Source organism: Lepus europaeus, chromosome 7 (assembly GCF_033115175.1).
Source record: "Lepus europaeus isolate LE1 chromosome 7, mLepTim1.pri, whole genome shotgun sequence".
Classification (NCBI taxonomy): domain Eukaryota; kingdom Metazoa; phylum Chordata; class Mammalia; order Lagomorpha; family Leporidae; genus Lepus; species Lepus europaeus.
The window spans coordinates 38,362,136-38,506,314 of record NC_084833.1 but is presented as its reverse complement, the minus strand read 5'-3'; the positions used below and the strand labels follow the sequence as shown (position 1 = coordinate 38,506,314).

General features: G+C 38.0%; 1 protein-coding gene across 1 annotated transcript; it reads left to right on the top strand.

Annotated features, from left to right (window-relative positions):
* The first annotated feature begins 51,020 nt into the window (after nt 1-51,020).
* On the top strand, nt 51,021-108,324 carry BBOX1 (gamma-butyrobetaine hydroxylase 1). Its single transcript, XM_062198058.1, has 7 exons — nt 51,021-51,384; nt 51,785-51,899; nt 69,043-69,241; nt 93,661-93,766; nt 100,494-100,690; nt 105,651-105,817; nt 107,796-108,324. The coding sequence occupies exons 1-7, from the start codon at nt 51,166-51,168 to the stop codon at nt 107,954-107,956; spliced, it is 1,164 nt and encodes a 387-aa protein (XP_062054042.1). The 5' UTR covers nt 51,021-51,165; the 3' UTR covers nt 107,957-108,324.
* The last annotated feature ends 35,855 nt before the right edge of the window (nt 108,325-144,179 follow it).

The following is a 144,179-nucleotide window of genomic DNA, read 5'->3' as shown; positions in this document are numbered from 1 at the left end:
TGTTGTGCATGGCAGAACTGAGGGGATGTCCAATACTTCACAAGCTACACATTGCCTTTTAAACTGTCATTTACATAGGGAAATGGGCTCAAACCTTTGTGATAGAGGCCTTGAAACTTAGATTATAAACTATTTTAATAAGTAATGAAAATATCTATGAGAAACATTAACAACATAAAATTGCCCTAAGGATAGTGTGGTCCAATTTCCTTGGGATGTTTTTCAGAGGATGATTATTAAAATCTTGAAATAGAATATTACCTTGGTAGGAGATAGTAGTGCCAAATGCAGTTTTTAAAATTATTTATTGTAACATGGAAAACAATTAGAAATATAGGAAGTATTGGTTATAAACTGAATACAAAAAGGTGTAAATCATCTTACTAATTATGAAATTGGGGTGGTACTTTGGAATACCATTTTTTAAGTCAGCATAGTGATGGGTAAATTACTCACCAAATAGTTTTGATGTGTCACCATATAAGATACCCAGGTTAGAAATCGCATATAAATATGTGAGGAAAATGACACCTAAATAAAGAATTAGTGTGTACTAATGTAGGGGACTAGAGATTTATAGTGTTCTATAGGGGCTCAGCAAGAGTCTAAATTGGAAGTGCCTGGAAGATGCAAACCAGTGTACAAAAGATAAGAATTTTACATAACCACATATTCAGAAGCTATAGAGCATTGATTCCTGTTATTAATGTCATTATTTTGTCTTTTTAATAACATTTTCTAATTATAAACATCATACTTTAAATGCTAAAGGAAAATACAGTAAGCACAAGGAAACCAAACTCATTCATATTCTGGAACTTGCTCTATCATACACACCCTGCTTGCACTTTGGCATGTGTTCTTTCAGTATTTTTATGTGTGTCTGTAATACATTCCTATGTAGTCTATGTCTATTTTAGATATTTAATATGTTTAGCAGCATGTTTTTAAAGATTTATTTATTTGAGAGGCAGAGTTACAGACAGAGAAAGGGAGAGACACAGAGAGAGAGATCTTTCAATACACTGGTTTACTCCCCAAATGGCTGCAATGGCCAGAGCTGGGCCAACCTGAAGCCAAGAGCTGCAAGCTTTTTCCAGGTCTCCCACATGGGTGCAAGGTCCCAATCACTTGGGCCATCTTCCACTGCCTTCCCAGGCCATTAGCACAAAGCTGAATCAGAAGAGGAGCAGCTGGGAATTGAACTGTCATCCATATTGGATATCACAGGTGGAGGCTTAACCTACTACACTACAGTTCTGGCCCCTAGTAACATAATTTTTTTTAAATATGTATTTATTTATTTATTTGAAAGGCAGAGAGACTCACAGAGAAAGATACAGAGAGAGGTAACTCCCACCTGCTGTTTCATTCCCCCAGATAGTTGCAACCACCAGGACTGGGTAGGGATAAAGCTGGGAGCCAAGAACTAAATCCAAATCTCCCATGTAGGTGGCAGGAACCCAACATCTGAACCATAAATACTGACTCTCAGGGTTCACATTTGCTGGAAGCTAGAGTCAGGAGTCAGAACTAGGAGTTGAACACAGGCACTTTGATATAACATGCAGACATCTTTACTGCTAGGTCAAATGCTCTCCCTTAACTGCACTGATCTTTTTTAAATGCTTAGAGCTATCCATAATGATTCAGAAGCCAGAAGTTTCAGATTCTAGATCTTGGTTCACAATATATTAACTATGCTACTTTGAATGAATCCCTTAAATGGTATGCAATTCAGTCACTTTGTTTGCAACATGAAGGTAAGAATAGCTAGTGTTAATTGACTAGGAATTTTTCAAAGTGTTTTCCATATATTATCCTATGTAATCCTCCCAGAATTATATATAAGAGCAATATACATTTTTAAATGTTTTAGATTTTCCTTCTTTAATACATAAATGGGATAAATGATTTGCCACCAGGTTTCATAGCTAGACAAGAATGGAATCAAGACTCAAACCCACAGGACCGGTGCTGTGGTGTAGCAGGTAAAGCCAACATCTGCAGTGCCAGCATCCCATATGGGCACAAGTTCAAGTCCTGGCTGCTCCACTTCCCATGTTGCTCTCTACTATGGCCTGGGAAAGCAGTACAAAATGGCCCAAGTCCTTGGGCCCTTGCACCCGCATGGGAGACCTGGAAGAAGATCCTGGCTCCTGGCTTTAGATCAGCGCAGCTCTGGCTGTTGCAGCCATATGGGACATGACCCAATGGATGGAAGACCTCTCTCTCTCTCTGCCTCTCTTTCTGTGTAACTCTGACTTTCAAATAAATAAATAAATCTTCAAAAAAAAAAAAAAGACTCAAACCCAGGGCATCTGATTCCTATACCTCCCTGAATGCTTCCCATTTCTGAAGACAGGAGACTGGACACACTGTTTTTAACTCTCTATTGTAGGATCTATAAACAGCTGCCTATGAAATAAGCACTTCTGTTTTATAGTTTCCTTAATTGAAAAAATTCAACCCAATTCCCCTCAAATAAGCCTTTTCTTTTTCTGCTTGATTTTTTTGTTAGGCAGATTATAAATTCCTTAAGCCTGCTGTGTCACTCTGATTCTTCATCCAAGAACAACTGCTTCTTGCTAAATCTACCATTCTCTGAGCACTTTCCCGTGTATTATCACATTTGACTGTAACAAATTTTTGTAGATCCTGAACTGGCAAATTCAGTTCATGGCATTCAATATTTGGTAAGTGGTAGCCCCATGTTCACAAGTAGCAAGTAATTCTGTCAGTGCTTATGGAGTCCAGATATAAAGACCTCTCATTTATGCAGGTCTGTCAAACTAAAAAATATATCATGTTAGACAGTGTTCTGTCTTATTTTAGATAAGATGGCTTTAAAAGCCTTGCCTGAATAAGTAGAAGATATTTAAACTGAGGCTTAAATCTTGAGTAGGAGCCAAGAATGTAAATGTCCGAGGAATGTTCCTGGTAAAAGAACAGCAAGTACAAAGTCCTCTGAGCAGAGAAAACACTGCATGTTTCAGAGATGAAAAGAAAAGGAAAAAGAAGCAGAGTTTATCAAATAAAAGAGAGTGAAAAACTGAACTGAGAGAAGAGGAGCTAGATAATTTCAGAAATGGATGGCCATCAAAAGAAATTTGGGTACTATTCTAATTTTATCAGGAAGCCAGTTGGGGTTTAAAAGAGGACTAGTATGATCCAACTTAGCAAAAAAAAAAAAAAATCATAATAGAAGATGAGTCTGCCTAGTGTCTGCTAATACTAACTGATAGAATTAAAAAGGAGAGAACAATCCAACATGGGAAGTGGGATACACGGCAGACTCATATATTGGCAGATGTCCTAAACAGCACCCTGACCTCAGAATCAGCCCTTAAGGCATTCGGATCTGGCTGAAGAGCCCATGAGAGTATTTCAGGCATGGAAAGCCAAGACACTGTGGCAAAAAAAAAAAAAAAGACAAACCTAAATGAAAGATCTCTGCGAGTGAGATCCCAGTGGAAATAACGGGCCATCAAAGAAGGAGGTACCTTTCTCTGAAGGGAGGAGAGAACTTCTACTTTGACTATGGCCTTGTCTAAATAGGATCGGAGTTGGCGAACTCAAGAGGTTTCCATACCCTTGGTAGCTCATGACAAGAGCCTCAGATGATTACTGACGCCATAAATCAGAGTGTCAATTGTTAAATCAACAACAGGAGTCACTGTGCACTTACTCCCCATGTAGGATCTCTGTCCTTAATGTGTTGTACTATGTGAATTAACTGCATAACTAGTACTCAAATAGTACTTTATACTTTATGTTTCTGTGTGGGTGCAAACTGTTGAAATCTTTACTTAATATATACTAAGTTGATCTTCTGTATACAAAGATAATTGAAAATAAATCTTGATGTGAATGGGATAGGAGAGAGAGTGGGAAATGGGATGGTTGTGGGTGGGAGGGAGGTTATGGGGGAAAAAGCCACTATAATCCAAAAGTTGTACTTTGGAAATTTATATTTATTAAATAAAAGTTAAAAAAATAAAAATGCTTGGGCCCTGCACCCGCATGGGAGACTGGGAGGAAGCATCTGGCTCCTGGCTTCAGATAAGCGCAGTGCGCTGGCCGTAGCAGCCATTTGGGGGGGTGAACCAACGGAAAAGGAGGATCTTTCTCTCTGTCTATCTCTCTCTCACTGTCTGACTCTGCCTGTCAAAAAAATATAGAATAACAACAAAAAAGAAGATGAGTCTGCAAAGGTCACCTGGCTGGATGGCCACTAGGTCATATTGATCATAGGTGATCATTGCTTATACTAAGAACGTAGTGGTGAAAAAGTCAGCAAATGGTCTGTACCCTGTGCATATATGTGCTGTTACTGCTTTTGTCCCCTGAAAAAATGTGTCATTCTTCTCAGTCTACTCCTTCAATGATCCAATTCCCCAATTCTCATTTCTATTTCATTCCCCCACCCCACCCCTTTGGATTTGATGCTAGCATTATCTCCATTTGATTATTTTTAAGTTTATTTTTATTTATTTGAAATGCAGAGTTAAATAAAGATAGAATGACTGACAGGCATAAATTTCCTATTCACTTAAATATTTACAATGGTTGAGGCTGGGCCAGCCCAAAGTCAGGAGCTGAAAACTCAGTATCGTTCCCCCATGTAGGTGAACTAGGCACCCAACCACTATAGCCAACACCTGCTAAATGATAGGGTGTGCAATAGCAGGAAGCTGGACCACTTTCTCCTCCCTACTCTCAAGAGATCACAATATATATGAATAAAATATATCCAAACATGTTAGGATATCTATAGACACTAGATGATCTCTCTGACCTTAAACCCCAACTCTGACCCACAAGCTCTAGCTCTATCTACCCTATTTGATGAACTAGAATAGATATACCTGTGAAGTTGGGCCTTTTACTCAAACACAGGCATTCCTGATATATTTCATTATTACACAGAACAACTGCAATTGCACAAAAGTTTTTACATTTTCCCTTTATCAATGATCTCAAGTGTCATCACATGTCTTTATTTATTCTACAGTTTTCTTTAAAATAGTTAAGATATATCTATCTACATAAGCTATATTAAGGATAAAATGCTGTCTTGAGGAATTCTAATGACTTCAAAATTTTGCATTTCCCTCTATTCAGTAAGACAAAGAACATCGTATTTTGATCTAGCAAACATGTTCTTTGATGGCTTGTATTTTACCATTTTCCTCTTTTGCTTTTCCATGAAATACAGAAGATATTTTGTATGTCAACAGCTTGCTGTTTACGGAAAGAAACCTGACAGCTATGATTAATGAGGTAAAATCTCCATGCTCTGGGGTTGGCAGTAATGGCTTGCATTTTCCAGTTGTGAAAAGTTTCTTCCTTCAGGCAGTTAGAGAAATGTGTTTCCTAAATGTCTTCTCTTGCTTTGATCTTTGCACAACTCTAATTACAAGACCAAGCAAACATGGGTGCTCCCTCAACTTTCAAAGTGTGTGCTATGTTGGCAATACTGTTGCCACTAACATTTTCCACAAGTCTCTACTACAGATTAAATTATGAAGACAAGAAAATCTCATGGACTTGCTTTGCTCTGAACTATATTTTTGCCAACACTTCAAGGGTCAGTTTTCTCCTAGCCTGGTTCCTCTGTCCCCTTGCCTCAGCCAACCTCTTTGTTTTCTGTTCTCTCCTGTCTGCCTCAAGACAGAAAAATTTGCTGCTATGGGAACGGGTAGTAGAGACAGAACCATTTTCACATTGTGCCTCGCTGTTTATTAGCAGAGGAATCCAAGCAAATACTAATTTCTGAGAGCCTCAGTTTCCTCTTCCATTTACCAGGGACCTTGATATATACCTACCAGGGTTTTTGGGAAGAAATAGAAGGAATTTACTGTAAGACTTCTTACAAAATCTGGCAATGTACAGTTCATCAAGAGGGCCCTCTTTTTAATGTTTACTTATTCATTTTTAATTTATTTGAAAGGCAAAATTGCAATCAGAGACTGACACGGAGAGGTCTTCCATTCTCTGGCTCACAACCAAACGCCTGCAGCAATTGGGGCTGTGCCAGACAAAAGTCGCAAGCCAGTAACTCCATCCTGGTCTCCCATGTGGGTGTCCTGGACTCAAGTTCTTGAACTATCACATGCTGCCTCCCAGGAACATTATCAGAAAGCTGGATTGAATGGGAAGGTAGAACTCAACCCTAGGCATTCGTGGAAGGGATATGGGCATCCCAAGCACTGTTTTAACCCACTGTGCTGCAATGCCCACCCCAAGAGAGCCTTCTTTTAAGAAGGGATATCTCGTGGCCTTATGTGTTCTTCAGTTGAAATGAAAAGGATTGTGTTCCAAATAAGCCGTAGACATTCTATGCATTTCCTATTAACTAGTCTTGACCTCCCCATTCTAGGCAGGCTCCACAGAAGCCAAAGAAGCATTTGTTCTTGCTTATATCAAACAAGCTCCTATACAACATAGGATCCCTATTTGGGCTAAGTGAATGAATGTGCCACAAGAAATAACAGAAAAATGTTTATCCTTAGTTTCCAAATGTTAATAGTGCCTTTGCTTTATGCTGTGAGCATGAGAGTGATGCGTATGGAAGAAATTCGGGTATTTTGAAATACAGAGAGCTACAGTGCAAGAACTCTCAAAACTTCTCAATAAAGCAACCATGAGAGAGAAATTAAGAATATTAACTCCTGATCTTTACTGAGCATTAACCGCATAGTGGGTTTTCTCCTTGCAATGTCCAGTTTTTAGGCCTATAATCCTGAAAGCCACAGCCCAGTTCTGGTGACAGTCTGTAAGTTATCTCAATGTGGAAAATATTAGGGTGACAGCCTGAACCTCTGCATGTAACCCCATACTCTCAGTGTACGATTGCTATGCCTAAATTCCTGACCAGACTTTGTAGTCTCTGGACATGAGCTTTCCAGAGCATTTCCTTGGCATTCCAGCTCCTATGTAAGTAGGCTTTAATGAGTACCTGGAGACATGTATTTGCATGTAGCTTTGCAGGCTTCCTGAAGTAAGAATGTAGCCTGGTTACACTCAGTTGAATAAGAACTCAGAAAAGGACCCAGGGACGCTCCAACCCATGCCCAGAAAAGACTTGAAACTGTACCCTTTTTATTGCAAAAGCAGACAATCTGACCCAGCGAATACGGATATGTGCATATATTTAGTTATAAGTATAAAGAATGAATAATCTATTTCTTTTCTGATTTAAATGCATTTGTTCACCTGAAAATTCAGAAATAGAACAATTTTTAAATGCCTGACTCAAAAATTCATTTAGGCTTAGAAATTGGCAAAAGTCTCACTAGTATTAAATACTTATCCCATAGTCATATTTTCCATAGACCTTCTAATTTCCAAGAGTTTCACATTAAAAAAAAAAAGTCACAGTGAAAATGTGGGCAGACAGCTCCCAATAATGGCTTTATATTAGGAGGATGTCAGGGTTTACAGGGCTTTCCCATTTCCTCTGTAAAACTCTAACCATTCCCAAAGCATGCAGCCACCACCTCTGCCTTTAAATCATTGGTTCATTAGGCTCTTAAAACTGTATGCATGAAATACATAAAATGTGTTCCCCTTTTATAAATAAAAAGATTTTTTAAAAAATTTTCACCAAACATATTGTTTCAAAACCATTATTCACTGAATAATTGTTTAAAGCCCTATTTTTCAAAGAGGCCATTGATTCATTTCTTCACTGTTTCAACAAATATTTTTTGAGCATTCACTATATGCAGTGGCTGTAACAAACTCAGAGATGATATTAGTAATGGCAAAATAAACCACATTTTTTATACTATTTGTTATGTGGCAGGAACACCATCCTAAGGAAATCATACATGTTTGACACAAAGCAATCACCATGACAACCTTTCACAAAAGTTGATTATAAACTGCTCAACTACCTATCTAGAATGTCTTCTGATGCCTATGACAACCCTCCCCTGTTGCTCTCCTTGGCCACTGTCCTATTTCAGAACTGACCTATTCTGACCTGGCCCATCTTGCCTTCTCATAGAACAGTAATTCTGGGAAATCAGGACATCTTCAGATCAGGAGTTCAGGAGTATGTGGAGAAAGTGGCCTCAGGAACTGAATAAAACAAACATTAAACTAAGGAAGAAATAAGAGCAAATTAGCAAGAGAAGACCTTGACCCCAAGCTCAAGTTTCTAGTTTTGAGCCAGCCAACAAAAAGATTAAACTTAAGATCTCAGTATTGTGCTAACCTATTAGACTAATAAAACCATACTTATAATTAAACCCCCAGCTATGATTTTACCCTAAGAAATACATAGTCAAATAACATCAGAGATAGAAATAACCTTAACAGAGAATCAATATGAGACCTAAACAGGTGAAGATAATTGTCCAAAGTCAAGTAAACTCCTAGTATTGCAATAGGAAGCCACAGAATCACAAATCCAGAAGGCCAACCTCATCCAGTTCATCCTCAGGAGAAGACTCAATCCTCCCTATAAAATAACAGCCCAACCAACTGATTCTCACAGCCCATGTTTGAATTCTTTAATTTACAGGGCAATCTCTTCCCTCTACAGGAGAGGAGTTCCCAATCATAAGACCTTCTTCAATATTTGATCTGCAATCACTTTCCATGTATTTTCCACCATTCATGGATAAATAGGCCTGATTTATTCCTTTTCCACACCAAGTAAATAGAATATTCTGGCATGAAAACCCCAGCTCCTTCATCCCTTCCTCACATAATAGAAATAACTCACACTTCACCACTCTGGTTTGTTACTAAGAGAGGATTTTAGTGCTTAAAGCATAAAATTCACCCACTGGGTTGAATATAATTATTTTACACTCATATTAATGACCAAGGGCAGTTTACATAACCAAACCACACCTTGAGCTAATTTTACATAAATGAATAATAATAAAACCTATTTGTAGAGTTCTTGGGGGTGAAAAACTGAAATTTTATATATATATATATATATATAAAATGCATGGATGAAAAAATGAAATTATATTTAATGCCTACCACCATATTCTATCACCTCGTATGAATGGATGACTAAAAGAATCCCTCATTGGGTGCTTACTCTAAATTTGACACAAATAGTGAGTTTTATGGATGAACAGTAAACCTGGAGAAGATATTGTGTGAGAGAAGGCAAAGGAAGAATAAAGATGAAAGACCCCAAGGAGAGCCCAAATTACTATGTCTAGAAACTTTCTCCATTGGGCACTCACAGTCCTTTCTGTCCCGAAGTTCACCAACTGCTAACAAGCAACATGCTTCACACTCACCACTCTGCTCAATAAGGGGAGAGGGAGAATGACTTTAAGTTCAAGTCCTTTTCAATTAACTTTGGACTTTCTCATAAGGGTCTGGTCACATATGAGTTTGAAAGTCCAAATATTATGTTATTTTGGGATTGGGAGGAAAGGTACTTTATATCTTTTTTTTTCCCCTCTACAAAAACAGCTGAACAGAATTTCCTAACTCTCTCCCAAAAGCTTCATGTTTGGGCTGAGCTCAGCCCTGGAAGGTCTCATTCGAGAGGAAGGCCTGAGAAAGTCATTACAGACAAGTGAAAGCCCTGGAATGGAAATACAGGGAGATGGAAATTCAATTGGCTTTTTCTCCCAGGTGATCCATCTTCAATGCCAGGAAGATGAAACCCTGTCACAAGGATCACATCTCGTAAATCATTATAAACTTAAACATAATCTAAAGCAGAGACTTTGCACACAGTCTGCATTGCCTTATATCATGATTCCTTTCTTTGTTATCTGGGCTGAGTGTTGAGTGAAAGTCCCTGGGCCTCAGTTTTCTCCTCTGTAAAATGGAAATTATGGTGCACATGAGACTTTGAGGAAGATCAAATGAGAGAATCCATTGTTGATATGTACGTATGTAATGTACGTATGTAATGTACGTATGTAATATACTTAAAGCAACATATGGCAATGCAGTCTTTTTTCTTATTAACACAAAGAGATCAAATTATTAATACCAGAAGTCTACCCTCTTCTCCCTTACCAATTTAGCCTCTCTTCTTCATCCTTTGTCTCTCCTAGCTCTCCATAGAAGCAGAAAAGAAAAAAAACCGCAGTAGCACATTATCCACCTTACTTCCCAACAAAACATTTATCCAAGAGAAGAATGTAGACTATAGGCATAGAGCATGACATGAAAGAAAAGAAAGGCCCAAGATGAGGCTAGGAACCCTGCAGTGTACAGGGCAACCCCCTCAGCAAGGAATTATCTGACACAAAATGTCACTAGTGCAAGGGATAAGAAACCCTAATCCGGAACACAGAAAACACAGGGATTAATGCGACAAGAGGAAGGTTGTAGAAAGATTGAGGATCTTGAATATCAGTCTAAGGTTTCTCCCAGTAGTATGTTTTATAGGATTTGAGGCATGTGGACAAACTAATATTAGGAAGATTTGTGTTACAAAAGTGTGATAAATATATCAGAACATAGATACACTAGAAAGTTCCAGGAATCCTAACATGCATTCATATATAGCATTATGTATATAGCACATATATATGCATTCATTATATAGCATTATGGTTACAATGCAACAATCTCTATTTTAAAAATAAAAGAATATATCAATACATTAATTTTATTACCTTGACTTCAATGAACAAAAAGGCTAGATTTTTGGTCTTCATATTGATTAGGCCTTCCTCTTCCTACATTCTAACAAGATAATTAAAGGTGAGCCATGTTGGTCTAGTAAAACTGTTTGACATTATGTAGACAAAACATCTGATTGGTGCTTTCATTTTACAGTTGATGGTTTTGATGTGCAGAAAAGATAATAATCATTGGATGTTTACCAGTCATAATTGTAAACACAGCTGATTGCAAGTTAAAATCAACTGGTTCTAAAGTAAAGACTTGCAGGCATAAATCTTCAAACTGTAACACCATTACTTGTAGGAAAATGAGTCCTCAGTTTTTTTCTAGAGTTGAAAATGAAGAACCTAGACATAGCCTCCATTTAAGTCTCCTGGTTATATTTTATGTTCCGTTGCTCTCTTAAAGTTGCCTTATACATCTTGGAGTTAGTACCATCCATCAGAGCTTTGGGTCAAGCTATATTCCCTAGACCAGGGCTCTGTGAGAAAGGGTCTACTTTTTTTTTTTTTCCAAACATTTTGCCTTCTCACAAAACCATTCATCCCAAGATGTTGCATCCACCAAAAAGGGGAACATTATGTTTGGTGGTTTCTTCACTCCTCTCTAAAGGGCTACACCCTTACTTTATATTTTATTTCATGTAATAGAACAATATAAAGCCAATTCAGACCATGATCCTTTATTTCTGCCTTCCAAAACACCTCTTTCCAAGCCTAGCTCATCCCACCACCTTAAGGACTTTCCTGGGGCTACAGGCCAAGATGATATAATATGTACATGATAATTTTGACTAGTAATGATTAGATAATTACAACATGAAGATGTTGAGGTCTTATCATGGTTCATTGACAAAAAGTTCTACAGTCCATTATCCGTGCCTTTCATGATTACAGCATATAGAAATGGTAAAATGTGAACCAAACATTTGCTTCCCGCATCAATTGCTTACATTTCATGGCATTTATTGACATTGCTTTTCTTTTTTAGCAGTAGTCTAAAGAGTGCTATAACAATAGTTAACAATGATATAAATTACCCTTGCTTTTTTTAAGATCTTTAAATCTAGTAAAAAGAGTCATTAAACAAATAATCACCTATCTTTTGATGAATTAAAGATAGAGCAAATTGTTTGCTGCTTCCTCCATGAGTGAATGCCATCTACTTCCCTCTCCTGGAATCCGGATAGCCTCTAACTGTCTTTGACCAATAGAATGTGCTGGAAGTGCCAATGTATCAGTTCTAAGCTCAAACTAGCAGTTTCTGCCTTTTCCCCTCAGGTGCTAGCCAAGGAGTAAAAAATGTTGAGCTAGACTCCCAAATGAAAGAGCACATGGATAAAGATCCTGAAAAGGAAGAGCCCATGTTGAACATGCCAGAGCCAACTAATCTCCCAAAAGGCAGCCATGCAAGTGACCTCAGCCTGCAGAATGTGGAGAAGGAAAACCATCCAGCTGAACTAATTCAACCCAGAGCCTGTGGGGAGTTTAAACTGTCATTGTATTAAGCCACAGAATACGAAGTTCATTTGTATGCAGCATATCTTCACCACACTCCCCTTTCTATCATATCACCATGTTTGATTTTCTCTAGGGCTCCCATCACTGCCTAAAATTAGTTTATTTACTTATCTGGTGTCTTTCCTCCTCAACAAAAGAAAAACTTTTTGAGAACAGCCACCTTATTTATATATACTGTTTTCTGCTGTGACCCCTATGACTAGAACAATGCCTCAGATACAGCAGATGCTCAATAAATATTTGTAAGGTAAATAAATGGATGGATAGTTGCAACTATGACAGATGAGGTAAGTGAGAAATAGATCTTGCTATGACCATTTATAATAGTAGGATTAGACCTGGTGAGGGAGTTTTGGGGAATAGAAGACTTGCTTTGATAAAAAAAAAAAAAAAAAAAAAAAAAACCTCCACATGATGTCCAGAATAAAAATGAAGAAGCCATTTCTTCCAAGTTACTATTCAAATGACAGTTCTAAGTTACATTTGCATTTTAAACTTTCTGAGGTGACAGAGCACAGAATTTTTTCAAAGAGCTTTTAGAGCACAATAGTTATTGTTGCAGATCTAGCCACTAATTAGCAACTTACTCATGTACTAGGGAATCCCATAAATCATAAAAATGTTAATTAAAAATCTAAACTGCTCAAGAAAAGATGATGTGGAGTCCACTCTATTCCCTTTGTTATAAATCTAAATTGAAGGGAAAAGTCCTCTTTCTTGATCTCAAAAATACATCTTTCTAAGTGTAAGGAAAAGGGTAGCACAGACACCACTGGCAGTTTCCTGCAGAGAGAGAAAGAGTAGGATTCTTGAAGAAGGTAGTCTGGGAGAGGAGTAGGGAAAGATATTTTTCACCTTCTTCCAGGCAAGTGTTTCCAGCTGGAAAAGAAGGGAGAAGATATCCACAACTCAGTGAACCAAAGGACATACACATTGTTCAGACCTGTGAGACACTGAGCAAGCAGCCAAGACCCTTCCTTAGAGGCCAAAAGAAATTAATAAATAAACAAGACAGGAAAATGAAGATCAGAAAGAGAAAAGAATAAAAATGAAAACAGGAGATGATGGAGCTATTAATTTTGAAATGTGTGTGTATGTGTTAGTGTGTATGTTTTAGTATGCATGTGTAATATATATGTTCATGAGACTGGTCCAATTAAATAATTTTTGTCTTCCTTAGACTTTTATGTATTCCATGTATTACTTCATAGACAACCATGACTAGTTTTATCCTAACACATAACTTACATGGACACTTTGAACCCTTTGTACAGGAATTTCAAAACTTTTCTCACCAAAATAAACTAATTTTTAATCCCATTTTTCACAGTCTCTTTGAAGTACCCTCACATGGTGGTGTGTTTAATATTTATGTAAATATACACATACAATATTTATGTAGTATGAAAGGGTCTTCTTTGAAAAGTTCATGAAAATGTGTATTATTGAAAGAATACGCATGAATATCAATGGTTTTCTTCTAAGTATACTTATTTTAATTTAATTTTCCATGAACTTTTTGAAGTACCTTTATATATACATATGTATGTTTGCATTTTAGGTTTCTATTTTTTAATTTTGTCTAAATTATTGTTTTGATTTTATTTAAACCTTAACCTGGGCTGTTTTCTGGAAAGGTGGATAAATTGTTGATAGGAAAATAAGGGATTTATAGTACACAACTCTGAGATAAATTCAAATAGAAAAATACTAACACTCAGTGTTCAGATTCAGATCATCAAGTAAGCACAGACTCTAGATTAATTGGGACCATTGTTTGAATCTTGAATCCAACACTCCAGATATTAGGAGCATTGTATAATAATGTATCTTTAATGGATAGATTCTTTGTATTTAACAAGTATTTGTGGAGCACATGCTATGCTAGATTTTGAGAATATAACATGCCAGCGCCGCGGCTCAATAGGCTAATCCTCCACCTTGCGGCGCCGGCACACCGGGTTCTAGTCCTGGTCGGGGCACCGATCCTGTCCCGGTTGCCCCTCTTCCAGGCCAGCTCTCTGCTGTGGCCAGGGAGTGCAGTGGAGGATGGCCCAAGAGCTTGGGCCCTGCACCCCATGGGAGACCAGGAGAAGCACCTGGCTCCTGCCTTCGGATCAGCGCGGTGCACCGGCAGCAGCGCGCCTACTGTGGCGGCCATTGGAGGGTGAACCAACGGCAAAAAGGAAGACCTTTCTCTCTATCTCTATCTCTCACTGTCCACTCTGCCTGTCAAAAAATAAAAAAAAAAAAAAGAGAGAGAGAATATAACAGAACACAAGGTAGACAGCCTTTTCTTTCATGAGGGTCATAGGTAATCTATGGAAAAAGGTATCTGAAATGTAAATTATAAGTAACCTAAGCATTTCCTCAAAAAACTCTGATTTAGCAATGATCCCCTATAAAGTGGTTGAGATGGGTGGATATTGTGATGCAATGGGATAAACCACAAATTGGGATGCCTGCATCCCATGTCGGTGTGCCAGTTTGAGTACCAACTACTCTGTTTCTGGTCCAGATCCCTGCAAGTGAGTGTGAAAAGCAGCAGATGATAGCTCAAGTACTGTGTTCCTGCCACCCATGTGAGAGACCCAGAAGGAGTTCCTTACTCCTACTTTGCTTGCCCCAGCCATAGCTGTTCCAGTCATTTGGGCAGTAAAATTGCAGATGAATGAACTCTCCCCCATCTCTCTTTCTGTCTATCTCTGCCTTTCAAATAAATAATAAATCTTTTAAATTGTTGACATGATTTTGTAAAATAATTCACATGAAGTCTTTTTTACTGTGTAGTACATCCTACATTCAATAATTTGGGGTTCTCCAGTCCCTGGACATCGAAGAACACAGAAAATTAACTCTCAATATGTCCTGGATTTGAAATATGTATAACAAAGACCGTATCTGTCCATTCTCCGTTATAGTTCTAATGCTTGATTTGGGTTAGTAAATAACTGAACTGGTCTCTCTTAAAGCTCAATTCTAATTGAATTGTGCAAGTATGTAGCTTTTAGGAACTTCCTTCTCTTCAAGAGCCAAAATATGCCTCAATCACCTTTTGCAAACCCCTAGTGATCAGCACAATGTGAAAAATACGGAAAATCGGACCAATGGGAAAACACTGCACTGGTAGAATAAACAGTTCCATCTCTGCCACTTCTCACCTGTAAATCACATAATCTCTAAATGCCAATGCCCTACTTGTCAAGTGGGTTCTATAACCCTTGCCTCCCTCACAAAGTAGTCAATTGAGGTAATGTAAATAGAAATGCTTTGAAAATTCTCAAGATATAACAGATTTAAAGGAGTATTAATGTTAAGACATTTTCATACTTTAACCCTCTGCAGTATGGTTTTATCCAACCATCTCTTCACTGAGACTCTTTTCTCCAAAGTTAACTATTTAAGATAATTGAGACATAGTAGGCAATTAAGTGTTTTTTTTGTTTTGTTTTGTTTTGTTTTTGGTCAGAGAAAAGTAGCCAAGATACCTCTCACTATGCCACTTACTTTGAAGAGCTCAATAAAATGCAGACTCTGACCCTTAAATTATCAGTTCCAGAAACAACCTTGGCAGTTTTGCAGAACTTATCAAATCATGACTCATGCTGATTTCCATATGTGAACCAGGATATATATTACCAAAAAAAAAAAAAAAAACCTGCAAACCATCTCTTTCTATTGCATATTTTCTCTCACTATAGAGATACATTATATATATTATATATTATATGCATTATACATATTATATATTATATATCTATATTATATATAGATATATTTCCTGTAGAGAGAAAGTTGTGTGAAAGCCAATTTATCAAAAGTGATCTTGGTGGGCAAAGAATGAAATGTGTTGTCATTCATTCTGGTTATTGGAATGCTTAACCAATGAGTCTGTTTCCTTGATAAGGATCCATCTGCCTGAGAAAAATGGGTGTTTATAACATCTAATCAGGGCACTGTTTTCTGGCTGTGTCTCTCTACTTCTCCCTTGCTGTCTAACATTTCTTCTGAATCACATCTTATTGGATAAGGGAACACCTCCAATCAGATTTCAGTTCCACCTTACTGGTATGGACAACATTCTGTCTTTTATGTAACTTTCCCTATTTTAAACTTATCAAATCTAAAATATCCACTTTAAATATGAACTCTGATGTGTTCATCTTACTTCATTTTCTCTGGTCCATTTGGGGGCACTTCTTTGTTGCTCCACCTATCAATAGCAAGAATTATCACCCTCATACTCAACGATCCATTCTTGGTCCTCTTGCTCCTTCATTTCAGTGTAGCATGACAATGTTTATGCTGTCTACAGTATGCAGTACTTAGCATCATCTCTTTTCCAAATACTACCCAATTTTTTTTTTAGGAAATGAATACTTTCTCCCATTGTGTTTGACTTTTGTGGAACTCTTGCAAATGTCCACCTCCAACCATGGAATCCGAGGAGACCAGAATTTGGTTCCACCAGGACAGGTTTGTGACTGGACCTCAGACTCTTCTGGAGCTTTAAGTGGAAGTCATCTTCACTATGGAAAAGATTGTGTAGCAATAGTGGTGATTTCACCAGTGTATAGTTATGTGTATTCCTGCTAGAGATATTTGTTGAATTCCTGCATTTCAAACCTCTGGATTGACATGTGTATATGTGTGTATGTGCATGCACACAACATAGATAGATGGTAGATGATGTAGATAGATAGAGGAATAGGCAAGCAGACATATAAACAGATTTGTCCTTGGTTCTCCACATTCATAAACCTGGTCTCTTGATTCTGTAAGTCCCTAACATCCTGTCATTAAATCTTTGCTTAAAGTACTCCAGCTGTTTGTATTGCTTACTATCAAGATTTTTGTCTCCCAAAGTAAATTAAAAACAGCAAAAACTTTTTCATTATCTCCCCCAGCAAGTACATTGCACATAGTAAGTTTGCATAACTGAACTATTGTGTCTTAAATGTTTAGCAACTATAACTCAGTTGAATTTAATTCAAATAAATTGAAATGATCTCTTTCAAACACGTAACAATATACGATCCAGAAAACTAGTTCAAGATTAGATTCTGGATTCTTGACAGATAGGATTACAGCAACTCCTTTTTAAACACCTTTTAGACAAATTATGTGTCTCACTATGTTTCTGAGAGTTCTGGTGGGTATCTATTTGGGTATCTATAAGTGAAATGTTCAAAATCAACTGTGTTTGTAGGTGGTATGTCATCAAGAAGTTGCTGTAATGGGTTTCAGTGTTAGTTTAGGCTTATGACTTAACCACAGACTGAATCAACAGCAACACTGGTTTTCAGAATCAGAAGAAGGAATGCATGCTGAATAGTAATTATTGATAATAGTGTGGATTGAATTTTTTTTCCTTCTGAAAGGGGAAAAATCTGTTCAGGATAAAAAAAATTGTTTTCCCTTCACATCACTGGGTTTCTACAGTATCTCCTTATCCAGCGTTAGATCAATTCTTATATGTAGTGTGCAAAGATCTTATAAATGAAGTGAGACAGAAATTTTGTTTCAGGAAAACTCTTTCCCTTAAGCAACCAATTAATAAAATGCAGTTTAAAAATAAGTAACAATAGATCTTGATGTTTTTCAAAAATGGCTCATATATGTGTGGCTGAAAAGTTTCTTGAAACAAAACTATATACTAACTTCATCAAGTAACTATTTCTACTTCTTCCTAGTAATGAACCTATCCCTGGGGAGAAATGTCATTGAAAGCAATTTACAATTTACTGCTAGCCACAGCAGATCTGGATTTCATCAAGCAGAACGTGTTGAACACTGCCCCATACTTCTACCGGGGAGGTACACAATGCAGAGAACACTATTTCAGCAACTCTCCAACTCTTGACCAAGGGTGTCCCTTCCCAGCTATGCAGAGGACTCAAACTTACACTTTCTTTGAAGTACCCTTGAATGTGCATGATTCACCCTTCACTCAGGTAGACAAGGCACATAAGGTACGCAAGTTTCATCTTCACTGATTGTAAACTTGGAGGAAGGTTCTATGGGCTACCATATGGGGACTCCCCAGGACAATCACTCTGAGGTCAATTCGTTAAGAGACATGACTTAAAGCAAATAGTTTTGACATAAAGAAGAATATAAGAAATAGAATATAATATGCAGTTCAGAGGCATCCATGAATAATTAAACAAGTAAATAGCACGGAGAGGGAAATTCTTTCCTCACCCCATTTAAATTATCGTAGTCTGTTAAAATTGGTGTAACAGAAAATCACAGACTGATGGCTTATACATAAACAAAATTTATTTCTCAGAGTTCTAGAGTCTGTGAAATCCAAGACGAAGGCACTGGCAGTTTCGGTGTCAGGTAGGGGCCTCTTTTCTTGTTCTTAGGGGAAACTTTCTCACCTTTTCGTATAGTGGAAGCCTCTTTTGTAAGGGTACTAGTCCCATTTGTAAGGGCTCTGCCCTCATGACCCAGTTGCCTCTGAAAGACCTGACTTCCTAACACTGTCATGTTGGTGATTCAGTTTCAACATTTGAATTTAGGCAAGACACAAATATTCAGACCAAAGCAGTAATGAAGGGGGAGTTGACCTACTGGATGTGATGTGGTTGATGATGTGAAAAGAATGATTTTAATCTGGGTGGGATACCATATTCACTTCCCAGAAATTATGGATAATGAAAAAAGGCCACTACAAATTACTGATCTGTACCAGAAAAAATAAAATTGTATTTCCACCTGCCCTACAGAAATCAGTTCCAGAAAGATTAAACATCTAAATGCCAAAATAGAGATTTTTTTGGAAAATATGTGACTTTGTTTCTGACTCTAAAGATTTCTTTTTTTAATTTACTTATTTGAAAGTCAGAGTTTCAGAGAGAGAGGGAGAGTCAGGAAGAGAGATCTTCTATCTGCTGGTTCACTCCCAAATAGCAGCAACAACTAGGGCTGGGAAGATCAGAAGCTAGGAGCCAGGAGCTTCTTCCAGGTCTCCCAAGTGGGTACAGGGGCCCAAGCATTTGGACCATCTTCCACTGCTTTCTCACACATTAGCAAAGAGCTGGATCAGAAGTGGAGCAGCTGGGACTTGAACTGAAACCCTTATTGGATACTGATGCTGCAAATGGAGGCTTAACTTGCTGCACCAAGCTCCAGCCCTGAGAAGAATTTCTTAAAACATAAAATGTGTCAATGTGCTGTACACTCTTATTTAATGCTATAACTAGTACTCCAACAGTATTTTTTTTTCACTTTGTGTTGCTATATGGGGGCAAACTGTTGAAATCGTTACCTAATATATACTAAACTGATCTTCTGTATATAAAGAGAATAGAAAATGAATCATGATGTGATTGGAAGGGGAGAGGGAGCGGGAAAGGGGAGGGTTGTGGGTGGGAGGGAAGTTTTGGGAGGGGGGAAGCCATTGTAACCCATAAGCTGTACTTTGAAAATTTATATTCATTAAATAAAAGTTTAATAAAAAAAAGAATAAAAAAATGTGTCAATATAAGTGGGAAAAAATAATGGATTTAGCTATATTAAAGTTAGCATCAGTTGCTAATCAAAAGATACATTAAAGGAAGTGAAAACACACATTACGAACTGGAAGAAGCTATTTCCTACATGTACAACTAATAAAATGTTAACAAGAACATATATAGAACATTTGGAAATCATAATGAAAGGACAACATCAACAATAAAAATGGTTAAAAGGAATGAGCAAACACTCCAAGAAAATAGAAACACATATATTCAATACATATACAAATAAATATTCAGTGTAAATAAATATCTGGAAAATACAAAGTACAACAAAAGATACCATTTCAGACTCATTATTTGGCAAATGTAGTCAAAATTACAATAATGTTTGATAATATCAAGTATGAGAAAGAATGTTGATGAACAGGTTTGGGAGGTAAAAGATAAAATTTCCAAGACCAATACACTGCAAGTTGATTTCTTGGAAAAGAATCTGACCTTTCTTTCTACAAAGCTCCATGGAAACTAGCTTTGTTCAATTGCTTAAGACAGTCAATACTAGTCAACCACAAGGTTTAAACCACAACTCCCAGATTATACCACAGGATGGGATGGGCTTGTGCTTCTTGAAACATAGGCTTTCATGACATGTGGAAAATCCTACCACTCACTTACATCATTCTACAGCTGCAGTTACTAGATTTGGAAACTGACCTCCTGATTCTTATAAGGAAGGGGTTGGTACTACCCCCTATTAAGAAGAATCAATTAGCAGGCTAGAACAGTACCTAACAATTCTACTAGGTTACATTGCTGTGTTCATCTGGACTTCAGCACATAACAAGAGGAGCTGGAGAAACCTAAATCATACAGATTAAAAGCCCTACAAGGGCCAGGTGCCTAGCTCAAAGAATAAGATGCCTGTGTCCCACATTAGAGGGCCTGGGCTCTACTTCCTGGCTCCAGTTCCAGATAGGCAGCGGTGATGGCTTAAGCAATTAGGTCCCTGCTACCCTTTGAGATACCTACGCTGAGTTTCTGGCTCTTGACTCCAGCTTAACCTAGTTTCAGCCATTGTAGGCATTTACAGAGTGAATCAGCAGGTGAGAGCTCTCTCTCTGTTTCTCTCAAATAAATAAATAAATACTTTAAAAGCTCCTCAACCCAAGTGTTGTAATCTCACCCCATAATTAGAAATCTGGCTAGCCTAAGTGTCTGTGACCTACCATACATGGGTAGCCAACATATTTTTTTCAAGCATTATTCTTATTCTTATATTGATTAGTACAGACTCAAGTATGGGCTGTGATGTTGAAAATAAATAAATAATTGTAAACTGATAGACAAAGCCACAAGGCAAGCATGACCATTCATGAGCAACAACTCTGATTAATCCAATCCTGTATGTTGAACCCCAAACAAAAGGAAAAATGATTGTATATATTTTATGTAAGATTTTATATATTTTGCTGTTTTGACATCTTAAAAGCCTTTCTGGCTGGAGAGAGACTGACCCTCCTGGGACTAACCAATTCTGAAAGATAGCAAAGAATTCGGCAGGGAGTATGCATTTGATATGCAAACTGTTCCAGAGCCAGATGGCCTACATCCGGCCTGGTTAGCCTGGAGGCCATATCCCATGCCTTCATCATCCCAGAGCAAGGTGCCAGGCAACCCTACACAGAATCCACTAAAATCATTCAAACTAGTCAATCCTAAACTGTATACTCTGCCCTGCCTTGTCTTCACCACAGAAAAGGCTCTCCCCTCACTTCTGCTCTTTCTGCCTAACTGACCCTGGCACTTTCCAACGTGTCCCGTGTGAAGTGCCATGCCTCCTGCTTCTGGGCCTTAAGAATGTAACAAACTTTGCTTCTCTGAGTCTCTCCTATGTCTCCTGCATTTCCAGACACACCCAACTGAGCATCACATGAAAGAACACAAAACCTGCTGCTATTACCATATCCTTATTTCACACAAAACAACAAGCTCAGACAGGCTAAGTGAATAAGCTCAACTCCAAGTACATAACAAGAATTAAACATCAGTCTGTATCTAAATTCGTCTGATTATGTAATTTGACTAAGTTGGGCTATAGTAAGATTGAGTACTTGGTGACTTAACAGATCTAAAGGCCAAAAGAGCATTATTTGAGTCAGCAGGGTGATTGTCCTCTTTGTAGTCAAACAAAGATCAAACCCTTTACCTTGTGGCTCCACAATCCTTGGGGGTCTCATCACTGTACGTGGAAAACAGCATAGAAGAGAACACTGGGGAGAGTTGTGTAGGTCGAATATAGAACTATATTCATCATTCCTACTCATTTCATTGGAAAGAATTCACACACATGTACACAGTTAACTGGAGGAATGTTTGAAGAAGTGTGGGAAGGGTGAATTTGGGTGGACAACTGACGACTGCCCTTGAAGATTCCAAATATCATGCTTTTCCCAATGTAACAGGATGCTTCCTATGAAGACAGATGCCAAAGGTCAGACAACTTCAGAATAACACATGGTAATAGCGGGTGATGAGCAATAAGTTGTGTGTGATTCTAAAGCACATAAGCTGCACTGACTAATGTACCAATTCTCCTAGAGTATTAAAAAAAATCCCAGAGCTAATGGCTAAGATGCCCATATCCCACATTGAAATGTCTGTGTTCTGGGCCAGAGCTCTGACGCAGCAGGTTAAGCCATCTGCAGCACTGGCATCTCATATGGGCACCAGTTCCAGTTTGCATTCAATTTCCAACTCCAACTCCTGAGTCAAGGTGCTGGCAATAACCAGGTGATGGCTTAAAAAACTGTGTTCCTGCCTCCTACATGGAAAACTCGGATTGTGTTTTCAGTTGCTGGCTCTGGAACCAGCCCAGCTTATTCTTGGCTTGGCTGTGGTAGGCATTTGGAGAGTAAACCACCAGATGGGAGACAGGAAGATATTTCTCTCTCTCTCTCTCTCCCCCCCCCCCCCTCTCTCTCACACACACACACACACACACCTCTCCCAAATAAAAAATAAAATGTTTAAAAATCCCAAGCAAACCTGGTGAGTTGCTTTCTTATGCTGGAATCTGTGGATGCCCACTGAATAACTGTACTGTACTGTACTGTACAAGCAGCAGACCATCATTCAACTGGTAACCATGGAGGGGAGAGAGGGATGTATTAATATAGTGTATGGTTAATTTCCTGGGCTTTGCTTTGCAAGCATAGAATTTTCCTTTTGTTTTGATTTTGGTCAGACAGCCATTTCAGCATAATATATTCAATAATAATCAATGTCTTTACTAGGTTCTTGAAAATTAGAACTCAAAAGAGGGAAGGTTACTCAAACAAAACTAAAATCATAAGTATGTCTAAGTTATTAAAGGATGTGGAAAATATTTCCTAGCAAAGTATGCATGAGTATATGTCATTATGATTCAGTTATCTTTCAAAATTTCCTAAATATCAAGTGTCTACTGTGTGCCAAGAGCTTTGTGTATGGTATATCATTTCACTGCAATTCTCATGTATCACTCAGATGAAGATACTGAATTTAAATCATTTAAACTAGGGCAGGCATTGTGGTTTAACAGGTAAGGCTGCCACTGGGAAAGCCCACATCCCTTATCAAAGCTTGTTTGAGTCCCAGGTATTCCACTTCTCACCAGCTTTTGGCAAATGCACCTGGGAAGGCAGTGTAAAATGGCCCAAGTACTTGGGCCCCTACACCCACATGAGAAGTCTGGATAGAGTTCCAGTCTCCTGGGTCTGACCCAGCTTAACCCGGACTGTTACAGGCATTTCTCAAGGGAAATATTTTGGTTTGAGCATTTCTAAGAGGAATGTATAGCTGCTCTAAATAGGATGAGTACAAATTATACCTTTAACAGGTTGACTCCAATTAACCATCAATTTTGGCCTACCAGGGAATAGGGTGCCAGACAGTTACACTGAAAATAAAAGATTTAAATTTTCTCTTAGATTAGTCCCTGTAGATTAATGCTTTCCCTACAGATTACAACCTGTTTTGGAACTCAGGAGTATGTATTTTTAGCCAGGACAAGATCTTTCCAGGGCATTTAAATTACATCCTGTAGGCATAACAATTTCCCTAGTAGCATGCCTGATTTTAACTGGAAACTCCAGATTTCTATATGCTAAGTAAAATGAGACTGAACATTTTCATTTCCTTAGAATTGACTCTTGTAATCCAGTACTAAAGATAAAGGAGTGTTAAATATTTTACATTTCAAAAACAGCAGAAATAAAGGTGGACCAGAGTCTCTCCAAGGCTTATTTAGAAGAGATGGAACTAGTTCTTCTCCTTCCAACTGCATCTCAGCTACATGAATCATCTTCCTCTCTCTTCCTCCACAACCTCAAGTCAGGATAAAGAGAGCGGCAAAAGTGTGTAGATGGCCAAGTGGAGAGTACTGTGTGTCCTCTCTAACACCTTCTTCCTATGGATTGGGGAATAATGCCCCCAACTCCATTCCAAACCAATTGAGGATGACACATAGAGAATCACTTGAGATCCAGAAGGTGCCTGCACTAGCATGGAATAGGCACTTAATTCCCTAGTTGAACCTGTACAAAGGTAGCACCCATGTTAATCTTCCTTCTGTGCCTATGTAAGCAAAGGAAAAATGATTTGGGATGAGGTGGCAACATGCAGGAAGCAGGCAAGGGTGATGCTTGACAAAGGTATATGAACATTTCAAGGTTAAGCAGACATTGAAAATGGTAATTAAGGTCCAGTGCTGTGGCATAGTGGGTAAAGCAACCACCTGCAGTGCTGACATCCCATATGGGCACTAGTCTGAGACCTGGCTGCTACACTTCCAATTCAGGTCCCTGCTGGGAAAGCAGCAGAAGGTGGTCCAAGTGTTTGGGCCCTTGCACCCCTGGGGAAGACCTGGATGAAGCTCCTGGTTCCTGGCATTGGCCTGGCCCTGCCCTAGTCATTACAGCCATTTGGAGGGTGAACCAGTGGATGCAGGATATTTCTCTCTCTCTCTCTCTCTCTCTCACTCACTTGCTCGCTCTCACGCTGCTTCTGCCTCTTCCTCTCTATAACTCTGCCTTTCAAATAATTAAATAAACCTTTAAAAGAAGAAAAAAGAAAATGGTGGTTAAACAGAAAATATATTACTGATACACACCCAAGAGGACTAGGCATCTAGTGAGGTATCAAATCATTGAGAGAAGCTGAGATAGATTGCCAGGAGCACAGGCTGAAAGGATTAAAGAAAATCAATCTAAAACAAATCTCAAATTGGAAAAACTCCATAGTAGGAAAATCTCAAAGATCCCTCTTTCATCCCACAATACATACAGAATGTGCATGTTTGTCATACAGGGGCATCAGCAGACAGGTTTTGCCATAGATTCAAAGACAGTTAAGAAACATAGAAAGTTGTTGTGACCTAACTTAACAATATATGTTCTATTTCATCTTCTTCCATATTGGAAAGAACAAGAAAAGGAGGAGAAAAAACACATCTTTACAAGTATCTTTGCCCTATGTCAATTGAAGTTGGATGCAGATGAATAGGACATGAACATTAAATTGAATCTATGACAATGAAGCTTGATTGAGTTTCTGCCACTTATGTGGGACCTAGTTTGCATTTCACTCCTGACTTTGGCCCTTTATAGGGCCCTTATTTGGCATCTGGGGAGTGACCCAGCAGATAGAAGAATTTTCTCTCTCTCTCTCTCTCTCTCTCTCTCTCTCTCTCTATTTCTCTCTCCTGTCCATTAATTAATTAATTATTTTTAAACAGTGGAAAAAATTAAAAGATAAACTTATTTCTGTGCAAAAAGTTTTGAAATCTGTTCATATGATGGTTTTTCAAAATATTCTTAGAAAAGGTATATTATGAAAAAGTATGTATGGATTTCAAAAATGTTTTGCACCAAAATAACCATCTTTTAATTCTATTTTCCATAATCTTTTTGAATTATATTTGTAAAGTATCACAAACTTTTGGGCCTAAATTTCCCTGAATAGGTTTTAAGACTGTTTATATCTCTACCTACTGGACATAAGGACACCTGTTTCTCCAAGCCTTCCTACATATAGGCCTTAACATTTTTTAACATTTTGCAAAACTGTTGAAAAACAGAATCTCCTTGTTTTGATATTATTGGTTAAGGTATAAAATAGAATCTTACAGTTTTAATATCAGAGGTTACAAATAGTAAGGTATCACTGTGTGTGTACACATGGGAAAGTTTCCCCTACATAAGTGAAATTGCAAGTGTAGAACTTTGTGTGATAGGATATGATTTCTGTGTGCACATACAACCTTATACATGCCTCACATATTAATATGTATTTATGTGTATATGTGTGTAGCTATTCCCTTATGTAAACATTAAAAATATGGATGATATTCCTTGAACTACTACCATGGTTCTTCCTAAAAAATTAGTTGGGAGATATATAATTTTTTTACAATTTATTTATTTTATTTGAAAGGCAGAGTTACAGAGAGAGAGAAGAGAGAGGGAGACAGTGAGAGAAAGATCTTCCATCCATTGTTTCACTCCCCAAATGGCCAAAATGGCTGGAGCTGGGCTGGACCAAATCTAAGATCCAGTAGTTTCTTCTAGGTCTCCCACGTGGGCACAGGGGCCCAAGCACTTGGGCCATTTTCCATTGCTTTCCCACACACATTACCAGGGACCTGAATTGGAAGTGGAGAAGCTGGAAATTAAACTGGCACCCACATGGGATGCCAGCATTGCAGGGCATAGTGCAGGCCCCCCTAAGGGTGAATTTTAGTTGTTCTCTTCAAATACCCTCATATTATTTAAAATTTTATCTTCATATAATATTTTCTAATAAAATTATAGGGAATAAAATGCTTCTTTCAGTGTAAAACAAAGATCTTTGTTAGATGACAGTATGCAGCCATAGTCTTCATTTAATGATCTATTTCCAACCTCACTGTGAAAAACAAATAAATTACTATATTTATACAATAGGCCACCATTCTTCAGTGTCTAGCTTTTATCAGTAATGATTTAGTAATATCAAAGATGGTAAGCTATAAACGAAAAAGTTCTCAACATCATTTATTGGTAAGATGTCAATAGTTACAATCCTCTGACTAATTAAAGAAAGATGAAGTAAAAGAAAACCACATGCCACTTATATCTAGGACTGAGTTCATGAAACTAACCAAGCAATGTCAGTGTACTATAAAACAAATGAGTTCCAGATTTCCATTTGAACTGCAAGAGGTTTTCAGCCTCAGAGCTCTCTGTTTATCAATTTCTAAAGCCATTAATGGGCCAGCCTCACTCTTTTAAGTAATTTATTAGAAGAACAAAATAACTTCTTCATTGAGATGTTTTGATGTTTCCAGCTTATCTGTCTAAGAGGATCACAGAATTAAAACTCACTCCTGCATTTCCAAAAAAGTACACATGTCTGGATAAAGCATTTTTTCAGTTACTTTTGAAACTCAAATACGACATAATTTTCTGAACTACAAAAAAATAGTATTTTGAGGAATTGAGATTTGGCTGGACATATAACAAACCACAAATCATCCTATATTTTGGTGTAGTATATGTATTAACTGTCTTCTTTCACTGTTCAAATCATGTAGTAATTAAGGAGTTACCTTCATTTACGCCACCAATGCAATCAGAGTCCTGGGAGCTAATTGAGAAAATGATCACGAAAAAAAAAAAAAAAAACAATGTTATAGAATCTTTTAAAACTAAGGACAAGTAAAAAATATTATAAATATAGCTGCATAGGGATGGAATGTGAGACTTAGTTTCAAGTGAGCAAAAGATATTAAGATAATTTGCCAAATACAAGTTTGGCCTCAGAATTGCCGGCCCTGGGTCATGTTCTTGGAGAGGTTTCGTTGCAGCCTATCTTTTCTTCATTTCCTAGTCACACTCTAAGTTCATCTTCCACGCCATATTATCAAATCCTAAATCCTTTTGCCCAGGCATATGTTTAAGTCTTCTGTTGTGTCATTCAACAAATGCCTCACAAGTCCAAATACCCTGGAGAGCACTTCCTCTGTTAAACAGCAAATTAGCAAATAGAATTGTCCACTACTCTATTGAAGTAACTTGCGTTGCTTGCTTGTAGAAAAGGTGTGCAAAACACATAAATACACACACACACACACACACCAGCAAGAAAAGTAACCTTGGGTCCTACTTGGTTTCCTAGAATTTTGCCAAAGAATAAGACACATTCCATCTTCCTATTACTTAACCAATCCATTTCAAGGTGGACCTGCAGGGTTCAAACCAATGTTAGGGTGTTGATATGGCATCATTTGTGAGTCATACAAAGGAACTAGTTTATGTCCTCAGATTCACAGAAAGCATTTGTTTTGCACCATGTACCACATTTTGAGTTACCTCAGGCAGTTAGTGTGTTACACATCTTTCTGAGTGTTCAGATTCTGACACTAACTTCTGAAAATGGAAGAGGTGGCAAAGGACCAACTCTTTGATTTCTTTTTTCTTAAAGATTTATTTATTTGGGCCGGCGCCATGGCTCAATAGGCTAATCCACCGCCTAGTGGTGCGGCACACCGAGTTCTAGTCCCGGTTGGGGCACCGGATTCTGTCCCAGTTGCCCCTCTTCCAGGCCAGCTCTCTGCTATGGCCCGGGAGTGCAGTGGAAGATGGCCCAAGTCCTTGGGCCCTGCACCCCATGGGAGACCAGGAGAAGCACCTGGCTCCTGCCTTCAGATCAGTGCGGTGCGCCGGCCACAGCATGCTGGCCATGGCGGCCATTGGAGGGTGAACCAACGGCAAAGGAAGACCTTTCTCTCTCTCCCTCTCTCTCACTGTCCACTCTGCCTGTCAAAAATAAAAAAAAAAAGATCTATTTATTTTTTTGAAACTTTGCATTACACAGAGAGAGAAGGAAAGGCAGAGAGAGAGAGAGAGAGAGAGGTCTTCCATCCACTGGTTCACTCTCCAGGTGGCCGCAATGGCCAGAGCTCTGCCGATCCAAAGCCATGAGCCAGGAGCTTCTTCCAGGTTTCCTATGTGGTTTCAGGGGCCCAAGGACTTGGGCCATCTTCTACTGCTTTCCCAGGCCACAACAGAGAGCTGAATTGGAAGTGGAGCAGCCGGGACTCGAACTGGCACACATATGGGATGACAGCACTGCAGGCAGTGGCTTTACCTGCTACATCACAGCGCGGGCCACAAGGACAACTCTTTGTAACTAGTAACACTATAGAAAATCATGTGTTTTGTGTTCAAGAGATGCTCAAATGAATGTAATGTGAAACCTAACCACTTCACCAGATCTGAGGGGAAGGGTAGAGTGAAAATTAAGAGTAACTGTGGGCAGTCCTTTGTTCTGGCAGTTAAGATGTCGCTTGGGACAACTGTATCATGTATCAGAGTGCCTGTTTCTAGTCCTGTTTACACTGCTTCTGACCCACCTTCCTATATTGTGTACCCTGGTACACAGCAATCTTAATGGAGCCCTTTCTAGCTTGTTTTTATTGAAACCTAGATCCTGTCATTGAAACCTAGATCTTGTGATGGTTAATAAGTATGTGTTCCAAGGGGCTTCCATTCTGTTCTCTTTGGTGTGTTCATGCTGGGAAGGAGCTGGAGGATGGCATGGGTGTGGCCTGCTCCCAGCCCTCGGCTCCCTCAGTATCTTAGAAGAAATTGAAGAGTAGGTTCTGCTTCCCACTTTTCATTGGGGCTCTCTTGAGCCCTGCCATTCTAACTTCAGCTTCTCCCAATCGCCCCTTTACGATCACGTGCATTCGCAGTAGCCTCTCTCACCATGGAATACACCAAGTGAACCCCTGTCTCCAACACTTTTGCTTTGCTTTTCTCCCTTGTCTTCTCTCTACCCTGCTATTCTCTCTGCCTGAATGTTTCTCACTCCCAAAGGAGTAGGTCTCATTTAGATCTCAGCTTAGGCATTTTATCCTTAAAATATACCAAAAAAAAAGCTTTCTTTGATCCACAAAACTAATGTCACTTCATTACATTTCTGTCCATTTTATCATCCTGTTGAATATTTTTTAAAACACTCAACACTATTTCAGCTTATTATTATTGCCTGTGTTCCTCAATAGAATAAAATAAAAGCTCCTGGGGCATCTTGAGAAGTTGTAGTGGACTCTTAAACATGCTCACTGAATAAATCAGTAGAGGAATACTGTGTCCACTTTCAGTCTCTTCATTAACACATAATGGTGATGAGCTCAGGTTTTGAAGTCAGAACTGCATTTATACATCAGTCTTGTTCATTACTAGTTTAGTAAACTTGGCAAAGTTATTTAACTTCAAACTTCCATTTCCTCATCTATTATCCTTGAAGTAGGATTAAGATTATCTACCCCATTGGGTTGTATGAAGATTAAGCAAAACAAAGCACGAGACACTAAAATATCTGTCCTATGGTAAGTGTTCAATCAACATTGGAAACAAAGTAGTGCTTCTCTCAGAGGGCATTCATGTGTGAAAAGATCTCAGCAAGAGATGCTGTGGGGTCTGTGCTGTGGTGTAGCAGGTAAAGCTACCACCTGCAGTGCCAGCATCCCATATGGATGCCGGTTCAAGTCCCAGCTGCTCCACTTCTGATCCAGATCTCAGCTATGGCCTGGGAAAGCAGTAGACGATGACCCAAATCCTTGGGTGCCTGCACCAGTGTGGGAGAAGGGGAAGAAACTGCTGGCTCCTGGCTTTGGATCGGCCCAGCTCAAGCTGTTGTGGCCATTTGGGGAGTGAAACAGCAGATGGAAGACCTCTCTGCCTCTGCCTCTGCTTCTGCCTCTATGTAACTCTGCCTTTCAAATAAATAAATAAATCTTTAAAAAGAGAGAGAGAGAGAGAGATGCTGTCCCTTCTGTGGATAGGGCATCTCCCACTGGTGTGGTTTCTTTGGACAGAGAAGAGATCTAACTAAGAAGAAAAATAAACTAGTACTCTACACATCACATTCTGATATCAATGGGGAAGACCAGAACTGTCTTTTGGGTGATGAGAGATTGTAAGAGCAGAAGCCAGATTTTGCCAGGATGTTATCTGGATGATTAGTAGAAGACCTTACTGGTATTTCCTGGGTGAATTTAACACAATCAATTATTGGCCATGCACACTTTGAAAATGTCAGCTTTCCAGAGTTGATGAAGCTTACTGAGATTGCCCTGAATGCTCCAACCTGAAGACTATAAACCAGAGTCCAGTTAGTTGACATAGGACATGCACTCTAATTTTCAAATGTCAAGCCTAAATGGCCCATTCATTCCCTCTAAGACAATAATTCCTAGAAGCCAATTTTTGATATGAAAACAGTTTGAGTTAGGAAAATTATTTGTAGGTCTCAAGCATTATTGTATATGTGTTATAAAAAATAATGCTTCCAACTGTACTGTCAAATACCTGGGCGCAGAAGGATAAATGCTATCAGCTTTTCTCCTCTAGCTCCAGTTTGTCAATGCTTCCTCACATTCTTGCCAGTCCTGTTCTTATCCTACAACTTCTTAGTCTTAATTGACCCAGACGACAGCTTGATCGCTAGGACGGGACAGACTTTTCAGATACTCAGTTACATGATAATCTCCTAGAATACATTTGTATAGTTACATTCTCAAAGAAGTTATTGTTTTTAAAGTCTTAATATGCTTTTCTATTCAACATTTTTTTTAATCCACATCATTGAGAATACATTTGAAAATTGTCAATAATTCTAGGAATAATAAGGATTTGCAGATGTTGGGATTGTCCAAAAATATCCATTTTCCTCCTTCCAAGAACAAAGTAAGTTTGCCACCCATACTCCTTGAAGGAATGCATGACTATTGACTTATTTGATTAATGAAAACAGTGAAGTGATATGGGACACTTTCAGTGGGGAGTCTTTAAATTTCAGGCATGATTAGCTACTATTTTTTTTTCTCTCTGCCACAGGATGTTAGAATTAGTGAGGTCCTCATCAATTTTGCCAAGCTCATGGATCAGATCCCCCTGCTCACAACAATGGGTATGTCATATATATATATAATAATGATCCCTCTATGGTCTGAAGCCACTGAGTTTTGCAATGATTTAAGTGTGCACCATATGCTAATTAGTTTCAACCAGTAGAAATATGAAAATGTCTAGAATATAACCTGGATAATATCTGGCATTACTTTAGCTTCAACATATCTCATGTTCATCATCTTCAAAAATCAGACTGTTAGATCAGAAAATGTCTAACAGTCTTCTAACTTCATACTTCTAAATTCACAGTTGATTGTTTTGTGCTGTGTTTCTAAGTTAATGTCCCTACCTGTTTTTATTCCATAGCCTATTCAGATGAGTTTCCAAAGCCATTTGAGAGAGAGAGAGAGAGAGAGAGAGAGAGATAAAACCATTATATATATTATATTATGTATTATGTATTATTTATACACAGATCATGAGACTCTTTTTGGAAAGGATTGCTTTTTGATGGTATAAAAGAAGACTCCCAGACAAGATCTTTGCTATGTTTAGAAGAAATTCTTTTCCTATGGATTTGAAGCAGGGCTCAGCCAAAGCAAGTTTCTCTTAGTAATTGGTAGGCTAAACATAAAGGTATTTGTGGCAATGAGATTGAGAGAGAGGGAGGGAGGGAGAAAGAGAGAAGAGAATATTGAGGAGGAGACAACTCATTCAGATCCTGGTGCAATATTGAAATACTTTGGAGGGAAGAAAAATTCATCATGAGAGGTAAACATCTGCCATTAGAAATTACTGAGAAAAAAATGTTATACTAAGTATATAAACTAGAGAGCCTTGGAACATATGCATGAATTACAACTGCTTCAAGTAGAAATTATCATTCATCATTAAGTTTTATTCCATTAGCCAAGCAAATAAGAGAAATAGAGAGTGCCACTGCTGAATCTTTTATACTTCCTATTTCTTGGTGTTCATATTAAAAACTCAGCATATTCCCCTGTAAAGACAATATATGGATGGCTAAATCTCAAGCATTAATTCAAAGCCATTTTTCTGTCCACTGTCCCAGAATATAAATAGAGCTGAGAACAAAGTAAATAAAACACAAACTTTCCTCCCATAGGTTCAGATAACAGATGTGCAGCCAAATGGAATTTTACCAAACTTTCTAAAATGAGTAACATTGTATGAGCAGTGTTCCCTTGGGAACTTTATGAAAATGAGTTATCTATCACAAAGGGTTCCCCCAGAAAAAAAACTGGAAGAAATGGGTATTTGTCTTGACCTAGAGACAACTGCAGAAAATTGTAAATACCTAACAATAGCTTAAAGTACTTGAATTATCCCCAAATATGATAATAAAAAATATATTAGAATTTATTGAATGTCTACTATTCATTCTTTCAGCAACATTTATTGGTTGTATTTAAATGCCAAAAACTGTGTTAAATGCTTTCACATGAACTGTCTCATTTAGTCAACATATTTAGTATAGATTAGTTTATAGATGAATGACTTGCCTAAAGTCACACAACTAATAGGACCTATTATGCAAGGGGTATTTATTAAGAGTCTACTACTACATGTTAGCACTTATCTATGTACTACGGCCCATCATTAACATTGCAGGGAGGTAGGCAGAATAATAATATAAGTTGAAGTTCCTATGCCACATATCTAAATGTTTGAAAGTACACAATAGTGGGAGGCAGCCAGCTCTTAAAGGCTTGGGAAAGCAGATTGTATACATCTCTTCCCAAATGTACATTCAGCAATGTTGTATTGGAAGCTTACAGTAAGCCATGGTGAAGCATTTAAATGTAAATGATGAATAACATGATTGAGTGCTAGTTAAATATTTACCAAATCAGTACAGCTTATAAAGCATAACTGTTGAATAAGAAAGTCCTAGTCTAAGACTTGAAAATAGAGGCTGCATCATAATAACATACAGACTTTCACATTAGTTCCAGGTTCCCTAGACCCTCGCTGTCAGCTGGCAGCTGCCTAATGCCCTGGCTCTCTTTACTTCTCATATGATCCCTATTTTCATTGTGCACTAGGAGGAAGCTCATGTGAATATATGTGAACAGGCCAGCATGATCTCAGTTTCTTCTGTGTGTACAGCATGCACTCATATGGAGTTGCTTCTAACTCACCTCCTAGCTTAGGGACATATTTGCCAAGGATTCAGTACAACCTCGGTGGTATGAACAAAGAAAGAGATCACTCATAATAATCCCTGGAAGTTGGTCCAAGCCTTGAAGGATCTGAAATTGTAAGGCCTATGTTCTCCGAGTATCATGAAGCTTTTGAGGGATCCATTGGTCCCAGAGACAAATTACTCTATGAGAAGTGGTACAGATAGAAAGGGACCAGAAGAGAGTCCTCTAAAACAGAATGTCTAGGGTAGATACCCTACTGCCTGATCTAACAATGGTACCAACTACAGATATCCCAAAGCCCTCACAGAGCTCCTGTTCCATTGAGAGGAGACATAAACAAATTATTTGGAAGGTCAAAAAGTCTTTTCAGTCTAAGTAAAATATTCTTATAATTATCATATATTGGCAACTTATTAATTCAGAGCTTACTAAGTCCTTGTAGACTGAATGACTAAAAATTCAAAACTTAAGTCAGCAAAAGGATTACTATTACTTATTTATCAGAAAATATTTGTCTCTAGAAAGACTCAGGGCAGCTTCCCACTCAATGACAGTGCTTCCTGTATTTTCCCAGCTGAATCATCTTGCCAGTTCCCAATTGGCCTTGCTCCTTGTTTGTGGGTTCAGTCACCATCAGTAATAAGAGTACTTTCGTTATTCAGCTGAGACTCAGGAACATACAGACAAATATGAGCAACATTGCTATCAATGCCAGTGGTGCCACTTATATTTCTTGGGTAGTTCCTGGATCATGGTGGTCTCATTTCCTCCATCTTAAATCCATATTAATATTGTTTCCTACTTCCAGGCTAATACTCTGAGAGACCATATATGAAAGTGAGTTGAAGACTGTAAATGGCTAATACAGATAAGGGAGCACACTAAGTGAAATGCTTTTTATTAATCTTAAGGAGGCATTTTTAAGGTATATTTGAAAAACAAAAATTATAGGCCGGCGCCGTGGCTTAACAGGCTAATCCTCCGCCTTGCGGCGCCGGCACACCAGGTTCTAGTCCCAGTTGGGGCGCCGGACTCTATCCCGGTTGCCCCTCTTCCAGGCCAGCTCTCTGCTATGGCCCGGGAAGGCAGTGGAGGATGGCCCAAGTCCTTGGGCCCTGTAGCCCATGGGAGACCAGGAGAAGCACCTGGCTCCTGCCTTCAGATCAACGAGATGCGTCGGCCGTAGCAGCCTTTGGGGGGTGAACCAACGGCAAAAAGGAAGACCTTTCTCTCTGTCTCTCTCTCTCACTATCCACTCTGCCTGTCAAAAAAAATTATATATATATTTGTACTGTATGATATGATGTTTTGATATATGTGAACATTGTGAAGTGGTGGTTAAATAAAGCTAATTAACATATTCTTCACCTCACACACTTATTTTTTGTTGTGAAGACATTTAAGATCTACTCTTGGGGCCTGCACTATGGTGCAGCAGGTTAAAGCCCCAGCCTGCAGCATCAGCATCCCATATGGGTGCAGGTTCAAGTCCTGGCTGCTCCTCTTCCCATCCAGCTCCCTGCTGATAGCCTGGGAAAGCAGCAAAGGATGGCCCAAGTCCTTGGGCCCCTGAACCCATGGGGAAGACCCGGAAGAAGCTCCTGGCTCCTGGCTTCGGATCAGCTCAGCTCTGGCCATTGCAGCCATTTGGAGAGTGACCCAGCTGATGGAAGACCACCCTCTCTCTCTCTCTCTCTCTCTCTCTGTCTCTCTCAGTCTGTAACTCTCAAATAAATAAATTTTAAAAATAAATCTTTAAAAAGGATTTACTCTCTTAGCAATTTTCATTTATACAGTGTGCTAGTATTATCTATAGTCACTATGGTGTACAATAGATCACTAGAACTCATCCATTCTAAGTGAAATTTTATACCCTTTGAACACATCTCCCTTACCCCAGTGCCTGACAATCACCATCCTACTCTTTGCTTCTACAAGTCTGACTGTTTTGGATCCCATATGTAAGTGAAATAATTCATTACTTGATTTTCTATGCCTGGCTTGTTTCACTTAGCACAATGTCTTTTTTTACTTATCTGTGTTGTTGAAAATGATTAGAACTCCTTTTTTAAGGACAAATAATACACACACACACACACACATCACATTTTTTAATCGACCCATCCACTGATAGACACTTAGGTTGATTCCCTTTGCCACTATGAATAATGTCACAAGGGAATTGATCTGAGCCATAATTTTTTTGGATATGTTCCCAAAACACAGACAACAAAGGAAAGAATAGACAAGTGGGATTGCATCAAGCTAAAAAGCTTCTGCACCGCAAAGAAAGTAGTCAACATAGTGGAAAGACAACCTTTTCCTACAGAGAAAATATTTGCAAATATGGAGTGTAAGGAGCTCATATCTAATTTGTACAAAAAAGTCAAACAACTCAATAGCAAGATGATAACCTGATTTTAAAAAGGGCAAAGAACCTGAATAGACTTTTCTCAAAGGAAGACATGCAAATGCCTAACAGGTATGTGAAACAACGCTCAACATCACTAACCATGAGAGAAATGGCAAACTAAGCCACAATGAAATCTCACCTTACACAGAACAGCTATTATCAAAAAGATGAAAGATACATTTGATGGAATGTGAAGAAAATAGAACCATTACACACTTTTGGTGGGAATGTAAATTAGTAAAGACATTATGGGAAACAGTACAGAACTTTCTCAAAACATTGATAATTGAGCCATAATATGACTCAGCAATCCCGCTCACAGATATATATCCAAGGAATATGAAATCAATATGTCAAAGTTATACCTGCACTCTCATGTTCATTGAAGAGGCTTCTTATAGTAAAGAGCAAACTCTAGGTTTATGTGCCTATTTGTTTCATTTTTGCTTGCTTGCAGGTATTAATGATTTATGTAGAGGTGTTTAATTTAATTATATCAGAATATAATTAACTGATTCCTTCTAGCATGTCTATACCTCAGTTACTGGGGGTTTATTTTTTCAGCTTTATTTTATTAAAGAGTGAAGATTTATTTATTTGAAAAGCAGAGTGACAGAGAGTGAGGAACAGAGAGAGTAAGGAATTTTCAATCTGCTGTTTCTCTCCTCAAATGGCCCCAACAGCTGGGGTTGGGCCAAACTGAATCCAGGAGCCCAGAACTACATAGGGATCTACTATGTGGGTATCAGGGAACTAAGTGCCTGAGCCATCTTTCACAGCTTTCTCAGTCATATTTGCAGGGGGTTGTATTGGAAGTGTAGCAGCCAGGCTTCTGCTATGGATGCCAGCATCACAGGCAGTGGATTAATCTGTTGTGCCAGAATGCTTTCTCTTATTGTGAGTTTAAAATGCTGGCAACATTTACCACAGCACCCTACATACACATACCTAACTTCCACACATGGGAAATGAAACCTGCTGTCATTTTTATTGGACACTGGATGTCAGAAATTTGACCTTGAGACTTGGGAAAGGGAAGAGAGAGGTGGACAAGGGGACCTAAATACAGGACACAAGTTAAATTTTAATGTGGAACAAGCTGACAGAGCACTATTGAGGGAGGGGGCAGGGGCATTGCAATTCTGGGAGCAGCAGTTGCCTGGCCAAGAAGACATGGAGGTTACAGGAGAACAGGGTTACATTCTCTCTCTCTCTCTCCCTCCCTTTCTCTCTCTATCTCTCCCTCTCTCTCTCTCTCTCTCTCTCTCTCTCTCTCTCTCTCTCATTAGCTCTTCTGTTCCTTTTTGTCTGAGTCTCACAGCCATGTGAGTCCTGTGGGCAAGAAGCAACAAGTTGCTGACTGAAGCTGGTTTTGTGTCTTCCTGGGAGGGTTGGTGGTGGTGGGAATAAGGCTAAGGGCTCTTGCTTTTCTTTCTTGGACTTTAGTTGACACCTGAAGACTTTCTTTATAGTGTATTCTGGACCCTGTTAGAACTAGGATTTGGGACCTGTCCAATGAGCCCTCCCCCTGGCACTGGACACTCCCCAGTGAATGCCTGGCAGCCAGGCTCTGGGTCCCTGGAATGCTGCCCATCCTGGCAGTCCCCTTTTGTTGCCCTAAAGGCTGTGTGTTGTGAGTCAAGTCACTGAGCAACCAAGCGCCTTCAGAAGAGACCCACTCTGGCAATTGCTGTTCATTTCAGCCAAAACTACAAAGAGACAAGGGCACTGGAGTCAGGGAGACCAATATACCAGTCTTTCTACAACTAAACGAATCCCCTCCAAAGAGGCTGATATTGGAAAATCCTATGGTCAGGTAGATTCCACCCACCTCTGCTCAAGTGAAAGCTGAAACTCCTGCCTGAAAACATACATCTCAATTCCTCTTCTAGTAAGTTTTGCAATAAAATTGTGATCAGGTGGGAAAGAAGCAGAACTGCTTATTCTCTTATTCCTGTGACTGCCATTGGGTCAGGGACAGGAGACAAAACAGGTGAGAACTGTAAGGAAAAATTCTAAACTGAGAAAATGTTTTGCATTGAATCCTAGGGGATTGTGGTTTTGGGAACTGATGATATTTAAAATATTTTCTCTCCTAGCTGCCTCTCTTTGGGGTCATAAAAGCTCTTTACTTTTCATTTTGTTCAAACCTCCAAGCTCCCTCCAGGAGTTGCTACATGTTCAGATTGAGACATCCTTCCTCATTTGCAAACCTCAGCTGTGGGGGCAGGGCCACAGAAGAGCTGCCAAAGCATAAAGGCGTCCAAGGAAAAGCATCACAACAGACTTGAAAGCGGGGGCAGATGAACCCTTGTATGTGACAGGCACAGAAGGCTCCCTCCCCAAAGGACATCTGGGACCTGCACTGACCTTTTCTTGGTAAGTTTTGTGTGCTTCCGTATCTAAAGCATATCTGAGAACAGGTATGATTGAGCCTGGCTTGCCCTTATTCGAAGAGCTTGTGGATTCAGGTGTGTGGATTGGGGGCTGGGGAGAGCCTCCAGTTGGAACTCCAGTCACACATAGCTTGCAGACATGTGGGCTGCTCTGGGAATGATGCATCAGGCATTTGGAATAGGCTTGATTTTGGAATGCAGTGGATCTGATTGCTTCTTGGCAGCTTCCCTTTCCCTATTATATTTGGCTTAGTCTGGTAGTCAAGTTACTTTGCAATCCCTGAGCTGATGCAGAACATATACAGAGGGGACAGCAGACTGGGAATGAGAGAAGGAGGGTTTTGACTGGATTTTTGAAATGTTCCCTGAATAATTCTCTACCCAAACCAGGGCAAGCTGATTTCCTATTATACCTTGGCCTTTTGCTAAGCTCCTAAAGCTGAATGTAATGAGGTTTTCTAAAATGCTGGTCAGCCTAGTATATGTATACACCTTCAATCATTTTGTTCTCTTGGTAAAGCTCAAGAGGAGATATTATAGATATTTTAAATTGATTTGATTAGGGATATAAGATTTCTTATTGTAAATGTGTGTTCTCGTTCAAAGAATTAAGAAATCTTTCTAATTTCCAGATCCTGTTCTTTGTCTTATATCATTAAACAAACACATTGATAATTGGTATTCTAATATAAATGTCAGAATTCCACTGGAGTGAAACTAAAGTTTTCTTTTATATAATTTACAAAGGAAGTTTGAGACTTTGAATAAGATGGGCAGAATGGTCAACCTATGTAAGAGAATGGACTGGTTTTCCTCATGCTTTAAAGAACTGATCATTCACATGAGAATATATTTACAAAACATTAAGTATTTCAGCCACTTAAAATCAAGTTAATAATATCATTTAAGTAAAAATATCTACAAACTGAAGGGTCTTAGTATCAAGTGTCATGAGTAGGCTATGTATATATTTACAAGATGTTAAAGTTCAAGCAGCACAATGTGGTCTACAAAACTTCTACCATACCAAGTGGAAATTAATTGAGTTTTAAAACTTAAAGGTTGAAATATAAATGAATAGTAATATTTTTGAGCCTCTATGGTGTAATGTCTGGAAAACTTCTTCCTGCCCTCTTACTCCAAAGCCGAAATGTCAGATGGTGAGGTTAACTAATTACCAACAATGTTGACATTTACCTCCTATTTTAATGAAATATTTTTGGTAAATTGAAGTTATTGCCTGGAAAATTATTCAGCCATAAATTTTCCATGATGTAGTCATATGTTAAAATTCCCATTTCCTTTACTTTCAAGTTAGTTGCTTCCCCTCTCCAAGCTTAAGATCATCTGTGAAATGAAGGTGATAATAATGATCTCATAGAGTTTTCTGGGGGATTAAGTGAGGCAAGGCATTGAAAGAATCATCTGAGTGGCTAGAACTGAATAAATGATGTAAGACATATATCTCACACACATACACCCATGTGTAATTTGCTTATTCATTTGGATCATTTTCTGATCCTCTCACACAGTGGTGGATCCTGCAGTATGACCACAGGTTTGAAAACTTACTCTAAGGAAAAGAAATGGAAATGTGTACATTTCATTTGATAACATGGATTCATGCTATTCTTATCTTCTATAATTAAAAACACTCATGAAATGACACTCTTTTATCCTTGGGGGTTAGCAATATAGTAGATGAATTAGCTGTCTTGGGTACATGTAAACTATGAAGTTTCTGCAATAACTTCCTGTGAATCTCCTCCAAAATCTATGATTTAAATTTGTTATATTAGCATTTGAAGAAATGTTCTACTCCATTGCTAGGGCTCCCTCATTAAAACTAAAAATATTTCACTTTATTTGTGTACACTGGGCTTTCAAACCTAGACTAACCAGCATTGTGCACTTGGACAACCACAGCCAACACCTCTGAGCTTACATTTTCAGACACGTCTGATGAGGGGACTGAACCCCATAATTTCACAGCTTGTTTTGTTCTGACTCTAACAAATCTAGTTTTAAGTTGCTTTGATTTCCAAGATCAATGCCTAAAATAACTGTAAGAACTATTTTCTTGATTTTTCCAAATGAGTGTTTAAGAAATTGAGAACAAATTCAAGTTTATAAAATTAAGAGAAAAAAAGAAACCAAAACATGCCTTCCTGATGGAAGTAGGATGGTATCAAAAGCAGTTTACTTGTGCCAAACAGAAGTCTTAAACTGTGAATAAGGAAGGAATACACACACACAAACACACACAAATATACACACACACACAGAGGAGAAAGGAGTAAGAAATCCATCCCATTACACAGCAAGCCATCAAAATTCAAGAGCGGCTTTTCAGGACAAAATTACTCCTTCCCACCAAAACCAATCTGACACTTCATAAACTAAATTGTAATTGCAAGGAAACATAAAATAATAAAGTATAAAATTACTTTTCATTTTATAGGTGTTCTTTAATTTGGCAAATAAAGCTACTAATAAAATAGAACTTATATGTCTACTTTTTTCTACAGATAAATTCAATAACTTAAAAATAACTAAATTGTCTTTATGTTTCAGTTAGGCTCAATTCTAACAAGTTAAATGAATTAAGTTGAACAAATTCCAACAAATCATTCTCATGTAAAACCTGTAAGTTTTCAGTAAGAATTTGCTTTCAATAGTGATGATACTTTATGTTTGTCTGTCTAAATTTCTATTATATTTGCATCATTAGAGCTTTAAATAAGCCAAGAAAACTTAAAGTGGGAAAATATTTTCCCATTTCGCCATGCATCTTTTTGGATCACCATTCACATTTGTCATAAGGTTAAGAAATGTACTGTGACAAGCAGAAATGACCTGCCAAGTTCCTGCATATATATTCAAATAATTTAAATTCAGCAACCAGGTCTTTCCAGTTCTTCCACACTCTACTGTGGGCCTCAAGCAGAATCCCAGCAGCCATGTTCCTAATATCTCCACCTCTCTTGAAATAACTTCCTCAAAGTATCCATTTGGTGAGATGAGTTAGGGAAAGGGTCTTGGGCTCCTCTATTGTCTAGAAATGCACTTTGCCTTTTCCAGGTCAAACCTCCAAAATAAAGAAAGGAATAAAAAAGCAAACAACAACAACAAAAAGACAGACAAAGCTCAACATAACAGTCTGAAATGTGAATTGTATTTGCCAGGGTAGATGTCTACAGCTGTGACCACTACATCTGTAGGTGTGGCATGGACACAGTGCTATGCATCCTCCAGAATATGAGCCATGCTCATCAATCACAGTGGGACATGTACCCCTCCAACAGTATAACTACAAAGTATCAATGTTTTGAATTTCAAATTATATAAAAAATTCCTTCAACTCCAAAATATTGCGAAACTATTAATGAACACATTATTTTAAATGAGTTGACTTTAGAATATATATAACAACACACATGGAATTTTCATGATAAATATAAACAAGGATTGTTTTTAATTGTCTGATTCCTAAGAGAACTCAAGAGGGGTTGTTCTGTCATCTGTATGCTGATATTTCCTAATCTCTTTCTATTTTTGCTTATGTGGGCAATAGCAGTATATCTTTCTTGGGTTGAAATGATGATTCAATGAGATCTTGTGTAAGTGAGTGAATGGCATAAAGAAAGCATTCGATAAATAAACTGTTCTACAACTACTGCTGCTTCTACTATCATATCTTTACTGTCAATATGATTAAAACTAATACTCTATTATTTTTCTCTGTTTTACTAAAGTATAATTGACAAACAAAATATGTGTATATTTCTGGTGTTAAATGTGATATTTTATATATGTTTACATTATTAAGTAATTATGATAATCAAGGTAATTAATATGTCCACTGCTTCACAAAGTTACCATTTTGTGTGGGGTAAAAGCATTCAAAATCTGCTTTCTTAGCAAATTTTCTAAGTACAATACTATATTATTTTTTAAAGACTTATTTTTATTTATTTGACAGAATTACAGAGAAAGGTAGAGACAGAGAGGTCTTTCATATGCTGGTTCACTCCCCAGATGGCCACAATGGCCAGAGCTGCGCCAATCCAAAGCCAGGAGCTTCTTCCAGGTCTCTATGTGGGTGCAGGGGCCCAAGGACTTGGGCCATCTTCTACTACTATCCCAGCCTATAGCAGACAGCTGGATTGGAAGTGGAGCAGCTGGGTCTCCATCAGGCGCCCTTATGGGATGCCAGCGCTTCAGGCCAGGGCGTTAACCCTCTGTGCCACAGTACCGGCCCCACAATACTGTATTATTAACTACACTCACAATGCTGTATTTTAGGTCTCTGATACTTATTCATCTTTCATACTGATACTTTGTATCCTTTGACCAACACCTCCCTGTTCCCCCCCAGCAGAACCTGCCAACCACCACTGTACTCACAGTTTCTATGAGTTCAACTTTTTAGATTCCACATACAAGTAAGATCATATAATACTTGTCTCTCTGTGCCTGGATTATTTTTTACTTTTTTAGCATAATGCACTTCAGGTTCATTCACATTATCCCAAATGACACAATTTCCTTTTTAAGGCTGAATACTATTCCACTCTATACATGTATCACTTTTTATTTATCCGTTTATCTGTTGATGGACCCTTAGGTCAATTCCATATTTTTGCTATTGTGGAAAATGCTGCAATGAACATGTGAATGCAGTGATTTCTTCAACATACTGTCATTTCCTTGGATAGATAACAAATAGTGAGATTTCTAGATCATATGATAGTTCTATTTTTTTGAGGAATTAGATGAGTCAATTGAATTTCCATTAAATTTCTATGTCTTCACCAAAGCTTGTCCTTTGTCTTTTTGATAATAACATTCTAACAAGTGTGTGATGATAACGTCATGGTTTACATTGCCCTGGTGATAATTTATTGAGAATATTTTTATATGCCCATTGGCTAATTGTTTGTCTTAATGTCTATTAAGGCCCTGTACCTATTTATTAATTGGGTTATTGATCTTGCTGTTGTTTGCATTACTGATACATTTTGGATATTAACCCTTTATCAGATGTATTGTTTGGAAATATTTCCTCTCATTTCATAGGCTGTCTGCTCATTTTCTTTATTATTTACTTTTCCATGAAAAAGTTTTTTGATTTAATGTGGTCCCACCTGTCTATATATGCTTTTGTTGCCTGTGCTTGAGATTCATATCTAAAAAAAAAGCATTGCCCACACAAATGTCATACAGATTTTAATATATGTTTTCATCTTGTAATTTTATAGTCTTGGGTCTTATGCTTAAATCATTAATCTATTTTGAGTTAGTCTTTACATATAGTATGAGTTAAGGAACCAGTTTTACTCTTCTGCATGTGATTTCCAGTTTTCCCAAAAACATTTGTTGAAAAGACAATTGTTTCCACATTTAAGGCTCTCGGAATCTTTTTCAAAGATCAAATAACCTAAAATGCATTGACTTATTTCTGGGTCTACTATTCTGTCCCATTGGTTCACATATCAGTTTTTTAGCCAATAATATGCTGTTCTGATTAAGACATTCCCATAGTATATGTGTGCATGTGTTTGTGTGTGTATAGCAGAGAGATGCATATTCACGTACAGAGAGAGAGGGAGGGAGGGAGGGAGGGAGAGAGTTATCATCCACTGATTGACTAATCAAATATCTGCAACAGCTAGGGCTGGACTGAGGCCAGAGACAGGTTCTGAGATTAAAATCCAGATCTCCCACATGGGAGGCAGAACCCAATTACTTGATGCAACATGACTGCCTCCCAGGGACTGAATTGTAAAGAAGCTGCAGCCAACTGAACCCCCAGCACTCCAATGCAGGATATGGCATCAGATCTACTAGGATCAATGCCCATCCCCTCTTTTTAGTGTATTTTGAGAGCAGGTAGTGTGATGCTTCCAACTTTTTCTTTCTCAAAGCTACTTTAGATATTTGATGATTGTTTGGATCTATATGAATTTTTGGGGATGTTGTTTCTATTTCAATTACTTTTCTTCCCCAGAAACTTTTTATTTAAGGTATACAAACTTCATGCATTTCATAAATACAACTTCAGGAACCTAGTGACTCTTCCTACCTTACCTGCCCTCCCTCTGGCACTCCCACCCTTCTCTCTCCTCCCTTTCCTATTCCCATTAGTATTTTTTAACAAGATCTATTTTCAATTAACTTTATACACATACGATTAACCCTATACTAAGTAAAGAGTTCAATAAATACTATTTAAAAAAAAAAAAAAACTGTTCCTCAACAACCAGACAAGGGCTGCTCAAAGTCACTGCATCTCAAAGTGTCAATTTCATTTCTATAGATGACCTTTTAGGTAGCTACCACAAGTCAGGAAGAATATATGGTATTTGTCCTTTTAGGACTGACTTATTTCACTAAGTGTGATGTTTTCCAGTTGCATCCATTTTGTTACAAATGATAGGATTTCATTTTTTACTGCTGTATAGTATTCCATGGTGTACATATCCCATAATTTCTTTATCCAGTCTTCAGCTGATGGACATTTGTGTTGATTCATATCTTAGCTATTGTGAATTGAGCTGCAATAAATGTGAGGGTACAGACAACTCTTTCATAGGCTAATTTCATTTCCCTTGGTTAAATTCCCAGGAGTGGGATGTCTGGGTCATATGGTAGGTCTATATTCAGATTTCTGAGGTATCTCCATACTGTCTTCCACAGTGGCTGTACCAGTTTACATTCCCACCATCAGTGGATTAGGGTACTTTTCCCCAAATCCTCGCCAGCATTTCTTGTTTGTTGATTTCTGTATAAAGTCATTCTAACAGGGGTGATGTGAAACCTCATTGTGGTTATGATTTGCATTTCCCTGACTGCTAATGATCCTGAGCATTTTTTCATGGCCATTTCGATTTCCTCTTTTGAAAAATGCCTGTTTAAGTCCTTTGCCCATTTCTTTACTGGATTGTTTTGATGTTGTTGAGTTTCTTGAGCTCTTTATATATTCTGGATATTAATCCTTTATCAGTTGCATAGTTTGCAAATAATTTCTCCCATTCTGTCAGTTGTCTCTTCACTTTACTGAGTGTTTCTTTTGTAGTGTAGAAGCTTCTCAATTTGATGTAATCCCATTTGTCAATTTTGGCTTCAATTTCCTGTGCCTCTAGGGTCATTTCCAAGAACTCTTTGCCTATGCCAATGTCCTGCAGGGTTTTCTAGGGAAAATGATACTAAAATTTTGATAGCAACTGTACTGAATCTGTAGATCATTTTAAGTAGCATGGCTATTTTAATAAAATTAATCCTTCCAATCTCTAAATATGAGATAACATTCCATTTATTTGTATCTTTTTGAGTTCCATCAATGTCTAATAGTTTTTATCTTCTTGGTTAAATTTAATCCTTTTTTTTTACAGATGATGTTATAAATGAAATTATTTCCTTAAAGCCTGGTAAATGGTCTTTGCTATTACATATATAGTTGTGTATTGATTTTATATCCTGAAATATGTTAAATTAATTTATTCTTTCTAGGGTTTTCTGTACATAAGATCAGGTTACCAGCAAACAGAGATAACTTTATTTCTTCCTTTCACAATTGTATTTCTTTTATTTCCTTTTCTTGCCTAATTTCTCTGGGTAGGTCAATACAGTTTTGAACAGCAATAATCAGAGTAGGCATGCTTGCCTTGTTCCTAATCTTACAGGAAAATATTTCAGCTTTTTCTCATTTACTATACTATTTATTGTGTGTTTATAATATATAGCCTTTATCATGTTGAGGTATATTTCTAGTATTTCTATTTTGTTGTTACAATAAAAGGATGATAAATTTTTACAAATGCCACTTTTATATCTATTGAAATGATTATGGTTCTTATCTTCCATTATGTTTGTTTGATGTGTCACATTTATTGACTTACATCTGTTGAACCATACCTGCTTTTCACAGCTAAATCCAACTTTATCATTTTGTGTGACCCTTTTAAGGTGTCATTTAATTCATTTTGCTAGGATCTTGTTAAAGATTTTTGCATTTGTGGTCATCTAGGCTATTGTCCTGTAATTTTTTATTCTTTTAGTCTAGTATGATTTTGATTTAAGGGTAATGGTGGGCTCTAAATGTTAATTTGGAAGTACTCCCTTTATTTCAGTTTTCTGGAATGTTTTGAAAAGAATTTGTATTAATTCTTCTTTAAAGTTTTGATAGAATGCACTACTGAAGTCATCAAGTCCTGTTCTTTTCAAGGTTGAGAGGTTTTTTATTACTGATTCAATCCACAATTATTATTATTTTGTTCAAGTGTTCTATTTTTCATGATTCAGTCTTGGTTGATTATATATTTCTAAGAGTTTATTCATTTCTCCTAGATAATCTAGTTATTGGCATATAATTGCTTAAAGTAGTCTTTTAGGATCTTTGTATTTCTTTGGTATCAGTAATATTGTCTCCTTTTCCACTTCTGATTTTATTTTAGTATTCTTTACTTAGTCTAGCTTTTAGTTTAAAAATTTACCTTACCAAGAGAACAAGTCTGGGGCCAGAGCTATGGCATAATAGGTTAAGCTTCCACTTGTGACACCAGCATCCCATATGGGTGCCAGTTTGAGTCTCAACTGCTCCACTTCCAATTTATCTCCCTGCTAATGGCCTGGGAAAAGCAGCAAAAGATGCCTCAGTTTCTTGGGCCCTTGAACCCATGTAGGAGACCCAGAGGAGGCTCCTGGACCCTGGCTTTGGCCTGGCCCAGCTCCAGCCATTGTAGCCATTTGGAGAGTGAAGCAGTGGATGAAAGACCTTTCTCTCTGTGTCTCTCCCTCTCTCTGTAACTCTTTCAAATAAATAAATAAATATTGAAAGAAAAAGAGAATATGAGTCCCATTAGTTTTCTTATAATTTCATTTAATTCTACTCTGATATTTATTATTTCTGTCCTTCTGCTAACATTTGGCTTAGAGTATTTTTTATTTTTTTAGTTCTTTAATATATCAAGTTGGGTTGCTCATTAGAGATATTTCTTTCTGCTTACATTGGCATTTATCACTGTAAACTGCCCTTTTAGAACTGCTTTTCCTGTGTCCCCTAAGTCTTAGTAGTTGTGTTCCATTTTCACTTGTTTCATAACATTTTAAATTTATGTTTTGGTTTCATTTTTGATCCAGTGGTTGTTCATGGATCATGCATAGATTACCAAATTTCCTTTCATATAATTTTCATATCACTGTGGTCAGAAAAAATAGTTAGTATGATTTCAACATTTTTAAATATTATAAGATTGTTTTGTGACTGAACATATGATCTCTCCCAAAGAATGATCATTTGTACTTGAAAGGTATGTGTTGTGTTGGATAGAATGTTGTATATTTGTCTGTGGGTTCATTTATTCTATCTCTTTATATTCAATATTTCCTTGTTAATTTTTTTAAAATATTTATTTTTATTTATTTGAAAGAGAGTTACAAAAAGAGGTAGAGACAGCGAGAGAGAGAGGTCTTCCATCCACTGGTTCACACCCCAAATGGCCACAATGGCAAGAGCTGGGCTGATCCAAAGTCAGGAGCCAGGAGCTTCTTCCGGGTCTCCCTTGTGGGTTCAGGGGTGCAAGGACTTGAGTCATCGTCTACTGCTTTCCCAGGCCATAGCAGAGAGCTAGATCAGAAAAGGAGCAGCTGAGACTCAAACCGGCACCCAAATGGGATGCTGGTGCTTCAGGCCAGGGCTTTAACCTGCTGTGCACTGTGCCACAGCACTGACCCCTCTTCATTGATTTTCTGACTGAATGATCTATGCATTGCTGAAAGTGGGGTATCAAAGTCACTGTTACTATATTATTGTCCATTTCTCCCTGTTAATATTTGCTTAGTCTACTTAGGTGGTTGCCATGAGCCCCACATAAAACATTTTATGCTAATAACAACTATCATGGACCACATACAAAAGCTCTACAGTTTAACTTCCCCCGCCTCCACATTTTATAGTTTGGATGTCACTATATATATATATATATATATATATATATATATATATATATCTTTGTATACTGTGTATATATTAGCAAATTCTTATAGCTATAGTAATGTTTAATATTTTGCCTTATAAATTTCATTCTAGAATTAAAAGATTTAAACTTCAGCATTATGGCATTAGAGTACTCTGAATTTACCATATTCTTACCTTTAGAGTGACTTTTATATTTTCATCTATTTTCCTGTTGCTAGTGCCCTTTTATTTCAACTTGAAGAACTGCCTTTAGCATCCTTACAAGAAGATCTGGTGCTAATAAACTCTACCGCTTTTACTTCTCTGGAAAAATTCCTTATCTTTCTTCATTTCTGAAGAACAACTTTTCAGACGAAGAGTTTTTGACTGGGAGGAATATTTTTCTTTCAGTGCTTTAAAGATATAATCCCAGTCTCTCCTGACCCACAAGATTTCTACTAAGAAATCTGTTGGTAACATTCTGAAAATTCCCTTGTACTCATACATAATTAATAATTTTCCCTCTTGCTGCTTTCAAAATTCTTGTCTTGCACCATCGAGAATTTGATTATACTATGTTTCAGTGAAAACCTCTTTATATTTAATCTAGTTGAAGGTCTTTGGGAACTGTGAGTAAGTATGTTCATTTCCATCTCCGTATTTAGGAAATTTCGTAGTTATATCTTTAAGTAAACTTTGTCCATATCTTTTTCTCTGCTCCTTCTCTGACTCCCAAAATACTTGTCTTGATTCACTGAATGGTGTCCCATAAGTTACATAGGCATTCTTCACTATTCTGTCTTTTTCTCTTTCTGTTTCTTGGACTGGTTGTTTCAAATGATATATATTAATCTCACAGGTTCTTTCTTCTGCTTGATAAAGTCTGCTCTTGAAACTCTCCATGGAATTTTCCAATTCAGCTATTATGTCTTCAGCTCCAGAATTTCTCTCTGATTCCTTTTTATAGTTTGTATCTCTATGTTAAATTTTTTATTTTGTTCATATTTTTCTTGTTATCATTTAGTCATCTGTGTGTGTTCTCTGGTAGCTCCCCAAGCTTTTTAAAAATGAGTAACATGAATTCTTTGTAAGGCAGTTTGTAGATCTCCATTTCTTTTTTATAAGATTTATTTATTTATTTGAAAGAGTTACACAGAAAGAGAAGAGGCAAAGAGAGAGAGAGAGAGAGAGAGAGAGGTCTTCCATCCACAAGTTCAAAGGTCAAATAAGTAGTCTTTAATAGAATCAGGGTTGACATGAGGCATTCAGACAATAATATCATGGTGCCTCTCTTTCACTAGATTTCCTTTCCTATAAATGTTGCATGTCCTCAAATTTGGTGTATTTTTTAAGATTTATTTATTTATTTGAAGGCAGAGTTACAGAGAAGCAGGGGCAGAGAAGAGAGGTGGGGGGGAGGGAGAGAGAGGGATCTTCCAGACGCTTATTCCCTCTACAAATGGCTGCAATGGCTGGAGTTCAGCTGATCTGAAGCCAGGATCCAGGAGCTTCTTCCAGCTCTCCTATATGGGTGCAGAGACTCAAGGGCTTGGACCATTTTCTACTGCTCTCCCAGGCCATAGCGGAGATCTGGGTCAGAAATAGTGCAGTCAAGACTTGAACTGGGGGCCGGCACTGTGTTGCAGCAGGTTAATGCCCTGGCCTGAAGCGCCAACATCCCATATGGGTGCTGGTTTGAGACCTGGCTGCTCCACTTCCAATCCAGCTCTCTGCTATGGCCTGGGAGAGCAGTAGAAGATGGCCCAAGTCCTTGGGCCCCTGCACCCACGTGGGAGATCTGAAAGAAGTTCCTGGATCCTGGCTTCATATTGGCCCACCTCTGGCTTTTGCAACCCTTTGGGGAGTGAACCAGCAGATGGAAGATCTCTCTGCCTCTCCCTCTGTCTCTGTGTAACTCTGTCTTTCATTTAAAGTAATAAATCTTTAAAAAAAAATACATCATAAACCAACCCAAGTATCACATTGTACTGTTTTGTATTAAGGCAAAAAGTTTCAAGTAACAAAGTTCCTTGAAGAACCTTGATGTTTCATATTTATTGAGAAAATTAACTTATCTGATTAAAAAAGTATGTGCTAGAACAGAAATAACACCATATTCTGAACTACAGTATCCTTCAAGATAAATAAATGACATTAGTATTACCTTCATTAGAACAGGTTTCTAATTTACTATCACAGAAGCATTTGTTTTTCAAAAGCCATGTACAAATGGACATCAGTTAAAACAGCACAAGCATGATTGCTGCACTTTTGATTTGTGGAGCATTTTTTTTATCACTCAAAAAATTCCAGAACTTTTATTTAAACATAATTGCAGAAGTTCCTATGTCATTAGTCCTCAACTTAGTATAAAAATCTTTGTGAGAAAAACAAGGAATTCTTTTCATCTGTGTCCTGACTCAGGGTTTTTGTCTTCTTTACCTTTAGTCACTGTGTTTCTGTTTAGAGCATAGAGAATCCTCCCATCAGAACAAAGGTCCCAGCATTGCTAAGTCAAATGCCAGATGCTGGCCGCTAAGCAAATACCAGACGGCAGAGTCCACTTAAATGGTTCACTTGCTTAGAGGTCAAATTCGGATCTGATCTGCCTGAAATTCCTTTTAACACTGATTTGTCACAGCAGGTGTCTGACGAGATTTGTCCTCCAAGACCAGAAGCATGTGTTGTGCCATCCAAAAGGCAGAAGTCCTGGACGGGGCTCACCTGATGCAGATCCTTTGGCACAACGGGGAAGAGTCTCTCTACCCAGCAATATGGCTAAGGGACAACTGCCAGTGCTCTGACTGCTACCTGGATTCTGCCAAAGCACGGAAACTTCTCATCGAAGCCCTCGATGTGAACATTGGTATCAAAAGTTTGACATTTGACACAGAAAAGGTAATTATCTCTAAATGATCTCTCTCTTCTCTCCCAGGTTAAATAAAGGGGCTACTATATAATAATGTAAATTGTGATTTTTCATCTGGTCAAATATATATAAATGTTTATGTGTATATATTTAACACTCTTGGCAGGAGTCCTAATTGATCACTAACCAGTCATCATGGAAAGTTTGGGGACCGCAGGTTTAGAAGAAAAAGGATGATCTTGCCAGATTCTGCTTCTTGTGTGCTAATGAGAGCCTTCAGACCTCTGTTGTACCTCTATGGCTTCCAATTAAGAAAAGGAGAGAGACCATTATATTTCCTGATTATCTTAAATAATACGACGAAAGAGAGAGCAGAAGTAAATAAAAGCATAACGTACATATGGACATATCTGCTTTCTGTGTTAAAAGGTTTCCATCGCGTGGCCTGATGACCATTACAGTGAATTTGGTGCTGATTGGCTGAAGAAAAGATGCTTTTCCCAGAAGGCCAGAGCAAAACTCCAAAGAGAACTGTTTCTTCCAGGTAACGCTGCCATGGGCTTCAATACTTCTTAAAACCCTTGTAATAGAATCGTACAGCAAGAAATTTGCTCAGCAATGAGTTCAAATCCTTGTCCTTTGATTAAGTATTGTTGTAGGGGAGGAAATTTAGCTAAAGAGGTCAAAACAAAAGAAGGACAGCACACTTGTATTCTTGCCATCTACAGCTAAAGTGGGCATACCACAGACACCATAGATGCTCTTACAAAGGAGGAAGCTAAGCCAGAGATGGATGTGTCCTTCTTAGAAGTTTGTCTTAGGCCCGAAAAAACAAAAATCAACAAAGCAGGAATTCCTAACCTGCTCTCCACTGGTAGAATGAAATGGCATGCATAACACTGAGTATGCATGTGAGCCGGTGTTCTGTGCATGCGTATTCATACACAGGCACATTGGGCTGAAGACAAGGCATAGATCTCAAGGACATCAGTGACCAGAAAATTATGCCAAAAAACACGATGAATGGACTCATTGGAAGAAAGGAGAAATTTATTTCGGTGCTTAAAGGTAAATAACTTAAAAATGTAGAAGTTTTTTTAAAGCATAACTTTTAGGAGATAATGCCATCACAGTGCTCAAGCAGAGGCACTGGTGAGAGGGTTACAGAGTTTCTGATTCATCCTCTGCCTGTCTTGAAAGTTTGCTACATGAGATTATGTGGGTCAAAGGCAAACTTTGTTAGCATGATAATTTTGTATTTGTTAGAACCTTGATTTCTACAAACTTCTACAAACAGTAACTAGGCAAGCTTCTCTGAACTTTCTTCTCCACCGTTCACCAAATATATCAGACTGTTATCCCTTTCAGCAAGTGAGCATCTTGTTGAATCGTATAATACCTCCCCTGGGAATTCTGGGTTATACACCAAGATATTTTACCTCACTCCTTTCAAATCTGTTATTCTCCAATATGTGTGATGGTTTTAAGAGCTAATTCATGACAGTTTATTGGACACGAAGATGTTGCTAACTTTTTAAAACGTCTTTACTTATTAATTTCTATTTTTTGAAAGGCAGAGAGAATTATATATAGAGAGAGAGAGAAACAGAGACAGAAACACACACACACAGAGAGAGAGAGAGAGAGAGAGAGAGAGAGAGAGAGAGATCTTCTATATGCTGGTTTACTTCCCAGATGCACACAACGGAATAGCCAGGACTAGATCAGACTGAAGCTAGGAGCCAGGAACTAGCCCCATGTCTACCATATCTGTGACAGAGACCCTACTACTTGAGCCATCCATCTGTTACCTCCCAGGATGCACATAAAGCTGGAATAGGAAGCAGAGCCAGGACTCACACCCAAGCACTCCAACATGGGATACACCATCCCAAGCAGCATCGTAACCACTGCAGATGTTACTAATTAATCAGCTTCAACCACATTGCTCACTTTTTTCTGTGATTACCAATAATAGAGTATGATATTATGATTTTCCTCTACAAGCACAGACCAGTCTTGTCAGGAATATGTTCCTCTATTCCTTTAGTCTTATTATTCTGACAGTTGGCAATGTTTTGTTCTAGTGCTTTCTGTCTAAAGCAGAAGGAATGCATTTTCTGCTTTATCCAGCCCTGTTGGTTGGTATGGGTATGCAGGATGTTTTTCCTGACTTCCTCCAATGAGTGCTTTACTAGATTCTTCAAAGGGTCTCCAATTACACAACATAGTAGCAATTGTCTGGGTCAGCTAGAAATATCATGAATGTATTGTTTTTTCGTTTATTTTAGACTTTTTCTGATACTCCAAATATTTTTACGTAACTCTGCCCTAATTTTATAATCCTGGTGGATTTTACTTTCATTTCCTTCCAGTTCTTCTTTAGATTATTTCAGGAAATAAAATCCTTTTTATTATTACAGCTTAAGCTCTTAAGTATTGGAAAAAATATGTCCACCCTCTCCATTAATATTTCTTGATGAGTACAGTTTTATAGCTTAACATTTCTCAGCACTATCAGGTAGTAGCGAAGTGCAAATGATACTACACTCAGTTAAGTAGTGGAAAAAACTGGTCACAATGACAGGCTGTAATCATGAATAATATAAGGAGACCTGGCTGCTAGTTAGACACTGGAAAATGTTTCAATGGTTTTAAAATAAGATCAGATTTTTAAAATATACTCTCAAGCTGTGCAGTTGTTGGGTAAAAGAAGAAATTAATGGACCATTTTTGGAAGATTCACTTTATGGCTTTTTGCCTGCAAAATTTGATACCACATTTCACTGCCATTGCACATTTTCAAATGTTAATACTCTAGAGCATGTAAACAAACTGAGTTACATCTGTGAGAGGCTTTTGTTTGTTTGTTTGCTTGTTTATAGCTCCAGAAGCACTGTTTTCTCTTGTGCTCTTTCCTACGGGCATTTTAAAATCTGGAGTCAATATGCAAAGCACTTTTCTTTGATATTTCCCTGGCAGAGGCCACTGAGCTCAAAAATGAAAAGACAAATAATAATCAGCCAAAACTCTTGTCATGGGACAGTCACAGCTGAAGGGAAGATGGGGAGAACAATCATTCCCTCATAAGTTTCTATTCAGTTGCATAAATTTTGATAATTATTTTGAACCAGAAATGGTGTGAAGAATTACCAATATAAAAAAGATATGAATTCTGTCCTCGAAGATTTATTAATCTTGAAGGGAACAACACCAGCTAAAACAAATTGAGCATAATGCATTACTTTAAGTGCCCTAAAACCATGTGCAGAACACTAGTGATGACATAAAGGGAGGAATTTGAAGAGCTGAGGGAATCATCTTCAGTGGGGAGGTGATGCTTGGACTGGGTTTTGGAGACTCAATCAGATTGTCAGGCAAAGAAAGAAAGTCAGGAAATTCTTGATAGAGAAAAGGGCATGTAGAAAATCATTAAAGTAGCAAGTAGCAAGATGGATTTCAAAAAGCACACCTACATTAATGTTTGGTAAATTTAAATTGTTAGGTAACAAAGAAGGACAGGATCAGACCACAAAGGGGCTCACATGCACCTTTGTGCTAGGCCCATAGCAAGAAAGAGTCTTCCCAAAATACAGCTTAGAATCCCATTTCATAGAGACCAGCACTGTGGCACCTGCGTACTGGCATACCATATGGATGCTGGTTTGAGTACCGGCTGCTCCACTTCCAATCCAGCTCCCTGCTAATGTGCCTGGGAAAGCAGTGGAAGATGGTCTAAGTGCTTAGGCCCCTGCATCCACATGGGAGTTCTGAAAGAAGCTCCTGGCTCCTGGATTTGGAACAGCCCAGTTTCAGCTGTTGTAGCTATTTGGGGACTGAATCAGAGAATGGAAGATTTCAACCCTCCACCCCCCACTCCCACCCTGTAACGCTGCCTTTCAAATAAATAAAATCTCAGAAAAGAATTCATTTCATTAGTTCCCCAAGCTGATTATCTACTTATAAAGGCAGAGAAATGAGTTCAAGATCTTAAAATTTAAGATGATTATTTTTAACAGTCTGCACTTTACATTTTCGAAGTTCATCCTACTTTTGATCAAATGAAGGTAATTTTTCAAATGTCTGCAAGCTTATGAGTATCCTCCTGCTTTCTCCCTCCTCCTGTGTGCCCTCTTGGCTCTTGGTTTGTATTTATTTGCCAGAGAGAGTGAAGTGATCCAATCTGTGTTGTAGACAATTTTGTCATGGCTGTGTGTGTGGGATGCATCAGCATGAGGAATGCTTGGGAGCTGACTTACGAGAATGTGGTCCAGAAATGATCCTGTCAGAGACAGTGAAAGCTGATGAAGCAGAAAGGTTGGGGGTAGAATTTCTAGTCAAGAGAAACTTACATTGACCAGTAGGACAGCAAGTTACTGGCTATGTTTTCTTTACCAACATAAAAATGGACTGTTGAAGCCTAGCATAAGAATGGTTCTAAACATCTGTATGAAATTTGAGGGATTTAATAGAATATTAGAAATATTAAGTTTTTTAATATGACATATTTCAGCTCCCATGTGATATTTTGACATAAATATATATATCCATTTTTGAGATTGAGAGTTGCAAAATTCCTAATATATATAAATAGTTGACAAGACTAAAATGGGATAAATCACTATATCATATGATATTATGTAAATGAAGCTAAATACTTGTTCTTTTATAATATAATATTCAGTGCCAGAATGAACAAATCCTTGTTTTTCCAATCTTTGTCACCTGATCCTGAATTAGTTTACATTAACATGTGACTTCAATAACATTTGTTCTTGAAAATCAAGCGTTAACAAGTACAATAAGAATAAAACCTTTCTGTCACAATCTCCTCCATTTTCTCAGAAATTCAGGACTGAGGACATTGCACAGTCAAGAGAGAACATTTACTCTCCATTCTGCATGCCCTTTTTAGGGCAAAGCCAGTCTTCACTATCTACTTCATCGGATTACAAGCCTGCTGTCTGTAGCTATAATCCCCTCTTTGTTTCAAAAGAGCATGACACAAGAAGTGAAAAGTCTCAAATCATTGTCAAGGCCCACTAAGATCTACTTGTCTTGCACATGGTGAGAAAAAAAAATAGAGTTTTCCCTTTCTTGCAGAGAATCATGTTTACTTGAAAAGGAAGATTTTATTACAGTGCAAAGAACAGAGCTGGCTTGTTGCAGAGATGTTATTTTTACACAGTCTTGTCAAAAAGCAAATATCACATGTTCTTTTTCCTTTTAATTAGCAAATATCGTGCACAATAAATATGTGTAACCCTATGTGAAATTTTACTCCCCCCCCCCCCCCGCCCCATTTAAGCTTTGCCCCACTAATTCTTGAACCCTTAGACTCCAGATGTGGGTGTCCAAGATGCAAGTCAGGGATAGAATGAGGGCATTCATTTCACATATTACTTGGAGAGTTCTTTTTTTTTCCACAGACTGCTTTAGAATATTCCAACTATATCAGGGCTGCCAGGTCAGAATGGCTCTGAACAGCTCTGTCAAAACAAGGCTCAGAGTAATCAAGCTGCTAGGTCACTCCCAAATGTATTCTCTTTCCAAGACAGAACTAATAAAAGTTCCTCCCTAGAGTTGCCTGGGCTTGTATGCTTATGAGCAGGTGGGAGAATAGTCCAAAAGCTTCAAATGCTAAAAAAAAAAAAAAAAAAAAGAAAAAGAAAAAAATCCATGTTCCATTTCGCCTATCATAGGTGAAGTGAACCTATTGAATGTCTGAGAAACATCTTTGGGTTTTTGGCGGAATGAATACACCTATCTCAAGTGCCTGAGAGTTTATGAATGCATGTTTTTCTTCACATTTCTTCCGTGTCCTGTTGATGGCTTTAAGTGTGGACTGATCTTTTCGGAATTATATATTACTTATTATTCCTATTCATTTCTGCTTTATACTTGGTAAATTCAGGCACAATAACTAAAGTGCCTAGTGTTCCTCCATAGGATAAGACTGCTCTTGTTCTGTCAGTTATCCCCCGCTGGGAGATCCTGGGCCTGGGAAGTACACTACAGCACTCTACACAATTGATTTCTTATGAACTAGGCTTACCTTTTCCTGTATTCCCAGGCTCAGTTTTGTAACACTGGCAGTTAGCCTGCAAATTTAGAATTCACAAATTTAGGAAATTTTGAAGTATGATGTTTCAAAAAGTAAAGTTAGATTACTCTATATGTTGCCTTCACATTTACCAAAAGTACACACAAGGGATACTTATAGTCAGCCAATTTTGCTAGTGCCAACACATCAGATTTACCAGCCAAAAGAAGAGGATCACTGATTGAAAAACATCCCCTCGCTTGTCATGTCCTGCTTTATTTCTTCAAGATGACAGAATATAAAACTACATAATTTTAAAGTAGCAGATACCTACATCATATATAAGTTTCTTCTTAAAACCCTAGACTAAACTTTCAAATGTACCCATGGAATAGCTGTGGGTTACCCAAAAAGTAAACAAAATGGTTTGTTAAAATTTTGATGTTGCAATTTGTACATTTTGTCAATGTGTCTAATTTCTAGCTGAACAAGTTAGGTAAGTAATGCTTGAACTCTACTCCATTCAATGAATTCTCTAACTTAATTATTTTATTTTTCTAAAAAATCTGTATTTTTCTCAATCTATAACTTCACTTTTAATCAAAAAGGCAATATAGCACTGAAATTGCTAGATGCAGGAGAAGCTCATTGTGTGATAAGAGTAATAGCACCTACCTACTTGGATGTCTATTTTCTTGAATAATGCAATGTTGGTGAAGGGCAATGTCACACTTTACATAATAACTAATTTCATCTTGATCATGTTCCCTTGAAAGTTGTAATGAGAAATTATTGACAGCAGCCACAAGAGGTTCTTTGACATTGAACATTGTATCATATTTTTTAAATGTGGTGTTCTAATATTGAAATTTCTTTCTCTTTTTTATTCTATTGACTCTCACATATCCAAGTTCATTCTCTGGTAGCACAAAGAAAACTGACCATCAGTAAGTTATAATGGAGAAAGAGTGCATGGGTTGTCAGTCTGGTCAGTTACCTGAGCCTTTTAGCATCTCAGGTCAGAATCAGTGAAATACATGGGCTACCTCTTCATATCCATCTGCACAGTTTTGCAGAGTAATCTCCATGATGGCCATGATCATCTCTCCTCCTCTTGGTTATCAAGTCTTATTGCTTTCAGGACAGTCCAAAGTCTGCAGTGAGGCTTTCCAACCATTCCACAATCTGATGCCCTTTCCACAACAGGTGGACTCGTACTTTGCCCAAGCTCTGCTTGCTTCACCTACCCATTATACAAGGTCTTCTCACATCCCAATGAAGCTCTTTATCAAAGATTCCAACCTGTATTTATATGTATACCTAAGCCAAATCACAAAAAAATGGTAAACTCGAGAATTAGAAATAATTTCACCAGTAACACCAAACTCAAGGTTGTAGCTTAGTAATTAAAGTATAAACAATTTTCAAAGAGTTTGTTAGAAAATTTTAGAAAAAAGTAATGAAAGATTGCAGTATTTCAAGAAAGCGCTTCACCCATGAAGCAAGTTAGCGTTATGACAGGAGCATAGGCCTTGGAGTAAGCAGAGTTGGGCTTGATTCTCTGCTCTGTGAACTTAACTTAGTTTCATAAATAATCTGAGCCTCACTTTTTCCACATGTAAAAGAGGCAATGCCAGAGCCAGCACTGTGGCACAGCAGCATAAGCTGCCACCTGTCCTGCCAGCATCCCATATGGGCACCAGTTAAGGTCCCGGCTGCTCTACTTCCAATCTAGCTCCCTGCTAATACGCATAGGAAAGCAGCAGTGGACAGCCCAAGTCCTTGGGCCCCTGCACCACAGAGGAGACCTAGAGGAAGCTCCTGGCTTCGGCCTGGCCCAGCCCTTGGTCACTGCAGCCATTTGGGGTGTGAACCAGCAGGTAGAAGACTCTCTCTCTCTCTTTGGGGTGTGAACCAGCAGGTAGAAGACTCTCTCTCTCTCTCTCTCTCTCTCTCTCTCTCTCTCTCTCTCTCCCCTCTCTAAAAAAAAGAAAGAAAGAAAGAAAGAGAAAGAAAGAAAAGAGAAAAAGGAACAAAACAAAACAAACAAAAAAAAGGCAATGCCCGTCAGCTTTGGGACATGAAGAATAGTAGTGAACTGTTAAATACCACGTTTAGTACACTGTGTGACACACTGTGGTTCCTAAGAATGTGTGAGATGCCTTCCCTCACCCCTTTTCTTCCTAGTTACAGAGCCATGCACATAAGAACAGAGGCACAGTGAAGAGTATTTGGTTAAAGACAAAAGAGAGGACAACTAAGTGCCATAATAATATCATGTGCTTGAGCTACCCTCATATGAAGGGTAATTGTATTATTTTCTTGAGGAAAAAAGACACAAAAGTGTCTCAAAGGTGACCTATAGCAATGAAAGGACTTTAGCCCTTGGTTTCATTCCTGACCAAAATTTACTGAGCTGGCACATAGTTGAATTTAATAGAATTAAAGAAGGCAGTGAAAAGACTGGTCCATTACAAGCCATATTCTAATAAAGGATGTAGAAATATTCGATGAAGCTGAAGGACTAGAAAACTTGAGAGACTGCAGCCATGCTATCAATTAAGTAATTAAGGATGGCCAGAGATGAAAATATCAGCAATTGGGCTAGGTGTCTGGTGCAACAGTTAAGACATAACTTGGAAAAACCCACCACACCTGATATCAGAGTACTTGTGTTCAGGTGCCTGTTCCACTGCAGATTCCAGCTTTCTGATAATACATATCATGGGATGCAGTAGATGTTGGCTCAAGTACTTAGGTCTCTGTCATCCACGTTGGAGACCTGACTTCAACTTCTCTCAGTGCTGCCCATTGTGGACATTAGGGGAGTGAACTGTTGGATGAAATTTCGTTCTCTCTCTTTCCCTCCCTTTAAAATAAATGAAAATAAATAAATAAAAATTTTTAAAGTCAGAAGTCATCATATGTGTCATATATGTGCTAAATTTTAGAAATGAAGAATTCTGGACCCAAACTAGGTACAGTTCATGACCATATAACAATACATACTCTCAATAAGAGAAAAAGGACAGAAGAATCTAGGAAAGCAATACAACCACACAAGGAGGAAGTACAGGGTCTCTAAGACCTAACATCCAAAGGGCATAATGGAAGTTTCTAACCAAGAATAAATTGATAAAGTAAATGATGGGCAACCAAAAAAGGGTTAATTAAGTGATTGGCTTGGAGCAATAAGAAAACCAATGAAGAAAATCAGAGGAAAGATTCTTGATGTTTATTGTCCTTTTTAAACCCAACAACAACTCCACAGAGGCAGACTCATTGTTATAACCATTGTATACATTTTCAAAATGAGATTGATAGAAATTAATAACTATTCCATAACCAAAAAGACAAGAATGGAGTCAAACTATGAATGAAGAGCATATTCCCTATTTCTTTACTTTCTATTTTCCTCTTCTGTATGTTCTTAGCAATTTGTGTGAGTTCCTCACTTGTCAATACAATTATTGCACTTAATGGTTATTGTCTGTATATTTGACTCTCTTCTCCACAGTAAAATATACTTATTGAGCATCTACTATGCATTGTACATTTATTCTCTCATTATCCTTGATGAGTATGTTTTTTGTACCAGGTATTATTCCAGGAACTTAGGATATGGTGGTAAATACAACACAGAAAGATGCTTAGGGGTTTACATTTTGATATGGAAAGAGACCAATAAATTTACAAATGCATCTAGAACACTTAAAGTTGAGATACAGACAGAGACAAAGATGGATGGAGGTAGTGGTAGGAATATATTTGGAGTCCTATTTTTTCATTGAAAGCAGCAGCAAAGTTGTCAGCTTCATACTAAGAAGGAGGAGGAAGTATGGGAGGTTTAAGGAAAAAGAATGTGACAAACAGTGAGCTGGAGAAGTATGACAAATAGTTAACCGGTGATCAGTGGTATTGAAACAAGGTGTGTCAGTCTAGCATGTTCCCCACCAGCCACATTCAGCTACTCTAATTTGTGCAGATTTAACCAAACAGCCGGCACACTATACATTAAATTATTTAATATAGTCTCACTAAAATTTCACAACACTAGTTTATTTTCAACCTGTATTTTCCCAATGAAGAAGCTAAACATAGAATTTCTCATTTTATAAAGATTATGCAGATGGGAAGTATTAAAATGTAGGTTTGAGTCCAAATCTGTCACCTTCAAACTTTGACACAACGTCCCTATTGGAGGAGGCCTATAACCTCACCTCTAGATGAGTTGGTAAGTTCTCAGTGAAATAGCTTCAGGAATGAAATGCATTGCACCAGAGGAGAAAACTTGGCTAACAGGCAAATCGTACACGTTCTGACTACCAAAACAGGCTGAGTGTCTATGATCTGCCTCAACAAAACTATGGTAGTGAGTACCCTAAGCAGTCATAGGCTAGACCACTCCTGTAGTATTATGTTGGATTCAATACACCAACAGCACCTTATAGCACCTGCATCCTGAAACACAATATCAACAGGAGAACAGAGAAGGCACTGGAGGTTTTGGTACCCATAAAATGAAGCAATACAAAGAACGAAAGGCTGCTCAGCTGATGCCTCTTGCGTTCTAACCTCAGTAACTTTGAGGTCCTCAAGGAAGCTCAGAGATTCTCTGTCCTTTAATGATCCCTCCTGGGTTGTGCTCATCCCACAGGATTTTTGGCTTAAATAACTTCTAGTCAACTTTGCCACATCTAAAAGAGCTCCCCACACCACTACCAATGATTGTTTACCATTGTTGTATGCCCCATTTGTTCCGTTGATGGTACTTGCCATAATTTTGAATGTATCTATGTACCAGCTACAAGGGCAGTTGTCACAGCTATCTTTATTCAGGAATGTGATCTCTAGCAAAGCTTCTAACAAATACATGTTGAATAAGCGAAAAGTTTCAGCATATTTAATGTAATGAGCACTGTGACTGAGGGATGTACCACTGAGAAGAAAGACATCTAACCCACACTTGGCTGATCCAGAAGGTTTGCTGAAGAAGGACATTGCAGAGGCTCTTCTGGTGATCCAAAACAGCTGTTCAGCACTCATCCCACACATGCCAGGCTTCCTGTTGCAAGATTACCAATCTCCCTTTCTGCCTGAGGAAACTTGCTTGGCCAGCACACAAGGAAAGCTAGAAAAACACAGGTGTGGATCTCCAAAGGAGTAGCTATCAATCTATGAGGTCTAGGTGTAGGCAACCTGTGCACCTTAGCTTCCTTATTCTGAAGTTTGACACCTCACCAGCATATTCTACAGTGATCTATCAGTCTACATGTGCCAAGCCCCAGTTTCCAAAAGCAGGAATCTGTCCCTTAAAATACCTTACAGAGATTTTCTCCCCAGTCCTGCTTCTCTATCTCCTGTTAGTGCCCCCAAGGATGCCTCTGTAACAAATTTCTTGCATTGAAGTATTCATCTCAGGGAGATCTCAACAGAGAACAAGTGAGCAGAATCTTGAAAAAGATGAAATTAACTGGACAAGAAATAAAGAACTTCCAAAGAAGGCAAGATTTTCATAGTGCAGAAGAAGAAAATCAAAACTCTATTTTCCTCAGGTGCCTGTCCTCTACTAGGGGTTAAATTTTGTTTTGATGGAGCCTATGGAAGATATTTATTGGGAAAGTTGTTAAGAGAATGGCTGATCCCCTGCACACTAGAAAAGCTATTTCTAAGCCAAGAACTCTGTTCAGTGCAGGTGGACAGAAGGTCCTAAACTTGAAATAACACATTGCAACCTAGTATGCTGCACTCATTAATCTTTAACTGAAGAACTTCTTTGTGTCTTTCCCTTTTTTTGAAATATAGCTCAGGATCCAGGAATGCAAAGCTTAACTTTGAAAAGAGAACCTTGTACAAATGGTACCTTGAATGCCAGCATGTAGTCTGTTCATAAATTTTATGATGTGTGAAGTACATGTTCAAGGAAGTATTTATTAGTAAGGCCCTAAGTTAAATTAGGAAGGGTGGTTCATACCTTACATATTCCGTCATTTTCCATGCTGTTTATGTTTCTAGACCCAAGTGTGCAACTTAAATTTGTTTTTAATGTATACTCCTGACAAATGATGGACTTTAGTCAATTGTATTTTCCTTTGGTTCTCTGATGCTTACGTTTTGCAGATGGAATAGGAATATGCTTTTAAATTAGACTTTGGATGCTGAACTTGAATATTCTGTGCAGACACTGCAGAATGATTTCCCTGTTACATTTCATGAAATGTAATATTATTTCTTCTAAACATTAGGGTATTTTACATTCAGCACATTATGATGAATTTAGAAAGTTATTAGTGACAGTGTCATCTCTGAAAGTCATACTTAGCGTAATCAAGCATGTAAGTAGCTCCTATTCTGTCATAGGTTTTGTGGTGCTCTTGGTGTCTGAATTCTGCAAGGCTGTGGGCATGGCACAGCACAGTAAGTGCTGTGGTTGAAAACTAACAAATTCTACAGAACTTAAAAGTCATTGTAACCATATCCTGAAAACAAAAATACGGTATCTATCTTACTGACATACTCATACCTCGCTTCATACTGGAGTCTCTTTGTGTAAATATGGTTAATTTTACACATCTGAAGAGTAAAATATTTGGTAAAAGAATTCATATTTTTACATATTTTAAAGGTATATATATATATTTATTTGAGAGGTGGGGAAGAGAGAGAATGAATGCCAACCATATGATGGTTCACTCACCAAACACCTGCGATGGAAGATCTGGGCTGATCTGAAGCTGGAAGCTTGGAACTCAGTCCAGGTCTCCCATGTAGTTAGCAGGAATCCAATCACTTGAGCCATCATTCCTACCTCTCAGGCTCTGTATTAGCAGGAAACTGAATTCAGGAGCCTGAGCGAGGTATTGAGCCCAGGTACTCTGATGTGAAACGTGGGCACCTTAACAACTAGACTAAAACACTTTCCCCTTTCTTTTTTTTTTTTTTTTTTTTTTTTTTTTTGACAGGCAGAGTGGACAGTGAGAGAGAGAGAGACAGAGAGAAAGGTCTTCCTTTTGCCGTTGGTTCACCCTCCAATGGCCGCCGTGGTAGGCGCGCTGCGGCCGGCGCAGCGCGCTGATCCGATGGCAGGAGCCAGGGGCTTATCCTGGTCTCCCATGGGGTGCAGGGCCCAAGGACTTGGGCCATCCTCCACTGCACTCCCTGGCCACAGCAGAGAGCTGGCCTGGAAGAGGGGCAACCGGGACTAGAATCCGGCGCCGCAAGGCGGAGGATTAGCCTGTTGAGCCACGGCGCCAGCCAACCCCCTTTCTATGTTTTTAAAATAAAGACTTGTGTGTGTGTGTTTGACAATGTATATGTATATGTATTGTTCCATTATGTGAAAAATCAGTAATATAGAAACAAAAATTCATTAAAACATGCTATAAAAGCATGTAGCATGCACCGTGACAGCCTTCTTGAATTCAGAAAGTAATAAAAATATAAAACCAAAGTTTTAAAAACAATCACATTTTAGGGAACTTTGAAAAATCTTTTTGTATTACATCTCCCTGCCACAAGTTACTAACTCTTTAGAAAGTAATAATGGCTGTAAGTAAAACCAAAATGGTGTGGGTCTTGGAAACACACTGATAGCAATTAAAGAAGAGAAGCTAGATGAATATGCAAAGCTTTGGCTTGTTTTGCAAAAGGTGACTAGCAATGTTTTTGTTGCAATGTTGTGCAACAAGCCCTATTTCTAATGTTTTCTCTGCATTTAATATCCTGACAAGAAGCCAAGTTTTATCTTTAAGCAACCATCCTTTAGCAAGCTCAGACAAAGTATTCCTAACTGTAACTTGCCTTGTTTTCTTTATCTAATAGACCTCCTTTATAAGGAACAACATAAACTATGGACATCCAGATGTAGGACATAAACATATCTATGATGACAGCATTTCAAGGCATCAAATGTTTATTTTATAGTAGTTGTTAAAATGATAGACTTTGGAATCAGTCACTTGAATTGGACTGACATGCTCTGTAAATCATTAACTTAACAACTTGGACTTCTGCTCCCTTCTCTACAATACTGAAAGAATCTATCCCATGTATTTGTTGTGGAAGGTAACAGAACTAAAGTGTGGAAAGCATCTAGTATTTTGCCTGATGCCTAGAGAATACTCAGCATGCAATAGTTATTGTTAATATTACAGGTCTACCATGTATCAAGCATTCTGCTCGACTTCTTGCACAACTTTATTGCATGGTCACAAAAGATCTGCAGGATAAGCCTATTTTATAAATTAAGAGACCAACTTTCACCAAAAAGGCCAAGAAACTAGTTAGTGAATAGCAGGTCAATGGTCCAAACCCAAGCTTCTCTACTTCTATGCATGTCCATATCCTGTCTAATACTGTCCCATTCACATGTGGCTATTTAAGTTTAAATTCATTAAAATTAGGCCAGCATCGTGGCTCAATAGGCTAATCCTCCACCTTGTGGTGCCAGCACACCGGGTTCTAGTCCCGGTGGGGCGCCAGATTCTGTCCTAGTTGCCCCTCTTCCAGTCCAGCTCTCTGCTGTGGCCAGGGAGTGCAGTGGAGGAGGGCTCAAGTCCTTGGGCCCTGCACCTGCATGGGAGACCAGGAGAAGCACCTGGCTCCTGCCTTCGGATCAGTGTGGTGCGCTGGCCACGGCGGCCATTGGAGGGTGAACCAATGGCAAAAGGAAGACCTCTCTGTCTCTCTCTCTCTCACTGTCCACTCTGCCTGTCAAAAATAAAAAAAAAAATTAATAAAAAATAATAAATTCATTAAAATTGAATAAAATTTGTAAATGTAGTTCTTCAATTCAACCAACCAGACATAAAGTCTCCACAGCCATAGTAGCTATCATACTGGACAGTAAAAATATGAAATATTTCAATCATTGCAGAAAGTTTTATTGGGCAGTATTGCAATGTATACCATGCCATTTTTCTATGCTGGATTACTGCCAATAGGAACTTATTTTTTTAAATCTTATTAAATATCATCCAATAAATTACTTAAACTTCTGTGGTAAACAAAACACATTTGCTATGAGTAGCCATGTCTACAAAAGCTAATTTGATCAGTCAGTCTACAGAAGAATTGAAAACATGTCCTCACACAAATCATCACAGTGACAGAAAACTAGAATCCTCAGCTACAGTTTAATCAACACTTTTGTTCAATGAGAACTAATGATGATTGGAAATGTTAAAACAAACACAAGAGTGGAAGAAGAGTCTCTAATATCACATCCACCTCTGATCCGCAGTGGGGCCTGATTTACATTCGAGGCAAAATAAGCTTAAATGTGTTCAATATTTAGGTTTCTGTATAGAGCCCACTTAGGTATAAACTTTGGCAAGAAAAGATGGTGATTTATTATTTATGTGCTTAATGCTGATATTTTGCCCAGGAAATTTTTCTCCTAACTGGAATCTCAGTGACCTGTCTAGTCAGGCAGCAAATATGCAATATTTGTGGTATTTATCACTCTCCTTCTTGCAGACCTTTTTGATTGGTATGAGATACAATCTGGAAACTTAAAATGTAATAAGTAAATGGGAGTGGCAAAGCAAACAACCGCATTATTCAATATTCAAAACAATGCCAAGCTGATTGCCTCTTTGAAAATCTCTTTCATGTAAAACTAATCCTATTAGATTATAAAAGAAAAGATTGTTGAGGCATGAGGGAACTTTGTGCATATAACAGAGTATTGAAACATTGGAGCAATATCGCTAGATGGGAATCAGATCAGATCCTCTGGTATTCTGACCACAACTCAATAGCATCCATCATAATGTTCTGATTGTTAATTTCCATGTCTGATTCTCCTATACACTTTGAATCACTTAAAACCTACTACTTATCACAGTGCTTTGTGACATGCTAAAATACTAGGCTTATTGAAAATACAAGCCAACAAATGACTATTGCATAGTTAAAATGATCAAGAAAGTCCAAGAACCTGTACATAAATCTTAACATATCAATATCCTTAAATCCTTACACTTTGTTATCTGTTATTGCTTTAACAAGTTTGCCACAGGCTAAGCAGCATGGACCATGTGCTAACCTGCTTCTTTGCTGAGGTGACTTGATTAATATTAAATGCTAAGTTTTTCTCAAATGCAAGAAGCACTTGAAAAGCAATGCTTAAAAAAAAAGGCAGCATACATTATAACTTTTCTTATTAGTCCCATCGAGAGAAGAATTGCAGAAATTAGGATCCTATGGCTGGATATCAGTTCAGCTCCTTGAGAAGATACAATTAATTCTCTTGAGCATGTACAATGTGCTTGATACTAAAGATATTAACATAGGCTAGCAAAGTAATGCAGCTGCTAGGGAGGCCAAATTTACAGTTGGTAATTTAGACGTTGGAAATTCCGGCTCATTATGTAAGCCGTTATGATTAATAACCCAGAAGTGTTGGCAATGTATGTAGTTATAGCCTAATTTGGTCTTCCTACATACACATATCCACTCACTTCTGCAAATGTCTTTGTGCAACAAATAGCCAGAAGTGGCTCCCTATACCTACTTGTATCCTTTCAATACCTTAGCCACTATCTCACACCTAAAAAATTCTTATGTGAACAGAAAACTGCTATCCTGGCATCAAAGAGGGAGAGACTTCCAGCCCACAACTACTACAAGAGTCACTGATCCTTTCTTCACTCTTGAACTGAGGGCTTTGAGATTTTTTTTTCTCCATTACATGCTATGTTCTGCAGTTCAAAAAGTAAAGCACTGTTCAGGATGATATTTAAATCATAAGTTCTCGTTCTGTCACTTGTTAAGGGAATTTTGTTTTCCTAAGGCAAATTTTTTCCCAAGAAAGGAAGAAATCAACTACATTAGCTAAAGTCAGGTCTTTGATAAATGCAGTTCTTAATACCTGAGTTGTTTCCCTTAGCAAAATTATATTTTTTTCTGTATTGCACTTCTTTTTGGAGAGTCTGGTTTGCAAGCCAGTTATTTTTTATATTTGTTTACCTATCTGTGTTTTCAAGTAAACATATTTAAGAGGAATAAAACAATTAGAAATGAGACATCTAAAGGTGTTTCACCATATCTCCCATAGCACTCCTACTAAAGGGTCTATTCTTCACAGGAATATTCTGCAATTTCTTTCCCATGGACAGCTGTTGCTGACTCCAAAGGATGTCTTCATTCCAAGAAAACATCTTATCTGGTGGAATAAGAAATAAGGAGCTGTGCCTACCCTGGCAAACAGCATCAGACCCGCCAATCCGAATAGGCATATGATGTGCTAGTCCACCATACGATTTTATCATCTATTTGGAATTAAGCAATGTAACTTGTCTGTTGACACACGCAATATCTCAGAGTTATTTCAAAGCAGTATTAAGGCAGAAAAGTTCTGACAACATACAGACCAAGAGCAATCCATAAACAACATTCCCTCAGCAAATAGGGTATACTGAATACCTGTCAAGAGCCAGGCCCAGTTGAACTTTTGGAAGAACTCTTATATAATAGACCAGCACAGTTCCAAGAGAGGTCTGGTGACTAGGGCATTCCTAGTATGTCTAATATTTAGTAAACTCTGTGATCAATCTATAATAACTCTCAGGAACTAGTTGTTTCTCTGAGGTGTATAAAAATAAGTCATTCCATCTGGTTTCTTTATTTTCTTAATTTGCAGAATGTCAGTACTGGGGCTCAGAGCTCCAGCTACCTACCCTGGATTTTGATGATGTTTTAAAGTATGATGAATATGCATACAAGTGGCTGGCCACCCTCAAGAAAGTAGGCATAGTGCGACTCACAGGGGCATCTGACAAGCGAGGAGAAATCATAAAACTTGGGAAAAGGATTGGTTTCCTCTATCTCACATTTTATGGGTGAGTCACAAAATGTTTTGTTTTCCTCCTTCACAAGCAACATTTCACATATTTCCCATATTCCATCCTCTGATGAAAGATACAGAAATTTCCATGGTTTTAAGCAGGAAATCAAATGGAAAGGTGAGTTTAAGAATAGTAGTTCTCTGGGCCGGCGCCGTGGCTCACTTGGTTAATTCTCCGCCTGCAACACCAGCATCCCATATGGGCACCAGGTTCTAGTCCCGGTTGCTCCTCTTCCAGTCCAGCTCTCTGCTGTGGCCCGGGAGGGCAGTGGAGGATGCCCCAAGTGCTTGGGCCTCTGCACCCACATGGGACACCCGGAAGAAGCTCCTGGCTCCTGGCTTTGGATCAGCACAGCTCCAGCCATAGCGGCCATTTGGGGAGTGAACCAACGGAAGGAAGACCTTTCTCTCTGTCTCTCTTTCTCACTGTCTATAACGCTACATGTCAAATTAAAAAAAAAAAAAAATTTAAAAGAATAGTAGTTTTCTGAAAAAGACCGGAACTTGTGAAAAACTAAAAGCTGAAAGACATCAGGCACCAGAGACATCAGGCTACTTATAAATGGTACATTAGTCTTAAACTACCATAATAAAACACCAGAGACTGGGTGACTTAGCAGAAATGTGTTTTCTCACACAGTTCTGGAAGCTAGACATCTAAAATCAAGGTGCCAGTAGGGTTGGTTTGTGCTGAGACTTTTTTGTTGTTGCAGATGACTGTCTTTTTGCTATATCTCCATGTGGCTTTTCCTATGTGTGTAGCACGCTCCTGCTGCCTCTTCCTCTTCGTAATGGACGCTACACTTACTGGGCTTGGGTCTCACTCTTCTAACAGCCTTTAACCTTAATTATCTCCATAAAGACCCTACTTGCAATTATTTTGGAGGTTAGGGCTTCAACATATGAATTTTGAGAAGTACAGTTCAGCCTATAACTGGTGGGATGAAAGGCTAAGTTTCTCCAAGACTTTTAGAAAATGTTTAACTTTATAAATGTTAAGGATTGTAAAGGTTTTACCTCCCAAGAGTTGGCACAAAATAAAGTTAGATTCTAGGGAATTGAAACCAGTCACCAGACATGTAAAATTAAACCATACTTTAATAAGTAACAGGAAATAAAATTAATTTTAATTTTGGAAGAAGCTGTTTTCATAAGAATTTCCTCGGAAGTAGCATTAATTGTGGATAGTGAAACGCTAACAACAGGAAACACTTATCTGGAGGTGGGGGTATAACTGTATTTCTAGTTTTAAGGTAAGCCCCTCATGCAAGACGGATGCAATTATTCTTGGGCTCCTAGAGCAGAGAGCATTGGCAGTGAAAGGAACCTTCAGATTCCAAAGGTTGCAAACTGGTAGCACACAGGCTGGATTCAGATGTGTTTGTGTTGGCCCACATGACGCTAAAAGAAAATAGTGGCAGATTTTACATTAAATATGAATTTAACTTTCCTTGAAAAGTCTAGTCCAGCAACAACGGTGCCTAAATCTCTACATGCCAACAATCTGCTGGGCATAATAAAGACTGCCCCTTGAAGAAAGCATAGGCTCATTCTCCAGTTTGCAGAATTCCTCCCTCCACCCCAGTCCTGAAAGGACCCTGCTGGCCTTTGAGCTTTCCACCCCAATTGAGAGTAAGACTTTGATGTAGATTGACAAAGGATCCAAAGTATTCAACTACTGTCCGTCAATTACTTGAGCATATTTATTCATGGAAGACTCCGCCATATTTAGATTTGGACAACCCAATCCCTACCCCACCCCATGCCAAGAACTTTATTTTACCATTAGCAGATTTGCATTGCATAAAATTTGTGTGCACCTCCATCTGCAAGGATTTGAGCTGCCTTAGGCATTATGGCAATAAAAGAGAAAGGGGAGAAAAAAATTCTTGAAATAATTATGAGCCTCAACTCTATTGTTTGCTTTTTATTTACCACAAGGTCTCTGTGAAATATTATCCTCCAGTTGATTGATAAGGAATATGAAAATCAAAGAATTAACTTATAACCCCAGTTCCCACAGGAACTAAAGTATGAATGCAGTCTGTCCTCTCCATTGGCCTTCTATTCTACCTCACCATCAAGAAAATGAAAGCAAGTGGGTTTCAGGCACTGTAGTTAACCAAAACACTTCAGAATACATCTAACTTGTTTTATTTTCAAATAACAAACTTTTTGCATCTATTCCAACTTATTTCACAATTTTTAACAGTGACCAAAGCTGGGGGCTTTTATTGGAGTTCTCTTACTCTCCCCACCCACCCATCAACCTAAGGGTCAGAGAGTTGGTCCTGATTTATTATTTTCTTTTTTGTGTGTTTATTTTGTCCTATAATAGGACTTAATTATTTGACCACTGATCTAATATTGTGAAATATATTGGAATAAATAAATATATTGGAATAAATACAACAGATATTTATATCTGTTGTCAAAACAAATCAACCCTTCCACTACTATTCCTTCACCCCTCTAAGACCTTGCTGACTAACCACACTGGCTGAACCTACCCCATTTCACCTTCCTCAGATAATCATATTTCTTCTCATATCTCTAAAACTATACGCATGCCAAGAAATACCTTTCTTGCCACCTGCCCCTACTTCTACCACTGATTTCCAAAATCTCTCTGAATATTTGGAGGGAGGGGGGAAACTTTTAAATGTTCTGCTTTAAGAACTTAAAGAACAGTTTTATTGTGACTGTTGTTTTACTTTTGTTAAGAGAATGAGAAAAGTAAATATTTTCTCTGAAGTTATCCCTCTTTTCTGTTTCTCTGCAGTAATGTGGGAAAGTGTTTTGAAGTTTGGATAAGATGAGACTTAACAAAATATCAAATGATAAGAATGTCCCTAAGAAATGTCTAGAACCATGGTTCTCAATGTAGGCTGCACATTGGAATAGCCAATTTGGAAAATACAGATGTCTGGGTCCCATCAGCAGAGGTTTTTGGTGTTTTTGTTTTTGTTTTTGTTATTTTTGGGGGGGGGGGAGTGTTGTTTTGTTTTTTCAGCAGGAATGATATTTGGACTGAGTATCATGACTTATTAAAAAACTCGGCAGGTTATTCCCATGCACAGACATGGCTGAGAAACTCTGCTAGAGAAGAAGGGGTATTTCAAGAGAAGCTAAATCTCAGCTGGGATGGACCTTGGGTTTTTTATGTCCTCTGAACTCTCAGTTTTATGCACTAAGTGGTGTTTATCGTGTTCTGCTTGGTTCTACTTGGACGTAGCTATATTGTTTTCTTTGTAAAATAAGTAACTGCTTAAAATAAGCTCCCTTTCATTCAGATCTTTGTGTTTGCATTTACTATCTATTTCTTTTTTGAAAAATAATTGGTTTGGAAGTGAATGAATGGAATGGATAAATGAAGGCAATAAACAAATCATGGAGGCTAGAGATTATCAAAAATAGGACAGAGGTAGGGAAAAGAAAAAATGAATGAACCAAAGCAATGGAAGCCAGCATAACATAAAGTCTTGATATATAAAAGTCAGGGAATAAATGTTCAATGACTAAATGTAAGAACACTTCAAAACATTCATGCAAAAGGAATTAACAGACAAGTTTATTTTCATGCCAAAAAATATTTTGAAATCCATGCATAAATTATTCATAACATAAATTTTCCAAAAACTTTTTGAAGTACCCTCATACATGCCTAGATATTTTTAAGACTGAAACAACAGATGAATGCAGTAATTATTAGAGAATTTCCTAATCATAAACTTATGTTCAACTATACCAAAATGGTAATAGCTTTGAGGACAAAAGAACACGTCATTTTCCACATCTGTATTTTCTCAGATGCTTGTAATTATTTTGTCAGCACATCATTTGACAATATTTTTTATGCCACCATGTGAAATGCTCAGTAATCTTAATGCCTTGATGATGAAAGGTTTCCTGGAGAGCAGAATAAGAGTTAGTAAAGGAACTTCCACTGCCTATTTTGTCAAATACATATAGATGTGGAGCAGTATGTAAAAAGGTAACCTTTTTGGAAGGATTTTAGTCTTTGATTCAGAGCAATGTAGTTTTTATACACTGGACCTAAACAGCCTCATCCCTATCCTTGTTCCACATATAAAAATAACTTTCTGGAGATGTTTTGAGAAAGATAATATTATTGAAGAAATTATCTGAATCTTATTATGTGATTTAGACCAATGGAAAATGGCCATAAACTATATTCTATGAATATAATGCCATCTTCAATTTAGAACCAATTTAGAAATATTTCAATGGCTGGCGCCGTGGCTCAATAGGCTAATCCTCCGCCTTGCAGCGCCAGCACACCGGGTTCTAGTCCTGGTCGGGGCACCAATCCTGTCCCGGTTGCCCCTCTTCCAGGCCAGCTCTCTGCTGTGGCCAGGGAGTGCAGTGGAGGATGGCCCAAGTGCTTGGGCCCTGCACCCCATGGGAGACCAGGAGAAGCACCTGGCTCCTGCCTTCGGATCAGTGTGGTGTGCCGGCTGCAGCGCGCCTACCGCGGCGGCCATTGGAGGGTGAACCAACGGCAAAAAGGAAGACCTTTCTCTCTATCTCTCTCTCTCACTGTTCATTCTGCCTGTCAAAAAAAAAAAAAGAAGAAGAAATATTTCAAGAATATATCCTACAGAGTAATTGTCAAAGGAATGACAATTTCTGTCAACCAAACAGAAGAATATTGGAGTGGAGATTTGTCTTAGTGACTAAGATCTTATTTGAGATGACTGCATCCCAAATCAGAGTGCCTGGGTTTGGGTCCTGGCTCCCCTCTGAATTCTAGCTCCTTGCTAATGCACTCCGCTGGGAAGCAACACACAATAGCCCAGGCAGACATTTGGATTAGAGAGTGTTTCTTTCCCTCCCTTCCTTCCTCTTTATCTTTGTCCCTTTATCTCTCTCTTTCCCTCTTTTTGTTTTTCTCTCTCTTTCTGCCCCCCACCTCCTTCCTTACCTCCCTCTCAAAAGAATGAAATAATTTTCTCAAAAGCAGAATATCTTTTTTTGCATATTAGTATTTGTAGGCATACTTTTCTGAATTATGTTTACATTTCTACTTTATAAAATTATCTTTGGTGATTGATGTATGCAAGTGAATATAACTATTTGAATTGGCTTCTTCTAAATAATCTGGGCAAATAAGAATTCCTTGAAACCGAGGGATATACTGAAAAATAACCTCAGATTTTTTTGGTATCACAAAGAAGGAAATATGACAAACAATACACACCACCTTCAGTTCAGAGTAGGATGGATGCTTCAGCAGAACAGTGCAAAGCGTGGTCAAATGGGGCAATATCCAGCTAACAATATGGCCTTAAGAGAAAACAAAGCTAGACTCTGAAATTTACATTGGCTACTGCTGTGTGAGTAGATGTGGTCTTAGTAAATACATAATTAAAAAAGACTCTATGATATCATGCATCCCCTTCTTGCTCTTCCCAAGTTAATCCAACTCAGACACAAGCCATTTTTATCAGATATAATACTTCCTGAACATCTTCAAAAAATGAAACAACCATAGCTATTGTCCCTTTCTCAGTTGTTTGATCAGGATGCTTCCCTGGCTTCCTATTTGATCCCCTTTTTCTACCTGCATCTCCCTTGCTTTTCCCGCTCCAGCACTTTTATTGTGACTAAAAACAACCCATGCCAAATCTTGCTCTATTTTTTGCTGCTTTATGGTCATTCTATAGCTTCTCACTTGACATACTAACTTTTTCTCTCCTCCCCTCCAACCACCACTCCTAAAACAGCCTTCCTTGATTCACCAGACTTCAAAATTAAACAAAATCATTATTTTGCTCCTTGCCCAAATTAGTCCATTTTACATTCATCATGATGCACCAGGAAAGGTAGGAACTTCTGTGTCCTACAAATGCTCAACAACAACAACAAAAAACTATTCCTTGTTAGAGATTTTACGTTGAGTAGTAATGCATGCAGTGTAAAGAAAATGAAAAACACTATTGTAAGGTATCACCACTATCTACTGGGTTGTAGTAACATGATCTTTTAAGACTATGATTCTAATAAGGCAACACTGAGTAGTTTAAAAAGTCTTCTCTAAAAACAAAAATCATACTCTGAAAATTTCCTAATTAATTGGACAACTAAATAAACTATGTCAAAGTATAATTATTTATATAAACTTATTTATATGTGACACACATGGATACACACACACAGGAGTAGGGGAGAGGGAGGGAGGGAGAGAATAGGAGCATTTGGGTTTAATGTCATTTCAAAAAAAAGTATTTCCACCTATATCATATATTACTTACTTATTCTATTTGTAATTTTACTAGTCAAAATAATCCTTGAAACTAATGCAAGCATATCTTATTAAAATTGCCAATATTATATTAAGCTCCTTATAGACAGAAATGGCTGTCTAATCTGGGTTATATCTTTATTGCTAGTTCAGATAGTAGCACAGTTATCTACAGAGTGGATTGAACACATGTCTTTTCAAAAATTAAAGAAAAGGGAGAAGGAAAAGAAAGATGATTGAGGTAGGGAGAAGGGAGGGAGGGCAGTATGGTTGTCTTCTTAGAGCTGCACCTGTGAAATACATTCTGTTCTCTTTATATTTCCAAAAAGTATTTTTAAAACAGGAAATTTTAATAAAATGGAATACACACTAAAATATTGAAGACTACCATCAGATTAACACTTGAAAAATTCTTTCTTAGGGCCCAGGTGCTTGACCTACCAGTTAAGATGCTAGTGAAGAGGCCCAGGCCACATACCGGAGTGCCTGAGTGATACTCTGACGCTAGCTACCTGACAATGCAGACTCTGGGAGGCAGCAGGCAAAGACTTAAGCAGTTGTGTTGCTGCCTCCCACGTGGGAGACCTGTGTTGAGTTCCCAGCTTTAGTCTGATCCAGCCTCCGCCATTGCAGTCATTTTGGGAGTGGATGTGTGAATAAGAAAACTTCCTTCTCTCTTGCTCTGCTCTCTCTCTCGTTCTCTTTCTCTCTCTTTCTCTTCTTCCCTCTTTCTTTCCTCCCTACTGATTCTCCCTCTCTTCTGTCTGTCTCAGTCTTTCTGCCTCTAGAATAAATAAATAGAAATTCCTCCTTAGCATTGTCTACATTTATCAGTCCCTAGTTTAAAAATTACTCTCATGGGCAACTGTAAGAGATTCTTCTTTATCAGTAAGTCAAGCAAAAGAGCGTAAAATTTTTGACTTAGCAAAACTGCTTTCTTTCTAGAATTGAGCCCAGAAGTTCAGATTTGCTTTTCTAAGGAGTATTATATTTGTTGAGAAGAGCGAGTTGCATTAATACATGTAGCAAGGATTAGACTGAAAGAATTAGATGAAAAGGAAAAAGTTCTTTTTCTGAAATAATAACTTTAGGAATAAAATAAGGAAGGCAAGAGACAATAAGGGAGCCGGCACTGTGGTGTAGCGGGTTAAAGCCCTGGCCTGAAGCACTGGCATCCCATATGGGCGCCGGTTCTAGTCCCGGCTGCTCCTTTTCCAATCCAGCTCTCTGCTGTGGCTTGGGATAGCAATGGAAGATGGCCCAAGTCCTTGGGCCCCTGCACCCACGTGGGAGACCTGGAAGAAGCTCCTGGCTCCTGGCTTCAGATCAGCACAGCTCCAGCAAGTGTGGCCATCTGGGGAGTGAACCAGAGGATGGAAGACATCTTTCTCTGTCTCTACCTCTCTCTCTAACTCTGCCTGTCAAATAAATAAAATAAACCTTAAAAAAAAAAGAATGAGGGAAGAATCTGTACCTATTTAAAAAAAGAGATAGACAATAAGATAACGGGGTATAAAAAACAAGCACAAATCTTAGTGGTGGTCAAATGTTTATCTTATGAACATTGTATGGAAATTGTATAATTTCTAAATAGAATTTGTAAGGTCACAAGTGGTACTGGAAAATTACAAATAAATGTATTAAAACATTTCTTACCAAAAAGTAATAAAAGAATTGAAGACCCAAAGCCCTAGAGCATGTGTATTGCCTTACTGCCCATGAAGCTGCTCACAAGGCCCATAGGAAAATAGCATTTAATCAGGACTCCATCCTGGGCTGTGTGTAGGTGAGAAATTGATCAGTTTGTCACATAATTTCCCTGAATCCTCAGACCTCTCAATCTCCTCTACTGAGGGCTTGCCTCACTCTAGCAGCAGGTCTATGTTTAATATCTATCATGCCCTTTGAAACCTTTGTATGAAAATTTGCTGGAAACATAAAATGCTGCCCAGTTTTGCATCTGCAGGAGAGCCTTGCATGCAGACTTTATCAGATAAATAAAATCAAACAGTTTCTAGCGGCTGTTTGTCAAATATGGTAGCCAGGCTGATTAAGAATCGACACTATTGAAATAGTCTCTGGGGAGTACAATTATATAGGCTTCCCAGCATCCACTGGATTTCTTCTGGCATTTCTGAAGAGAAAAAAAAAAAAAGTCTGTGTGACAACTCAGCAGCATTTCACACGATGAGTTGCATTAGAGATTGGAGATGTATGAGTGAAAAAAATTATTCCTTGGCATCTGGCCCCTTAGAAATTGCTCCTCTCATTAACACTGCCTCCAAATCTGATTTTGCTTGATATACATGTTACTAGAAAGCATTTTTGAAGTGTGGGGGTTGAACAGACAAAGGAAAAACAAGTTTGCCCATTTTGTTGAAGCTTCAAGCCAAAAAATTGCTTGAGAAAACCACATAGCCCTTCTTGAGTAATATTTTTTGGGGTTATTGTAAAGCAACGTAGAGACAATTCAGACATGGAAAAAAAGCTTGTCTGAGCTGTGAATTTAGTTATAATCCCATCTGACTTGGTAAAAAGAAAAAAAACACTGGCATTTTTTAATGAGTTATTTTAGATATAGTACTGACTATGATGTTTTAGTTGGGGCTGAGGGAGGGTTGTAAAAAGGACCTTCTAAATATGTATTCTAGTACGATTAGGATTTCTTAAGCACAGTAAGAAGCTACATTCTTTCAGTCATTCCGAACCCCAGTTTATATTATCAGCCAATCCCTGGGGTTCCCTTTGCAGTATAAGTTTCACAGCAATTAATGTTGCTGCCAACAAAACCACTTGAGGATGAGATCATCTTGTGAATGAAAAGAAAAATAATTTCTGTGTCTCATGCTCCTCTAGAAATCACTCGGTAAAATTTATGAGATAACCTATTAAGGCCAATTGCTATCAACAATTCCCATTCTTCCCTTGGTATACTCTGGGCAACCAGGATGACTAATTGTTATTGGGGTGGAAAGAATAGTATTTCTACTAAGCACCTTTTATTCACTAAATGTTGAGCTCTACACTTTATAGTCATTATCTTGAATCTTCATAATTCTGATAAAATAATTAGCCCATTACACAGGTGAGGAAACTGAGGCAAAGAATGAGGTTAAATGCCTATGATTATTTACCTCAACAGCCTGAAACCTTTCCCTTACATCATTCTTCTGTGGCAATTTGGTATATTTTCCCCATTACTTTTAATGCCACAATAATCATTAGTGATCAAATGTGACTTGGCTATAGCTCAAAAGAAAGAAAATAACTAGACAGGATTATACAGAAATTTTTCAAACTAAGCCAAAAGGATAGCAATAGAATGCTTCTTCCCTTCTCCTCTTTTAAATTCAAATTGTGGCCAACTGTTCATACAAAGGGAAAGTGACAATTGACCCAGAATCAGATAACATATTACAAGAGACCATGTATATCCAATCTTTCAAATTAAAATCTAAAGTAATGTCTAATTCTTGTTCTGATGAAATGAATTAAGCACAATCTGACACATCCCAACTCCCCCCAAAAAGCTACTAAATATCCTTACCGCTAAGTTCTCATAAATCATTTCATTTTTCATAATGCATTGCATTCACAATTTTTCACAATGAAGGCCTTTCTTCCTTTGCAGAAAATTATCATAACTCATTTCTTTATATTCTTAGAGGTGAACTGGCATCTTTCTATCCCTACCTGTTTTCATCTTTATTATTGGAAGTAGTATTGTGATTAAAGATAAATGTAAAAGAATGCTTTTTTAAAAGACTTATTCATCTATTTGAGAGTCACAGTCAGATGCAGAGTCAAAGAGAGGGAGAGACAGAGAGAGCCTTCCATCCTCTGGTTCACTTCCCAAATGGCCACAACAGTCAGAACTTGGCCAATCTGAAGCCAAGAATCAGAAGATTCCCCAAGGTCTTCCACATAGGTGCAGGAGCCCAAGCATTTGGGCCTCCTCCAGTGCTCTCCCAGGCACATTAGCAGAAAGCTGGATCAGAAGAGGAGCAGCAGGACAACAACCAGTACCCATATGGGACGCTGACACCACAGGCAGAGGCTTAACCTACTACACTACAGTGCCTGCCCAGAAAAAGGCTTTTTAAACAGTTGTTAAAATGTTCTTGGCCTGCGCCGCGGCTCACTAGGCTAATCCTCCACCTGTGGCACCGGCACACTGGGTTCTAGTCCCGGTCGGGGCGCCGGATTCTGTCCCAGTTGCTCCTCTTCCAGGCCAGCTCTCTGCTATGGCCCCGGAGTGCAGTGGAGGATGGCCCAAGTGCTTGGGCCCTGCACCCGCATGGGAGACCAGGAGAAGCACCTGGCTCCTGGCTTCAGATCAGCGTGGTGCGCCGGCCGCAGTGGGCTGGCCGCAACGGCCACTGGAGGGTGAACCAATGGAAAAGGAAGACCTTTCTCTCTGTCTCTCTCTCTCTCTCACTGTCCACTCTGCCTGTCAAAAGAAAAAAGAAAAAAAAATGTTCTCAGGCTGTAATGTGTGCAACATGATGATTTCATAAATATATGCACTGTGAAATAATTATCACAATTTCATTACCATTATCTATCACCTCACATAGTTACTTCTTTTTTAAACACTGAGAAAACTGGCATCTACTCTCAGAAAATGTCAAGTATACAATAAAAGATGTATATGGCTTAACAATTATTGTAAAACAAACACCTTAAATACTATCCAGGTCGAGAAACAGAACATTGGGATGGGTATTTGGTTAAGCAGATAAGATGCTGCTTGGGACACCTGCATCTTATATCAGAGTGCCTGGTTTGCACCCCTGTTGTGCTTTTTATCCAGCTTCTTGCCAAGAACTGCTTGGAGGCAGCAGATGATGATGGCTCAAGTATTTCTTCTCTTGTCCATATAGAAGACCTAGATTGAGTTCTAGGTTCCTGGCTCTTGCCTGACTAGGGCAGCAAGCATCTGGAAAAATGGTAAATGGAAGATTGTTCTCCCCTCCACCCTCTCTCTAAGTAAAAATAAATTTTAAAAAATATTTAAAAGAAGACGAGAAAAGAAGCAATACTGCCAGCCATCCCAATCCATCCACATGTCCCAAGCGAAGACAAACCTCTCCTTCCCCCTGAACGTCAATGATGCTCCTGAATTTTAGGGTATTTCTTTCCATGTTTTCCTCATTTAGTGTGTTGTCACCCATGTGTGCGTCCCTGAGCATTATAGTTTGGTTTCCATACTTTTTAGTTTCTCAATATTTTTTTCTCTTCTACCATTAATACAAGTAAAGATACATTTTCTGGCCAGCACTAATCCTACATCAGTCTGTATTCATCTTGTTTGTCTCAGCCCATTTTCTTGTAAATTTCTCAAGAAGGACTCATGGGAACAATATTCTCTGAATTCTTGCATTTTGACAGCAGTTTAAGGCATTTATACTTGAAAATCAATTTGTCTACATATAAAATTCCTGGCTCATAGTATCTTGAACATGTCACTATGATTTTATTGGTAATCTGTTTTAGTTTTCTCATAATCTGGTATTTTTACCTGGATGCTAAATAGATTTATTTCTTTAAAGTCTAGTAATTTTACAGACTAGTATTGGTGCTGGAGCACATTTTTCAGGGAGAATATTTTTTGGTCTATCAATATGCATTTTCAATTTTTATTTAATTTCAGGATTTTTTTAATGAGTTATACGCTTTAGTATTTGTTCTCTTCCTTTGCTTTGAGTTTCTTCTTTTAAAGACTCCTGTTATGTTTATACTAAATCTTCCTTGCTTATCCTTTTGCTACTTTCTCTTAGAAATCCTTTTTCTTTTTTTAAAAAAAAAATATTTATTTAAAAGGCAAAGTTACACAGAGAGAGAGAGAGAGAGAGAGAGAGGTCTTCCATTCACTGGTTCACTCCCCAATTGGCTGCCAATCTTAGGCTCTGGCCTCACAGCCATCTTGTACAGTATGCTTCAGTCTTAAGCCCAGCCTGGCTTGCTAGAAGTCAGGTGACCAAATGGCCCAACCACAAGTGTCAGCTCCACCCCAACCCTAACAGGATTTGCTGCTCCCACTTCCCTACCCCCCACAAGACTATAACGAGACCTGCTTTCCACACATGCACTGTCTTTACCCCACCCCCCTTGGCCCCTCTCTTTTTCACCCACATGGGAGTCCAGGAGAAAGCACCTCACTCCTGGCTTCGGATTGGCATAGCTCCAGCCATTGCAGCCATTTGGGGAGTGAACCAACAGAAGGAAGACCTTTTTCTCTGTCTCTCTCTCACTGTCTGTAACCCTGCCTGTTAAATAAAAATAAAAATAAAAAAAAAAAAGATGGCACCACAGATAAGACAGCGCCATTATATAACAATTATATGTTCTTGCTAATGTTAAGTGAAATTCACTTTCACAATTAAAAGGAGACATGATTCACAAACCATTTTTACTTCATGATTTTAAACTGTTTCAAGACTATGCCTGATAACCTTCTGAAATCTTCTGATTTCTTTTCTTCACTTTCATCTGGACCTTATGTTTCCTTTGCCTTCATTGTCCCTGTATTGTTCAATATGGAGTCTTTTCTCTGAGGGGAGCATTACCATGGAAGCTTTGGCTACTTCTAGAATTCATGAGGCCCATACAGTTTCAATCTCTTCCTTAGACCCCTTATACTCAGCTATTTGTGAAAGTAGCAATCCCCTCCTGCCTTTAACTACCACTTATAAATTGCTCTACTGCACTTTCTGGGGCATATCTGTCAGTGATTTGGGGATTCCTCATATCTGTATTGTCCAAGTTGCTTCCCTCTTCTTCCTGAATAGTTGATGACATCACATAGGCTTGTAACCTTGGAAGGTTTATCTCTGCCCACTATTATTTTGCTGTTTACATGAATATCTTGCCATCTAATTTTGGTTTAGATTTTATCCATGAGTTTTTAAACTATATGTATTTTACAGAGGAAATTTGGAAACATTTTTTTAAATTGTATCACTGATATGAACCAGAGTCTTTCTTGTTTATTTGTATCTTTATGTCTCATGGCAACTTCCACATTCATTAAATGGATTGAGAAAGAACAATACTAGACATCAGAAACATTATTTTTGTTTTTGTAGTTTGCATTTAGGAATGATGATACTTAAAATGGTAGGGAATTTTTCATTTTCAGGAATAAATGCAATGTAGACAGTTGTCTATCATAAGAGGAATCTTCACAGTCCAGCTTTGTGGCATAGCAGGCAAAGCTGTGGCCTGCAATGCTGGCATTCCATATGGGCACCAGTTCATGTCTTGGTTGCTCTACTTCTGATCCAGCTCCCTGCCAATGGCCTAGGAAAAGCAGTGGAAGATGGCCCAAGTATTTTAGCCCCACTACCCACATGGGAGACTTTGATGAAGCTCTTGGCTCCTGGCTTCAGCCTTGGCCCAGACTGGTCATTGTGGCCAATTATTTTTCTTTTCTTTAATTTTTAGTTTTGAGAGATTCAAATGATTTGTAGATACAATTCTAATAATATAATGATATTCCCTCCCTCCCTCCTCCTCCTACCTTTTTCTTTCTCCCTTTCTTTTTTTTTTTTTTTTTAGTTTTTGAGATAACATATTTTACATTTATATTACATTAAAAAGGCTTAATACTTCACCAAATAAGAAGTTTAACAAACAAAAATCAAAAGACTCTAGTTCAGTGGGAATATAGACAACATCTATAAACAATAATTGAATGAAAAAATTATCCATATGCAGTAAGTTGTAACATAATCACAGATCATTAAAACTATAGTATAACATTCTTAACCATTGGTTTGACAGAGATATAGAACATTCCACAAAACTGTATTTATAGCAATACTAATACATACATTTATTTTTTGTTTTTTAAATTTTTTAAACATTTATTTTTTATTTATTTGAAAAACAGTTACAGAGAGAGGTAGAAACAAAGAGAGGAGTCTTCCATTGCTGGTTCTCTCCACTAAAGGCTGGAGCTGAGCCCATCTGAGCCAGGAGCCAGGAGTTCTTTCTGGGTCTCTCATGTGGGTTCAGGGACACAAGTACTTGAACCATCTTCTGCTGCTTTACCAGCCACATTAGCAGGGAGCTGGATCAGAAGTGGGACAGCCAGGACTTGAAACTGGCACCCATCTGGGGTGCTGGCACTGCAGGCCAGGACATTAACAAGCTGAACCACAGAACTGACCCCTGTTTTATAAATTTTTTGCTGCCACATATAAGGGAGAATTTGTGGTATTTGTCTTTCTGGGTCTGGCTTATTTCACTAAACATGATTTCCTCCAGTTGCATTCATTTTGCTGCAAATTGTAGAATTTCATTCTTTTGCATAGCTGAATAATATTGCACTGTATGTATATACCACATTTTCTTTATCCATTCATCTGATGGTGGACACCTCGGTTGATTGCAATTTTGGCTATTGTGAACAGTGCTGCTACAAATATTGTGGTGCAGGTATCTCTTTGATACATTGTGTTCAAGTCTTTTGGGTATATAATCAGGAGTGAAATTGCTGAGTCATCTATCAAGTCTATTTCTAGTTTTTTAAATGTCCACACTGTTTTCTACAGTGGCTGCACTAATTTACTTTCTCATCAACAGTATATAACTGTTCCTCTTTTTCCAAATCATTGCCAGCATTTGTTACTCTCTGTGTTTAGGATTTTAGCCATTCCTGTGGGGGTGAGGTGATATCTCATTGTGGTTTTGATTTGCATTTCCTTGACAGCTAGTAATGTTGGGCATTTTTTCACATATTTGTGGGTCATTTGTGTTTCTTCTTTTGAGAACTGTCTATTGAAATCCTTTGCCTATTCTCAACTGGACTGGTTGTTTTCTGTTGTTAAGTTTTTAAGTTGCTGATCTATTCAGGGTAGTAACCCTCTATCAGATAGGTGGTTTGCATATAATATTTCCCATTCTGTGGGATGTCTCTTCATTCTATTAATCATTTCCTTTGCCGTGCAAAAGCTTCTGAATTTGATACAGTCCCATTCATTTAATTTATCTTTTGTTGCCTGTGCTTTGTGGGTCTTGTCCAAGAAGTTGTCCCCTAAACCAATGTCATGGAGCATTTCCCCTATGTTACAAAAGAAATCTTTTATCTTTTGGTTCTCCCCAGATAGCCCCAACAACTGAGGCTGGGTCAGGCCAAAGCCAGGAGGCTTAAAACTCCATCAGGGTCTCCCACACGGGTGTCATGGGCCCAAGTTCTTGGGCCATGTTCCATTGCTTTCCAAGGTAGATTAGCAGGGAGCAGGATCAGAAGTGAAGCATCCAGGACTCAAACTGGCATTCATAAAGGATGTTGGCTTCTCAGGTGGTGGCTTAATCTGCTGCACCACAATGCTGTTCCCCAATAAACTAATCTTTTAATTCTGTTTTCTACCAACTTTTTTGAAGTACTCTCATACAAGTAGAACTGAAAAGACGATCACTTTTTAAAGCACAACTCTTGAAATTTTGCCAAATACTATTTATAAAAAAACTATAAGCACTTTTCCTAGAAATAAGATAACAATAACGATTAATGTCTAAAATATTCGTGACTTAAATATACTTAAAATATATAAAATGGGAGAAGTTAACAGAAATAGTCAGGAAAATGACACAATTTTCTATTGTAAAGTCCACACATTCATTCAACAAACATTTTTGGCAGCATGTCAACTGCTATTAGTTAAATATGTTCAAACTCAATTCCCCAAAGTAACAAAATTTTTGTTTTATAGGACTTTACAAGGGAATTAGGAAAGAAGAAAGTTTGATGGGAAACTAAGAATAGCCATACAGCAAATTCTCCCCACTCCAGCCCATAAAGACTTTTGTCACTTATTCTCATACATATTTTCCTCTCCACTGGGCATTCCTGTATGCCTGCAATGACTTTTCTTTATTTAGATAAATCCTACTCAGTCTTCAGTTAACCACTTAATCTTTATTTCTTCACTCTCATAACACCTTGCATTTTATAGCTGAATGATAAATAACACTCATCTGTGTTCCCAATGGACTGTAAGTTCAGTGTGGTACAAGTACCATCTCTATCATATTCACCTCTGAACCCTAAGATCCTAGCCCATTGTGGGTATTTAATAAAAGATAATGGAAATACAAATTTCTGGAGCTCTGGTGAGTGAGTGCATCTAAAAGATCATACACAAAATTGTCACAATCGTAACAAGCAATACAATATTTCTCTTACTGGCTAGCTTAAAAATTGCTTTTTATTCTATTTATGAAATAGTTTTCCCTGTTGAAATTTTTAAAGTAAAAATAACATATGAGTGTTGTGTTTTGGATGCAGTGGTATTAGTATTGATGCTCAAAATAAGGCACTTTTACATAATGTGAAGACAAAGAGTTCATACCCTCTCAACTGAAGGTGGCAGCTGCTTGTGATAAAGAATCTACTGTGTAAACATAGAATATTTTTTTTCATAAAAGAAGTACATCATCAACAGGGAAAAGGGTTATAAATTAATCTAGCATTATTTTGCAGATGGGAACTACTAATCAAAACAGTGTAATGTCTAGCCCCAAAAGCATAAAGAACTAATTTAACAAAAAGTGTTCAAAAATTCTATAAACACAGAAAGATTCAAATTTATCACAAAACATTATTAATGTCATGTACATCTGTGACTGATCATCTAGGTCTGGGCAAATCTAGTGAATTATCATTCAAACCAATCCCATTCAATATTCTCTAAAAATCATGATTTTAAATTATAAGAACTTCAGACAAAACACTTGAGTAGATAATAAAATGTAAAAGAAAGTTCTAATAAAATGTTGAGGATGACAAATAACTCAGTGTAAATACTTCAGTTTGTTTAAAATAAAGTCTTTGGTGAAAGCAGGATTATTTGTAGGCTTTCTAGTACCTGCCTCTGCATAATGGCAAACAAGTCTACACCATTGGATAAAGATGCTATGTTGAGCTTGCCTCTTCACTGTAGAAGAATCTTGTCTCACACTTCTGCGTTAGTCATGACACTCCCTGGTAATCTGCTTGAGTTGTTGCCTTATTTATAACATTAGAATCCAGTCTGTAATAAGGGGTGCATGAGATACACTATCATTGCACTAAGGCCTCACAATTGGACTCTTAAAAATAGTGTCTACCTAGTCCAGTGGATCATGTTTGCACTTTTTTATGCTGTGTTTTACTGAAGATTTGGACCTGAGATGAAATATAAACTTAAGAGTCATAGATAATCAGCAAGAGACTTCTTGGCATGATTCATCTCTTAGGAAGTAGAAAACTAGACCAGACCACCTTTTTAGGATTTTTCAGATCTGCACTATAACTGGTAGGAGAATGGTTTATGATTTGAGTTGGTGGAATACTCCCCTGGGATTTATCATACTATTTGAGTGTAGACTTTTAAACTATATACTTATACCACGTCTAAGATACTTTAGTGCTAAAAAGTATTTATTATTCCCTGCCAGCTAATCAAAAGGCTGGAGTGTGCTCCAAAGTTGAATAACAGGCCTCATCCTTGTAGACCCAGTTAATACCAAAGGCAAGATCTCTTCTCTGGTTGTAGTTTGCATGTTGAATCTCAGCCAGCTCTTTGCTATAGTAAAACTCTGTCAGTTTACCCTCGACCATAGGAGAAACTAGGAAAAAGAATGTACATGGATCAATGTGAAACTATCACCACTCTTTAAAAACGAAAATCTAAATAGTAATTTCCTACTGACAGTGTCGACAGAATCATCTCAGTAATCAGAAGATATTATACATTCTACAGCCTTGTGAAATTACTTTTTTGGCCAGCTTAAATCCCTTCCTACATGTTGATTATCCTTAGAATGTAAATTTTGACAATAGTCTGGATCTGTATTACACATGGACTATGCAAACTATAGAGAGAATATATATTTCTTGGCTCTTGGCTATAGTCTCTGCAATATAATATCTTGCCTGACTCATACTCAAAATGAGTTTCAATAGGCTATACATACTCCTTTTTTCATTTCTCAGTCTCTTTCCAGTTCATAGCCACAGATGGCTGACTGACATTTAGTAAAAATATACCAAGTTTTCTATTCTAATTTTAAATGAGAAAAACACAACAAAATAGCTAGCTCATCATCAAACCCAGAAAGCAGGTAAGAGTCCCTACATCTGCTCATTGAGAAAAATATTCCCAGATGTGGGAAGAGGTATTCCCAGGGAAAGAGCTGGACAAACGTTTTCGACTAAGTTCTTTGTCTTTTCCCATTTAATATATTAAAAGAGCATACAATCCAGAAGAGGAAGCAGGGTTATGGATTCATGGATTTAAATGAAATCAGACTTATGAGAACTCTTTAAAATTTGTAACTAACTTCACAAAACATCCGACAATTTTAGGTTCATTAGAGTTATGAATAAAGGATCAAATGCTAGAAAATCAAGAGAACTTCAATGAAGTTTCATAGGAGTTTAATGTACATATTCATTAAAGTTTATTTGATGAACACAAATTAATAAATAAGCATTGTAGCAGCAATAAAATGGCATGCACACGTGGTAATCTTCTTATCAAACCAGTTTGGGTTAATTTTGAAATATAGCTTCCATCCAATTACCCAGTGCCTCAATCTTCCAGGAGAGATTTCAAGTTTGAATAATGGATTGTTTTCTTGCCATGAAGTTGTGGGTGGCAGGGGCCCAAGTATTTAGGTCATCTTCCACTGCTTTCCCAGATGCATTAGCAAGGAGCTCGATCAGAAGTAGCACAGCCAGAACACGAACCAGCATCCATTTAATACATTTATAAAGTCATGAAAAACTAGTTGTTCAACTGGAGTTCCAGGAAATTTATTCATTACATGGCAAAGGGTAAATAAGTGAAAGGAATCAAAGAGTTATCTCATCATCTCCATATAAGTTATTTTCTGGATAACCAAATTATAGATGTGGAAAAAATATTTTTAGAAGAATTTAAATAAGTTTAATAATAATAGATGAAGGAAAATACTTTTTTTAAAATATTCTGACATGTTAATCAAAGATATTAAATTTAACAAAGGAAATCTGTGGCTGGTATTATGGCATAACAGGTAAACTTCCTCCTGCAATACCTACATCCCATATCAGAGCACTGATTTAGTTTCAGCTACTCTGTTTCCAATTCAGCTCCATGTTAACATTCCTGGAAAAGCAGCAGAAGATGGCTCAAGTACTGGGGACCCTTTCACCCACATGGGAGATTCATGTTGAGTTGTCTTTTTAAAAAATAGTTTTTATTTATATAAGGTGAACAAATTTAATGTATTAAATATATACAGATTTAGGAAATAGTGAGACTTCCCACTGGCTTCAGCTTGGCCCAGCTCCAGCCCCAGCCATTGCAGCCATTTGGGCAGTGAACCAGGAGATGGAAGATCTCTTTTTCTATCTGTCTTTTCCTCTCTCTGTCATTCTGACTTTCAAATAAATAAATAAAATAAATTTTAAAAGGAAGAAGGGAGGGAAGGAAGGAAAAGAAATGAAGGAAGGAAGGAAAGAAGCAAGCATGAAATACTATCACACTGAATAGTAAAATTCTGAAAGCCTTCTCAATGAAATCAAAGATGAAAGAAACGAGTTGGAAGTCCAATCCTTAGTAGAATAAAGAAAGTGGAAAAATTACAAAATATTGTAGAGAAAAATATATATATTCCAATCAATCAATAAAAAAGAAATTGTCAGTATGATATTTCACTACTTGTAACTCTGATGAATTCAGTAGGTCTAGCCACTGAGCATGACAATTTACAAACAACACAAACAGAAAGACATTAGGAATTATGGATCTAGCAATTAAAGAACATACATCAGTTTTGGTTTTGCCAAAGAGAGTATAATCTCTGCATTTAGCTGTGAAGTTTCTAGAAGCCAGTGGACATGGGAACATGTTGAATGGCACCATGAGTACACTCTGTAGGTCAACTTCCCCAAGTTTTTCAAACAATTAATGGGGAGGACAAAACCAGAGTGGAGAGACAGCTTGTAGATTAAGAGCAGTAAAAGTCATAGTAATTATTTTTAGTGAGAAAGATTAAACACAGTGTCTAAGAGGTAAGGAAATGCAGGATAAAGAAATATAAGGAAATGGTAACTTTGAACAAGAAAGAAGCAGTTATGACTGGAAAAGGGCACAGGCAGAAGTTTGAAGCTTCATTTCCTGATCTGAATAATAATTCTAAGAGTATATTTTTAAATGTATCAAGTTTTTCCCTAAGAGCAGGAACAAGACAAGGATGCTAGCTTTCACCACTGCTATTCAATATTGTACTATAAACTCCAGCTACAGCAATCAGGCAATAAATAAAAATGTCATCCAAATGAGAAAGGAGGAGGTAAATGCATCTTTCTTCACAGAGGATATGGCCTTTTCTATAGAAAATCCTATAGAATCTGCACCTAAATATTTAATAGAGATAATAAAAGAATTCAGTGAATTTGTAGGGTACAAGATAAACATACAAAAATCAAATCAGTTATACATCAGCAATGAGAAATCTGAAAGGGAAATTATAACAATTCATTTACAATAGCATCCAAAGAATAAAATATCTTGGAGTAAATTTAACAAAGAAGGCAACAGATGTATACAATGAAGACTAAAAACATTGCTGGAAAAATTAAAGAAGATCTAAATAAATAGAAGAGACAATATGTCCAGAGATTAGAAGACATTATACTCATATTATTGAGATATCAATGCTATCTAAAGCACTCTACAGATTCAGTGTAATCCTATTTGTAATCCTATAAAAATTCCAATGACTTTTTTTTTAGAAATGAAAAAGTCAGTCTTCAATATGATTTAAAATTGTGAGGGGCTTCAAGTAGACAAAACAATATTTTAAATAAAGAATAAAATTGAAGAACTCACACTTCCTGATTTTGAAATTTACTACCGATCCATAATTAAAAGTGTAGGGCTGGCAATAGAATAGATCTTCATACCAATGCAACATAATTGAGAAGCCAGAAATTGAGCTATCTGTGGCCATCTGATTTTCAATAAGGATGCCAAAATCATTCAATAAAGAGCAGTTTCTTAAACAAATAATGCTGGAACAACTGAATATCCACATGTGAAAGAACAAAATTGGATGCCACTACGTCATAGTTTATACAGAAGTTCAGATAGCCTAAATATAGCATATAAAACCAAAGAACTCACAGAAGGAAAACATAGAGCAAATCTTCATGACTGTGGATTAGGCAAAGGATTCTTAGATATAACACCAAAAGCATAAACAACAAAAGAAAAAAATGTATATTGGGCTTCATACTCCATCCATAATCCCAAAGAAGAATTTTGGGTATTACCTCTTGAGGGGGGAATGTTAGGTAGGAAGTCAGTTATGAGCTTATGTGTGTGTAACAGGCCTAAAGAGAAGACATCTATGTCCAGCATTTGCCTCTGCATCTCAAAGTCATCCCGATAATGTTTCAGGGGCAGCCTGGCCCTCGCATCCTGCCCTGCCCCCTTCTGCCTGATAATCTTCCACAATCTCCCAGGTGCAGCCTAGTATCTGCATCTCAAACACCCTGCTCCCTTCCTCCTGTCTGATAACATTTGCATCCATAAAGTCCTTTGTTTCAGACCTTCAAGAGAAGTTTTTCTATTTACATCCAAAAAGCCCTTTGTTCCAAGAGGAGCAGAGGTGGGGAAGCAAGACCCACCTCCTTAAAAACTCCCAGCCTCAACTGGATTGCATCTTTGCTGAGCTGCCGGCCTGGCCTGGTCAAGTGTAATCTCTCCACTCAACATGTAACCTCCCTCCTTCCTCCTCCCCAGTCTCTCAGGCTCTGTCTGGAGAGGTGCCCATCCGTCCTTACAGATGTCCCTTCCTAATAAACCTTGCTATTTTACCTCCCACTACAAAAAACAAAAACAAAAAAAAAAAAACTTGGGCATTAAAGAACAATAGAAAGAAAATGAGGCTGGTGCCGCTGCTCAATAGGCTAATCTTCCGCCTGCAGCGCCGGCACCCCAGGTTCTAGTCCTGGTCTGGGTGCCAGATTCTGTCTCATTTGCCCCTCTTCCAGTCCAGCTCTCTGCTCTGGTCCAGGAATGCAGTGGAGGATGGCCCAAGTCCTTGGGCCTTGCACCCACATGGGAGACCAGGAGAAGCACCTGGCTCCTGGCTTCAGATCAGCGCGGTGCGCCAGCCGCAGCAGCCATTGGGGGGTGAACCAACAGAAAAGGAAGACCTTTCTCTCTGTCTCTCTCTCTCTCTCTCACTGTCCACTCTGCCTGTCAAAAAAAAAAAATGAAGACTATGTACAGATGGTGTGAAAATATTTGGAAATCATTTATCTAATATGGGTCTAGTATCTAAGATATATGAAAAAACACTTACAAGTCAACCATAAAGACAACTCAACTTAAAAATGGATAAAAGGCTTAAATTGACAATTCTCTAAGGGGGATACACATTGGCCAATGATCACATGAAAAGATACTCATATAATTAGTCAGTAGGGAAAATACAAATCAAACAATAAATAATACCACTGCATACCTAGTGGGTTAGCTATAATTTTAAAAACACAGAAAATGACAAGTGTAGGTAAGGATGTGGAGGAATTAGAATCCTTACAGACTTCAGGTAGAAATGTACAATGTCATAGTTGCTATAGAAAACAATTTGTCAGTTCCTCAAAAAGTTAAATATAGATCGGCTGGTACTGTGGCATAGTGGTTTAAGCCACAGTCTGCAGTGCTGGCATCCCATATAGGCTCCAGTTCATGTCTCAGTTACTCCATTTCCAATCCAACTCCCTGCTAATGGACCTGGAAAAGCAGTGGAAGATGGCCCAAGTCCTTGGGCCCTCGCACCCATGTGGGGAGACCCATGAGAAGCTCCTGGCTCCTGGCTTTGGCCTGGCCCAGCCCCAATTGTTGCCTTTCAAATAAATAATCTTTTGAAAAAAGTTAAACATAGGCCAGTGCCGCGGCTCACTAGGCTAATCCTCCGCCTTGCGGCGCCGGCACACCGGGTTCTAGTCCCGGTCGGGGCACCGATCCTGTCCCGGTTGCCCCTCTTCCAGGCCAGCTCTCTGCTGTGGCCAGGGAGTGCAGTGGAGGATGGCCCAAGTGCTTGGGCCCTGCACCCCATGGGAGACCAGGAGAAGCACCTGGCTCCTGGCTTCGGATCAGCGCGATGCACCAGCCGCAGCATGCCAGCCGCGGCAGCCATTGGAGGGTGAACCAATGGCAAAAAGGAAGACCTTTCTCTCTGTCTCTCTCTCACTGTCCACTCTGCCTGTCAAAAATTTTAAAAAAAAAATTCTCAAAAAAAAAAGTTAAACATAGAATTTTGATATGATGCTACAATTCTATTCATATTTATATATTCAGAAATTGAAAACAGTTACTCAAATAAAAACATTAACCAATATGTTCATAGCATCACTTTTCACAATAACCAAAGAGTAAAAAAGCCAAAATGCCCATCAATTAATAAAAGGCTAAACAAATTGCAATTTATTCATGCAATAGAAAATCATTCAACCATAAATAAATTATATACATGCCACAATATAGATGAATCTTAAAAATATTATGCTAAGTGAAGGAAGCCTGACACAAGAAGTTATATACTGTATAATTCTGTTCATATTAAAATCCAAAAAAGATAAATTGATAGAGACAGACAGTAAATCAGTACTTTCCAAGGCTTGGGGAAGGGAAAAGTGGAAAGTAGCAGCTTACTGGATATGAGGTTTTAGTTTGGAGTGATGGAAATGTTTTCAAACAAGATATAAAAGCCAATGCTTGCCACCATTGTGAATATACTAAACGCCACTGAATTGCTCACTTTGAAATTGTGTGTTTTATATTATTTGAATTTTACCTTAATACACCATGTTTAAATGTATTGTTATTTAAAAAGAGAACCTACAATCCCATGCACCTTTTTTTATAAAATACTGTAGGAAAGACTAATGTGCAAATGTGTGAGTACTTTCAGGAAAAGAGAAATGAGGAGATGCTAATTCAACAAAGAAAAGCCATGCTCTCTTTCTTGCTCCTACTCATTATGTTAATTACTTCATAAAATGAAAAGTTTCCATTTCCCCTCATATATCGAACTCATTCTAACACATTTCCTTTGGTTTAATGACAACCTTTTAAACATGTGTTGCTTGTATTTTACAGACATACTTGGCAAGTACAAGACAAAATTGATGCAAACAATGTGGCTTACACAACTGGGAAGCTAAGCTTTCACACTGATTATCCAGCCCTCCATCATCCACCTGGGGTAAGGTGAGCTTCAACATATTTTACACAAGTCAGGCCAAGGACAATTATCCTCCTGTGTTTTGAGTTCAGAAGAGTGTGTGTTTAGCCAGATAATATCTTACGTCAATCTCCTTTCTCTAAACACAATCCAAACTCACAAATTCTGTGACTAAATCCTGAGTATCGTCACATTCCTAAGGGATAGAATAATTTCATGTATCTTTCAGAAAATTACTGCTGGCACTCTCTATAGCCTAGACAAATTTTAAGAGAGCAATACGCTGTGAGGTCTTTCTGCCCAAATACCACTCCCAAGAGAGTTAAAATAGAAAATGAAATTAGGGAATACAAAAATAGGGTTTATTGACAAAGTCACATGGCCATCATTCATATCAGTTAGCTACTACTGCATAAAAATGCACTCCATAATTTAATGACCTAAAACAATGGCCAATTTGTACAATTTAGGCTGCATTCAGCTTGGCATTTCTTCTGGTCTGAGGACATGTACCTGTACTCAGCTGCTGAGCTGGCTAGGGACAGGCTGACTTCAGCTAGTAAGGCTTATGTCTGTTCTGCTTGGTCTATTGTCTTCCAGCAGGCTAGCCCAGTTTATTCAGAGGACAGCTAGCAGTTTCCAGAGAGCAAGCCCACACATGCAAAGTCCAGGTTTAGAAGTGACAAGGTCACTTTTGCAATTTTTTTTTCTGGTCTACTCAAATCTTAAGGCTAGCTTAGAATGAAGAGATGAGGATGGTAAGAGTAGCAGAAATGCATTAAAGGGGTGTAAATTGAAGGAACAGAATAACCCTGGCTATTTTTGGAAACCATTTACCCTCTTATTTATCAGATCCCTTGTCAAGGAGGCAGATACTCTGTCTGGAATCACAAATCCTTGGGATAATTTCTGAGTCGTCGCTTTCCCTCATCCTTTTTATAAAATTACCATTTTACTGAATCAGATACACTTTTATAAAATCATCATTTTAATAGTAACCAAAACATAAATAGTAGGGAAACTACCTTTTAAAAGATATTTTGTCCCTATTTTTAAGAGGTAAATTATACTAAATAATCACATAGAAATTTGTGTCATCAATGTTAAATAAAATTTGACCAATTCTAAGATTAATGGAGGAGAAATGGATGAAAATCAAAACCCATCAATTTACTTCTCATCATCTTAACTGAACATGTTTTCTCTGTGCTGTCATTTTTTCCTATTGTTTTGGCCAATATTAGCTAAATTGATCTATTATTGATTTCACATGGTATAAGTTATTTTGTTGATTGTAAACCATCCATGATTTCTTTGAATTACATGATGACAAATTTTTCTGAAATCCTTGGTTTAAAAGCCAAAATAATCAGCTAAAAATAGGTTAAAGAAATTGAGTTGAATAAAGCTTGAGGGATGAGAGTAGAAAATTAAATATTCGAAGATTTTTCCAAGATGGTAGAATAGGAAGGTGGTGTATTGCTCTAGGCTAGGAGAAGACAGAAAAAGGAGTGGCCACAGTGCAGTCTCAGGGGAAAGTTAAAGAGAAAACTGCGAGGCCGGTGCCTTGGCATAGTGGGTTAATCCTCTGCCTGCAGTGCAGGCATCCCATATGGGCACTGGTTCTAGTCCCAGCAGCTCCACCTCCGATCCAGTTCTCTGCTGTGGCCTGGGAAAGCAGTGAAAGATGGTCCAAGTCTTTGGGCTCCTGCACCCATGTGGGAGACTGAGAAGAAGCTCCTGGCTCCTGGCTTCGGACCAGCACAGCTCTGGCCATTGCAGCCATTTGGGGGGGAGTGAACCAGCAGACTGAAGACCTTTCTCTCTGTCTCCCCCTCTCACTGTCTGTAACTCTACCTCTCAAATAAATAAATAAAATCTTTTTAAAAGAGAGAGAGAGAGACCTTTTTAGTGAAATAATTCAAAAAACTTCCCCAATTTAGAGAAAGAAAGGGACGTCCAAGTATAGCAAGCACATAGAATTCCTAGTAGATATGACTAGAAAATATCTTCACCATGACACATTGTAGTCAAACTCTCCACAGTAAAACATAAAGAAAAGATTCCAAAATGGGCAGAAGAGAAATGCCAGATTACTTTCAGAGGATCTCCAATTAGATGCACAGCTGATTTCTCTTCAGAAACCCTACAGGCTAGGAGAGAATGGAAAAACATAGTCCAAGTATTAAGAGAAAAAAAAATTGTCAACTCAAAATACTGTATCATGCAAAGCTCTCATTTACGAATGAAGGTGAAATACCTTCCATAACAAACAGAAATTGAAAGAATTTGTCACCACTCAGCCAGCCTTACAAAAGATGCTTAAGGATGTACTACACACAGAAACGCGAAAGATAATTATCATTATGAAAAAAACATTAAGGAAGAAAATATCTCTTTGAAAGTAAAAAGGAAATCCGAAGTAAACATAAAGAATATTCATGGAAAAACAGCAGGTCCAAGTTGTTACTTAACAATAATAACCTTTGAATGTAAATGTAAATGGTCTAATTTCTCCAATTAAAAGATATAAGCTAGCTGCATGGATGCAAAATCAAGACCCATCTATTTGCTGCCTGCAAGAAACACATCTCCTCAACAAAGATACATGCAGACTGAAAGTGAAAGAATGGAAAAAGATATTCCATGCTAACAGAAAGCAATAAAGATCAGCTGTAGCCATCCCAATATCAGACAAAATAGACCATAGCACAAAAACTGTTAAAAGAGACAAAGAATGGCACTATGTAATAATTAAAGGATAAATTCAACAGGAAAATATAAATATAATAAATGTATATACACCCAATGCCATTGTGCCTGGTTATTTAAAACAAATATTAATGGCTCTAAAGGCAGACACAGACTCCAATACAATAGTAATGGAAAAATTAAGCATCCCATTTTCATTAATGGACAGATCAACCAAACAAAATAAACAAAGAAATAACAGAGCAAACTGACACTGTGGACCAAATGAGCCTAACTGATATCTACAGAATCTCATACCACAGTTGCAGAATACATATTCTTTTCATCAGTGCATGGAGCTTTCTCTAGGATAGATAATATGCTAGGCCACAAACAAGTCTCACCAAATTAAAAAAAAAAATTTAAATTGTACCATGCATCTTTTCTTTTCTTTTTTTAAAAGATTTTACTTATTTATTTGAATGGTAGAGTTATGGACAGTGAGAGAGAGAGGGAGAGAAAGAGAGAGAGAGAGAGGTCTTCCTTCCACTGGTTCACTCCCCAAATGGCCACACAGCCGGAGCTGTGCCTATCTGAAGCCAGGAGCCAGGTGATTGTTCCCAGTCTCCCATGCTGGTGCAGGGGCCCAAGTACTTGGGTCATCTTCCACTGTTTCCTCAGGTCATATCTGAGAGCTGGATTGGAAGAGGAGCAGCCAGAACTAGAATTGGTGCCAATATGGGATGCTGGTGCACCACAGCACCAGCCCAGCCTTACATCTTTTCTGACCTCATTGGAATGAAGCTTGAAATTAACAACTCAAGAATGTCCAGAACATATACAAACCTATGGAGACCGAACAACATGCTTCTGAATGAACAATGGGTCATAGAAGAACTCTAAAGAGAATTCAAAAATTTCTGGAAACAAATGAAGATAACGATACAATATATCAAAACTTACGGGATATAGCAAAAATGTTGTTAAGAGGAAATTTTATAACAATTGGTGCCTACATCAAGAAATTGGAAAGGCACCAAATAAATGAACTATCAATGCATCTCAAGGACCTATAAAAATATCAACCAAACAAACCAAAAGTAGGAGGAGGAAAGAAATAATTAAAATTATAGAAGAAATCAACAAAGTTGAAACAAATAAAGACAAAAAAATCAGTGAAATAAAGAGCTGGTTTTTTGAAAAAATAGACAGAATTGATACATCGTTGGCCTAATTAACAAAAAAAAGAGGGAAAAGACCCAAATCAATAAAATTAGAGATGAAACAGGAAATGTAACAACAAATACCACAGAAATAAAAAGAATCATCAGGAATTACTAAAAAGATCTCAGGCCAATAAATCAGAAAATCTAGAAGAAATGGATAGATTTTGGACACATAATCCATATGACTTCACAGCTGAATTCTACCAGACCTTTAAAAAAGAACTAATTCCAATTCTTCTCAAGCTATTTAAAACAATAAGAATGGAGGGAATCCTCCCAAACTCTGTCTGTGAAGCCAGCACCACCACAATTCTTAAACCAGAAAAACATACAACATAGAAAGAGAACTATAGACAAATATCCCTGATGAACATATATGCAAAAATCCTCAACACAATAGCTGATTTACCTTATACAAAGGATCTTCAATAGTTCATGGTAAATGCATACTGATGTTATAAAAAAAAACTATGCATGGATTTAAAAATTTTTTCGACCAAAATAATCTTATTTTTTAATTCCATTTTCCTATGAACTTTTTGAAGACTACTCAGATCAGCTGAATTCTTATTAGCTAGTTTGACACCTCTGTGACTCAGTCTCTTTACTAGCAAGATAAAGATAAAAGTTTCAAGAACTAAGGACAGTTATGATGAGTAACATACATGGTAATCTGATAAGAAGTTACATACGGAAACTACAAGATCTGGGAAATGTGTGTGTGGTTTTTTTGTAGCAGAGACAGGATTTGTGTTCTAGACCAGTACTGTCTTAATATAGCAGCCACTAGCGATAGGTGGCTGTTTAAATTTTAATTTAAATTACAATTAAATAAATTGAAAATCCAGTTCCTCAGTCACACTAACTATAATTCCAGTGCACAGTAGCCATGTCTAGCTGGTGATTGCTGTACTGAGCAGCAAAGAACATTCCCAATATTATAATAAATCCTGGTGGATACCACTGTTCTACACCTCTGTGGAGAAAAACTAGCTAATGAATATTTTTTCCCACTAAGTCTGATATCTTCCTTGTCTGAGGATTTTATCTTATTTGCCTCTTCCAATCTATAAGAAAACATCCAGACATTGGTATTTATTTTATTTCACCAAGAATGAACTTTTCACAGTTGAATGGTATTATTGCAAGCAAAAATTCGGGCTTTAGATTTTGATATTCAAAATCATCCACTCATGCTGACTTTACAAAAAGAATGACAAAACCAATGAAAATTTTTGACTATGTTTTACTTTTGAAAATGTAACAATTTTAAGCCGGCGCCGTGGCTCACTAGGCTAATCCTCCGCCTTGCGGCGCCGGCACACCGGGTTCTAGTCCCGGTCGGGGCACCAGATTCTGTCCCGCTTGCCCCTCTTCCAGGCCAGCTCTCTGCTGTGGCCAGGGAGTGCAGTGGAGGACGGCCCAAGTGCTTTGGCCCTGCACCCCATGGGAGACCAGGAGAAGCACCTGGCTCCTGCCATCGGATCAGCGCAGTGCGCTGGCCGCAGCGCGCCAACCGCGGCGGCCATTGGAGGGTGAACCAATGGCAAAAGGAAGACCTTTCTCTCTCTCTCTCTCTCACTGTCCATTCTGCCTGTCAACAAATAAAAAATAAATAAAAAATAAAATAAATTTAAAAAAAAGAAAATGTAACAATTTTAAAATTTTCCCTGTCATAAAAATTACTAATATTTGCTATGATTTTTACTTCTCATTTCCAATATTTCTTGGATTTATTCATACTCACAGTCCCACCCTAACTTATTCCCTTCTTAGCTTTGTACCTGAATAATCACATTAGACTCCAGTAGCTCAAGTGACCAGTTCTCCCTCAAAAAAAAAAATTCATCCTATATAGTATCTTTGCACTAACATTCTTTTTGAAATTTAGTTGTACTTATTTATTTTTATTTATTTTAAAGGCAGAGAGAGAAAGAGAATTTCTGTCCAGTGGTTCATCCCCCAAATGCCCAAAAGGCCATGGACAGGGCCAGGTACAGGCCAGGAGCCTAGAAATTATCTGGGTCTGCCAAATGTTTGACAGAGGCCCAAATATCTTCTTGCTTTAGCCATCACCTGCTGCCTACCAGGGTGCACAATAGCAGGAAACTAGAATTAGAAGCGGAGCTGGGACTCAATCACAGGCACTCCAATATGGTATACAAGTATCCCAACCAGTGTCTTACCACTGCACCAAATGCCTGCCACTACTGGACTAATACTCTTTAATGCAGTCCCAACGACATTATCTCCACATGCAAAAGCTTTCAATGATTCCTCTCTACACACAATAGAAAGTACAAAAGTTTTTTATCTGACAACCAAGACTCTCTATGATGAGGCCCCAAATGCTGTTCCAGCCCTATCTATTCTTCCCACTCATGACCCTCTGCTCCAAACTGTTACCTAGGTAACAGTGCATTTGTGAACATCCATTGTCATGGTCACCTCATTTTCTCTCTCATTCTATTCTGTGTATCCCAAATCTTATCTACCACCTTTGCCCAGTTTAAACTCCATCTCCTGTAGAAAGCTTTCCTGCCTACTCCAACAAAAAGTGCTCATTCCTTGCAAATCCTATGACCTGGGCCCTTTATTTGCTAGTGACCATTTTCATGCCTGTGCCTGTATCTTCAGTTATATCACACTTAAACTATGTAGCAATAATCATAAGTAGCTTTTTCCTTTCCAATCCTTTTCTCTGCTGACACAAAAGGGACAGGTAAAAAAGGTTTGTTTATCCATTCATGTGTTTCTGAATCTTTTCTGAACACAATATCAGAAAAAGTGAGTGTGTGTTATTTTTAAACATGTTTATTTCCTTTTTACAGGTTCAGCTTCTGCACTGCATAAAGCAAACAGTCACAGGAGGTGATTCTGAAATAGTAGATGGGTTTAATGTATGCCAAAAGCTCAAGGAAAAAAACCCACGGGCATTCCAAATTCTGTCCTCTACCTTTGTGGACTTCACAGACATTGGAGTGGATTATTGTGATTTCTCTGTACAATCCAAACACAAAATTATAGAGTAAGTAATATTTTAAAATTTTCCCATGGCAATAAAACAATTGACAGCAAAATTTGCAGTAACTTAGAGTTTAAACAGCAGGAAGCTGTGCTGAACTCTAGAGATTTACTTTTCATTAGCTATTTAATCCAATTTTAGAATAAAAGAGAAAAAATAAACTTCTTACCAAAAATTCTTTCTCAAATTACATGAAATCTGTTCTTAATATTAGAGCAAAAGGAACAAAGACTTAATTTTTAAAATACAAGTTCCATATAGTTGTAAACAATGTGATTGCACTATTCATAATTCAACAAAAATAATAGTAATGATAACTCTAAATAGGTGATCCAGGAGTTAAACAATGCCATCTGTAGTTGGTCTCTTTTTTTAATTCTTAGCCTTATTGTCTTTTGTGTTGAATTCATTTTCAAAGATGATTATGAGAAGCTCCAAGATTTTTTTTGTCCTTAGAGATAATAATCAAGCACAAAAGATGCATTGTGTTTCTCACTGACTATACCATAGCCAAATGACTCATGGCCCAGCTTATGTCCAGTCTAGCCTTGAAGTGATCACCATGGCTGGGTGGTTGGAGAATCTTAATTGGGCTTTTCTGGATCACATGTTCACCTCTGCAGTAAAATCAGCTATGTCTGAACCACATGGACTAAGAATAAAGCAGGGAATCTTCCCCAAAGAGGTGCTAAGTCAAAAAATCATACATTCCGTAATAGACTAATTTGTATTTTTTTTCTTTTGACATTACTTCAGAATGATTTAGCCACATGCCTACAAAGTACACAGGTTTATTCTTTCATGTAATAATCATCTTACAGTGTCTTTCTAGGACATAGTTAATTTCATTAGACCTCAGTTAATTCATTTACAGCAGTGGTATGTTTCTAATTTTAATATTGAGTTAACATTCGTCCTTTAGGAGAAATAACCAAATAGAATATAAATAAATTCATTTACTAGAAAATCAAATCTTCAGTACACTAATCCAACTACTTTATATACACAGAAAGACTTCATTTATTTATTCAAGAGCCCAGACACTCTTCTTGGTGTTAAGTATACAACAGTGAACAAAACAAAGATCCATACCCTCATGTAGCTCACATTCCAACAGGTTAGAGGAGAATTAAGATTTTTAAAACAATTAAGCAAATCAAAATGAGTGTTAAAAATATTAGGAGCTCAAGAGAAAAAAAAAAAGTAGGACAGGATAAGGGAGACCTGTTGGACCAGTCTCAGCAAGGCTGTAACTTGCCTCATTGAATAATAGTGAGGGAAAACTTTACTGAGTAAAATTTGAACAAAGATCTAAAGAAAGGAAGACATTTGCCCAGAAGAAGAGGATTTTCTGAAAATCATTAGAGCAGACATCCTAATAAGCCCTAAGAACAACTTCAAGGGAGGGTGTTCAAGAAAATCTATGAGGTTGGATGTGGCTAGGGAACATTATTAGAAAAAAGAGGTCAGATGGTGGCTATTTCATATAATGTCTTGGTAGTAACTATAAAAACATTGTGATTCTAAGAGAAGGAGAGAGCATTTGCAAGATTTTGAACAGAGGAGAGGAATTATATTTATTTAGTGACATTTTAAAAGGATGGCTGCTGTGTTGAATATAGCATAAAAGAGTAAGGACAGGGAGGGGGAATTTGGCATTAGTTGGGATGCCGCTTGCTATTCCCACAGTCCACATTGGAGTAGCTGCGTTCTGGACCTGGCTCTGCTCCTGATTCCAGCTTCCTGTGAATGTGCCCCTGGGAGGCAGGGGGATGGCTCAAGTAGCCATGGGAGATTTGGACTGCATTGCTGCCTAGCCCAGGCCCAACTCTTGCAGGCGTTTCGGAAGTGGGAGATTTGAAGAGTGAAACATTTCACCTTCTCCCTGTCTTTCAAATAAAAAAGAAAAAAGAGCAAGGGCAGAAGCAGAAAGACCAGTTAAAACGCTACTATCAGAGTCCAAGCTAGACATGATATAGACTTGCATATAGAAAAAGTCTGAGTGACTTAAGCTGTAGTGTGAAAAATGATAAGCTTTGGGATATACTTTGCAGTTACAAAGAGATGATTTTCTTGAAAGACGGGATGAGGGGTGTCAGAGAAAGACAAGCTCTCTCTGAGAGCCCAGTCATCAAGAGGTGAAAGAAAAGAAGCTACTCAAAATTCCTGGTAATAACAGGATGGTTTAAACTCTCCCAACATGACCTTAAATATCTCTAACAGGGGTAGACATTGTGTTGCAGTGGGTTAAGATGCTACCTGGTACACACACATCCCATATTCCAGTGCCAGTTCTATTCCTGGCTATTCCACTTCCAATCCAGTTCCTTGCTAATGTGCCTGGGAAGCAGCCAATAATGGCTCAAGTACTTGGGTTCCTGCTACACACATGGAATTCCTGGCTCCTGGCTTTGGTCTGACCCAGCCCTGGCTGTTGTGCAGTTGGAAGTGAACTAATTAGAAGATAAATATTCATTCTCTCTCTTTCTTTTTTTTTCTCTCTCACCTCTCTCATTGTCTCTAATAAGTAGGTACATCTTTTTAAAAACTATAACATATCAAAATTTATTGAAATACAATGTGACTGCAGATTCTATGAGACTGGTGAACAAAGGCAAGAAATTTAGCCATTAAGCAAGATTAACTGCATGTCTAATGTCTGAATCATGACTTGGCTTTGAGCTTTTTTTCGTAGTAAAGTTCCAGAATTTGTCCATTTGCAAGGTCTCTGGGACATCCCTAGAGAATATCAAGTGTCTAGCATCAACTCACTTAAAACATATTTTTAACAACAAGAAATGAAGCAAAGAGGGTTTTCATTAACCAAGGGCCTCTGTCTCCTGAGGGTTTAGGTTAATTTTCCTTGTGGTTAATTTTTAAAATTTGTTTGAAATTTTTATGTCTTGCCTCGTACAAAAACATCTTTTAAGCTGCTGACAGAATTAGTTTCAATGCACTACAATAAAAAATAAACCAGTGACAAAACCGGGGCTATAATAATAATGATGAGATTAAGCCTTTCTGTTGGTTGCAAGTTCAATCACAGGACTACAGATCCTTTCCTTACCAGCTGTGTGATCTATTACTGGATAAATTATCCTTGCTGGTACATAGTTTATTTTCCAGCAAATAGGAAAAATAACCTAAAACCTGCCACATAGAGATGAAGAATTCAATTGTTAATATATGGAAGCTCCTAATGTATTGCATAACTTAGAAAATGCAGAAAAATCTTAGCTGCCTATGATTTCCATAAAATCCAACAACAATTTACAAGTGACAAATTTCTATTTTAGCTCTGAGTACCAATAACCCAAAACAAGTAGAAAACATAATCAATTACAAGATTCAAGATGCTCCTGAACTTTGAAATGAAATTTCCCTGCCGGCATCCCATATGGGCACCGGTTCTAGTCCCAGCTGCCCCTTTTCCAATCCAGGCTTTCTGCTATGGCCTGGGAAAGCAGTGGAGGATGGTTCACGTCCTTGGGCCCCTGCACCCATGTGGGAGACCCGGAAGAAGCACCTGGCCCCTGGCTTCAGGTCGGCGCAGCTCTGGCCATTGCGGCCATCTAGGGAGTGAACCAACAGAAGGAAGACCTTCCTCTCTCTCTCCCTCTCATGTCTGTAACTCTACCTCTCAAGTAAATAAATAAAATCGTAAAAAAAAATTGCCATTATGCTCAGAAGATTTAGCATTTAACAGGGGCCCTGAAAGTCACAATTTCTATAGCACAATCATATCCTTCTTCCTGTGTCTTGTATCCTGACTTGTTGATAATGAATGGTGATTTGGACTCCAAAACAGCCCTGACACACATGACACTGTCACATCTGTTTGGCCTGCTCCACCAGGACTGGGCCCCAGGCAGTTGTTATTTCTCATTATTACCTTCTTGAATTGCCCCCAAGGGAGCATCTCCCTGGGAGTAATCCTCAGACCATCATTGATAACTTTCTTTGACCAGTTTCCCTTCTAACTCCATCCATCCCTTCCATTTCTCACTAAAGAAGTCCCTTGAGGACTAGCTGGAAGTGCATCTTTCTAATAAACTAAAAAAAAAAAAAAAAAAAAAAAAAAAAATCTCCTCATATTACTTCTGCATCTGGGCAATGTCTATGTCTTGCTAATTGTAATCAGGATAGCTCAAATCCAGTAAATGATCCTATCTTTCCTACATTGAAAACTGCATTAACTTAATTATTGAGGCCTTAATACATATCTAAGAAATGGTATAAATATCTAAACATTAGGATCTCTTACGATACTAAAAACACCTTAGTCCCCTCCCTATGTACTGAAAAAACATGCAGAGTTGCATATGCAAGAAATATATATTAACTGCCCTATTATGCCCATGCTGTGTGTTGAGTGCTGGGAATACAACAAAGAGATAAAGTACCATTCTTCTAGAAGCCTATACAATAAGATTGGCAGTGTATGTAGATAGAAAGAATGTGACTCAGGCTAGTCTCTTCTTCTCTGTGCTTTATGTTCCCCATCTATAAAATAAACACTGAATTAGAACTATGCACTTGAAATGTTTAGATAGAACTTCCCATGCTGTACCTCCAATAAAACTATATTTCGAAGCCAGATGGATTAAACATATAAAATAATTGTGACATAAAACTATTTTAATATGTTAAACTTGTTTTCAAAAACAAAAAATGAGTTTCACTAGACAAAACTTGATTCTCTCTGAAACACTGAATTTGAATCTTTTTGCTGCTTATGCAGTAATATTTCAAAACACAAATATTTGCTAAGTGAATGAATGTAAAAATGAAGGAATATAATGGTACCTACCGCACACAGGCAACCTTGAGATCTTCTGTACATGTATTTGGATTCTTTAATACTATGTTTAAGAAATATATTCCAAAGTAACTGACCCTTACAAATGTAAGGGTAGATGTAAGTAGATGTTTCATATTTTAACTTTGTTTCTTTAAAAATCAGGTTAGATGATAAAGGCCAAGTGATTCGCATCAACTTCAATAATGCAACGAGAGACACAATATTTGATATACCTGTTGAAAGAGTGCAGCCTTTTTATGCTGCTCTGAAGGAGTTTGTTGACCTCATGAACAGCAAAGAATTCAAGTTTACCTTCAAGATGAATCCAGGTCAGTGAACACATTTTCTCAAACAAGTGAAAGAATAGATTTTCTTCAAACTCAGCCACCTAGAATGGCACACAGCAATTTTTCTCAGATATGACCATGGAAAACTCACAACAGAATCCTGGCAAATACTTGGCTTGCTTATATAGCAGACTCCTGGCCTCACCTCTGCTCTATTGACTCTCCAAACCTAAAAATAATCATTTTCTCAAGTTCCAGGTAGTTCTCAAGCACCCTAAACTTAAGTGCCTCCTATCTAAAGAATAAATACTTGAAAGACAAGGTATAGGCCAAATAAAATCTCACATCCAATATTAAGATGAATGTTTTATATTTTCTATCTTCATATAAAATTGATACAAATTGAGACTTGTGCTTCTTTATCCTATCCTGGTGAAGGAAATGACTCCCACAATTCTCACTCTAAAGTTCGTGACATCTGTGGACCTTATATTTATTCATTAAGCTTACTGGCAGAGATCATACTATATGAAATGAAGTAGAACTTGGAAGTATTCCCCTTATTTGAAATAAATGAGCAGAAAGCATTATGGTTTTTTTTTCTGGACCATCTCTACTCAGTAAAGTGCCACCAAATATGAGGCTTTTTCTTATTTACTTATTGACAAATAAAAATTATACATATTTATTGTATACAACAAATTGTTTTCAAATAGGAATACATTGGGAATGACTAACTCTAATTCATGCATTACTGCATATACTGACTTTGTGGTAAGCACACATAAAATCTATTCTTTTTAAAATTTTCAAGAAACAGTACCTTGTTATTAACTATAGTTGCCATGTTATAAGATAGATCTCTTAAATGTGAGGATTTTAATATAGATAATAAAAAGAATCATTTCTTACTGCTGTTGACTTGGCCAAATGGATGATTCTTTTCACTTGGGACTATTTTTAGTTGAACATTTACATGATAAGGTAATATTATAAATCTCTATAAATCCACTGCCACAAGAGCATATCTGTTTATTATTAAGAGTGGCAACATAGGGGTGGGCATTGTGGTACAGCAGCTTAAGCTGCTGCTTGGGACACATGCATCCCATATCAGAGCGCCCGTTCACATCCCACCTATTTCATTCCTAGACCAGCTTCCTACTAGTGCATTCAGGGAAGCAGCAGAAGATAGCTCAAGTGCTTGGGCTCCTACTGTCCACATGGGAGACCCAGATGGAGTTCTACATTCCTCGCTTAGGCCTGGCCCAGCCCTGGCTCTTATGGGCATTTGGAGAGTAAATCAGCAGATGGAAGAATGGAAGATGTCTGTCCCTCTCCCACATGCCCTTTCATATAGATGAAAATAAAACTTTTTAAAATAAAAAAATTTTAAAGAGAAGCAACAGATAAAATGGAAATACCTTGGGAAATTAAAAAACAAAAAGAAAAATATAGGAAATTAAAAAACAAAAAGAAAAATATAGGAAATTGGAATCCAGGCTTTACCATTTAATAGCAGCATAGCTTCGGCAATCCCTAAACCTGAACCTTCAGTTTTCTGTTGTATAAAAAGCTGAGATAATACTCTTTTCAGGACTTTTATCAGACTTAAAAGTAATGCACATAAAATATTAGGAACATAGAAGCCAAATCAAAGATGCCACTACCTTTACAATTATTTGAACTTGTTAAACTGGGAGGAAAGATTTCTAAATGAGAGATAAGTAACCACCAGTAAGAACAACACAAAATTTTACTCAGAGATCATTTTTAAATGACAATTATTCAAATATCCACAGGAGCCTACCAGGTGATAGAATTTAAATGTCATAAGGCATAAAGCTGTTTACCTCCAGAGGCCTGATTTGGGGGGAAAAGTGTATGTGCAGTTTTATATAAAGCAATAAACATGCTGTTCCTTGATGTGACCAAGCAGCAGTGGTATTTTGCGTGTTACATTTTCTAACTCTGCTACTCATTTAAAAACCATTGTTCACACTGAAAATCGTTTATCTAGGAGATGTGATTACCTTTGACAACTGGCGTTTACTGCATGGTCGACGCAGCTATGAAGCAAGAACTGAGATATCCCGCCATCTGGAGGGAGCTTATGCCGATTGGGATGTGGTGATGTCACGGCTTCGTATCTTACGGCAGAGTGTTGAGAATGGAAACTGAATCATGCCTGTGATTTTAGATGATTCCAATGACTGTAATAAGATATGGTGCAATTATTCACAGGTTATGATCCGTGACACTTCATATTAATTTCCTTAAAACTGAATTTGTAAATCTCCCATAAGAAAACTCTTTTCTCTGTAATCATATGCAATATCAACCTTATAGATAATGTAGCAGTGTGCTTTCTTCAACCCTTCTATTCTGACACATGCATGCTTTGATTTCTTTTGTCCATATACTATGTCCCCAGAATGCCTCCAAATAGTTTGTTACATAAAACGTTTCTTCAGATAAAGCTTTTTTGTAAATAAATCCTTTGCTACAAATAACGCTTATGTTTCAAATAAAATTTGTCTTATAAATCATGCTTCTGCTTTGTTTCCTATGGTCTCATTTTTCAGGACTGCATATGACTGTCTTTAGCTTGCTGGAGAAAAGACTTCCTATTTTCAAAGGTCTGTTTTCCTCATTTTAATTAATGAATTCTGTTACTCAAATTTCCAGACCTCACCAACTTATTAAGCTCAACATTTCATTTTTAATACCTAAATTATGACATCAAACTCAAGAGAAAATCTAGTCTCCCTACATTTCTCTTGCCCAGAATAAATACATCCAAGGATTTCCAGCATTGCTTACAACTGTCTATGAAACAGTTCTCCACATTCCTTGCTTTCAACTGAAAAGGGAAAAACCAAGATGCATGCATCACTCATGAACGGACATTGTCTGCTAATCCCTGGACAGCCTTCCCTGTTTGTGTGAAGATGATTGCTGCTTTGTCCTTATGGTGGAATGCAGGTGTCACTCCCAACCATGGGAGCCCCTTTCCTATTAAGCCCATTCCATCCCCTACCCCTGCCAGAAAGAGGAAAGTCAATATTATCATTTACGTAAATCTTGCTAGTACATCGATGTTTAGAACTAACCTAACCAAGCCTCCTGTTCTTAAAGTCTTAATCACTGCCACCATTGCAGGGCTCTTCCTGTTGCCTTATGACTATGGAAAATGCTACTTCCATCCAAGTTTTAACTTTTGCTTAACACTCATTTCTATTTCTACAAAAGAAATATATCCAATACCTAAAACAATTAATTTACTGTAGTGACCCTAGATCCACACATTTATAGTATCCAAATGCCAGGCACTTGCCAAGAGAAAATGACCTATTACGTATTTATTTGTCAGATAATTCATCAGAACGATTGATAGACTAAGAATATAAAAGGTTTGGGGCCAGCACTGTGATGCAGTGGGTTAAAGCCCTGGCCTGCGGCAATGCCATTCCATATGTGCACTGGTTCATGTCCCGGCTGCACCACTTCTAATCCAGCTCCCTACTGATGTGCCTGGGAAAGCAGCAGAGAATGGCCCAAGAACTGGGGCCCCTGAACCAACATAGGAGACCTACCTGGAAGAAGCTCCTAACACCTGGCTTTGGAAGCTTCTGGGTACTGGCTTTGGATTGGCTCAGCTCTGGCCATTGCTGCCATCTGGGGAGTGAAACACCAGATGCAAGACCTCCCTCTCTCACTACCTCTCTGTAACTCAATAAATAAAATAAATCTAAAAAATTTTTTAAAAAAAGAATACAAAAGTTTCACATATAACCCCTTGTAGTGTAATAAGGAAGGGGATAAGGATATTGACGAAGTTGTGTCATGTTAACAGAATGATTCACAGGAAGACAACCAAGGAAAACTGGAGAGACTAAGGAAAGCTTCAGTCAAGCTGAATTATGAGACCTAATAGAAGTAGTTTTCAGGAAGAGGTGGAGAAATGACTTTCCAAGTTAAAGGACACAAGAGGTATAGAGAATTGAGAGTGAGTACAGGGTATGGGTTGACTTACAAGTTAGAGCATAACAGTGGTATAAATTCTACCACTGGATGTCTATATTCAAGTCACAAAAATGACAGTTAACCATATATCTTTGAATAAATAATTGTTCCCTTTAAGTCTCATTTTTCCTATCTAAATATAAATGACACTAATAAAGTTCTGTTGTCATTATGCTTTATGATAATTAAATCATAATCATCTTCCAAAATTTCTCACATGATGAGTCATACTCATAATGCTTTTTTTTTAAAGACAGCTTCCCAAACCACTCTCTGAAGATAATGACTCAATAGGTCTGGAATAAGCACTAGAACTTGTGTTTTTCACAAGAATCTCAGGTAACATGTGTCATTAGTGGGGTTTAAAAAGTACTTATATAAAACATTTAGAATAGTTATACAGGCTCAGCATAGCTATTCAATAGATGTTTAATATTATCACTTATTATAATGGATATTGTAGGAGAAGTAGAGAGTGTGAAAAGAGATATATGAGGCTACAGACAAGGATGGGGGACAAGTCGTGAAATGTCTAAATGCATGATACATTAAGGAACTGGTATTTTCTCTTGAAAGCAATGAGAAGCCATTTAAAGGTTTTTAAACAATAAAGTTAGTTGGCTAGATATTTGCATTTTAAAGATCCATCTGGCTTCATGTCGAGGGAATTGCAAATGGAGAGGACTAAAGGCCATAAATCTGCTTATGAGGCTACTACAGGAAGCCAGATTAAAAATTAAAAAGAATTGATTCAGAACACTGGAAAAGGTAATAGATACTTTGCTAAATCTGGAGGACTTGACCCCAAACATTTTAAGAACAAATGGTGAAGTCTAGAGTGTCTCTCAGGTTTCCAGGTAGAGGAAATAGCTTATATACAAGGAAAGAAGCCACAATAACAAGAGTTGGGCTTGTTTGGCAAGAAAATGAATTCAATTTTGAACAGAGTTTGGGTTGCCCTTCAGCTCATCTGTTTGGCAGCTGAATATGTATACACATATGAGTGGAGCTTGGGACAAAGATCTGGATAAGGGATCTACACATAGAAAATAGATGGGAGTTTAAATCATCACTTGTGACCAAAGTCAAAACCCTAATGGTCTAAAGATAAACTAATGACACTGACCTACCTTATGGAATCAATTATACTTACAACATAGAGAACCAGTGAGAGCTTCTATTCAAAATCAGGAAAAACTCTTATTTTTCCTCCAGAAGACAGCATTCCAAGTCATTACTCCAGGACCTGGCTGTTTTCTGTCTGATACAAATATTATTTCAAACCTAGAAAGGAGTTACAGGAAGATTGGATGCAATTGCAACAATTTCTGAAGTGTTATATAGGACATGACATATTATGGGCTACAGCATCTTGTGCTGACTGAAGATGATTAGGTTTCCTGGATGTAATTGCCTGAGGATTTGACTTCCTCCCAAATTCATAATAAACCTGATGTAACTTGGATTAGAATGTACACCTATTTGGCATTTATACTCTTACTGTCAGTTCCATTTCTCTGATTTGACGTGGCTAGTTAATTGGAACAACTCTACGTGTTACAAGGATGACATGACTCAGGTATATACATTGCTCTGTATTTCTTTTTCCAGTCAACCACTAAAGTATAAGCAAATGAACATGGGAAAACTTTAAGCAAATTAGGGATTCTGTATAAAACTGAGTGATGCAGAGGCAAATTCCTCTCCATGAGTTTAAACCCTGGATCAGTAACTATATTGTCAACTGAAAACACTCCTTTATGTTAAATATCACTTTGGGGATAGAGTTGAAGTGAAAATTCTTCAACTGAATATGTGATTTGGTTGGACTTAATGGCTTACAGCATATATATGTGTCTCTAAATTTTTACAGCTATCTGGAATACCTTCCCTACTTCCTTGTATGTTTGGAAAACTTCTTTTTCTCTTCCAAAATTCAACTCGAGATTTGGAAGTAAAATTGTAGAATAGTAGGTTCCTAACTTACATCTCACCATAGAAATATTAATCTAGCAGCCATATACAGCCAAATTTGCCTCTGCAGATGCTTTGGATGAAAAGTAGGAGGTTACAAAAATCCCAGTGGAGTCCAAGACTTAAGAGGATTGTTTAGAGAAGGCAGGTCTTTATCCAAGTAGCAGGCTCATCAATCATAGTCATGAATACAGAACCAAAAACATCCTTATCCCCTGTAGATTAGATTCATTCCCATTTGTCATTGGTCCTGTCACAAGAACATTAGCCAAAAAGAGAGAGTGTGAGAGAGAGAGAGAGAGAGAGAGAGAGAGAGAGGGAGAGAATAATGGAGCAACAGCCCTGATGAACATAGATGCAAAAATCCTCAACAAAATAATGTTAATTGAGTCCAAAAACACATCAGAAAGATCATTCATCTGGACCAAGCAGGATTTATCCCTGGTGTGCAGGGATGGTTCAATATTCACAAATTAATTGATATGATTCATCACATTAACAAACTGAAGAACAAAAAATGTATGATTATTTCAATAGATACAGAGAAAGCATTTGATAAAATGCAGCATCCTTTCATAATGAAAACCTTAAGCAATTTGGGTATAGAAGGAACATTTTTCAACATAATCAATTCAATGTATGACAAACCCACAGCCAGCATCTTTTCAAATGGGAAAAAATTGGAAATATTCCCACTAAAATCCAGAACCAGACAAGGATGCTCACTCTCACCATTGATATTCAATATAGTCCAGAGCCATTAGGCAAGAAAAAGAAATCAAAGGGATACAAATTGGAAATGAGGAAGTCAGATTATCCCTGTTTGCAGATGACATGATCCTACATAGAGGAGAACAAAAAGACTCCACTAAGCGACTATTGGAACTCAGAAAGAGCTTGGTAAAGTGGCATGATATAAAATTAACACAAATCTATAGCCTTTGTATAAACAGACAGTGCTATCATTGAAAAAGAACACCTAAAACCATTCCCATTCACAATAACTACAAAAAATTTAAACATCTTAGAATAAATATAATCAAGGATGTCAAAGTTCTCCTCAATGAAAATTATACATTAAAGAAAGAAACAGAAGAAGACACAAAAAATGAAAAAATCTTCCATGTTCATGGATTGAAATAATTAATATCATCAAAATGTCAATACTACCAAAAGCAATGTACAGATTCAATGTGATTCCAATCAAAACATCAACTACATTCTTCTCAGATCTAAAATAAATGATTATAAAATTCACAAGGAAACACCAAAAGCCCTGAATAGACAAGGCAATCTTCAACAACAAAAGCAAAGCCAGAGACTCCCCCATACCAGATTTCAAGACATACTATAGGGCAGTTATTATCAAAACCACCTGATACTGTCAAAAAAATAGATGTATAGACCAATGGAAAAGAATTGAAATTCCAGAAACCAACCCATACATCTAAAACCAACTTATCTTTGACAAAGGAGCTAAAATCAATCCCTGGGGCAAGGACAGTCTCTCTTCAATAAATGGTACTGGGAAAATTAGATCTCTGTGAGCAGTAATATGAAAAACAACCCCTATAATACACCTTATCAAAAAAATCCACTCAAAATAATCAAGGATCTAAATCAAAAACTTGGTACCACCAAATTACTAGAGGAAACTTACTCTGCAAGACATTGGCATAAGCAAAGAATTCTTGAAAAAGACCCCAGAAGCACAGGCAATCAAAGCCAAAATTAACAAATGGGATTACATCAAACTGAGAAGCTTCCACATGCAAAAGAAACACTCGGTAAACGAAAGAGGCAACTGACAGAATGGGCCAAAATAGTTGTACACCATGAAACTGGTAAAAAATTAATACTCAGAATCTATAAAGAGCTCAAGAAATTCAACAACAACAAAACAAACAATCCAGTTAAGAAATGGGCAAAGGACTTGAGCAGGTATTTTTCAAAAGAGGAAATCCAAATAGTCAACAGAAACATGAAATAATGCTCAGTATCTCTAGCCATCAGGTAAATACAAAACAAAACCACAGTGAGGGGGCCAGTGCTGTGGCATAACGGTAAAGCCACCACTTGCCAAGTTCCTGGCTTCAGATTAGCAGAGCTCTGGCCATTGCAGTCATTTAGGGAGTGAACCATCAGATGGAAGACCTTTCTCTCTCTTTCTCTCTCTCTCTCTCTCTCTCTCTCTCTCTCTCTCTCTCTCTCCGCCTCTGCCTCTCTGTAACATGCCTTTCAAATAAATAAATAAATCTTTAAAAAATGAAAAAAGCACAGTGAGATTTCACTTCACCCAATGAGACTGACTATCATCCAAAAATCAAAGAATAAATGCTGGTGAGCATGTTGTGGAAAAAGTACCCTATTTCACTGTTGGTGGGAATGTAAACTGCTGCAGCCATTTTGGAAGACAGTGATACCATAGAAGGCTGAAAACACAGAATTTACCCAAAGGAAATGAAATCAACATATGAAAGAATCATCTGTACCCCCATGTTCAATGCAGCTCAACTCACAATAGCTAAAATATGGAATCAATCCAGATGTCCATCAACTGATGACCAGATAAAGAAATTATGGTATATATACACTATGAAATACTACTCAGCAGTTAAAAAAATCAAATCCTGTCTTTTGCAACAAAATGGATGCAACTGGATGCCATTATACTTAATGAATTAAGCCAGTCCCAAAAAGACAGATATCATATGTTTTCCTAATCTGTGGTTACTAACAGAGTATGTAAAATGTAGTGTATTGTAATTAAATTGACAATTTAGGATTCTATGTTCATTTATAGCCCTTGTCTGTACTGTTGAGAAATGGTGTTTTTTTTTACTTCTTCATACTATTTGTTGAACTCTTTAATTTGTGTAGGGTTAATCTTTTGAGTATAAAGTAAACTGAAAGTAGATCTTTGTAAAAATTAAGAATGGGAATAGGAGAGGGAGGAAGAATATGAATGGGAGCATGGGCAGGAGTGAAAGTAGGGTGGGTATTATTGCTATGTCCCTAAATCTATATATATGAAATACATGAAACTTTTATACCTTAAATAAAATCTTAAAAAAGTAATAAAAATGCTAGTGATGCAAAAAAAACAAAAGTTAAATAACATTTTGCATTACACAATAAAAATACTTAGATCTGTTATACAGAAAGTTATATTAAACAATATTTAACTTACTATTTCCCAAGCATAATAAAAATGTCATTAGCAGTAGATGAGGTTATCTTAGAAATTTAAAAATATACTTTTCAAAATTTTTTAGTTGTTATATACTTCATAGCTATAAATTTTAACTTTGGTAAGTGGCATTGCTTGTCTTCATGGACATAATAAAAAGTTGCCTATGAAATCAAACCTAAATAATTATTAAGAGAAAAATACTACTAATGGTGTTGTAATTAGTACTATTTTGAAGGTAACATTCCACTGACTGAAGTTTAGAAAATGTTGATCATGTTACAAACAAGTAAACAGAATCATAAAGGAAAGTTGCTTTCCATGATCATTTATAGTGAGTGACAGCCAGATTTCAAACACAAGTTTTGTTTCCAGTTAATTACTTGTTCTACTCTCCCACCCTATGATGATTTCCATATGATATGGAATTATGTTGGCTCCTTACTTACTTCCAAATGTTTGACAAATGGCTTTATTTTACAAAACTTATGAAGAAAATCTCACAGTTGAGTCAGAAATAAACATGAATGGGCACAGAGGTCATTTGAGGATCTAAAAATCATGAGAATCTGAATCAGTGCAAAATTTTCCAATTGTAGAGTGCAGTAGAATCACCTTGGAATCATGTTTAATATTCGCCCTGATTCAGAGTTACTTGGCCCAGTTCTAGGGAACATGAACATTTAATTAGCATCCCAGAGATCTGGCTGCAGATGGTGGGGCTGGGGGTGGGGGTGAGGATGCTCAAGAGCCCTATCCTGACTGCAGAGGCCTCAGGGTTGTTTGATATCCATGCAATGTCCACACTTTCTTCATTCTCCTCAGACAAAGGCCACCCTGTTTTCTTTTGGTTCACCAGCAGCAAAGAGAGGCATCCCAGAGAGGGTCTCCTTGCACTAATCTAAATAAACAGGGGCCGGCAACTAGATCCCTGCTTAGCCTCAGTAAGCCACATTTCTTTCTCAGCCTCCTGCCTACCACATACCCTCATTATAAACTAAACTCTTCCTCTGAAGCATTGAGCACAACTGTAACCAAAGGGTTTTTTGTGTAATTAAGTACTCAGGTATTATTTTCTCCCTGAGTGAACATATTGGCATAAGCATTGCGCACAACACACACTGCATCCAGCAGACACCACATGAATGGCTGGCTATTGAATAAGCAAGCAAACTATCACTTGCAGGTAGACTTTTTTTCCTTTGGGAAATGACCTAAAAGCCATACTTGACAGGTGGAAAGGAGTGAATTTTGCCTTTTCTTTATTTTGGAGGAGAGCAGAGGGGCACATCCAAGGGTCACCCTATTTCGTGGCCAGGATGATATTGGTTATAAATGCTCTCAACTCACAGTAATGAATATAATGAGATAACATTTCGACTGAGTACCAAAATCAGTGCTATTAGCTTATTTATGGGAAATGTAAGTAGTGGTCCTGTGTTAAGATTTATGTTCTCTAGAAGCTATATGGAAAATATCACTGATGCTTAATGAACTCAAATATTGCTACAGTTTCTCTACAAAAAATATGAATGTTGACCCACTGCTTAGTGTTCATTATATATTCAACAACATGATTCACAAGGTTCTCCTTTTCTTTTTTTTTTTCTTTTTTTTTTTAATTTTTGACAGGCAGAGTGGACAGTGAGAGAGAGACAGAAAGGCACAAGGTTCTCCTTTTAACACATTTATGCGAAATTACAGACTTTACCACCTGAATAGTTCTGGATTAAATCATATGCAAAAAGACCTAATTCTTCAACTGGTGATAGGGCAGCAGAGTGTGAGATGCAATAAATAAAGCTTTGTGACTTCATTTTCTGACATAAATCACAATGTTTCCTTTTTAATACCCTCATACAAAATTATAATTCTTGCCATTCTAGTTGTTTTGAGCCAAAAACCGTCACAAAGGACAAAGAAGATCATTATGTAATGATAAATAGGTTAATTTATTAAGAGAATAAAACAATTATAAATATATGTCTCCAACATTAAAGTGCCTAAATATTTAAAGCAAATATTAATATAATAGAAAGGAGAAATAAATAGCAATACTTTAATAGTAGAGACTTCAATACCTCACTTCCAACAATGGATAAATCATCCAAACATGATCAATAATGAAACATTGGAATTGAACAATACTATAGCACATATAGACCTAGTAGACAAATTGCGAACATTCTATATAACAATGATTGCAGAATACAGATTCCCTGTAAGTGCACATGGAATATTCTACAGGAATGACCATATATTAAGCCACAAAATGTCTTATAAATTTTTAAAAATTAAAATATTTCAAGTATCTTTTTACCACAATGATACAAAAATAGAAATTAATAACACTAGGAAAACTCAGAATTTCACAAATATGGTAAAATTAAACAGGACACTCCTGAACTTTCAGTCAAAAACCAAAAGAAAAATTTAAAATATCTCAAGAATGAAAATGAAACACAATATAGCAATTCTGAGATATGGGTAAGTAGCTCTCATAGGTAAATTGATAGTGATAAATAGCCACATTAAAAAAAAAGGAAGATCTCAACTATACACTTCAAAGAAATAGAAAACTAAGGTAAATTTGAACCCAAATATTGTAAAAGGAAGAAAATAGTAACGACTGGGCAAAAAAATAAATAAAAGAGATTAAAAATATTTAAAACTAAGAGTTTTTTAATCATGAAATTGACACCTTTAGCCAGCCTAAGAAAAAACACATAAGTAAATAAAATTATAAATGAAAAATGAGGCATTAAAACTGATACCATATAAATATATATGGCCACAAGAAACTACTACAAACTATTGTATGTTACCAAATTGGACTATTACTAGAAGAAATGAATAAATTCTTGGAAACATACAACCTACTAATACTGAATAATGAAGAAATAAAAAACATGAGCCAAAAATAGCTAGTAAGGATATTGAATCAGTAATCAAAAAAATACCCAAGCTTGGAAAACTGGGACATGACGACTTCATTAGTGAATTCTATAAAGCATTTAAAATTAGTGTCAGTTATGAAACACTTCTAAAATGTTGAATAAGGTAGAACACAACCAAATTCATTATAAATGAGATTGGGTATGTTCAGGGTGATATGGCCATAGACCCAAATTCATTTTAGGAGGCCTGCATTAATCCAATACCAAAGCCAGACAAGAACACAACAGAAATAGAAAACTATAGGTCAATTTCCCTGATGAATGTGTATTCAAATATCTTCAAGAAAATATTAGCAAACATTATTCAATAGCAAATTAAAATGGATCATATACCATTATCCTATGGGACTTATCTCTGTGATGCAAGCATAGATCAACATAGGCCCATCAACAAACGTGATAAACCACATTAATAGAAGGTAGCATAAAAAGCAAGTGATCATATTAACAGATACAGAAAAGGAATTTGACAAAACTAAATATCTGTTTATGATAAGAAGTCTCAACATATTAAGCATAGAAGGAATATGCCTGATGGAGAACCTTGCAGACCACACTGGCTTTGAGTCCGGCCTGAAGCCTTAGTTGGGGTCAGGGTACCCACCAATTCCAGTAAAAGAAAAGCACATTTCTTTCTCCCCATCCCCCAAAAAGGACACCCAAAAACCAGCAGGGAGAAAGCAGTGCCTTAACACTAGAGGCTATGGCAGCCCTCATGCATATGACCAGGGGATTTTATCACAGGGAAAAACCCACATTTCCCACTCTGAATCTGGCTGAGTGGTTTGACATGGGGCTAGGCATCTATTTAGGACTGTGAGGTGTTCCCATCCCTTCATCCTATTACAGATTCCAGGGCTCAGACTGCTAAGGCAGAATACTCAGAGGCAGCTCTGGAAATGTCCCTGCTCTCTCTGCAGACAGGGCAGGCTCACAGGACTGAGAGTGGATTCTCTGCATCCTGTGACTGTGGGAGCCTTGAGCACAGTGACTGTGGCAATCCTGTGACTGCATGATAGGGTATGACGTGTAGCTGTGTCTCTGGGCAACCTCTGTGTCTGGCTTCAAAGACTCAGAGTTCCCTGACTTCATGGGGTGGGTCACAATGGGGACCGCACACATTCTTTGTATGGTTCACGTGCCTCTGTGGGTGGTAGTTGTACCCACTGAGGGATAACCCTGGCTATTGATCACCTTGGAAGAAAGGGGGTAAGGCTGGGGTACAATAACAGACGTGATCATACCCACCGCTGCTGACAATAGAGATGTTCTACCACTCTCAAACTGGGTGTCACCCTGGTTTCTCACCCTGCCCTTGAACACTGACCAGAGCTCCTTAGCACTACTCAGTACACATGTCTGGAAATCCATTGAAGAAGCAGATACTCCAGAAACCCACAAAGGCATAGTTGAAAAGCAAAACTCGTTGGATAAGAAAACCAACAAATGTTTCCACAAATGCCAAAAAAAATGCAGAAATACAAGAAATAAGAACAAGAGAGAACACATGTTCCCCAAAAGGAACATGAAGAAACTTCAATATTAGAATGTGAAGATGAAGAGACTGATGAAATGGCTGGAAATGGATTCCAAAAAACAATCATAAAATTGCTCAGAAACAAAGTCATGAGATAAAGAAATGAATGCAAACATGATATGGGTGAAATAAAATTTTGCCTAGAGATTGAGATGTTGAAGAGAAATTAAAATGAAATATTAGAAATGAAGAACTCAATATGTCAAATAAAAAAAAAAAAAAACAGTGGAAAGCCTTAACAACAGACTTGATGAGGCACAAGAAAGAACATCTGAGCTGAAGACAAATCCTTGGAACTATCCCAGACAAAGAAAGAGGAGGAGGAGGAGGAGGAAAGAAGGAGGAAGAGGAGAAGGAAGAGAAAAAGAAATCAGAAAAACTGAAAATACTATACAAGATTTATGGAATACTATCAAATGACCAAACATATCTGTCTTAGGAGTTCTTGAGAGGTAGAGAGACAGAGTAATATTAGAAAATTTCCCCAATTTGGAGAAAGAAAGGAACATCCAACTACAGGAAACACATAGAACTCCTAATAAACTTGATCAGAAAATATCTTCACCACAACACAGTGTAGTCAAAATTTCAACAGTAAAACATAAAGAAAACATTGCAAAATGTGCACGAGAGAAATCCCAGATTACTTTCAGAGGATCCCCAATGAGACTCACAGCTGATTTCTCATCAGACACCCTACAGGCTAGGAGAGAATGGAAAGACATTGTCCAAATCCTAAAAGAAAAAAATGTCAGCCTAGAATACAGTACCCAGCAAAACTACAAAACAAACAGAAATTTTAAAATTCTGTCACCATGTCTTCAGCCTTACAAATGATTCTTTTTTTAAAATGATTTATTTATTTATTTGAAAGTTAGAGTTACACAGAGAGAGAAGGCAAGGCAGACGGAGAGAGGTCTTCCATCCACTGGTTCATTCCCCCATTGGCTGCAACGGCCAGAGCTGTGCTGATCCAAAGCCAGAGCCAGGAGCTTCTTCTGGGTCTCCCATGTGGGTGCAGGGGCCCAAGGACTTGGGCCATCTTCTACTGCTTTCCCAAGCCATAGCAAAGAGCTGGATCATAAGTAGAGCAGGGCCAGCGCCGCGGCTCACTAGGCTAATCCTCCACCTGCAGGGCCAGCACCGCGGGTTCAAGTCCCAGTTGGGGTTCCAGATTCTGTCCCTGTTGCTCCTCTTCCAGTCCAGCTCTCTGCTGTGGCTGGGGAAGGCAGTGGAGGATGGGTGCTTGGGCCCTGCACCTGCATGGAAGACCAGGAGGAAGCATCTGGCTCCTGGATTCGGATCGGCGCAGCACGCCAGCCACAACACCAGCTATAGTGGCCACTTGCGGGGTGAACTAACGGAAAAAGGAAGACCTTTCTCTCTGTCTCTCTCTCTCTCTTTCACTGTCTAACTCTGCCTGTCAAAAAATAAAAATAAAAGAAGTAGAGCAGCTGGGACTGGAACCAGTTCCTGGCTCCTGACTTCAGATTAGCCTTGGTCCAGCCATTGTGGCCATTTGGAGAGTAAACCAATGAATGAAAGACCTCTCTCTCTGTCTTCCCCTCTGTGTCTGTAACTCTGCCTCTCCAATAAATATTTAAAAAAAATATATACACACTGGCTAAACAGATGAAAAACCAAGATCCATCCATATGCTGCCTATAACAAATGCATCTCATCGAAAAAGATACACAATTCTGAAAATGAATATATGAAAATGTCCACACTAATGGAAAGAAAAAATGAAGATATGTAGCCATCCTAATATCAAACAGAGTAGATTTAAAAAAAAAAAAACTGTTAATACAGACAAAGAAAAATATTATAGAATCCAACCAAGACAGCAGGATAGTGACAGGACTGTCTGACTCACATGGGGCAAAATTAATTTTTAAAAAAGGGAAGAGGTACATGCCTAAGATAAAGCCATAAGAAATTCACAGCAGGAAACCCAGCGAAAATAATAGAGACAGTCCAGACCCGCACCAAAAGAGCAAGTAGCATAAAAAACAAGAAACAGCAGAAGTTTGAACCCAAGGAGGAGAGCACAGGCCCCAGCAGACCAGGTGAGAGGGGAATCGACGAGACCATGGTGCTGCAGATAGCAGTGGGAGGGAGAGTTTGGTGAACTGCTTTTAAAGTTCCATGGGAACCTCTGGGACAGCAGAGGACGGGAAATAAATAAATAAATAAATACATACATACATACATACATACATACATAAATAAATAAATGAGATGGTACACCTCTCTCCCCTCCCCATACCTGCTACAGCAGAGTTGAATCCAGCTGGCAGAAGGGTCTTTTTTTCTTTTCTTTTTTTTTTTAACAGGCAGAGTGGACAGTGAGAGAGAGAGACACACAGAGAGAAAGGTCTTCCTTTGCCGTTGGTTCACCCTCCAATGGCCGCCGCAGCCGGTGCGCTGCGGCCGGCGCACCGCGCTGATCCGAAGGCAGGAGCCAGGTACTTCTCCTGGTCTCCCATGGGGTGCAGGGCCCAAGGACTTGTTCCATTCTCCACTGCCCTCCCAGGCCACAGCAGAGAGCTGGCCTGGAAGAGGGGCAACCGGGACAGAATCCGGCGCCCCAACCAGGACTAGAACCTGGTGTGCCAGCGGCACAGAGAAGGGTCTTTTCTTTTTAGATGCAGGCAGGTGGCTACTGCTCCCTTCTCATGCACACATCCAGCAATAGTAGTGGTTGCCTCACCTCACACACAAACAGCAAAGACCACAATAATTCAGAAGGATCCCCTCCCTCCCCTTTTGTGCAAGCTGTACAACAATGGGTAGGGAGAGAAAGCCTCATCTATGGGAATCTCCTGCCCACCTACCACCAAAGAGAAGTGAACAGGTCTCAAGTGGGTGGGGGCTCCATGCACCCATGATCCACCGATCTACCCAGAGGAAAAAAACCCACCCTGAGTTGAGTCTGAGAAAACAGTGCCTGCATAACAGGAGACAAAGTGTGGCTAGCCCTGGAGTAACTACAGACTACTTCCCACACCCCCCAAGCTCCTCACTTACCTATAGCAGCTCATAACACAGGGAACTGTGCTCACAGGAAAGACTCCATGGATCAAATGTACGGTTCATTATAGGGGTCTTACCTTGGATACTTGCTTCCACCCTAGAATACTGAACAGAGCATCATGGCCACACCCAGGACACACACCTTGATATTCAAAGAAAGCATAAACATCCCACTAAGTCATAGAGACACAAACCAAAGAAAAAAACCACCAACAATAAAAAAAAAAACCCTACACAAATGCTTAAAAATAAAGGAAAAAGTTAAATAAGAATAAGAAAGACACTATAAGTTCCCCAAAGGAACATTACAACATTCCAATATTAGAAGGTAAAGATGAAGAGATTGAGGAAATACAAAAAATGGAATTCAGAAAACTAATCATTGGATCACTTAGAAGCAATTAGAATCAAATTCATGAACTAAAGAAAACTACATGAAATGAATGAAAAATTTTTCCTATGAAATTGAGATACTAAAGAGAAATCAGAAAGAAATACTATAAATGAAGAATTCAATATATCATATAAAAATGCAGTGGAAAGTCTTAACTAAAGAGTAGGTAAGGCAGAAGAATATCTTAACCAGAAGACAAATCTCTAGAAATTTTACAGTCAGACCAAAAACAAGAAGAAATTAGAAAACTAAAAATCACTCTTGGAGATCTACAAGATACTATCAAATGACCCAACATACAGGTCCTAGGAGTTCCTGAAGACATCAAAAGAGAAAAAGGATTAGAAGGCCTTTTAATGAAATAATAACAGAAAACATCCCCAATTTGTAGAATGAAAGGGACATCCAAGTACAGGAAGCACATAGAACTACCAATAGACATGACCAGAAAAGATCTTCAAGACAACACATCGTAGTAAAATTCTCCATAGTAAAACATAAAGAAAACATTCTAAATTATGCATGAAAGAAACACCAGATTACTTTCAGAGGATCTCTAATTAGACTCACAGAGGACTTATCATAAGAAACTTCTCATCAGAAACAGGCTAGAAGAGAATGGCCAGATATATTCCAAGTATTAAGAGCAAAAAATTGTCAACCCAGAATACTGTGCCCTGCAAAGCTCTCATTTATGAATGAAGGTGAAATAAAGACCTTCCATGACAGAGAAATTAAAAGAATTTGTCTCTACCTGCCCAGCCCTAAAAAAGATGCTCAAGGATGTGCTACACAAAGAAACACAGAAAAAGGGACATCAACAGGTATAGACAGAAAATTGCTCAGTAAAAGTGCAGAGGAAACCCAAAGTAAAAAATAGGACAATTAATGAAAGTATAGCAGGACAAAGTCATTACTTAACAATAGTCACCCTGAATGTAAATGGCCTCAACTCCCTACTTAAAAGACATAGATTGCATGAATGGATTAAAAAAGAAAAACCCATCTATTTGCTGCCTACAAGAAGCACATCTCACCAACAATGATACTTGTAGACTGAAAGTGATAGGACTGAAAAACACAATCTTGGGGCTGGCACTGTGGCATGGCGAGTAGGGCCAACACCTGTGGTGCCAGCATCCCATGTAGGCACCCATTCGAGTTCTGGGTGCTCCACTTCCTGTCTGGCTCTCTGCTGTGGCCTGGGAATTCGGTAGAGGATGGCCCAGGCCCTTGGACCCCTGCACCCGTGTGGGAGACCTGGAGGGAGCTCCTGGCACCTGGCTTTGGATCGGCACAGCTCTGGCCATTGCAGCCAGTTGGGGGGTAAACCAGCAAATGGAGGACCTCTCTCTCTCTGCCATGCCTTCTCTCTCTGTGTAACTATGATTTTCAAGTAAAATAAATAAATATTTTTTAAAAATAAATAAAATCATAATCCATACTAACAGAACCCAAAAAAGAGCTGGTGTACCCATCCTAATATAAGACAAAATAGATGTTAACAGAAAAACTATTAAAAGAGAAAAAGAAGGACACTGTGTGATTATTAAGGGATCAATTCAACAGGAAGATGTGACTACTACAAATATTTATGCACCTAATTACAGGGCACCTGGCTATTTAAAAGAAATGTTAATATATTTAAAGGGAGACATAGACTCAAATACAATAGTAATTGAGGACTTCAATACCCCACTTTTAGAAATGGACAGATCAACCATAGAGAAAATTAGCAAGGAAACAACAGTGTTTATCAACACTATAGACCAAATGGACCTAACAGATATCTACAGAGCTTTCCATCCTACAGTTGCAGAACACACATTTTTCTCACAAGTGCATGGAACTTTCTCTAGGATTGACTACATGGTAGGCCATAAAGCAAGTCCAGCAAATTAAAAAAAGATCAGAATCATACCATGCATCTTCTCTGAACAGAATGTAATGAAGCTTGAAATCAACAACTCAAGAATCTGTAGAACATATGCAAATATGCTCAAACTGTCAACATGCCCCTGCAGAACAATGGGTCATAGAAAAAAATCAAATGAGGCCGGCGCCGCGGCTCAATAGGCTAATCCTCCACCTTGCGGCGCAGGCACACCGGGTTCTAGTCCCGGTCGGGGCACCGGATTCTGTCCCGGTTGCCCCTTTTCCAGGCCAGCTCTCTGCTGTGGCCAGGGAGTGCAGTGGAGGATGGCCCAAGTCCTTGGGCCCTGCACCCCATGGGAGACCAGGAGAAGCACCTGGCTCCTGCCATCGGATCAGTGCGGTGCGCCAGCCGCAGCGTGCCAGCCACGGCGGCCATTGGAGGGTGAACCAATGGCAAAAGGAAGACCTTTCTCTCTGTCTCTCTCTCTCTCACTGTCCACTCTGCCTGTCAAAAAATAAAAATAAAAAATAAAAAAAGAAAAGAAAAGAAAAAAAAGAAAAAATCAAATGAGATCAAAAATTTCTGGAAACAAATGAAGATGACAATACAACACATCAAAACTTATGAGATACATAAAAAGCAGTGTCAAAAGGAAAGTTTATAGTAATTTTTGTCTATATCAAGAAAGTGGAAAGCCATCAAATAAATGAGCTATCAATGCATCTCAGGGACCTAGAAAAACAATAGCAAACCAAACCCAAAATTAATAGGAGAAAGGAAATAATTAAAATTAGAAAATATCAAATTGTAAACCAAAAAAAATACAAAAAATCAGCAAAATGAAGAGCTGGTTTTTTGAAAAAAATAAATAAAATTGACACACCATTGACACAACTAAACAAAAAAAAAAAGAGGGAGAAGACCCAAATCAATAAAATCGGAGATATAAAAGTAAATGTAATAGATACCACAGAAATAAAGGAATCATCAGAAATTACTACAAAGACCTCTATGCCAACAAATGGGAAAAGCTAGAAGAAATGGATAGATTCCTCAACACATACAACCTACACACTTTGAGCCATGAAGACATAGAAAACATAAATAGATCAATAACTAAGATGGAAATTGAATCAGTAATGAAGACTTTTCCAGAAAGGAAAAGCACAGGCTCAGATGGGTTCAAAACTGAATTCTACCTCATATTTAAGGAAGAACTAACACTAATTCTTCTCAAAATATTCAAAACCATTGAAAGAGAATGAATCCTCCCAAACTCCCACTATGAAGCCAACATCACCTTAATTTTAAACCTGAAAAAAAAGATAAAAAAGAAAGAGAACAGACCAATTTTCTGATGAACATAGACTCAAAAATTTTCAGCAAATACTAGCCAATTGAATCCAATAACAGATCAGAAAGATCATTCATGCAGACCAAGTGGGATTTATCCCTGGTATGCAGAGATGGTTCAACATTTGCAAACCAATGAATGTGATACATCACATTAACATACTGAAGGACAAAAATCATGTGAATATCTCAATAAATGCAGAGAAAACCTTTGATAAAATACAACACCCTTTCATGATGAAAATTTAAGCAAATGGGGTATAGAAGGAAAATTCCTAAACAAAATCAAGGCAATTTATGACACATCCTGCATCCTATTGAATGGAGAAAAGTTGGAAGCATTCCCACTAAGATCTAGAACCAGACAAGAATGTCTGCTCTGACCATTGCTTTCCTTTTTTTTTTTTTTTTTAAGATTTGTTTATTTATTTGAAAGAGTTACACGGGGGGGGGGGGGGGGTAGAGAGAGAAAGAGAAGTTTCCCATCCAATGCTTCACTCCCAAATTGGCCACAATGGTCAGAGCTGGGCCAATCCGAAGCCAGGAGCCAGGAGCTTCTTCCAGGTCTCCCACACCGGTGCAGGGACTTGGGCCATCTTCTACTTTTTTCCCAGGCCATAGCAGGGAGCTGGATTAGAAGTCGAGCAGCTGGGTCTTGAACTGGTGCCCATATGGGATGCTGGGGCTTCAGGCCAGGGAGTTAATCGACTGCACCACAGTGCTGGCCCCTGACCATTGCTATTCAATATAGTTCTAGAAATTTTAGCCAAAGCCATTAAGCATGAAAAAGAAATCAAGGGATACAAATTGGGAAGGAGGAAATCAAACTTCCTATTTGCTGATGACATGATTCTATATATAGGAAACCCAAAAGACTCCACTAAGAAGCTTTTGGAACTCATAAAAGAGTTTGGTAAAGTGGCAGGATATAAAATCAATACACAAAAATCAATAGCCTTTGTATACACAGACAATGCCATGGCTGAGAAAGAACTAAGATCAATATCATTCACAACAGCCACAAAAAAACATCAAAAACTTTGCAATAAATGTAGCCAAGGACATCAAAGATCTCTACAATGAGAAATACAAAAGATTAAAGAAAAAATAGAAGACACAAAAAAATGGAAAAATCTTCCATGATCAAGATGTCCATAATACCAAAAGTGATTTACAGATGTGATATCAACCAAAATACCAAGGACATTCTTCTCAGATATAAAAAAATTATGCTGAAATTCATATGGAAATGTAGGAGACCCCAAATAGATTAAGCATTCTTATACAACAAAAACAGAGCTAGAGGCATCACATTAATAGGTTTCAAGACACACTACAGAGCAGTTATAATCAAAACAGCCTAGTGCTGGTATAAAAACAGTTGAATAGGCCAATGGAACAGAACAGAAACTCCAGAAATCAACCCATGCATCTACAATCAACTTATTTTTGAAAAAGTAGCTAAAATCAATCCCTGGAGCAAGGGCAGTCTCTTCAACAAATAGTGGTAGGAAAACTGGATCTCCACATGTAGAAGTATGAAGCAAGACCCCTACCTTAACACGTTACACAAAAATCCACTCAAAATGGAACACAGACTTAAATCTACAACCTAACACAATCACATTATTAGAAAACATTGGGGAAGTTCTGCAAGACAATGGCATAGACAAAGAGTTCTTGGAAAAGACTCCAGAGGCACAGGCAATTGAAGCCAAAATTGACAAATGGGATTACATCAAATTGAAATACTTCTGCACTGCAAAATAAACACTCAGCAAAATGAAGAGGCAGATGGCAGAATGGGAGAAATTATTTGCAAACTAAGCAACTGAAAAGGATCAATATCCAGAATCTATAAAGAGCTCAAGAAACTCAACAACAACAAAACAACCCAGTGAAGAAATGGGCAAAGGACTTAAGAAGGCATTTTTCAAAAGAGGTAATCCAAAAGGCCAACAGACACATGAAAGAAATACTCAGTATCACTAGACATCAGGTAAATACAAATCAAAACTATGTGAGTTTTTACTTCACATACAGAAATCAACAAACAAAAAATACTGGAAAGGATGTGGGGGAAAAGGTACCCTCATCCTCTGTTGGTTGGAATGTAAACTGGTAGAGCACCAGTGAAAGACAGCATTAAGCTACCTCAGAAATCTGAATATAAACCTACCATATGACCCAGACATCCCACTCTTGGAAATTTACCCAAGGGACATGAAATCAGCATATGAAAGAGTTATCCATACTCCCATGTTTATTGTAGTTCAATTCACAATACCTAAGATATGGAATCAACCCAAATGCCCATTGACTGAAGACTGGATAAAGAAATTATTGGATATGTACACCATGAAATACTACACAGCAGTAAAAAAAAATGAAATCCTGTCATTTGCAAAAAAAAGTACACATCTGAAAAACAATATACTTCATGAAATAAGCGAGACACTAAAGGACAAATGCCATATGTGCTCCCTGAAGTGTGGTAACTAATAGAGCACCTAAAAGGTAATCTGTAGAAGTGAAATTGACACTTTGAGATGCGATGACTTTGAATAGACTTTGTCTTGATTTTGAGGAATAGGGGTATTTTTCACACTATCTATTGAACTCTTGACTTAATAAAGAGTTAACCTTATGTGTATAATGTTATTTGCAAATAGAGCTTAGTAAAAAGTAAGAATGGGAATAGGCAAGGGAAGAGAATGAAGGATGGGAGTGTTAGTGGTGAGGGCGGGTAGTATGGGAAGAATCACTATATTCTTAAAGTTGTAATTATGAAATGCATGAAATTTATATACCATAAATAATAGTTTTCTCAGGAAAAAAACAAATACTGGAGAGGATGTTGGGGGAAAGGTGCTCGAATCCACTGTTGGTAGAAATGTAAACTAGTACAACAATATGGAAGACACTATGGAGATTCCTCAGAGATCTGAAAATAGATCTAACATATGACCTAGTCATCCCTCTCCTGGGAATTTACCCAAAGGAAATGAAGTCAGCATACAAAGGAATTATTTGTACCTCCATGTTTATTGCAACTCAATTCACAATAGCTACGATATGAAATCAACCCAGGTATCCATCAACTGATGGCTAGATAATGAAAATGTAGTAATACATGCACTATGGAATACTACTCAGTCATAAAAAATGAAATTCTATCTGAAAACCATTATGCAAAATGCCGGCGCTGTGGCTTAACAGGCTAACCTCTGCCTTGCAGTGCTGGCACACCGGGCTCTAGTCCCGGTTGGGGCGCTGGATTCTATCCCAATTGCCCCTCTTCCAGGCCAGCTCTCTGCTATGGCCCGGGAAGGCAGTGGAGGATGGCCCAAGTGTTTGGGCCCTGCACCCGCATGGGAGACCAGGAGAAGCACCTGGATCCTGGCTTCAGATCAGCGAGATGTGCCATCCGCAGCGGCCATTGGAGGGTGAACCAATGGCAAAAAGGAAGACCTTTCTCTCTGTCTCTCTCTCTCTCTCACAATCCACTCTGCCTGTCAAAAAAAAAAAAAAGAAATGAGCCAATCTCACAAAGACTGATATTTGTTTTCTCTGATATATGGCTTCTAACACAGAATACAAAAAAATGTATAGGGATGAAATGTTCACATTGGGATATGATCATTTTAAGCTCATGTTTGTACTTTTGTGGAACTGTGATCTTCCTACTTTTACTTGTTGAATATTATTACTTGTGAATTAAGCCTGTAAATATAGAATGAATTAAATTTATGTCCTTTAAAAAACTAATGAAAAGGGAGGGAGAGAGTTGTAATAGGGGTAGCAGGAGAGTGAAGGAAGTATGGTTGTCTTCTTGGAAGGGCACCAATGGATTACATAAAATCTCTTTATATTCATAAAAATAAAAAGAAAACACAGGGGAATATCTCCTTGACACAGATCTTAGCAAAAGCTATTTTGAATATGATCCAAAAACACAGACAACCAAAGCAAAAATAAATAACTGAAACTTACAGTTTCACTAAAAAAACTAAAAACTGAACAAAAACTGAGACAATCAACAAGATGAAAAGACAACTTATGGGATGAGAGAAAATAACTGACATATATAAGGCACTCATAATTCAAAAAACAAAAAAGCATTTAAAAATGAGCTAGGGCTTTGAGTTGATATTTTTCCAAAAAAGATACACATTTGCCAAAAGGCATGAAAAGAAATTCAACATCTTAGTCATCAAGGAAATGAGAATAAAAACTACAATGAGATATAACCTTATACCCATTAAGATGACTATTATCAAAAGAAAAGAGCTAACAATGTTGGGAAAGTTATAGCATAAAAGGAACTCTTGTACATTGTTGGTGGGATGTAAATTGGTAGTCGTTATAGAAAACAGTATGTCATTTCCTCAAAAAATTAAAAATAGAACTCTCATGCAATCTGGTAAGCCCACTTCTGGGTGCAGAGCCAAAGGAAATGAATCAGTGTCCCAAAGACATAATGTACAATGAGACATTGTTCATAATGACCCAAACATAGAAAAAAATAATTCCCACTAATAAATGAATAAAGAAATAAAATATGATATATATAAATATGCATGCACACGTATATAAATATACATACATATATAATGGAATGCTATTCAGTCAGAAAATAATGAAAACTTGGCATTTGCAACAATCTGATTAAACTGTACAAGTAAAATGAGCCTAACACAGAAAATACTATATGTTCTCACTTATATGTAGAATCTAGCAAAGTTGGATTTATGGCAGCACAGAGTAGAATGGCAGTATCCAGGGAATAGGAAAAGGAGAAAATGGAGAGATATTTGTCAGTGGGTACATACTTTCACTTATAAGATTATGGAATTCTGAAGATCTAAAGTACAATAGTGTACAATTGGGGGCCAACGCTATGGCATAGTAGGCTAAGCCTCCACCTTCAGTGCTGGCATCCCATATGGGCACTGATTCAAGTCCCGGCTGTTCTGCTTCCAATCCGGTTCTCTGCTATGGCCTGAGAAAACAATGGAAGATGGCCCAGGGTGCTTGCGGCCCATGCACTCACATGGGAGAGCTGGAGAAAGCTCCTGGCTCTGACTTCAGATCAGCTCAGCTCTGGCCATTGCGTCCATTTGGAGAATGAACCATCAGATGGAAGACCTTTCTCTCTGTCTCTCCCTTTCTCTGTCTGTAACTCCCTCTCTCAAATAAATAAATAAATAAATATATTTTTTAAAAATTAGTATACAATTCATGAAGTACACTTGTTCAGTTGTAAAGTTCAATGTTGACTATACTTAAAAATACTGTGTAGTGTACTTGAAATTTGCTGTGAAAGTAGATCTTAAGTATTTTCACCATGAACCTACACAAAAATGGTAACTCTCTAAGCTGATGGACTACAGTTGTTCATAATTTCACAATACATGTACATATCAACTCATCACATTGTCTACTTTAAATATATACAATTTTGTTTGCCTGTTACACTTCAGTAAAGCTAAGTATTGTGTGGGAACTAATATAATGTTCAAAAAGAAGAACATAAACAACTATAATTTGTCCATCTAATAAGTCAGACAAACCAGATAATCCTTACATTAAATTTGATTTGGGGCAAAGTCACCTTTTGCTTTTGTGCTTACACACAAACATATATAAAAACACACATAACATAATCCACCAAGTATTTCCAATTAAAGTGGGGAGATATATGCAGCATTTGTGATTCTTCCTATGTCATTCTTGATGGAAGAACTAGCATTCCTCTTCAACTGAGTGCCTAATGTCCAAGAGTTTAATAACAAAGCCAGCTTAATTCATTCATTATATGGTTGGTAGTGACAAACTCAAAAAATCAGTGAAACAGAATAGAGAATTCAGAAATAAAACATGTGTAAAAGAACACATTGCATGACAGATTATAGTTCAATTCTGAAGTATAAGAATGAAGGACTTATTAAATTATAATGACACAGCTGGCAATCCTGGAAATATAAAAATGGAAACCTCCCTACCCAGATCTTACACTACCCACAAAAATAAATTATGGGTAGAATGATTACTGAAATATCAAACAAAGAATAAAATTTTTGTTTTAAAGATTTATTTATTTTACTTGAAAGTCAGAGTCACATAGAGAGAGAAGGAGAGGCAGAGAGAGACGTCTTCCATCCACTGGTTCACTCCCCAACTGGCCACAATGGCCAGAGCTGCACCAATCCAGAGCAGGAGCCAGGAGCCTCCTCCAGGTCCCGCATGCAGGTGCAGGGGCCCAAGGACTTGGGCCATCTTCCACTGCTATTCCAGGCCACAGCAAGAAAGCTGGATAGGAAGTGGACAGCTGGGACATGAATCAGTGCCCACATGGGATGCTGGCACTGCAGGCAGCGGCCCTACCTGCAACACCACAGTGCCAGCCCCAGAATAAAATCTTTAAAATGAGCTTAGGTGACATGTACAATCTGAATTCAAAATTCAGAAGTTATTAAATAAAAATTATTATCATTTGACTATATGAACATTAAAGTATGTTTTTGTCTTAATAGCAAACAGCAGTGGCTATGTCAAATGTGACTAAAGCGCAGACACAAAAGGGAAATATGGATCCTCAGAATCAATGAGAAACTGAGAAGTCTTAGAGAGAATGATGACTGTCTTGATTGGGTTTGGGTGCTGAAGAATATCTGAAAAGCAGTGGGAAGATAAATTGAGAAAATCTTTCAAATTCTTCTCTTGTCTTAGGCTCATTTCCTTAAGTAAATCATGACCTGAGTTACATCAGCTTGGTAAAATCATGGCAGCTCAAAGGCCTGAGCAAAATAAAGAATTGTTGAAAATGGGTATAGCTTCCAAGATTCGATCCCTCTTTAAGTATACTTCAAAAAGTTTCTGGAAAGATTGAATGAAAAGTATGAATTTGGAGGTAGGCATTAGGCAGAGGGGTTAAGATGCCACTTGGGATTCTGAGATCCGATGTGAAGTGCCTGGGTTGGAGTCCTGGCTCCACTCTCAATTCCAGCTTTCTGCTAATGAGTACCCTGGGAGGTAGCAGGCGATGGCTCAGGTTGTTGGGTCCCTGCCACTCACATAGGACACACAGATTGAATTCTTGACTACTGCCTTTGCTCTGCCCAGCTTCAGGTTTGGTGTGCATTTTGGGTTTGAACCAGCAGATGGGATATATCTCTGTCTCCCTGCCACTCCCTTTCAAATAAACAAAAGCTTTAAAGTATGAGTTTATTTTGGTGTCATTTTTTGATGCAAAAATTCTCATAATACATGAAAATTCATATGAGAAAACTATGCATGGATTTCAAAATCAGTTTTGCATTTTTATATTTTAATTCCATTCATATTTTCATTCATATTTTAATTCCTTTTTTCCCAAGCTTTTTGAAGTGCTATTGTTTTCCAGAATTCCAAGGATAGTGTATTAGAATCTAGTGTCAATAATCTCCTTGGCATGCCATTTTTTCTATTAGAGTTAAGAGAGAAGTTACATGGTGGTATGGAAGCAAGCATGAGTAGACTTCAGTGATGCTATGGTGTAGGCCCTCTTTTTTTCTTTCTCCTCAAATTCATTGGGTAGGCACAGACTAAATGATGGCCTTTGGCCCTTCATTAATATTCATTTCTAGAGCAATATGTTCTCACAAGCCATAATAACAAGTCACCTGAGAATATGAGCATTATAGAAGAAAGGCAACAACTGGAGAATAATCCAGGCAGAACAGATGGGAAAATAATTTTAAATAAGCATGAAAAAATATATTTAAGGAGATAAAAGAAGATGGTAAGTAATACTGTGAGGCAATAATAAGAAATCATTAAATTAGTGAAAAGAATAAATAGGAAAAACACAGAGCATAATATATGAGACTGCAGGATAAACACAGCTAGGAATGAGTCAGTTAATTGGGAGATCAGATTAAAAAGAACAAGAGGGCGGGAGCGGCAAGATGGCAGAATAGGCAGGGAGCACACTATTAGTCCGGGGAGAGACAGTTTAATATAAGTGGAGATACTGCAGGGTCAAGGAAGAGTAGGGGATGAAACAGCAGAGGAAACTCTTCCGGAACTAGTGATTCACAGTGGACCTGCGTGGAGAGCGTGGGAGCCCAAGTTCGGGACACCAGCGGCAGACTCAACACACCAGCGCTGGAACGCGAGGTGAGCCGAACCTCAATAGCCCGAGACACCAGCCGGCAAGCGGAAAGAGGAGGCTAGAGGGAACGAGGCTTGAAACTCCGTGGGGAAAAGTTCACCAGGCTAACTAGAAGAGAGAGAGGAAAAAAATTAAAAAAGGGACCAATACGGACACAAGTTTCTCTCTCTCCGCTCACCTCTCAAAGGCGAGCAAGACAGAGCAGGCGCCATTTTAGACATACGTCATAAGCAGGGCGACCTCAGGTCTGCACCGGCCCTGAGCCTAGCAGAAAAACCTGACTCTGGGGGGAGGGGTGAAATAACAGGAGATTAGCATCTAACTTGGCAACCCAGTGGGAGACTGCAGGAGAATTGGAGCCCACACTGAGGGCAGCACAGATTCCCTGTGTGGTCCTTGGGAAAGAGCTTCTGATCTCTGGCTCCTGTGGGTATATCATTTGCCTGCTAACTACCTCCAAGTATGTTCAGCTGTGCGGAATTACTTCCCTTTTGAATCAAAAAAAGAAAGAGAGATTTACCACACCTAACCTGGGAGTGTCATCTTTGACACACCCTCAACCCTGAGGAACCAAACACAGCTCTCAGTCCACACTCATCTCAAGCCTCTAAGGCTCCACTGAAAGCAGACAGTCCACTTAATATAGAGCCATAGTGTAACAAGAAAAAAACACCACAGTGAAGAAACCAAATATCTCCAACATGCCAAACAACAAACGCAAAAACCGAGGTAACAAGAACAAGGAAGACACTATGACGCCCCCAAATGAAAAAGACACCCCAATTCAAGATTATGAAGATGATGAGATCGAAGAAATGCAAGAAGCAGATCTCAAAAAATTGATAAGAACATTAAGAAGTTCTCAAAAACAAATTCTTGAACTACAGAAATCCTTAATGGACAAGATAGAAAATCTCTCTCGTGAAAATGAAATATTAAGGAGGAATCAAAATGAAATGAAACAACTAGTGGAACAAGAAACTCTGATAGTGACGAGAAATCATAATGAAATGAAGAATTCAATAGATCAAATGACAAACACATTAGAGAGCCTTAAAAACAGAATGGGCGAAGCAGAAGAGAGAATATCAGACTTAGAAGACAGAGAACAGGAAAGGAAACAGGCAAACCAAAGAAAAGAAGAAGAAATTAGAAATCTAAAAAATATTGTCGGGAATCTACAGGATACTATTAAAAAACCCAACATTCGGGTTCTGGGAGTTCCTGAAGGCATGGAGAGGGAGAAAGGATTAGAAGGCATTTTCAGTGAGATACTAGCAGAAAATTTCCCAGGTTTGGAGAAGGACAGAGGCATCTTAGTACAGGAAGCTTATAGAACCCCTAATAAACATGACCAAAAGAGATCCTCACCACGACACGTTGTAATCAAACTCACCACAGTGAAACATAAAGAAAAGATCCTAAAATGTGCAAGAGAGAAACGTCAGATTACTCTTAGAGGATCTCCAATTAGACTCACAGCAGACTTCTCATCAGAAACCCTACAAGCTAGAAGGGAATGGCGAGACACAGCCCAGGTACTAAGAGAGAAAAACTGCCAGCCCAGAATACTATATCCTGCAAAGCTCTCATTTGTGAATGAAGGTAAAATTAAGACTTTTCATAGCAAACAGAAACTGAAAGAATTTGTTGCCACTCATCCTGCCCTGCAAAAGATGCTTAAAGATGTGTTACACACAGAAACACAGAAACATGAAACATGGTCATCAATATGAAAGAAGGTAAAGGAAGGAAACCTCACAGCAAAAGATCACAGGAAGCTCAATTTCTCTTTGACATAGAATTAAACTCTGATGCTCTGTTAAAGCAATGTGTTAAAGTAATCTATTATGTTCTCTTGATGTCTGTTCAATTCTAATTGTTCAAAAACAGCTGAATTTTTATTAAGAGCTATGGGTTATTTAAATATGTGCTTATTTTCAAAGATTTGAATAATCACCTTGTAACAATGATCAAATTTGGTCTATGTTATGTCATGATTTTAAGGAATCTTATTTCAACCAAATATTTTGGATTTTGAGCCTTCTTGGCATTCTTGACAGGCATTCAAAAAATCAAAGTTTCAAACAATCTGGTCTCTAAAATTTCCAGTAAATCCTGGACTTTGGTTTTTCCAGTTTGGGCCCAACTGAAAAAATCGAAGGACCTATGTCTCTCATCTTATAGAGACACCAACTAATCAGGCTATTTGGATTATATTAGAAGGACTGTCAAGATGTGATGTGGTACCAGACTTTAACTTTCTATAATGGAAAATGCTATTAATACAAATGTTTGAGAATTAAAAAGTCTAATGATCTTGTGTTACTAGACATGATAGTTATCGTAATGAGAAAGCCCCAGAGGCCTAAAGGGTTAAATACTTGTAAAATCATACAGGTGCTTTCAAAAATACTGTGAAGTAAGCAAGTGCCTCTTGTTGGTGGATGAGTTTATAATTTTAAACATGGCGACTTAAAGTCTTTTGTCATCCATAGTTATATATGATGTGCTGCTCATAAAACTAAAGCGTTGTTGGTTCTGTGTTTAGCTGTCCTCCTATAGGTTCCTATGGACTTTTTCCAGCCACTTTTATTGTATTCAGTACTTTGGGATGGCTCTGTAAACAGATGAAGCCAATAATGTATTAACAGTACCAACTGAGAGAAAGTATGGTTAACTGAGGTTACTAAAAAGAAAAAGCAATTCAAATCAATTGGCAATCTACAAAAAGAGTTAAAGATTTTAAAAGCTATTATTAAAATTGCTATATTGGTCTATTATGCTATGTTATATGTGTGTACATATTGTATGTCCACATGGGGAAATTTTATTAAGAGTTTTATTTTAAATGGCTTATAGATAAGATTGTCCATAAATTTAAGCTGCTAAAATCAATCAAAGATACATTTTAATTTGTGTGACCTGAATCTGTGTATCATATGTTTTAAACGTGTTGGTAGAAAGAAACTAAAAACATTTTAGATGGTTGTGCTTAAGTTTACTGGTTAAACAAACTACACCATGTTAGATATTTAAGAGTTGTTTTCAAATACATGATTCTTAAAATTTATAGAAGGCATTGGACCTTCTGGTAAATGTTTTCTTAAGTTGTTATCTAATGGTTGAAACTGTTTGCTAAGTATTCATGTGATATTGCTATTGTCAGCAAGCAATATAATTCTTGCTCCCTCATTTCTCTAGTCTAAGCCCAACTTGCTCTTTTATTTCTCTATTCTCTTCAAGGTAGGAAACTAATTCTATTATAAAGGAATAATCTGTAGGATGAACAATTTAATCCTTAGACCTTATAAAAGAGATGGATAACATTTTTCTGTAATAGCATAGCCAAAATAAGAACTTAAATAATAATCTCATAGGTAGATTCACTTCGCCATCAGCGAAGTATACAGTAAGTAGAAAAAACCTCCCTTTCAGACCAAAGGGAAAGAAAGTTTTGAAGTGAGAACATAATTTTCCTCATGGGCATTGTCTACCTTAGAAAAACTACTACAGAACATGCCTGTGACTGTAGACTTGTAGTTTAGGCCAACGAAGATTAGAGATGGGACTTGGGCACTCCCTTGACTTGCATCCTCTGATCTGCTTTAACAAAAACCAGGAGGAAAAGAAAGCTAGGCATCAGAAGCAATGGGTGGCAGGCCTCTTAATGGCTGATCTGTACAGTGATCTGCCCTCAAGTTGACCCAAAAGGCCAGTCCACTGCAGTGGCTTTCAAAGTGGTAAGCCTGGGCTTCAGCAGAAGTCAGCTTGTGAAGAGCCCTGGCAGCTCTGCCAAGAGTTGGATCACTGGAAATGGACCTGCCCTGGAGTCGAAGGATGCCCAGGTCAGAGCCACAGATCTTATTGGCTCTAAGCTGAAAAGCCCTTCACTCAGCCCAACTTCCAAAGTGACCACTGCAGCTGAGGGGATGGTCAAGTAGGGACAGAAACATTGCAGGCAGAACTGTAAATTTCTTGTTAGAGATGCCACCTGCCTTTACCTGGCCAGCTCTCCTCCCAGGCCAGCCAAGTAATGAAAGTCAACAGAGTGCCTTCCCCTAGGAGGTTCACACCTCCCTTAGGATATACCCCATGTGAAGAGATAGATAGGCCTGGGCCTCTGAATTTACAAGGCCTAAAGCCCACCAGATTATTATCAAGCCCCTTCTATCAGGTTCTATTTGCCTCTCAATCAGAAAAATTACTTGTAGCTTAGACAGAACCTTTCTTAGCTCCTCTAATAATGACTCTGTCCTTTGTTCTAGGCCCTGTCTAGTGCACTTGGCCCTCATTCCTTTGTAATCATAACCTCTACTCTACCGCCAATGGCCCTACTCCCAACCTGTGTGTACTGATGGTCCTCTTCCCCACTTAATGCTGTATAATGGTTCAAACCTGGTAAATGCCACTCTTAGGATCATTGGTTACTATCCTCACTCTGTCTTTTATGACCTTGTCTAAATATGATCAGAGTCGGCAAACTTGGAAGGTTTCCATAGCCTTGGCAACTCATGACGACAGCCTAGGATGGTTACTGGCGCCATAAACTAGAGTGTCAATTTGTTGGGTCAACAACAGGAGCCACTGTGCACTTGCTCCTCATGTGGGATCTCTGTCCTTAATGTGCTGTACCTTTTGATTTAATGCTATAACTAGTACTCAAACAGTATGTTTCACTTTGTGTTTCTATGTGGGTGCAAACTGCTGAAATCTTTATACTAAATTGATCTTCTGTATATAAAGAGAATTGAAAATGAATCTTGATGCAAATGGAAGGGGAGAGGGAGCGGGAGAGGGGAGGGTTGCGGGTGGGAGGGAAGTTATGGGAGGGGGAAGCCATTGTAATCCATAAGCTGTACACTGGAAATTTATATTCATTAAATAAAAGTTAAAAAAAAAAAAAAGAACAAGAGGGCTAGGTAATAACATAAAAGATTCAAGTTGGATAAGAAAGCCACCCAAGATGGCTGAATAGGGCATAGCCACACTAATTTAAGCTGTTCTGGGATATGAAAAGAACAAAGGAAGAAATATGTCTCCAGGGGTCCGACTCATGGAACTTTTTAAGAATTAAATTAAAAAACAAAGATGACTCTGTTGGACAAGAGGGGAGAAGAGAGACACCACTGCAGCCGGCAGTGAGCCACCATCTCACCACACCAAGCTAGGAGGAAATCACCACCACCCGCTGCTCACAGCTGTAGATGAGAGGGAATTCCACAGTTCCCCACAGACTTCCTTCAGTGTGGAGAGCTGACCCGGTTCTGAGCAACTGCCGAGCTTGGAGCAGGGAACCCACCTTGATTGCTTCCCTTTCCCCACTCCCACAGGGCACTATACTTGGCAGCAAAGAGTCATCAGAGTCAGTCAGTGTGCCTCTGCTCTCCTACCAGCACATAGAGACAGGGCAATGTATAGGGCAAAAGACTGACCCTCTGCATCCTGCAACTATGGGAATTTGGGGGCATTAGCCCAAGAGCTCTCCTCATGTACTCTACGTACTCTACATGAGCAAGGGAGATTCACCTTAGCTTCTGGGGGTTAACACCAAGAGCAGTTGGTCTTCTGTATATAAAGTGAATTTAAAAAAAAAATCTTAATGAAAAATGGAATGGGAGAAGGAGTAGGAAGTGGGATGGGAGTGGGGGTGGGAGGGTAGGAATAGGGGGAAGAAACACTATATTCCTAAAAGCTGTACATATGAAATTTGTATTCATTAAATAAAAACCTTAAAGGGGGGTGGTGAACACATCAGATGGTCAGACATCACTGTAGGGACACAGAAGACTGGAAGGAGCAAGGTAGCATGTTGTCTCCAAAAGAACAAATGATCCTCCAAAATTAGACCCCGAACTGGAGGAAATCTATGAAATGACAGATATAGAATTTAAAATAGTAATTGTAAGGAAACTCGATGAGATTCAAGAGGATATAGAGAGGCAAATTAACAAAATGAGGAAATCAATGGATTACATGAATGAAAATATAACTAAGGAGATAGAACTCTTAAGAAGAGCCAAATATAAATTTTGGAGGGGCCAGCACTGTGGCATAGCAGGTAAAGCTGCCACCTGCAGTGCCCACGTCCCATATGGGTGCCAGTTGAAGTCCCGGCTGCTCCACTTCTGATCCAGCTCTCTGCTATCGCCTAGGAAAGCAGTAGAAGATGGGTCAAGTACTTGGGCCCCTGCACCCATGTGGGAGACCTGAAAGAAGCTCCTGGCTCCTGGCTTCAGATTGGCCCAGTTCTGGCTGTTGCAGCCATCTGGGTAGTGAATCAGTGGATGAAAGACCTCTCTCTCTCTCTCTCTCTCTCTGCCCTCTGCCCTCTGCCCTCTGCACTCTGCCTCTGCTTCTCTATAACCCTGCCTTTCAAATAAATAGATCTTAAAAAAAAAAAGAAATAGAAATTTTGGAGATGAAATCTTCAACCAGTGAAGTTAAACAAAAAAATGATTGAGAGCTTTAACAGCAGAATAGTACAAGTGGAGGAAAGAATTTCTAATTTCAAGGACAAGAATTTTGAAATAAACCAGTCAGACAAAAATAAAAAGAACTAAAAAGAATGAAGAAAGCCCACATGAAACATGAGATATCATTAAAGAACCAGATCTTATTCTAAAAACAAAAAGGATAAGCTCCTTCCTGTTTCTGTTCTAATTCATGGCTTTGTCATTTCTCCCCTGAATTGCTAGGATCAGGTAGAACTTTATTCAATTCATAACTCTGGTTCTCATGGACTATGTGATTCTGGGCAAGTAGTTTAGATTTTCTGAGCCTACGCCTAAACTTCCTCCATTTTATTGTGAAGTTAAGATGGACATATTTGATGAAAAGATTTTATTGTGAAGATTACCTATTATGCAAGAGGGGCTGGCATTGTGGCACAGTGAATTAAGCATCAGCCTACAGTGTCAGGATCCCATATCAGAGTGCCAATTCAAGTCCTGGTTGCTACATTTCTGATCCAGCTCCCTGCTAATTCACCTAGAAGGAAGCAGAAGATGGTTCAAGTACATGGTTTCCATAGTGCAGGAGAAAACACAGGAAATCAACAAAGAAGCAAGCAAACACTTTGATATTTGGAGACGGAATAAGAGCCAAATTGTTGAGGGAATTAAAAAAAAAAAAAAACACTTAGAGAACTGGAATAAGATGAGTTTTCAAATTTTCCTGCTTCAATTTTTGGCCTGAGGATAAACTGCCAATCTGACATGATGGCAGGGTGACTTACACTCTGAGAGAAACCCTGCCCTATGTTCACCTCAAGAACTAAGCCATAGGGGCCAGCGCTGAGGCTCACTTGGTTAATCCTCTGCCTGCAGCGCCGGCATCCCATATGGGCACCAGGTTCTAGTCCCGGCTGCTCATCTTCCAGTCCAGCTCTCTGCTGTGGCCCGGGAAGGCAGTGGAGGATGGCTCAAGTGCTTGGGCCCCTGCACCTGCATGGAAGACCAGGAAGAAGCACCTGGCTCCTGGCTTCGGATCGGCACAGTGCGCCAGCTGCAGGGCGTCGGCCTTAGTAGCCATTTGGGGGGTGAACCAATGGAAGGAAGACCTTTCTCTCTGTCTCTCTCTCTCTCTCTCTCTCTCTCTCACTGTCTAACTCTGCCTGTAAAATTAAAAATAAATAAATAAACAAATAAATTTAAAAAAAACTTCAAAAAATAACTAAGCCATAGAGGCTGGCGCTGTGGCATAGTAGGTTAAGCATCCCAAATGGGTGCCGGCTCATGTCCCTGCTGCTCCACTTCCAGTCCAGCTCCTTGCTAATGGCTTGGGAAAGCAGTGAAAGATGGCCCAGGGGCCCAGGCCCCTGTACCCATGTGTGGGACCCAGAGGAAGCTCCTGGCTCCCGGCTTCAGATAAGCCCAGATCTGGCCATTGTGGCGATTTGGGGAGTGGACCAGCAGATGGAAGATCTTTCTCTTTGTCTCTCTCTTTTTCTGTTTGTAACTCTGCTTCTCAAATAAATAAATAAATCTTTAAAAAAAAGAAAAAAGAAAAGAAGAAGACCTGAGCCATGAAGCCTGAAGACTGCAGTTACCAGAAATGAGGATGCTCTCAGAGGGCAGGACCCCATGTGGGGATAAGAATTCTGAAACATGTGCTGGGTATGCTCCAACAACTCATCTGAAACTGAAAGAACTAACCAGGGATCCAAACTTCCGCCACTGTTGAGTCAGACCTCCCAGTCTGCGTTTAACTAAGTTAAGTCCTTGCTAAAACAAAAACATCAACACTCTTTGGACAATCGGAGGTTAGATGATGCATTTCAAAGCACAGGCAGACAGAAGAAACAAGTTCTAGTGTTCCCAGTACCATGAGATGACTAAAGTTTGCAATAACTGGAAGGGAGGTAGGCACCAAACACAAAGAAGACATAAGGAAATGAAGACTAGTTGCCTGGCTTGATTGGTTCATGCTGTGTATATGTGTTGGAATATTGCTTGTTACCCTAGAAAAATGTTCAAGTATTACATGTTCATCAGTGTTTCTAAGTAATAAAGTGCTAAAATATTTTCAAAAACAGTTCACAGAGTCCCATTCTCTAAATTCAAAATGGGCAAGTTACAATCAAAAATTATTCAAAACATGAAGAGCCAAGAAAATGTGCAGCATTCTCATGGGAACAAAAACATCAGAAGTCAACCTCCAAATGACCCAGATCTGAGGATTACCATACAATGGCTTTAAAAAGCTGATATGCTTGTACAATGAAGGAAAATATGCTCTAATTAATTAAAAAGAACTAGCAAAGAACTAGAAAATAGAAAAGTTTAAATGAAAAAATTGGAATTTTAGAAATAAAATATGCAATATCTGAAATAAAATTAGCTGAATGGGCTGAAGGTTATAAGTGGAAAAATAGGAAATAATTATTGAGCTTGAAAATAAATCAATAGAAATGATCCAGCCTGAAACAGAGAAAGAGAAAAAAATGAAAAATAATACACAAAACTTCTGAGGAAGAAGATCTCACAATGTCTAGAATATTTGTAATTTTAGTCCAAAACAAGAAAAGAGAGAGTGGAGAAAGAAAAGCTATTTGAACAAAGAATAGCTGGAAAATCTAAAATGTGGTAAAAGACAAAGATACTGATCCATAGATTCAAGAACTTCAGCAAACACTAACCAGAATAAGCATTAAAAAAATGACATGCAAGCCTGTCCATTGTTAAACTACTGAAATCAAACTCACAAAAAAAGCAAATGAATGCAATCAAAGATAAGCATAGCACAGAAAAGAGATGAAGGAGTCAAATTATGGGGACTAGAAAACAGTATAATTTGCTTCAAATTGCTGAAGAAAATGATCCATCTAGAATTGCATAACCTCTAAGAATGAAGGTGGAAAAGGCCACTTTCATATAAAATAAACTAAGAAAATCCATGACCAGGATATCAACACCAAAAGACATCCCAAAGGGAATTCTTCAGACCAAATGCATTTGATAGCTGAAGTAACACTGATCTTTAAGAATGAACACAAGGGCTGGCATTGTGGCACAATGGGCTAAGCTGCCTCTTACAATGCCAGCACCCCTTATGTGTACCAGTTGAAGACCCAGCTGCTCCACTTCCAATCCAGGATGCTGCAATGCACCAGAGAAAACAGTGGAAGATAGTCTAAGTGCTTAGGCTCTGCCAACTATACAGCTCCTGGATATACATGTACCCAAGAAAAATGACAACATATTTCTATACAAAGACTTGCTCATAAATGTTCATAGCAGTATTATTCATAACAGTCAATAGTCAAAAACTGTATACATATGAATGTCCATTGATAGGTGACTAGATAAGCAAGATCTGACACATTCTACAAGGAACTGATACTCAAATTAAAAGGAATAAGTTTATGAGTCATATCACAACATGCATAAATATCAAAAGTATTAT

Coding starts and splice junctions, on each gene's coding strand:
- BBOX1 (XM_062198058.1), top strand. CDS start 51,166: ATGTGTTGTGCCATCCAAAAGGCAGAAGTCCTGGACGGGGCTCACCTG. Junction 51,385..51,784: donor TGACATTTGACACAGAAAAG/GTAATTATCTCT, acceptor CTGTGTTAAAAG/GTTTCCATCGCGTGGCCTGA. Junction 69,242..93,660: donor CTCTATCTCACATTTTATGG/GTGAGTCACAAA, acceptor TGTATTTTACAG/ACATACTTGGCAAGTACAAG.